This window comes from Epinephelus lanceolatus, chromosome 12 (assembly GCF_041903045.1).
Source record: "Epinephelus lanceolatus isolate andai-2023 chromosome 12, ASM4190304v1, whole genome shotgun sequence".
Lineage (NCBI taxonomy): Eukaryota > Metazoa > Chordata > Actinopteri > Perciformes > Serranidae > Epinephelus > Epinephelus lanceolatus.
The window spans coordinates 29,937,720-30,062,500 of NC_135745.1; the positions used below are offsets into that span (position 1 = coordinate 29,937,720).

General features: G+C 40.9%; 10 protein-coding genes across 16 annotated transcripts in view; 8 read left to right on the forward strand and 2 right to left on the reverse strand.

Annotated features, from left to right (window-relative positions):
• The first annotated feature begins 1,193 nt into the window (after positions 1–1,193).
• rbp2b (retinol binding protein 2b, cellular) lies at positions 1,194–4,776 on the forward strand. Its single transcript, XM_078173229.1, has 4 exons — positions 1,194–1,352; positions 1,848–2,026; positions 4,327–4,428; positions 4,611–4,776. Exons 1-4 carry the CDS (start codon positions 1,280–1,282, stop codon positions 4,662–4,664), a joined length of 408 nt encoding a protein of 135 aa, XP_078029355.1. The 5' UTR covers positions 1,194–1,279; the 3' UTR covers positions 4,665–4,776.
• A 2,161-nt stretch (positions 4,777–6,937) lies between these two features.
• Positions 6,938–13,961, forward strand: copb2 (COPI coat complex subunit beta 2). 2 transcript variants are annotated; one of them, XM_033651489.2, is made up of 21 exons: positions 6,938–7,076; positions 7,541–7,678; positions 7,847–7,933; positions 8,269–8,395; positions 8,524–8,672; positions 8,848–8,994; positions 9,261–9,360; positions 9,473–9,615; positions 9,828–10,027; positions 10,173–10,283; positions 10,403–10,491; positions 10,585–10,691; positions 10,936–11,079; positions 11,216–11,346; positions 11,523–11,730; positions 11,952–12,062; positions 12,229–12,443; positions 12,545–12,821; positions 12,931–13,008; positions 13,131–13,289; positions 13,473–13,961. In XM_033651489.2, the coding sequence occupies exons 1-21, from the start codon at positions 7,074–7,076 to the stop codon at positions 13,566–13,568; spliced, it is 2,820 nt and encodes a 939-aa protein (XP_033507380.2). In that variant the 5' UTR covers positions 6,938–7,073; the 3' UTR covers positions 13,569–13,961. The 2 variants fall into 2 exon arrangements, with proteins under 2 accessions (XP_033507380.2, XP_033507381.2); XM_033651490.2 differs by having other exon boundaries at positions 13,134–13,289.
• A 1,943-nt stretch (positions 13,962–15,904) lies between these two features.
• LOC117272325 (segment polarity protein dishevelled homolog DVL-3-like) lies at positions 15,905–34,573 on the forward strand. The gene is made up of 15 exons (XM_033651184.2): positions 15,905–16,462; positions 18,178–18,247; positions 21,558–21,673; positions 23,069–23,181; positions 23,476–23,611; positions 24,338–24,428; positions 24,569–24,638; positions 24,900–25,039; positions 25,553–25,629; positions 28,401–28,468; positions 28,567–28,716; positions 31,077–31,208; positions 31,587–31,754; positions 31,881–32,084; positions 33,274–34,573. The coding sequence occupies exons 1-15, from the start codon at positions 16,302–16,304 to the stop codon at positions 33,630–33,632; spliced, it is 2,055 nt and encodes a 684-aa protein (XP_033507075.1). The 5' UTR covers positions 15,905–16,301; the 3' UTR covers positions 33,633–34,573.
• Positions 34,574–35,314: 741 nt separating this feature from the next.
• Positions 35,315–49,118, forward strand: LOC117272190 (AP-2 complex subunit mu-A). Its single transcript, XM_033650966.2, has 13 exons — positions 35,315–35,488; positions 36,950–37,071; positions 42,772–43,037; positions 43,299–43,381; positions 43,988–43,993; positions 44,179–44,314; positions 44,620–44,764; positions 45,086–45,103; positions 45,570–45,689; positions 45,949–46,084; positions 46,269–46,366; positions 46,603–46,714; positions 47,998–49,118. The coding sequence occupies exons 2-13, from the start codon at positions 36,998–37,000 to the stop codon at positions 48,130–48,132; spliced, it is 1,329 nt and encodes a 442-aa protein (XP_033506857.1). The 5' UTR covers positions 35,315–35,488; positions 36,950–36,997; the 3' UTR covers positions 48,133–49,118.
• Positions 49,119–51,266: 2,148 nt separating this feature from the next.
• pcyt1aa (phosphate cytidylyltransferase 1A, choline a) lies at positions 51,267–63,198 on the reverse strand. 2 transcript variants are annotated; one of them, XM_078173230.1, is made up of 9 exons: positions 62,856–63,198; positions 59,770–59,883; positions 59,287–59,383; positions 58,933–59,046; positions 58,354–58,505; positions 58,059–58,137; positions 56,651–56,793; positions 56,326–56,514; positions 51,267–54,282 (listed from the first exon to the last, which is right to left on the reverse strand). In XM_078173230.1, the coding sequence occupies exons 2-9, from the start codon at positions 59,881–59,883 to the stop codon at positions 54,040–54,042; spliced, it is 1,131 nt and encodes a 376-aa protein (XP_078029356.1). In that variant the 5' UTR covers positions 62,856–63,198; the 3' UTR covers positions 51,267–54,039. The 2 variants fall into 2 exon arrangements, with proteins under 2 accessions (XP_078029356.1, XP_033507059.1); XM_033651168.2 differs by having other exon boundaries at positions 58,933–59,049; positions 62,856–62,996.
• A 3,493-nt stretch (positions 63,199–66,691) lies between these two features.
• Positions 66,692–69,299, forward strand: and3 (actinodin3). Its single transcript, XM_033651260.2, has 5 exons — positions 66,692–66,825; positions 66,948–67,017; positions 67,908–67,952; positions 68,192–68,331; positions 68,438–69,299. Exons 1-5 carry the CDS (start codon positions 66,814–66,816, stop codon positions 69,089–69,091), a joined length of 921 nt encoding a protein of 306 aa, XP_033507151.2. The 5' UTR covers positions 66,692–66,813; the 3' UTR covers positions 69,092–69,299.
• A 1,866-nt stretch (positions 69,300–71,165) lies between these two features.
• On the forward strand, positions 71,166–81,544 carry LOC117271801 (dynein, cytoplasmic 1, intermediate chain 2a-like). 4 transcript variants are annotated; one of them, XM_033650207.2, is made up of 17 exons: positions 71,166–71,305; positions 73,117–73,225; positions 73,327–73,459; positions 73,887–74,022; positions 74,381–74,443; positions 74,656–74,783; positions 75,457–75,543; positions 75,791–75,953; positions 76,039–76,138; positions 76,310–76,435; positions 76,576–76,722; positions 77,366–77,479; positions 77,569–77,702; positions 77,836–77,980; positions 78,068–78,208; positions 79,794–79,919; positions 80,070–81,544. In XM_033650207.2, exons 2-17 carry the CDS (start codon positions 73,118–73,120, stop codon positions 80,169–80,171), a joined length of 1,953 nt encoding a protein of 650 aa, XP_033506098.1. In that variant the 5' UTR covers positions 71,166–71,305; position 73,117; the 3' UTR covers positions 80,172–81,544. The 4 variants fall into 4 exon arrangements, with proteins under 4 accessions (XP_033506098.1, XP_033506100.1, XP_033506101.1 ...); XM_033650209.2 differs by having other exon boundaries at positions 73,938–74,022; XM_033650210.2 differs by lacking the exon at positions 74,381–74,443.
• Positions 81,479–94,716, reverse strand: LOC117271800 (electrogenic aspartate/glutamate antiporter SLC25A12, mitochondrial-like). 2 transcript variants are annotated; one of them, XM_033650204.2, is made up of 18 exons: positions 94,598–94,716; positions 93,827–93,880; positions 91,707–91,852; positions 90,387–90,502; positions 89,776–89,915; positions 89,501–89,647; positions 87,805–87,943; positions 87,587–87,680; positions 87,340–87,424; positions 87,072–87,153; positions 86,821–86,979; positions 86,188–86,240; positions 85,974–86,054; positions 85,407–85,547; positions 84,443–84,581; positions 84,151–84,309; positions 83,959–84,049; positions 81,479–82,495 (listed from the first exon to the last, which is right to left on the reverse strand). In XM_033650204.2, the coding sequence occupies exons 1-18, from the start codon at positions 94,607–94,609 to the stop codon at positions 82,282–82,284; spliced, it is 2,052 nt and encodes a 683-aa protein (XP_033506095.1). In that variant the 5' UTR covers positions 94,610–94,716; the 3' UTR covers positions 81,479–82,281. The 2 variants fall into 2 exon arrangements, with proteins under 2 accessions (XP_033506095.1, XP_033506096.1); XM_033650205.2 differs by lacking the exon at positions 94,598–94,716 and adding an exon at positions 94,218–94,583.
• Positions 94,717–98,826: 4,110 nt separating this feature from the next.
• On the forward strand, positions 98,827–105,626 carry metap1d (methionyl aminopeptidase type 1D (mitochondrial)). The gene is made up of 10 exons (XM_033649652.2): positions 98,827–98,902; positions 100,327–100,487; positions 100,663–100,812; positions 100,893–101,041; positions 101,257–101,299; positions 101,409–101,572; positions 101,990–102,087; positions 102,548–102,595; positions 102,680–102,758; positions 103,676–105,626. The coding sequence occupies exons 1-10, from the start codon at positions 98,863–98,865 to the stop codon at positions 103,758–103,760; spliced, it is 1,017 nt and encodes a 338-aa protein (XP_033505543.1). The 5' UTR covers positions 98,827–98,862; the 3' UTR covers positions 103,761–105,626.
• Positions 105,627–122,936: 17,310 nt separating this feature from the next.
• LOC117272232 (integrin alpha-6-like) overlaps positions 122,937–124,781 on the forward strand; it is a 20,587-nt gene continuing 18,742 nt past the window's right edge. The window contains exon 1 of the mRNA XM_033651042.2: positions 122,937–123,188. Coding sequence (XP_033506933.1) covers positions 123,013–123,188 — 176 coding nt within the window. The 5' untranslated portion in view covers positions 122,937–123,012. The remainder of the gene's footprint in view (positions 123,189–124,781) is intronic.

The following is a 124,781-nucleotide window of genomic DNA, read 5'->3' on the forward strand; positions in this document are numbered from 1 at the left end:
TAAATTAAATATAATAATTATAACTATATTTTCATTAGTGTATAATCACTGGACACTAAGAATAGTTGTGTTTTCGTTACCTTAGAATGATTCATTCATATCCACAAACAGAGTGGGTCCTCTTCTGTGGAGTTTGCTATGTTGTTTCTATAGTAGCCCAAAATGGACAAACCAAACACTGGCTCTAGATAGGGCCATTTGTGTTTTTGTGTCAGCCATTGTAGCTCTCCTATGTGCTTGGCACACAGGAGAATTTCCAGTTGGTCGCAATCTGCAACCTCTCCGCTAGATGCTTCTGTATTATCTTTGTTTTTTAAGAAAATCCTGCATTATATATCTTTAAAAGTTCTGTATACGACATTCAAAACATTAATTGAACTATTTGCCATGTAAAGATATAGTGAAATAACAGTGTCCTGAGAAGAGAATGAAGTCGCTGCCTCTTTGCACTGCACTTGTATGTCAGTAAAGGGCGGTAACCGCTGATAACTGCAACGGTGGTGTTGCAAAAGTGTAAAACCCTCCCTCCGGTTCCCCTCCAGATTAACACTGTTAGCTCTGTCAGCACTGTTGCTGTTGTAAACACTGTTAGCACCGTTAGCTGCTAGCCGCTGGTTCAGTTACTGCCATGTTGAGAGCTGTATGCAGACAATGTCCGCTCAGACTGTGAATCGAACATGTGCTATAAATGTTGCTCACAGATCCTTTAAACTTTTGAAGAAAATCATAACAGGTAGGTAGGTAGCTAGATAGCTAGCTAGATAGATAGAATTATTTCCAAATATCAGCATAAATGCTGATTTTTTAAAACTTCAAAACCGAGTTGAACTTTATTAACCTCCATGCTCAAAGTTCGGGTATTGTGGATTAGCATGTGAACTTCAGAAAAAGAACAAACAGAGAGCGCACACTGTTGGCAGATGTTACAAAACAGCTTCTCCTGTCTGTACATTGTACAGTGACCATCACTGCAGCGTCTGCATGTGTATGTGTGTAAAAGTGCATGTGTGTACATGAAAAGTGGTGTGTGTGTGTGTGTGTGTGTGTGTGTCACATATGCCCTTCACAACCTCCCCCACTGATCACACAAAGACTGAAAGAAGAGGGTGAGTTTCCCCCCTCCCCCTCCAAAACAACTGCCCCTGCCAATCCCCTTCAAGCTATAAACTTACTTATCAATAGTTCTCTGCCCTCATGCCCCCGACTCGTATAAAGCAGGAGGACACCCTGCACCTTCCCCCTCCATACACCGTCTAAAGTCTACACACCAGCTGCCAACATGCCTGCAGACTTCAGTGGGAAGTGGATACTGGAAACCAATGATAAATTTGAGGAGTATTTGAAAGTGTTGGGTAAGAAACTTTTAATCTGGGTGGGCTTCATTTTGCTCAAGATGTTAAAGTAGTGTTTCAGGGTGATGTTGCAGGTTGCACAAGCTGCACGGAGAACAAAATCATCCAATTTTGTGGTCTTATAATTTTTTGGTCTTATAATAAGTGTTTGTCCCTTGTGTTCAATCTAATCTGAAGGTAATGCAAAAATGTTTTTCTGCAGCATTTATCTCACCTCTGATTATTGAGTATACAACAATTATGATGTAAAATACTAAAAACATTCAGATTTGAATATCATACCTTGTCAGCTGTATCATTTGTCATGGACATTAGGTTTTGATTTCTGCATCATTAACACAATTCAAGGCCTAATTTTCATCAAAAATATTACGTATAAACATAGAAGTGAGTCAAACTCTCAGCACTACATCTATTCCTATAAAGAATTTAATTAAGTACAATAATCTGTCTGTTCTGCCCTTGTATAATGAAGTCTCTGTATTCTGACTCTAGATATTGACTTTGCCACAAGGAAAATTGCCATCTCGCTGTCTCAGACCAAAGTGGTATCCCAAGATGGAGACAAGTTTGAATTCAAAACGCTGAGCACCTTCAGGAATTATGAGCTCTCCTTCACTGTAGGGGTTGAGTTTGATGAGTACACCAAAGGACTCGACAGCAGAAACATCAAGGTGGGTCGACCTCTCATATATGGAGTCCTTGAAGGGATAAGAGTCAAGGATAGCTTATGTGATGAGTCAGTATTTCCCATTATACCTCTTGATTGTATGATAATGAGAGCGTGTTATCTGTGCATGTGCAGGGTAGAGATTGGCCTGTGGTTGCTGTGTGTAACATCAGTGCTGAAAACAGATGCAACAAACAGTGTACAGATGATAAAAAATGCCCAGTGACTTGCAGAGATGCACCGTTACACTGAGTGCCAACAGGGGAACGACATATGAAAAATAAGTCCAGGGAAAAGGAAGGTTTAAATATCTTATTAATATCTTCAGTCTCTCCTTAAATCACTGACATCCAACTGCTTCTTTGCACAAAATGCATCAGATACTTGCAGGTATTTTAGCCATACCATTTTCATGCCACAAAGGGCATAGAAAATGCTGTTGTGAGGGTAAATTGTATTAATGAAATAAGTGGAGACCTGTTTTTACAGGTCAGTATGTTAAAGTGTATTAAACTGGTTATTAGTTGATAGTGTATGGTGCAACTTTCTGCTTCTACTCCATTAGGCCTACATCTCAGCAGCACATATTGTACTTGTTACCCACTCACTACACGTGTCTAAAAGCTTTAGCTACACATTACTTTTCAAATTACAAATTTTCATACCTTTATTACCCAAATCTAGTGATTCTGAAATTAAAATTTTAATAAACTAAGGATTTAAGGTTTCTTATGCAGGGCTGCTCATAAGAGGGCAAAGTTTCTGGGGCCAAGCCACAGAGGGGGCCCATGCAGGCCAGTAATTATCATGTCAGGGGCGTAAATATAGACAGTGAAGGCAGTGCAGTTGCACTGGGGCCCGTGAGGTGGGGGGCCGATAGAGAGAATGGGCCCTCTAACAATGTGTTGGGTGGAGAATGGGCTGTTATAAGTCACTGCATGACTTCAACCTTGAAAATATGCCTGTGTTCAAAGAACTCCCATTAAATTAAAAACAGTGCCATTTTGCTATATATTCCCTCAAAAAAGGCAAACCCATCTTAGTCCTGTTTCTTTTGTAAAATAGTCTATAGCATCTGTAACAAATTATATGCTTATTCAAAATAAACTATAATAAACTATTAAAACTGTTAAATCAAACTAATAATTTCTTATTTTCTTTGATATTTCTTGTCATACACAGATATGCACTGATGATTCTTGGGTACTATGTTTGTTGATGTTATCCAATGTAAAGTCTCTGATCATGTGATGAGAGGATATGTGCTCAATAGCGTGCATTGGGGCACGTCACAGCTACCTTATGCCACTGAATCATGTTCATCCTAAAGTGTTATATGATATATGATATATATACCTTCTTATAGAAGGTAATGGTGAATATTTTGGTTTGAAATAATATTCACCATTACCTTCTATAAGAAGGAAAATAGACATTGTATTTATCCTTGCTTTCATAAAATGTAGCCTGAATATTAAAAACTCCCTCTTCTGAAAATGGTATGGGCTTTTTTTTTTTTTTTTTTTTTTTAAACGCAACCAGTGTGAAAAAAAATGCTGGCGTGGACATGACCCGAAAAATTTACTGTTCTAAACTAGGATAGAAGAGACGGATCATGTGCGTGCTTTGATATGTGTTAAGCAGCTTTTTGGAGGGCCCTTCACTAGACCTTTTCAGGGGCCCTGCTATTTCTATGGGCCAGCCTGCCTTTACATTCCCCTACTACTTAAGCTTAATAAACTCTTTAAAAACCCTCTTGGATCAGCTGGAAATGCATCACCACAAAGCTCAACACAGAACTGTTTTTCTGACACCTTCAAAAGTTGACTTTTCGGAGATATGTGGTTTTTACAGGACGGCCACGCTACAAACATATGATGATCTTGCTGAATATGATGCAGCGCTGTCGATTAAACTACTTAACAGTGTATAAAGGAGTTAAATTAGCACAACACCTACAGCAGTAAAATGAAACATACACACTAATGCAGCAGTAAGATTAACACAAAAAAACATCATATATCATAGTAAAATGGACACAATCAATACTTTTACTTTAAGTACTTTAAGTACATTTGGCAGATGTTTAGATAACTCAACTTAAATAAGGTTTTTAATGCAGGAACTTTAATTGTAGTGGAGTATTTTCACTGTGCTGTAATAATATTTAAGTAAAGGATCTGAATACTTTTTCTACCACTGGTGACAGGCTTATCTGCAGAGGAGTGAATAAATACTTAAAATATGTGTTCAATAATTAATTAAGTTCACTGTTTAATGAGCGCACTATATGTTGTCTGGTAGTGTCTGGTGACCTGGGAGGGGGACAAGCTGGTGTGCACTCAGAAAGGAGAGAAGGCAAACCGTGGCTGGAAACACTGGATCGAAGGAGGCAAACTCTACCTGGTGGGTTCACTATCTGTCATATTAATTAGATTTTTGTTGAAATATTTGAGCCTAGCTGATGGATAAAGGAGATATGTGTTGGATTAGTGGGACGTATTGTGCAGCAGAATGTGATTGTTGAGTCTGATGAGGACAGTTTTATCACAGTTATTGCTCTAATCTTTCCCTCTTGTCCTCCACAGGAGCTGACGTGTGAAGATGTAGTTTGTGTTCAAGTGTTCAAGAGGAAAGAATAAAAGGCAAATATCTGTTTTAGGTTTTCATTCCCTCAGTAAAGTATTTGTTTGCTCCTTAATAACATGTTTTCCTACATATGAACAAAACAAATAAAGGTGCTTTTCAGACATACATATCATGTTGTCAATGAGCAGAGACAAACCTGTTACTGCAATAAATAAACTTTAAATCTGAGTGTTCACAGTGGGCGTAACATCAGAGGAAGTGACAGTACTGTTTGACAGAGGAGAGTGAAAGAATAACCTCACACAAGGTGCTAACTAACCAGTATTTTTCATTCTGAAACACTTGTAATCAACATAACCTGACATATCTCCTGTTGAGGGGTTTTAACAGCTGCCTGTGAAGTCACATACAAGAAGACTAATTTAGAAGGGTTTTAACTTTCACATTGTTTATCAATTACACACTGCATTGAACACAGCTTACAGTCACCACAGTGGGGCATTTTATAAACCAATGCTTGAATCGCCATCTGCTGGAACAATATGGTAGTAAGTGAGAGGAGATGACCTCTAATAATAAAAGAGTGTAGGTACTTAATTTCCTGCATTCTTGTGATTTTTTATGCACCAGTTTGTGCCTTTTCTGCATCGATTCACAATGTAAATGTCTTTAATTCTGTCAAAATAAAAGTCCTCTGCTACTTTCATGTTTTTATTGGGGGAGACAAATGCACATGTCTTTAATTCTGTCAAAATAAAAGTCCTCTGCTACTTTCATGTTTTTATTGGGGGAGACAAATGCACAAGGGTCCATAAATTGAGGGGAACTTGTTTCCTACACCCCCACATCCCCAAAATATATACATAATATTATAATAACCAAAGGATGTAAGCCTCAGAAATTACAGCTTTGAACTCTGTTCATATAGAGCAGTGTGTAACTTTCTGTGTCAGGAAAGGTTGATGTGACTGATAATACCTCTACTACTACTATTATTAATAAGCAAATTGATTTAAAGTGGCATATTTAATTCATATTTAATTTATTTATTTACTTATTTCATTTAATATCTAACTATTTTATTATTTATTGTGAAATAAATCCATACCATATGCATTATACCTTGTGCAAAATGATGGTTTGTTGGGAAACTAGTGGCTAGATGGTCAAGTATATTTGAATCATTAACACTCCTCCTCACTTACTAGCATCAGTTTGTACTCTTCAGGGTGCACATAATGTTTTGTAAAGAAATGAATGACAGCTCTTTGTAATCGGGCCATGCTTTGATGACAGTTGGGTTATAGCAACATTTTCTTGTGACAAGATAACCATCTTGTTGGAATCCGTTTACTCATGATCAACAAAACAACTTAACAAGTTATGCTTATGTATATTTTTGCTATGATGAGGGAAAAAGTAATAAAAAAAAGAACATGTTTTCATTGCAAACATCAAATTCAGTGCAATATCAGTGTCCTCAGTCTCCTCTGTAGTGTAATGAATTTAATTTAATCAACTCAGTGATGAGGAATTTGAAAAATTATGTCCCACCAGAGGCGTAAAGTAGTTACAAGGGGCCCCAGTGCATGCTACATGACAGGCCCTAAGGCATTACGCTATGGTTACTTAGGGTTATGCGCCTAAACTAGCTACCGTTTAATCTTATCGTCACATTATCATCAAATAGAGACTTGATATTGACTCGATAACACCAACATACATATGACCTGCGTATCATCATGGCATATATATGACAAAAATACCAATGGAAATAAGAGATTATTTGTTTAATTGTACAGTTTTTTATAGTTTATGTTGAGTAAGCATATATTTTGTAACATATTTTGTTATAGATTCTTACTGACTATTTAAAAAGAGAAAAATAAAACAATATGATGGAGATGGGTTTACCTTTTCAAAGGTATATCTAGCAAATGGCAAATGGAGTTTGTCTTTAAACATAAGCATATTTCAAAGGTAGCAATCTGAATTACTCACAAAGGCCTGTCCTCTGCCTAACGTATGCTTGGAGAGCTCCCTCTCTTTATGGGTCCCTTCACCCCATGGGCCCCAGTGCAACCACCCCACCACTGTCCATATTTACACCTCTGCCTCCCATTAAGGTCCTCTCCATTGCTCAGTTAATCTCAGAAAATAGAGCAAATTAGTAATCTGAAAACATCTTGATGTAATGTCATCTCAGTGTGACATAAAACTACTGACAGCAACAAACTGGGCAGATTTTTACTCCCTGTCATCGTGTCATCCATCGCCTGTTGCAGACCGCAGCATTTCATGTCACGTCACCACTTCCAGCGCAACTCTCGCGAGATCGGGTTTGAGGAAGTTCCACGTCAGTATCCAGTGCTCTGTTCACTGAAGTCGCAACATTTGGACCCCGATAGCAACTGTTCGCAACTCATTTATTTGATCTTATTGCGACAACACGGGGATAAAACATGGTAAGACACATTTACAGGAGTTCCCGGCATGTTTTGTTTTCTTACATGTCATCTAAAGGTCCCGGTTTATTTTTAAAATGACAGTGAAACTGGCAAATAATAATGCATTATTGTAAATAGCTTAGCGGCTAACTAGCTTCAGTTAGCATGAGAGCTTGTAGCTAACGGCTGTTAACGTTTATAACAATGGTTGTTTGTGAGCTTTATGTGTGCTTACAGTAGTTTTGAGTCCATTGTCGATTTAATTATTATAGGATGTATGCGTGTAGGATTGTTGGGATCATTTAAATATATTAGGGCCAGTGTTAGCATGCTAACGGTTTTTGGCTTTACTGTCCTGTTATTCCGGAGCTATACGTTGACGCTACTGTGTTTAATAAATCCTTAAATGCCCGTGTAAGGTCACTCAAGTTGAGAGTTTGAACGGTGTAGGAAATGACTTTTGACGTCCTCTGTCTTTTCAGCCTCTGAGGCTGGACATTAAGCGGAGGCTGACAGCCAGGTCAGACCGAGTGAAGAGTGTGGACCTTCACCCAACCGAGCCATGGATGCTGGCCAGTCTGTACAACGGCAGTGTCTGTGTGTGGAACCACGAAACACAGGTGGGATCACAAATCAATGGGCCATCCATACAGAGTTTCACCACACAGTATGGAAACACATCCTCTCTTGAATATGTCATTTTGTAGCCAAAGACTGACATCACAAACACAGAGAAGCAGTTATGATACTGTGAACCTGAACTGAATCTGTAATGTCCTTTTTTCTAGACTCTTGTCAAGACCTTTGAAGTATGTGACCTCCCTGTCAGAGCATCCAAATTTGTGGCAAGGAAGAACTGGGTCATTACAGGAGCGGTGAGTTACGTCCATTGTTTGTGTAGTGATCACAACTCTGACAGTTGTCATCTATAACACCAGTCTTTATACAAGTTAATAGTATAAACAGAGTGTGAGCTTTTGTTTAATTTGGCGTTGTGTTATGTGGGCAGTGGTGTCACATCACAGTGTTTGCATTTAGCCTTTACGTCTGATTATCTTGCTATACGTTTTTCTCGTTGTGTTAGACTCAAATATCATATACTAATGGCAGATTCTGTAATGTATTTTGCTCATTTGTCTTTTTCATGTGTCAATTAACCTAATAACCTGTCTATTCATAAGTTAATATTCAAACTGTTTTCCCTGCACAGGATGACATGCAGATCCGAGTGTTTAACTACAACACCTTGGAGCGTGTCCACATGTTTGAGGCCCACTCGGACTACATCCGATGCATTGCTGTCCATCCCACCCAGCCCTATATCCTCACCAGCAGTGGTACACTTGTACACTTATGATATTAATTGGTACCATATCATTGAGAGACTCAATAGTCTCTTTATACCAGTGTCTTCAAATGTATGTGTTGCGTTCACATGCATGAATGTATTTCTCTTTCTGTGCAGATGACATGTTGATCAAGCTGTGGGACTGGGAGAAGAAGTGGTCGTGCAGCCAGGTGTTTGAGGGTCATACTCACTATGTCATGCAGATTGTCATCAACCCCAAGGACAACAACCAGTTTGCCAGTGCCTCCCTGGACAGGACAATTAAGGTAGGTACTGCTTGCTGTTGTCACCTTTACTGCTGCTAATTTATCTTGTCAGTGGGTGAACGCTGTGGACACTCTTCTTTAATGTCTATAGATTTAGCTTGCCTTAAGTACATATAATTAAAGGCCTCTGAAGTGCATTCATTGACTCTCTGTCATGTCCTCTGGGTTGTTCCAGGTTTGGCAGCTAGGCTCTTCGTCTCCCAATTTCACTTTGGAGGGTCACGAGAAAGGAGTCAATTGTATTGACTACTACAGTGGAGGAGACAAACCCTACCTCATCTCAGGGGCTGATGACCGCCAAGTAAAGATCTGGGACTACCAGGTTAGAAAACTTTTAATTCTCTTCCTTCTCAGGAAGGTGAGAGTAAGCCACAGAAGACTGATCATAGAACAATTAAGCACTTACAGTCTCATTTCCTGCTTTTGTTTCATTATGTTTAATCAAAAGTCAATGATTACAGCTCACTAAAAGAGCTGGTAGTTCTAAAAAAATATGTTTTCCTAATTGATCTGCTACATCCTTTCTGTGAGCATCTTTTTGCATTGTGTCTGTATATAAATGTTTAACTGTTCCTTTGTGTGTTGCAGAACAAGACCTGTGTTCAGACTCTGGAGGGCCACGCCCAGAACGTCTCTTGTGTCAGCTTCCACCCCGAGCTGCCAATCATCATCACTGGATCAGAGGACGGTGAGCTGGAATCCCACTCGTTCACCCCTGTACACAAACACCCCCAGAATGCAGCTCACCTCATGGCTTTATTGATCCTTGCTTCATGCAATGTTACCTCCTCCTTCTGTAGGTACGGTGCGTATCTGGCACTCAAGCACTTACCGCCTGGAGAGCACTCTGAACTATGGCATGGAGAGAGTGTGGTGTGTGTGCGGCCTCAGGGGCTCCAACAATGTGGCTCTGGGCTACGACGAAGGCAGCATCATTATCAAGGTGAGCGGAAGAGAGAGTAATTCTTAAAATATGTATTTGAAACTTTTACACAAGGCACATCCAACCTGCTAAATACAGAAGAAAAATGAGTTGTGCAGAAAAAAACAATCAGCTTACAAAGGAATTTTATCTATAAAAGACATCAGGATGAAATATTTTATGGATATAATCAAAACTTAAATCTTGCTGCTCTGTCTCCCTCTGCTGTGCAGGTGGGTCGGGAGGAGCCAGCAATGTCTATGGATACAAATGGAAAAATCATCTGGGCTAAACACAGTGAAATACAGCAAGCCAACCTGAAGGCCATGGGTGACGCTGAGAACAAGGATGGAGAGAGGCTGCCATTGGCTGTTAAAGACATGGGCAGCTGTGAGATTTACCCCCAAACCATCCAGCATAACCCTAATGGAAGGTATACACACAGGCCCTTTGACTGATTATGATTGTAACAAACAGGCAGACATGAGCATTACATATGTTTAACTCTTTTCAGGCAGATTAGAGGTGAATTTAAATAAGATCTCTGTCATTGATTTACGCATTTTTGTGTGCACCAGGTTTGTCGTGGTGTGCGGAGATGGAGAGTATATCATCTACACTGCCATGGCTTTGAGGAACAAGAGCTTTGGCTCAGCACAGGAGTTTGTCTGGGCGCATGACTCATCTGAGTAAGTATGCAGTTTGAATTAGGTGTGATAGGTGTGACTTCGCTGCTTTATACCTCTGTGTCAGTGAGTTAACTGCTATACTCTTTTTTTTTTTTTTTTTTTTTTTTTTTCAACAACAGATATGCCATCAGAGAAAGCAACAGTATTGTCAAAATCTTCAAAAATTTCAAAGAAAAGAAATCCTTCAAGCCTGACTTTGGAGCTGAAGGTAACGTGAACATTGTTGTTTAGATGTGTAGTTTTGGAAGTTGATAGTTCCCACTGATTTCCTCAATGGATGTGTTCCCATTCTTCCCTGCAGGGATCTATGGAGGTTTCTTGCTTGGGGTGAGGTCAGTGAATGGCCTGGCATTTTATGACTGGGAGAACACAGAGCTGATCCGCCGCATTGAGATCCAGCCCAAACACGTAAGACTGACTTTTCACTTTCACTTTTTTTTTTTAAATGTTAGGGTGTAAAAGTCGTTATATAGTCTTAAATTTTAATTTCTTAGGTCTAAATTACCACAAACATTTTATATAATTTATGTATCTTTAAATTTCTGTTTGTCAAAATGAGTCATGGCCAAGAAAGGCTGTTATTTTATTTGCTCCCTGTTTCTGTCTCATTCTCTACATTGTCATTTTTTTCCCTTATTAATAATTTGTCCAGATCTTCTGGTCAGACTCTGGTGAACTGGTCTGCATCGCCACAGAGGAGTCCTTCTTCATTCTGCGTTACATGTCAGATAAAGTAGCTGCTTCTCAAGAGAACAATGAAGGAGTGACCGAGGATGGTATTGAAGATGCCTTTGAGGTGGGTGCATTTAAGTTAAATCTCAAAGAAGTACTCACTGGGTTTAATATCTGTCCCAGTGAATTTTGTTTGTACCCACAAGGTGCTATTCCAGCTTCAACTAAAAACTTTGTGTGCTTGTTTTTTAAATGTGTAGGTCCAGGGAGAGATCCAGGAGATTGTTAAGACTGGACTCTGGGTCGGAGACTGCTTCATCTACACCAGCTCTGTGAACAGACTCAACTACTATGTAGGAGGAGAGATAGTCACTATTGCTCACCTGGACAGGTACAAATACAGCATATAGTTCAGCTTCAATTTAAGTGGGTATATGATTTGCTGAATAAAATGTAATTGTGAAAAAATGTAATAGTCTGGAGAAATAGAAGCTTATCTCTAAAAGTTTAATTGGTTGCTGTGAAGGATGCTGCATCTGTTTCACCTGCTGCCTTCTCTCCCTGCAGAACCATGTACCTGCTGGGTTACATTCCAAAAGATGACCGTCTGTACCTGGGAGACAAGGAGCTCAACATTGTCAGCTACTCCCTGCTGGTCTCTGTCCTGGAGTACCAAACTGCTGTCATGAGGAGGGACTTTGGCATGGCTGACAAGGTGCTTCCCACAATTCCTAAAGAGCAGCGCACCAGGGTGGCCCATTTCCTGGAGAAACAGGTAAGGAAATACAGCAGGAGTTGATTTTCTCTGTTATTTAATTGCAGTCTTTTAGTTTAATAGAAAAGATGCCAATTTTTTTGTACACAACTTGATAAGAGGTCATGCACGGGCACCATCAGTGATACCAGATACCAGATAATGTATTTAGCTTTTACTCCAACAATGATGAACAGTTTGTGCTTGTAGGATGCTGATAGGTTTTGTTTTTGTTTCTTCAGGGCTTCAAGCAGCAGGCGCTGGCTGTGTCAACAGACCCCGAGCACAGGTTTGAGCTGGCGCTGCAGCTGGGAGAGTTGAAGATCGCCTACCAGCTGGCTGTGGAGGCAGAGGTAAGAGCACACTAGCTGGCTTACCACATCTTCTGACCTTCTAAAAACCTTGCCAGACAATTCACAATGACTCACAAGATTTTGTCCATCGCCTCCCTGTAATGTCACTACTGATCAGGTCCTCTGTCCAGTACATTTCTAATATTTGTCATTTTAACTCCTGCAGTCGGAGCAGAAGTGGAAGCAGTTGGCGGAGCTGGCTATCAGCAAGTGCCAATTCGGCCTGGCCCAGGAGTGCCTGCACCACGCCCAGGATTACGGTGGTCTGCTCCTCCTTGCCACAGCGTCCGGTAACGCCACAATGGTGGGCAAGCTGGCTGAGGGAGCAGAGAGAGACGGCAAGAACAATGTGGCCTTCATGACCTATTTCCTGCAGGGAAAGTGAGTACCAGCTGAATGTGACATTGGTGGACAAATTAGGGAATAGATGTGTATTGATCACATAAAATTTATTGTAACTACATATAATCTTTTTTGCACAGTCTGGATCAGTGTTTGGAGCTTCTGATCAGGACAAACCGACTGCCTGAAGCTGCCTTCCTGGCTCGCACCTACCTGCCCAGCCAGGTGTCCCGTGTGGTTAAATTGTGGAGGGAGAACCTCGCTAAGGTCAACCAGAAGGCAGCCGAGTCTTTAGCAGACCCCACAGAGTATGAGAATCTTTTCCCCGGGCTGAAGGAAGCCTTTGCAGCTGAGCATTACCTCCGAGAGTCCTGCTTGGGCACCACTAGGCCTGCCAAAGATTATCCTCTTGTCACGGTGAGTTTTATGTTGACAAATGAGGTAGTGGTGTTGCATGCAGGCAACATTTCTATAGTTGTATCTCAGTCCTCTCTCCTGTATTTTAACAAACTCCAACATTTTTCAGCTCAACGAAGACAGGAATATTCTTGAGGAGGCTCAGGGATACGAGCCCAAAGGAACCTTTATTCCTACTGTCCCCAAGGTTTGTCTGCTCTATCCAACATTTTCTATTCAGCCAACTTTTATCTAATAGTAACCTGAGTACATACATTTTGCAACAGTCAAAACTTTTTCTTAAACTTTATTTGACTCGCTCTTTCCCAGCAGACACATGACAGTGATGAGGAAGTGGCAGCAGCTCCTGTCATCGCTGCAGCGGTAGCAGCTGTGGCGTCTTCACAGCCTGAACCTGTTGTGCCTGCAGCAGTGGACAAAGAAGAGGAGGAGGAGGAAGTCCCTGAATTCTCCAAATCACAAAAAGAGGTTGGACATGTTCTTCTTCTGTTTTTGTCTGTTGATTATACTGTCTGTTTATAACCAAAAAAAATTGTGGCATTATGTACTTTTAGGAATATAATACAAGGAAATGTTCTCAATTGGTAGTTATATTCTTGATGAGTAATGCTTATAAAATCTATTTCTTCCTTTGTGCGTGTCTTTATGTAGGCTCTGGACGAGCTGGAAGTGGACCTGGACAACATGGAGCTTGATGACATCGACACCACAGACGTTAACCTCGATGATGACTTTCTAGATGACTGAGACCTGACGCCATTCTGCTCTCCAGCACTCTTCAGAGCTTATTTAAAAAAAGAAGAAGAAGAAAGAGACCAAATCCCTTTTTCCCTTTTTTGTATCTGTACGTAAAAATATTATATTGTCAAGCCCGCCCACTGCAGCGGCAGGATTTAAGTAGATAATTATGATGATGATGATGATAATGATGATGATATCAGTAATGTTTTATTCTCAGAAGAACAGTAGACTCTCCATGTCTATTTCAGACTCTCCATTTTGTACACCTTCTATTGATTGAGTAACTTTCATTAACTGTCCATTGAGCGATATGGTATATTTACTCTTTGCTTTGTAATGTCTGTTATGGCTAATCAAAGTTCATTCAGTCCAATAAACTCCGGTTGCTGTACATATTCACATTTGACTTGAGAGCATATATTACTAGATGCTAAAACACAGGAGTTCATGATATTAACCTGTCACTTGTTGTGTCATGCCATCTGTCTACATTTATGTAATTGGAGGTGAAGAACTAATTGGTCAGCTTATGTAACTGGCATAGTGCAAATGTAAAAATGCTGGTATAACTCAAGTAAGCTTGATGCCAAATACACTTGAAAAAAGTATTTCAGACTTAAAATCAATCACACTACCACAGGTGTTTTCATTTACTCAGGCTAATTAGACCTCTGCTCAGGTTGGGCAGAGCAACAATATGAATTTGAGAAATCCCAAATCCATAAAGTGATTAAAATTGTGAAGGTTTTTTATGGCATTGGTGCAAGAAAATAGAGAAAAGACTGAGATACAAGTCACTGTACCTGCCTATAGAGCACTGAGAAGAGGTCATAATAAGCCATGATAATTTAAGGGGTCATGTAAGCAACATTCAGAGCATTAATATGGCAGCAAACCACTATTTGCTATCTAAAGATATGGTGGAGCAACGGTTTCCTTTGTCCCCTGGTTCCCCCCCAGTTTACACTGTTAGAACTGTTGTCATGCATTAGCACTGTTTATAGAATTAGCATTGTTAGCTGCTAGCCACTGGCTCAACCACCTCCATGTTGGCAGCCATGTCCAGACAACTTACATGCTCTAAATTTCACATAGAGCCCCTTTAAAAGACCTGTGGGTGTACCAGCTGTGGGTAAGTGTCTTGGGTTTATTATAGTGCTTCTTAAGATGCACAAGGATGTTTCCATTATGCTTTTTTATTTTACTTATTTTTGTTTATTCAAGAAAAGGGACAGTGTGAATTAATCAACAGTTTAACAACCGTAAAGGCACCCAAATTATCTGAAAGGCTAAACTGAGTAGCAGGTGGCACCTTGTATGGTAGCCTCAGCCACTAGTGCAGGGGTGTCAAACATAAGACCAGGCCTGGCCCACCAGAGCATCCAATCCAACCCTCTAGATGACTTTGCACACCAAATGTCAATGCACTTGTGAAGGCTAACAGGTTTCAGGAGCACTTTAAAGAGTGAGCAGATACTTCATATAAAATTCAGCCTCAGATGCTTTTCACCCTGACCAGAATACAGCTCTCTGAAATAACAGTGAGTACTTACTGTGATCATATTCACAGATATTGAAGACTGTGCAAAATATTGTCAACCAGCAGCTTCAGTACAAAAGAATCTGTATCAGACTTCTATATTAGAACAATATTGGTTTAACCCTGTTGCTAAGGCACTGACAAAATTTCAGTAAATTTGTAAATGGTTTGTAAGGCAGGGGGTGACTTCACCTGCTTCTTCAATAGCTTCTAGTTTAGTGGAAAATTATGAAAAAATACACATGTAATGAAAGTGAGTAGTAGACTGAGTGAATGTGGAAAAAACAGAGACATACTGTTGAATGTGCACATCTTTTTTTAGGATATTGCAGGCTGTTCATCATTTGTTTTGTAAATGGATGAATGTTTTCAGAATGTATTTGAAGAGGTTTTTTATTTGTTGGTTATTATGCAGTGGTTTTGCAGGTCCAGCCCACTTGAGATCAAATTGGGCTGTATGTGGCCCCTGAACTAAAATGAGTTTGACACCCCTGGCTGCAGTGGTGTATGAATGTGTGAATGTAACATAGTAGTGTAAAAGCACATTGAGTGGTTGGAAGAGTAGAAAGGCACTATATATAGCACAATCTCTGAGCCATTAATCCCACATCATATATTCCCTGCCACATCTGGCCCCTCTGGCTGCAGGGGCCTGCTGCCTCTATCTGTATGACCGCCACTGTTGACTCATGCACTGCAGCAGGAGTAACGTAAAGCTGTCAGTCTCCTCCTCTCCTGTGGATGGCGCCCCTCCGAGACAGGCTTGGACGATTTTGTGCAGTTTCGTGTGCAACAAAGTCCCGACTGAGCCTGGCAGCTAGCGAGAGGAGAAAACCGACCCTTCACAGATTGTTTATCTTCACCTCATTTTCAAACAGTTTTCCAGTCATTTCTAAGCTTTCAGCGGCGCATTGAAAGTTTAATACAAACGGGAACTAACGCGGTTCAGTCCTCGGGCGGTGTTGGGACGCTTCGTGGAGGAGCAAGGGTTTTTTTAATAGAAAGGCAGGCGTAACGCTAGCGAACTGGCGTAGAGAAAGAGAGAACCAGGGCTACGTAGCGAGCTGGTCAGCCAGGGAGAGCCGGGAGGACCACGGCACAGCCGCCGCCAGCGCCACGGGGAGTCGGGGCCCGAGAGGGAGCCTGCCAGGCCCTCGGCTTGATGCACCCTGCCTGCCTCGCCTCAGCCGCAGTCCGAGATGGGGGAAACCAAGATTATCTACCACCTCGACGACCAGGAGACACCGTATCTGGTGAAGCTGTCGGTGCCGGCGGACAAAGTCACTCTGGCAGACTTCAAAAATGTCCTCAAGAAGCCAAATTACAAATTCTTCTTCAAATCTATGGACGATGACTTCGGGTAACTGTTGAAGGGTTTATTGTGTTTAACATGGATACAGCACACCACACCAGTGGTTTCTGTACATTAGAGCAGCTACATTAACGTTAACTTAGTTGCTACCTCTCCCAGCTGGCTTGTCATCGGTTTAAACGTTACCTGGCTGTCGATCATTAGCTAGCTAGTTCCTTTGTTAGCTGTTAGCTCGCGGCGTTAGCAGGTCTGTTTAGCGTCCCGACCCCGTTTGTTTACATTGCCTGTGTGGCTAGCTCATGCGTCTTGTGCCTTGACTTTGTCTGACCAAGTTTGGTGTTTGTCAGTTTCACCAACACTAGTGAAAGCCCCCAATGGCATTTAGCTCATCTTAGGTGAACTGGGGTAGTTGACAACACTGATAATAACCAGTTACTGGTCACACCGCTGTCAGTTGGTGGCTAATGTATGGCAGGTTTATGCTAACAGGCTAATGTCAGAATGTAAACGACTAGTTTCAGTTAGTCAGTGAGTTCAGCAGGCCCCTGCTGTTGTTGTCTATTAGCCCGAGGAATGCAGAGTTGGACACAGGAATGCCCTGTTCATCACTCTGGCAGCTTTATGAGCATGTCCTTTTGTGTTAAAACACGGCTGGAAAAGTAGATGTTTAATGCTCCTCCAGACTGTGCCTTCTGCAGAGTTTAAAAACAGGGGAAATGTACTGTTTTAAAACATTTCAGCCAGGTTTCCAAAGTTGGTTTTGGCCTGGGTCAAACTAGGGTGGGGCAGCAACTTCTTAACATTTACAAGTGGGGAAAGACATGTTTTGAAAGGACCCACAGCTATTCATATTCTGAAGAGTGGAGGGATATTCTGTAAATAGACCATTGAAACCTTTACTGCAAACGGTGGTGTACTCTGAGCAACCTGTCAGACTGGAACAGAGACTGACTGGTGTCCATATACACCAAGACTCTTTCAGAAATACTCACTGACTATCACTATTCCCTTTCTCTAAGAGGGACAGCTAATTGCCAGTAGTCTGAGGCATGCCTGATTTGTTCTTGATCCTCACAAGCAGGCAGTTAAAGATTCATTGACTGGGAAAGTTTGCTGCAAATTCATCCACTTGAATTGGTTAAAAACACAGGCAGAGCCGTGTTTACGCAGAAAATCTTTACATGCCTTGTTAATTTCAGAGCCAAGAGCTTTCCTTTTTAGCAGCCTTTGATGTACAGACAGACACTTCTTTATATATGATGCCTGGACACATTTACGTCAAGCTTGCCCTCCATGCCTGTGCTGGAAGCGTCTGACATGTAGTGATGTTTGCTGCCCCCTGAGATTCTGGGATTTTGTTTAATGTGGCTAAACTGTGCAAGAGCATGCAGAAATGTTGCTCCTGTGCTGTTTTGGATTCCTTAAATATGTTGTTTCTTCAGCTTGGTTATATATTACTTTCTAACTAACAAAGCATGGAGGAGCAGGTTTATTTTTGCAGAAAGATTTAGAGAATATGTTTGATTTGTTGGCCTGCCTTTATTACACAATAATCAGCACTGACTATTTTCCTATTGGTAATATTGTATATCTGTGGCTGGCAGTATGAATCAGCAGTGTAGTAAGTGCACCATTAAATCAGCATTTGTTGTCAGTGTCTCCTGATTGGAAGCATTGCCCATCTCCAGGCTCGAGTTTATTGCCCTGAGAGTGCTTTTGTGTTGGTCACGGTTTACTGAAACAGATCTTTGTTCTCTTTACAGGGTGGTAAAGGAGGAAATATCTGATGACAACGCTAAACTGCCCTGTTTTAACGGACGCGTGGTGTCATGGGTAGGTTCAAAATACATCCTGAAATAATTTTCTGGTTTGTTTATTTATTTTTTGTTGTTGTGCCCTTGTCTTTGCTCACTGTATTTGTGTGGTATAAGTGGCTGTGTGGCAACTGCATGCGTGCGTGCATGTATAACAATGATTCCCATCTGTTTGCCTGTGACCACAATCATACTGCGTCTCCAGGGAGATGCCCTATGCATCTGCGTGATAATATCATTATCACATAATGATCCCTAGGAGCAACAGACACATGCAAACACCCTGCTCCTCTTCTGTCCTCCTGTGTTTTTAAGCATGTTTAAGAAAATGAGCTGCAGTAGTTTTTAAGTTATTTCAAGTCCCCACACATGCTAGTCACCACACGCAGCACATACATACATGTACTTGCATGCAGTGTCTCATTTAGAGGCTCTGAGCAGTAATTCTCCCGTCTCCACAACGCAAGAGACATCTGGTGCTCCCTTCCTCTCCCCTCGACATTGAAATTGGGTTAAGAGCAAGTGAAATCACAGGATAGGAAGAAAATACCCCGTAACAAAGCCTCACTGCATGTCCTCTAACAAGAAGATTGAATCTCACAGGGTGGGGAGAGTGAAGTTGAGAGAAAGAGTGCTCTGTTTCTTGATGTGAAAGGCTGATGCAGTCGGTTAATTTATTACAATGTGGTTATAATTACAGGTTTTATTTTGGAGTCATCAACAGAGTGTTATCGCTGGATGTTTGAGTGCATAATTCAGCGTGCTCGTCTTGATGTTTTCCTCTGTTGTGGTCATTTTCATTAGACTGTGTGGTGGTTTGGTTGGCTGTGGTTCAAAGCCTATTCCTCTCTTTGTGTGTGTGTGGTTGAATATGTTAGTTATCTCTCAGGGGTTCTTGAAATGTTCCATGTACAATGAAACGTTATCTCTGTTACAGTGTGTCCCATGTGTTTGTCTCCACCGTTCATCTGTTATTTCAATGATGTGATTGAGTGTTCTCTGGGGTCCAAGGGGCCTGGCTCAGTATCAGCACATCATCACAACAGGCCAGGACGCTCAGTCTGGCCTGTTGTACATATTGTCAGCTGACAACCAGATCTTGTCTATCACATTAAATTTTGCACCTTATCTGAGTGCACCTTAACTGTGCTGTTGTAAATGCACTTCTCCCCTCTCTGCACACCAAAGTGTATCCTCTTAGAACTGGAAATAAAACAGTGCAAACACAGTATGTAGGTCAAAACTTGATTAAAAGCTAAACAAGATGAGGATAAGGGTTCATGGTCAATATTCTTTTATATGTCTACCTCTGTTATGTCTGTACAGGTGTCTGTCCAAGCTAAAAAAGTGAAGTCTTTCTATGGTGTATGGTAGAGCTGAAGTGTTTTATTGATTAAAATGCAAACATTTCATGGCTCCATCTTCTCAAATATGATTTGATTTACTGTTTCCCTTTGATGTACCATCTAGTAAGCTGCTTCAAATCAGGGCTCAATGTAATTTTTTTTTTTAACTTGCCTGGTTGGGCAAGTGGGTCAGGAATCTACTTGGCTTAAGTCAATTTTTACTTGCCCCTTATACAAATTGATGATTTGCTGTGCTAGTAAGTTTTGGTACCTGACTTGCCTTAGCGTTCATGTACCATACAAGCACTGGTAAGGCCTTGGAGGAGGAGTTGTCAGCAATGAAATTTTACATGCCTTTAAAAAAAGCCCCATTTCATCCACCGTCCTCTCAAACTTGCGGATAAATGTGCAGTACACTGTTGGAAGTTTGCCCGTATCCTCTAATGCTACCCAATTACACTTCTGTTTCCAGGATAATTGAAATTTATGCATCTGCTTTGTCTTTACTCACCATAATTTTCTTGTGAGTGCCAGATTGGAACTGGACATGTGCAAATTTCAATAGAGATGAGAAGAAAGCAATATGGCTCACTCCTTTGCTACTTTCATCATCAGCTCCAGAAAAAAAATTGTGTTTGATAAGTTATTACCACTTGCACGATCAGGCAAATGAGTTGCTATATTTACTAGCCCAATATGGCATTTTAGGGTTGGATTAAGAAATGTGACATTAAAAAAAGTTGAGCAGACCATTTTCTGGCAATAGACGAAATGTTTTTGGCCATCTGGTCTTCATTGCGATGGCCAAAAACACATTTCTGAGTTTAAATGGATACATACATCTAGTACAACACACCAGTTGGTCAGAGCGCAGTGGCAACCCTCCAAACAGTCTAGTCTTTGTGTTTTGGACTCGTGGTCAGATGAAAAAATACATTATCTGGGCACTTTTTGTAATTATCTGACTTTTTATAGTCCAAATGGTCAATTGATAATAGCATTAAATGGAAGTTAATTGGCCCAAGTGTATAGTATGGCAAAACGCTTAAGATAAAATATGCAATGTGTGATTAATTTGATAGGCGTGGTGATACTAACCTGACACAACCTGGGTCTGTTATGTATAAAATTAAATTGAACCACATTCGTTGGTCTGGACTCTAGTGCAAACAGCTGTATTTCTTATTATACAACAGCCAGAGTGTGCTTGTTAAAATAGTGAAGAATTATTGTCCTAAATATCCCAACTATGACATAAACAGCAAGCAAATTTTTGCCTCTCAACCACCTGTAGGGTGCTAATATAGGGGACAGTTTCACACTGATCTAATGTCAGCCTTTAAGCTTGTTTTTGCCTGCAAATCATGCAAGTACATGTTTCTTTTCTGATATGGACAACATCCAAGATGCCACAGATCTCCAGATCTATGGCAGAACGTCAAAAAAAGATTGAGTGAGCAGGACTAAGTTCACTGGAATGTGCTGAAAGTAAAAGCAAAAAGGGGGGGAAATGATGGAAGTGTTGACAGATGAATATATTGATGTAAAAATTCACCAGTCGTGTTCTTCTCCTAAAACACAGTCATGGTCTATTGGATTGTGCTTTTTTCCCCACACTGTGGTAAGTTGGGCAACACTGTCAGGTAGACAGTCACAACTTGGCACAGGCTCCGTCTTTCACAACGCTTTGAAAACCACAGCTGCCTTTGGACAGCTTTGCATTTTCAGCAGGAAATTAGCAGAAGACAAATTGATTTTTATATTTAACAGACATTGTACTCCCGAACAGTCCCTGGATGCTGCCAAGCCTTTAGACAGTGACTGTTAAACAGGATATACCACCCAGCTCCTGAATATGGCGTAGTGTAAACACAGGGGTGCTCTGACGTGGGTGTGCTGCCCACTTGTTCCGTGTCTTTCAGTGTATTCTTCCCTCTGAGTGTTTGTCTCATCCCTCTGACCTGACTCTCTGTCTGTTGACAGTTGGTCTCTGGAGACGGGGCCCACACAGATGCAGGCTCAGTGGCAGACAGCATAGAGCCGACACCCCCTTTGGAGCGGACCGGGGGCATCGGAGACTCAAGACCACCCTCTTATCAGTCAGTATATTCAAGATTTTGTGGTGTATTTCTTTTAGTGTGTGTGTGTGTGTGAACGAGAAGGATGCCATGCATACTTTATGTTTGCCTCTGTATGTGTGTCATGAATGAGTCCTTCTGTGTTTCCTTATAACCACTGTAACAGGGGAAACGGCAAATTGAATGGAAAAAGTAGGACACCTTGTGACTGCATAGGAAGAAATAAAATCTACCTTTTTTCTTCTGCTCTTCTTATCATGAGGTTATCTTCAGTCTGGAAATAAATCAGACACGGAGCACACTGATTTCTCTCACTCATGCTTCATGTTAGCAGTCTTCTAGTTACGAAAAGTACAGTAGAGTCTCATTGTAGCCATAGGGATCTTGTAGGGATTCTTTCGGTAATAATGTCAGACACTGTGAAGAACAATGTGAGCCTGTCAGTGCCAAAAACAAGCACTTTTGATGGACGTAAATTGACACTACACAAATGCCTAAAGGGATTACATTGCAGCCTGTTTTGCTGCTGCAGCTTCAGTGGCCTTGCTCAACACTGGACTGGTTTCAAAAACTGTTGTCTCCATTAGTCACATAGACACAGAAACCTGGGAAAATAGAGTCCAGGTTCAAAAATATAGAAAAAAGTTTCCCTTTAACTTATATATTTTGTCCCAACTCAGTCTTAATGAAGCTAGCTTGCTAGTTAGCTTCTAGCAAGTAATTCAACATGTATACATGCTGATAACGTAATGCTGGTAACAAAACATTTAGTGTTAGCTTGCTAGCTAACTTGCAGGCTGTATCCCTTCAAAAGGGTGATTAATTAGACATGGAATCCTGCTTGAACAGCGCTAATATTTTGTTGAAAATATCCGCCTAGCTTTCTGAATGCAGGAAACAGGCTTCATGCATCTTAAAATTAGAAATATGTGTGCTTTGACTGCCACCATGAACGTCTAAACAAGCGGATGCCTATAAATAACTGTTCATGTGCCTGAACACTTGTAAGATTTCTTAATGAAATGCACAATCCAAAAACACCAGTTATCCAAGTTCGGTGACAACCTTGACGGCTGAGTTGGAGAACAGTTAAATGCAAATCCAGATGACAGTTCAGCTGAGGAGCTCTAATGATCTTCTCGGGGAAGAAAGCAAGAATGACAGGCGAGATGCTGCAGGCATTTATAAAGGGGGACAGGCTGGCCCGTGCAACTCAAGATGATTGGTCTGTCTCCTGACAGACATGTTGTTATTGATGGGTCACGCCTGACCATTCCTGTTCTACGTCTTCAACCAATGATCTACGTGGGCTTTTGTTTCAGTGGCTGTTGAATGAGCTGCATTTACAATGATGCAGTGGTATTCTGTTTCTTTTTAACACTAACTCTGACGTCTATGCACCATCTTTGTCTGAAGTGGGAAAGCAGCAAGTGGTCGAGACAGTCTGGACAATGACACTGAGACCGGCTCCATGGTGTCGCAACGGAGAGAGAGGGAGAGGCCACGACGGAAACACGGCAACGACCACAGTAAGAGATGCATTTGCTATGTTGTGTTTTTGTTTTTCTCATCGTATTGTATGTATCTCACAAGTCACCAGTGTCTCCTATGTGGTGGGTGAAAATTGTAACTGTAGGAGGATGTAGCAGAAAAGCAGCGTTAGAGCTTAGTCAGAGTAACATAGGTTTTTTAAAAATGGTGACAAGGTTGGATTGGCATCAAGAAAATAATCTCAGATTTTATTTTTGGCAACATAACACCTATATTTTCGTGTGTCTGGTTTAAACTTGAGTCATTCTGATCCTAATGCTGTCCCACTGCAGGCGGAAGACAGAACGGATACTCGTCGCGTTCAATGGGACGCGGGGGCCCCGAGTACGACAGCTGCTCGTCCTTCATGAGCAGCGAGCTGGAGTCTACTTCCTGTTTCGATTCAGAGGATGATGATGCAACCAGCAGGTCAGATGTTGTTCTGTTTATCTGTTCAGCTTTTCCCAATAAGAAAAGGGCATTTTGTCTCGAGGAATGCATCTGGAATTACAGATGATGGGTTTTGGCGGAGATTAGCACAGTCTAATTGTCTGGTGGTTTTTGTGGTTACCCCCCGGGGTCTCCTCCAGGAGTCATAAAAATATGTGCAACCCACTTTAGAGACTGTGTTGTTCTCAGTCTTTAGGCATCTCCCAGGATGTCTTTTTCCCGTTGATGCAGATCTGGATAATAGCTTCATCAGTGCATGAATTTCCCTCCACCGCAGAAAGAAATGGATTTTTGCCCAAACACAATTCCTGGATATTGGTGCCAAGTGATGATTTGTCAGTCAGGTCATAACTTCTAAATAAAGTGGGTTGGATGCCGTTTTACAAAGCGTTAAAGCTAGTGTGACTCCTGGCAAGCAGCACTTTCATTATGGAAACAGAATTTTAAAGGGCTTTTTATTATGTAGGCAACACTTAGACTTTAATGTGATGTTTAAACAAGTTAAATGGGGAAGATTGCTTCTATTTAAGTCCAGGTATTTATATTCATATTATGATGTGCAATCTTTTTACTTTTAAATCTGAACTTATATGGTATAATTCCTTTAATCAATTAGTAATGTAGCAATAAAAATTTGGTAATATCACATGTTTTTCATATGTGTGTGTATAGTCTCTAAAAAGATTCTTCTTTTCTTGATTTCAGATTTAGCAGCTCCACTGAGCAGAGCTCCTCTCGTCTAATGAGACGACACCGTCGTCGCCGAAGGAAACCCAAGGCATCTAATATGGACAGGGTGAGACGACACATTTGAACGTACAGGGCTGCAAATCAGCCCCAGACTTATTTACTAGAATTCCATTCCAATTTGTGACTTTTATTCTTCTTCTCACATTTATTTTCTCCTCTCACAATTTCCTTCACTCTTCTCTCCAGTCCTCGTCATTCAGCAGCATCACAGACTCCACCATGTCTCTGAACATCATCACTGTCACTCTCAACATGGGTAAGTGACTTTGACATAAGCTGCACAGAGAATTCAATTTCTTTGAAAAAATAGTCCCTTTTTTTCCTTGAATAAAGACTCCTTATACAATCACACAATGAGCCTAAGCTAAAAAAAATCCTTTCACAAGACAAATGTAACCAATTAATTCCATTTTGATGCAGGTCATCATCATCTGTTTTGCCTTTATTTAACGGTGCCGCTGCTTCACGTCACTCTGTATGCATGCATGCATGATGTCTGTTCCTCTCCTGTTCACAGAGAAGTACAACTTCTTGGGCATCAGTATTGTGGGTCAGAGCAACGAGAGAGGAGACGGAGGAATCTATATTGGCTCTATCATGAAGGGAGGCGCTGTAGCTGCAGACGGACGCATCGAGCCTGGGGACATGCTGCTGCAGGTGTGTGTTGTAAGACAACATGGGGGTGACACACACATAGAGAATGAAACGTATGTGTGTTGGAGTGGTGGATGCATGTTGTGTTCAGTGCCAGCGTGTGCAGTGAAATGAATGTGAGACCAATTTCAAAGTTTTTTAGTCCAGATGCACATGTGCAAAGGATAAAAAAACATATTTTTGAATTTAAGTCAGCGCTATTAATCCACATGGCAGTATATCATTATACAACATGTAATTTAAGATTTTAAGGACATTTATTTTTTGCAATATTTGCCTTTTCCCATTTTTCTCCCACCCACTTTTATCTGTTACCTCAATCACAGCTGTGTTTCTGATAATTTTTCATTTTTATTATTGCAAAGCCACTTCCAAATTTGAACGTGGCATACCATGTTGAACATTGCCAGTCCTGTTAATGGCTTTGTGTAGTGGGATTTATTGGACTAAGTGTAACTCTTTGAAAGTGTTGTACCTAGTTAGTTACGTTATGTTGTTTCATTTTTATCCCTGCAGGTGAATGACATAAACTTTGAGAACATGAGCAATGACGATGCAGTTCGAGTACTGAGGGACATCGTGCACAAGCCGGGGTAAGCAGCAGCAAACAGACACACATTATTACATACAGTTATATTCACAAAGATTTCTCTCTTACTGCCTCATCACAGCAAAAAAAAAAAAAGTACATTCCTACGTTGAAAATGTGTCTACATGATCTAACCAGTGCATTACATTTGGAAAGGATAAGATATGTAAACGGAAAACTCCCAAAATTTGGCATCAACTCATACCACAGCTTGCATATAGAAGTTCTGAGTAGTAGCTTGTACTTACACACCGTTTCGTTTTATTTAAAGGAGCTGTATGTGACATTCAGAGCATATCTATGATTCACACTGTCTGCACATGGTTGTCAACATGGAGGTGGATAACCCGGCGGCAAGCAGCTAATGGTGCTAACAGTGTAAACAGCGCTATCAATAGCAACAGTGCAGATAGAGCTAACATCATTAACCAAGGGGGAACCAGAGGATGCTTGCTGTGACCATATACCACAGCAACAAATAGAGAAGCTCTTATTACAACACACACGGAGCGTGACTTCATTTTCTGCTCAGGATGCTATTACTCCACTATACAGTGCCCTCCAAAAGTATTGGAACAGTGAGGCCAATTCCTTTATTTTTGTTGTAGACTGAAAATATTTGGGTTTGACATTAAAAGATGAATATGGGACAAGAGATCAACATTTCAGCTTTCATTTCCAGGTATTTACATCTGGATCTGATACACAACTTAGAAGATAGCACCTTTTGTTTGAACCCACCCATTTTTCATGAGAGCAAAAGTATTGGAACATGTGACTGACAGGTGTGTTTTGTTGCCCAGGTGTTTCCCAATTACATTGATTATTCAAACAATAAATAGCACTGAATGTCTGAGCTAAGTTTCAGATTGGGTACGATAGGTTTTGCCTGTGCAGACTGCATTTAGAGGTGGAACCAACATGAAAACTGAGAGCTGTCTATGGGTGAAAAAGAAGCAATTGTGAATCTGAGAGAAGATGGACAATCAATCAGAGCCATTGCACAAACATTACCCATAGCCAGTACAACCATTTGGAATGTCCTGAAGAAGAAAGAAACCACTGGTGTACTAAGCAACAGACGTCGAACAGGTAGACCAAGGAAAACATCAGCAGTTGATGACAGAAACATTGTGAGAGCTGTCAAGAAAGACCCTAAAACAACTGTTAGTGACATCAGCAACAACCTCCAGAGGGCAGGAGTGAAGGTATCACAATCTACTGTTCGCAGAAGACTTCATGAACAAAAGTACAGAGGCTACACCAGATGATGCAAACCACTCATTAGCAAGAAGAATAGGAAGGCCAGGCTGGAATTTGCCAAAAGGTACAGAGATGAGCCTCAAAAATTCTGGGAAAAAGTTTTATGGACTGATGAGACAAAGATTAACTTTTTTCCAAAGTGATGGAAAGGTGAAAGTTTGGAGAAAGAAAGGATCTGCTCATGATCCCAAACATACAAGCTCATCTGTGAAACACGGTGGAGGTAATGTCATGGCTTGGGCTTGCATGGCTTCTTCTGGGACGGGCTCTTTCATCTTCATTGATGATGTAACACATGATGGCGGCAGCAAAATGAACTCACAAGTCTACAGAAACATTTTGTCTGCTAATTTAAAGAAAGATGCAACCAAACTGATTGGGAGATCCTTCATCATGCAGCAAGATAACGACCCAAAACACACTGCCAAAACAACAAAGGAGTTCATCAGGGGCAAGAAGTGGAAGGTTTTAGACTGGCCAAGTCAGTCTCCAGACTTAAACCCAATAGAGCATGCATTTTACCTGCTGAAGAGGAGACTGAAGGGAGTAACCCCCCAAAACAAACAACAGCTGAAAGAGGCTGCGGTGAAAGCCTGGAAAAGCATCACAAAAGAAGAATGTAAAAGTTTGGTGATGTCAGTGGGTCACAGGCTTGATGCAGTTATTGAAAGCAAAGGATTTGCAACTAAATATTAAGTCTCATTCACTTTAATCTATTTTAAGTTTATATGTTCCAATACTTTTGCTCACCTAAAAAATTTGTGTTCCATTACAAATAATGTTATCTTCTAAGTTGTGTATCAGATCCAGATGTAAATACCTGGAAATAAAAGCCGAAATGTTGATCTCTTGTCTCATATTCATCTTTTGATGTCAAACCCAAATGTTTTCAGTCTACAACAAAAGTAAACGAATTGGACTCACTGTTCCAATACTTTTGGAGGGCACTGTATCTTTACATAGCAAATAGTTGTTTGCTGCCGTATTAATGTCCTGAATGTTGCATACAGAGCCTTAAATGAGTTAATAAGTGAGAGAAGGGTAGAGGAAAGAGACACGGGACTGGTTTTGGAAGGTAAAGAAGACTAAGGGAAGATAAAGGAGGGGTATCACTGGTCTGAGACTGTCTTATCTGAGTTATGTTCCTGCTCTTAGATTTACATTTATTTTCATGTCTCATTTGTTGAGTATATACACATTATTTTTTCTTTGTCAATTTTTGTTTAACTTATATTTGATACTGTTCTAATATTAAAAAGCAATCCTATATCTTTTATGTCCTCAATTTTATATCTTTGAATGTACATCAATATAAAATGTTAAAAAATTGTTATTTCATTTCATTTATAATCTTCTTTGGTTAAAAAAATATTTAAAATACAATAATATTCTTTAACAGCAATAAATAGAAATATTCTTCTGTAAAACACAGGTATAAAACAAGGACATAAATGAATTCTATTCAAGATGAAGCTAACATCATTCTCTGTTTTTCATTGTGTTAATGAACAGCCCCATTACTCTGACTGTGGCCAAGTGTTGGGACCCAAACCCTCGGAGCTGCTTTGCTCTGCCCAGGAGTGAGTGTTTGTCTCATTTGTTCCCTTTTTACTTTTCATTTCAATAAATTAATACCTGCAAACACATGCAACTTCTAACCCTACATTTAATTCAACAGGTGAGCCGATCAGGCCCATTGACCCAGCTGCGTGGGTGTCCCACACGGCGGCTATGACCGGGGTTTACCCTGCATATGGCATGAGCCCTTCCATGAGCACTGTTACCTCCACCAGCTCCTCCATCAGCAGCTCTATCCCAGAGACTGAACGTGAGTCACATCACCCCCTGCAGCGCTACTCAAGCAGCTTACAACCTGATGTAACTCTTAGTCACAGTTTTCCATTCAGTTACCTTTTGTCTTTTGTTGCTTATTTGCCTCCCCCTTTATGAATTTGAAATGTACTTCTTAGTTTTTCTGCCCCTCTTTTATAAACTGTACTTTCTGTTGACTTTTTGATAACCTACTTGTTTTTGATCATTCACATTATTATGATAAGAGGAACAAAATCCTTCGGGATTGTTGATATTTCAGGATTTTACTTTTTAAACATTCGGCTTCCACCTCCAAAAGTGCAGTATTATCTCCCTCAGCCGTGTTTGTAAATCTCGGTGTAAAGTGTGGCCCTGCCCTCTCACTGCATTCCTGTGACAACTCTCTGTTCCAGCTTTTAGTGTGTTCAGCCTCACAGCTTCCATCTGCTCAATAACTCTTGTCAAAACTGAGCCATAACTCACAGCTTTCATCTCCCCTGTAATCTTTGGAAGAGCAGAGATGTTTTCTTTTGCTTTCTTTCTGGAAAAAAAAACCTTTTCTTTCTCAACACAATTTTCTTGGCCAAATTGATATGATTGACGTGACAGACAGAACATAAATTTCACTTGATTGCATGCTTAAATGTTGCATTTATGGCTACTACTTACGGTTTATTTATGGTTATTGCATTTTTCGTATACTTTGGATAATTGTCCAACTGTATTGTTGGCAGGATTTATTTCAAGTGCAGCTACAGTAGCCGTGTCTCCACAGAAGATCGCATTAGAAAAGCTTTATGGAAACAGCACAATTTAATAAAACTTCCTCAGTTCAAAAAAGTTTTTATCCTGTTTTGAGGTGGTTTTTGTCTTTCTCAAGAAAGAGACATAAGATTCAACTTACATGACTCATCAGCTGTTTCTGTTGTCAACAAATTCATGTGAAGTAGAATCATTGCAATAATTTGTTTTAGTTTCTGGACAGTGTGAAATATGGCCAATACTAGCTGACATGAAAGTACTTGCCCAGTTAAAACAAATTCCTGGTGGTCTCTCGCTAGTTTTCTCTCATAGATGGGTCAGATGGCCAAGGCAACTTGTTTTGTTTCCGGTTCACAACTCTACTTCTTCTACTCTGTTTACTGGTGGATTAAAGCCATGTGTAAAGCAAAGCCTATACCGCCAACTTCTGACAAAACTATGCTTTGCAAAGCCCAGTTTAATTGCTCAAACCAGTTGATGGAAACACATCTAGTACTCTTCCTTTTTGCAATATTACAAAAGTTTGTGCTTGACAATTTCATAGAAACACAACCAGTGACACTAAAGTCACGGCGAGTCAAGGAGAAAAAATGTCTGCAGCCTAAAATATCAGTGTTGGAGTTCAGTTGGTGCCTCGAAATCAGAGCAGCTGCTTCTTTCTACACTGTTTTGCACCAGTGTAAGACAGTCAAACAGGAAGAAATTCAACAGGGACAGGAAAGCTCTAACAGTACGTAATGCAATGCAGCCACCTAAAAGGTTGAGTTTTGCATAAAGGGTGCGGCTGTCATCAGTATGCACTAAAAACAGCTGGCACTGCTATTGAAACAACAAGAACAAAAATACTGTTGTATTTTTGAATGCTGGAGGCTTTTACACTAGAGGTATGAAAAAATGGCTTCTCAAATAATAAATGAGTTTCAAGTAGTCTCTTCTCTAAGAGGATTTAGACAGATATTCAGTCATTTACTTCTGCTTGTTAACAAGTTATCAAACTGTCACTTGTACAATACTCCCAAGAGGATGGTCACAAAGCATTCTGGGAATTAGAGGAAATCACTGATTGAAGTTGAAGTAGATTAGACAAGTTGAGGGGAAGTGGGAACACCAAAATGTAAATTACAACAGTTCTTATCTTATCTTGAAATTCAGCTAAACCTCAGTGAGATGATATGTTACGATGTAAATGTGTTCAGGGGAGGACATTGTATTCATTACGATCGGGCTTTTGTTGGTGTTCAGTGAAGACAAGCTCAGTCGTAGTCCAATTCAAACAAAGATCGAGTCTAATCGGTCTGATTCATGATGAGACAGAACTGGGGTCACATTACAGTCCAGACCACAGGAAACCAAATATTATTTGAGGCAAATTCCAAAACAGACCAACATTTTTGGAGTTGACAGAAATGCAGTAACAACATGCAGCTGTGCTTTCAATAGGAAACAAAATAATACACCAACGGGTCTGTGTGAGATGAATTTCATTGTCTTTAAAACAGGTTCAGTGGTGTTAAACATAAAAATCACTGAGACCGATCAGACCCAAACTATTTCAGCTCCAACAGGAGGATGTGGTTCAGCTCCTGTGATAACGCATCTTTTGTTCTTTCCCAGGCTTCGATGACTTCCACCTCTCCATCCACAGCGACATGGCAACAGTCGCTAAGGCCATGGCGTGCCCAGAGTCGGGTCTGGAGGTGCGGGACAGGATGTGGCTCAAGATAACCATCGCCAACGCCTTTATCGGTATGTGTATCTAAGTAGGGGGCATGGTCCAGCATTTATTATTTCCCTCATCAGAATGCACACACATACCTATTCTGTTTGCTCAGTTCAGTCTGTAGAATTCTGTCACAGTGTCTCAGTGAAAGAATGAATAATAATCATACCAATAATACACTCCTTTATAGCTCCAAGTTTCATATCTTAGCTGTTTTTTTTTTCTTTGTTTCATCCAGTAAAAAATACTTGGCTTGGTTGCTGGCCAAAACAGTGGAAATATCAGCTATGGACAGATAAATGCCACATGAATCATCATCTTGGATATTATTTTGTATCATGAAATAGTCATCGAATGAGATGAGCAACACTGTGCCTAAAATATGTGCATTTTTGTGTCCTCAGGTTCTGATGTGGTGGACTGGCTCTTCCATCACGTGGAAGGGTTTTCAGATCGTAGAGAAGCCCGTAAATACGCCAGCAACCTGCTGAAGGCCGGGTACATCCGACACACCGTCAACAAGATCACCTTCTCTGAACAGTGCTACTACGTCTTCGGAGACCTCTGTGGCAGTAAGTGGACGCTCGGCTCTTGGGTCAGCTAACGCAAATCTCCGCAGTGTGGTTCAGTTGTATCTGTATCTATAAGTGGTGTGTTAGTGTGGAAGTCTAAATCCTTCTTCCTTCTGTTTATCTCAGATATGACCCACCTGTCTCTCCATGATCATGATGGTTCCAGTGGGGGAGCCTCAGATCAGGACACTCTCCCCCCTCTGCCCCATCCCGGTGCGGCCCCCTGGCCAATGACTATGCCCTATCAGTTCCCCATTCCACATCCATACGACCTGCAGCAGCCCTTCCATGGTGGACCAGGCGCTGGCAGTGCAGGAAGCCAGCACAGTGGTGAGTGCAGTTTGAACATACAGAACTAGAATCATCTTCTCCTTGCCTGGATCCAGACCTCTGAGTCTGCCCACTCCACTGAGTTCATGTTGACTGGAAATGGAGTGTAACTAGTTGACAATTCTGTCTGATATCAGGCAAATCTCCCTCATCCATTTGTATGCTGCAGACAATATGTTCCACAGTGTGCTGTCAAAACACATCTAAAATATTACACTTCCAGCAGAGCTCCACAGCTTACAGGTGGTAAACACAGAAACTGTAAAGAGTTGTTAGAGTAATTCTAACTGACATGAATTCATCCTAGCTACAGCTGCATTTCTCGTGAAGGAGCAAACTGCAAACCTTCAGCGATCTCTTTTCAAGCCTACAGAGACAGATATTTTGGCAGGAGTGTCACTTTGCACAGGGAGATTTAAAGGAACACTCCCATCATTTTGCTGTGGTTAGTATCGTGTTTGCTGTCTTACCCAGAGCCAGATGAAAAAAGAAAAAGAAAATCAGCGTTCATTTTATTTTTTTACTTTCCGTGCAGTTGTAGGTCCAGTGCATGTTTGAATTAGCGTACTTCAAAGACTTGAAGAAACGAGACTTGCTCTTTCAAGAGTGAAAAATGTTCCTTCCAGCAGCTCCACAGCTGGATTATTTACATGTTTTATTTTGTGTATTTAACATGTGTAGAAATAGAAAGCCAGACATTGTGGTTTTAGGAATAGTTTGCATACGCAATGGAGATATTTGCTGACCAACAACAGCTGGGCCCACTGACTGCACACAACATCTCAGATGTCCTGTGCTCAGTTTGTGGTTGCACACTACCATTCAGTGCACTGTATTCAAAATGTCAGAATGTTCCTCAAAGCATAGAAACCGTTATGGTTTTAAATTCATAAGTCTGAAGAACTTCCCTCTGAAGCAAGCAGGCGTTCTGTGGTAATAAAATGAAAACATGTAATTGCCTTCAGAGCTGTTTGGCCTGTGAGAGCCAGCGATTGCTCCATGAGCATGTCTGCATTAGTCATGCAGCTCTCCTGAGAGTCTCCCACAAACTGGGTCAGTACTGCCTGCGTCACTTCACTGGCACTCAGACGGGAGTGAGTTGTTCATGTAGGTCACTTTGATTTAATTAACAAAACATGATGTATCACACTGAGGGTAATAATCATTGTCTCTTCTTCTCTGTCCACAGGAAGCAGTGGCTCTAACTGCAGTAAGAATGAGGGGCGGAAGTCCGGTGGCAGTGGCAGCGAAACTGAGATCAGGAGCCACCGAGCTCCAAGCGAGCGCTCAGTGGCTCCCCCTAGTGAGCGAAGCGTCCGTAGCTCTGTCAGCCACCGCAGTGCCAACTCCCATTCAATAGCCTACGGCCCTGGCCTCGTCTACGGCCCCCCTGGCCTGCCCCCCCAGCCCCCACACCTGTCTACAGCTGCACCTGGTGCCCCACCAGGCAGAGAGCTCGCCTCCGTGCCCCCTGAGCTCACTGCCTCACGCCAGTCTCTGCGCATGGCGGTGGGAAATGCCGGAGAATTCTTTGTCGATGTGATGTAACGAAGGTTGTAGGCCGATAACAAAGTAGCAGATTGGGCTTTCTCGTGTCATTATCAGACTGAGAAGGACAGCGTGACAGGACAGGAGGGAGGGAAGATTGCAAAAGCTGTAACCCAAGGCCTTGATTCCACTCTCCTAAAAGCAGAAATGGAACCAACCGTGTTGTGTGTGTGTTGAGAGATATTGTTCCTCCTCCCCTGTGCTTTTCTTCCTAGTAGTAGCAGCCATACTTTCTTCAGTGAAGAAACCCTCTGGCTCAAGATGGAACCAAAGCGCCTTTCTCAGTTTCCGCTCCTCAGTGGGGAAGAGTTAGCGTCAGGAAAAAGAGCAGGAGAGGGAGGGAGGCGGTGGAAACGGACAGCTGGGGAAGATGACTCAGCGCTTTTCTACATGGATGTTTTTCATTTGTTCTTCTCTTCATTCTTCTCCCTCCTCTCTGCCTCCGTTATCTAACGCTCTCTGTCCTCCCCCACCCCTGTTCACCTCCAGACTGAGAGACATAACCCTCTTCCCTCCTTCTGTTCTTTCAACTCCCACTTGCTGACCTCCTAACAAGAAAAGAAAAAGCTGAAATGAACACTAACTGTTAACCCTATTCAGACTTTTTAAATGTTTGCTTGACTTTAAGAGAGAAAGAAATGGAAAAATGTGTATGTAGTGCAAGAGAACTGCAGTCCTCCTTACTGTAAGAATGCATTTGTTTTATTATATACGTAGTTGGTCACAACTAGTTTCATTTTTCAACACTAAACATGCGCATCAAGCTTCAAGAGTCATTTTTACACTACACAACTGCATTTTCATCTGTTAACCAGAGCATTTTCCGACTCTGTCTTGTGATATTGTATAGTGGAAAAAAAATTTCTTACCATGTCTTTCACACTACTCTTTTATCAAGGAAAAAATTTCTTTTTATTTATAAATATAGTTTTATGACTTAACTTTGGTGCTTTGTGTTATGTGTTTCATTTGAGTGTGTGTGTGTGCATGTGTTCGCGAAGCCAATTTGCAATCCAGTGTTGCTATTTTTTTAATAGTACCTGAGGTAATGTTTGCATTTAAAGCCAGTGGATTCCAGACTGTCCAGGACCTGGAATGTGAAGGTTAGGCAATCTGGTGCACAGATGTGTGTGTGTGGGCTGGGTGTGTGCAAGAGATCAGTCTGAGTACATTTAGACTTGCTTCAGAGCTGAATGACCCTATGCAAAATGTTCCCTGTGGTAAAAGGAGGGGGAAGCTCCTGTTGAGAGGTGATTTGATTCAACTTGGACAAAAAAGAGGAGTTGAATCAGATGGACTCTGCAGGACAGAAAAAAACAAGACCACCCACACAACCATGAGTTTAAAAAGACAAACATATTCCCACAGGGAAATACGTGTTTTTTTTTGCTCCCATTCACTGGAGGTGGGAGTTTAGAGCAGTTATCCACGTCTGGAGCAAGAGAGGAATACCACTCTTGCGCAAGAAAATTTAATTAAGCAAGTTGGAAACATGCCAACATGGTCCCAAGTTTATTTAAAAAAAAAAGGGGGGGGGGGGGTAATCCAACCTCACAGCCCTTTATATTTATTATAAACATAATTAATGAACTAATATGACACAAAAATGACCAGTAGCCCCTGTAGCTTATCACAACGAGGCCTGGGTGCGGTTTACACATCGCTCCAGCCGCGCCTTTTCCTGTCACAACGGAACGGTTGTGCGTAAGGACGGCGGGTCAGCTGACAGCTATCAGAGGACCAGGAGGAAGGAGCGGAATTAGCGGGTGTGTGAACTGGGAACCTACTGGATCCTGACAGAATATCCGAGGCCAAACGGGGAGCGAAAGACTGGTGGCATTCGCGAGAGAACTAGGGTAAGTTCACCAAAGTCGAGACGGTAACACGTCTATCGCCTGAATTATCCAACTGTAGCCCGATAACCGTTTGGGAAAACCGGCGAAACGGTTTCATTCCGGGGGTGATGCTAGCATTAGCAATGTTAGCTGCCGCTCCGTTAGCTAACGTCAAGCTAGCAGCGGCAAAGGAGCATGATAACGGAAAAGAGGCGGGTTTTCTCCCAAAAATAAAAGCATTTAGCAGGGTATTTATGCAATTTATCAACAATTTGGTGTCAATTAGAAACAATGGGCGCTGTAATTTCGAATTGTTAATTCGTAAGTTAGCGATAATTAATTATATTCCATGTTAAACGGTCGTCAGATTTTTCACCGGAAGTCCATTTAAAATTCCGCTCGGCTCGACGCTGGTTCGCTGAACACCACCGCCAGCTAGCCTGCTATCGTAAGCTAAATTAGCTAGCTACCTCTCACTCGGTCTATTCTCCATCACTTTGATCTTAGCTGAAGGTCAAGCCTCCATCGATGTTGTAGCTACTTAAGAACGCTTAAAATTAAGTGTTTCAAGCAAACATGTCCCTCACCGGTCGAGGAATAAATGAGAAAATATGAAAAATTTATGAACGTTAGGAAATGGCCCGAGTGAGCAGACATCTTGACTTCGGCCAATAAAAGGGCGATTAAACCCGATCATGTCTTGTGCACGGTTTATTCGGTCACGACCCGGGAATGTCCATATGGGGCAATTATTTAGCAGATATTGTGCATGTGATTGTGTTGTAGACTTCCTATGGGCACCGTGTGTTTAAGTTGTCTGGCCTCTGTCTTCGAGGAATTTCAAGCATGTCCTTCATCCCCTGGTTTCCAGAAGCTTCATTCTTGAATGAGAGCAAACTGCTACTATGATTTGTTGGTCACAGCTAAAAGCAGGCAACGCTAACACCTGCACTGCCTCTAGATGAATACTGCTGTCCTTGGGTTTTCATCTCACTGTGGATTCCATGTTTAGTCTATCCAGATCCAGACTGCACCTGGCAGTAAAAAATGCAACCCAGTAAGAGCAACAGATTTGTAGCTGGCTATTTGGTGGCATCCTGCTTCAAACTGGTGGCTGCTAATCTGCTGTTAATCTTACTTTAGAAGGAAACAAGGATTTGACTGTGGTGAAGGTGGCGGTAGCGGAGTCTCCTAAGCCTATATTATAGTGATTTTTGGTGTGTGTATGCACATGCACGCAACAAAAATGAGTCACCACAGTGAGGCAGCTGCAGGGTATATTCAATTGGCAATTGTGTGTGTGTGTGGTGTGTGAGAGCAATAGAGAGAAAGAGAGACACAGAAAGCGGATGTGAGGGACAAGCGCTTCCCTGTACTGTTGGTCACTCCCTCACTTTGCACTGCTTTCACTTCTCTAGCACCCCTTTTTCCTTTCCCCGTTTCCTTCCTTCAATCTCTTGCTCCATTTCTATCTCCTCTCAGGCGGGGTTTGGTTTCACCATGGCCAGTTGGGACTGAGAAGCAGCCACAATGATTGGAGGATTGTTCATCTACAACCACAAGGGGGAGGTCCTCATCTCCCGGGTCTACCGAGATGACATCGGGTACGTTTCACAGGAGCAACGTCGATGTAACATCCCTAAATTTTGGGGGACTTCATGTCAGTGACAAGGGCCTGTTCCTGCAGGGGTGGACAGGATAGGATTGTTTCCAAAGGGATGAGAGAGGATTATGTCTCTCTTCTTGGCCGAATAGTTTACATTTGTCTATTTTGTTATCTTCTATAAAATGTGCTTAAAAAATAGCTAAGCCGGGATTATCTTTAGGACAATGTTACCAAGCCTTAAACAAAAAATGCAGTTTGGTATGATTAGAGTAAAATAACCTTAAAATGTATTTATTTTCATTATAAAAGCATGAAGCAGTGATTCCTTCAAGAATTGAATAACACAAAAGGGACTATAATAATATTTTTAAAAACACACACAAGAATTAGTATGCACAATCAGGAAAAAATGTCCTCATTTAATATTTTGCATGTTGTATGAGCTAATGATACAGTTCATTTATTTCTATCAAACCACACCTATGTAAAAGATTAGGTGCAGCTGTGTGAAAAGCTCTTCCAAAATGACCTCAGTGTTGATACAAGTTATTTATTTGTACCATATGGAAATGAGATACTCATAGCTGATGCACCTTTTGCCTCTCCGTGAAGAAAATCTTTTTCTTACGTTAAGCATGGAGGGATGGGGGAATTAATAATTGTCTGGCTGGAAAAAAATGTGTTAAAGTGGCTTAAAAGGAGTCTTAAGGGGCGCCCAGTAACTGTCCTATCAAATAAAGGCAAAAGCCAAAGAAATAATTAACAAAAAAGAATCATTAGTGGGTCACTTTAAAAGGTGGAAGTAAGAAGAAACTTTAAACTAACAACTAAACAGAGCTGAAACAGGAGCCTATACAAAGATGCCGAAGATGAGGTGTTGGTGAAAAGGAAATTGTTCCTGTTCCCTAAGATGGACGACTAAAAACATGGCTGAGTCATATCATGTGAACACCGGGAGCAGTAGGTTAAAAACCCAGCCAAATGTGGCCTAACCATGTTGTAAACAATGTGGGTCAAGGTTGCTACTCAATATGTGTCAGGTGAAAGACTACATCCACATAGATCCACATAGACCCACATACCAATAGCTATGTTATGAATAGGAACTCAGCTGTATGGCCAGAACGATTCACTTTTGTGAAGATCTGACTTGTGTACTGTCTGTCTTTCTTTCTTCCTTTCCTCTTCCTTATTTGTGTGTTTGTAACACCTTGTCATTGTGATTCACTTGTAGTGGATATATCATGTCTTCATGCTTACACCCAGTAATTAGTGTGTTTTGTGTAAACCCAGTCACATTCGGTGATTGAGTGGGGGGCAGGCATCTCTCCAGAACAGACTCCAGTCCAGTGCCTTGTAGATTTACACAGTGAGTGTTGGCAAGGTACAGAGAGGGCACAAGGGTAGAAATTGATTTTTCTAGTGTCAATGATGTAGGCAAACAGCAGCAGTGCTGGGTCAGTAGGTTATTTTTTTGTGTAGACCCTTGAGGCACTTTCAACATTTTATCTCTGAACAGTTTTACTGAAGTCGTAGGGTTACAGGCACGGTGGAGACTAGTAGATAAAGGCAGAAATAGAGTAGTATATGTTGCATTTCAGAGCTGTTCAGTGTATCAGCAGACTGAGACTGCGCCATTATATAGTCTGTTTGAAATGGATGAGTGTAAGGTCTGCAGGTTTGTGACATACGGACTTATGTGTGCAAGATCCCTTCCATCTTTTGTCTCGTTTCCAGGCAGCAGTCAGTAATGTAATTGTGTTTGATTTGTTTTTAATCATTGTCTAGCAGTAGCATGAATACTGTTCAGCTGCTTGCCTCAGACACAACGTGCACTACTGAATAGCAATGAAAGGAAACAGTAATTGAAATTCACACCCTCAACACCACCTCGTTTTAGTTTTAGAGTTTACATATTGTGCTCAGTAAAAAAAAAGAAAAAAAAAGAATCCATTCATTTTGTCCGCACATCTCCACTGTGGTCCTGGCATCAGTTGCTTCTGGTGATCCTCCCTGCTGCTGCAACAGCGCAGAGTAATCCAGACTTATTATATTGCTCTAATGGCTGTAGGGTATGTTCATTAATATTGTGTTGACATTCATGGTTGCATTTGTTTGATATTGCAACAGAGCTTTTAATTATAGCTGAAATACAAAGAGATTCACTTAAAATAATTAAGCTGTTACAGAGTGATACAAATAATCAATACGCGCTTGCCGTGCTTTCTTACAGATAACACACAATAGAGATTGAAGAGCAATACAGTGGTGCTGACTTGTTGCAGAACTATTCAGTTACAATGTCCGCATCATAATCAGAGCTGGGTGTCAGTACTTGATACCTTTTTAAAGCTATAGACCGAAATAGCTCTCACCCAAGTAGTAACAAAACTTCTCCAGTTGGACGATACCTGCGTTCGATCCTTTTTGTATTCACATCTAGGAAAAAAATGATGATTTTTATGGTATAACTTGCAGCCAAACACCGCAAGTGTTATTCGATTTATTTCAACATGTGATTGGCCCACTACAGCAGCAGCTACAACCCATACAGTCTGTGGTGTGGTGCTTATGCCAGTTAAGCGTGCCGAGATGCCACCAAAATTTTTTATAGTATGGCTGTACTACACTCCTGTGGCATTTTATGCAACTGAATGCTTCCATTCACATGATGGGTATCGAATGAAGTAGGAAAAAAAGTTAAAAAAATGAAGTATCCTATTGGTATCAGTATCACTTTAAGGGTACTGGTACTGGTAGGTATCGTAACTTTTTAAGCGAAACCCAGTACTAGTCATAATAAACACCATGTTACTCACTCTGTCTGTGTACATGATGCACGAAAATGTCTCTTGTGCATTTTTGTCTCCTCTCCTTTTACTTCATCCTTTTTTCCTCTCTATCCTCTGTATCACCATTTTCCTCCATCTGTTCATCTTGGCCCCTGTAGGAATAGGTAAGAGATGCTCCAGCCTATCAAGCATGACCCCTCCCCTCTCATGGCCACCGATCAATGACCCCCCTGAAACCCTTAACTGCATGCCCATTGATTCCACGGTCAACCTCCTGATACTTCCTCTAAGCATGAGTCACCTGTCATGACATTGCAGCGGTAAATAAACCACCAGATACTGAGAAACAACAGCTAATCCAATCAAAGGCACCAAATTCAGCCACTACCGGAGCCCTTCAGTGAGTATTGATGCTCACAACAGCTCTGTCAGTGCCTAAGCATGTAGTCTGAGCATGGGATATGATAGTTAATTAAGTCCTCATCCTTTGATCCTGCTCTTTCACAAGGAAATTGAATATTGTTTAAATAATTTTAGCTTGATTGCAGGGGCTCTCATTTGTAGAAGTGGGCCCTGAGTTAGGTAAAATCCACAACTATGATTTTGTTTGCAGTTTAAAAAAAAAAAAAGACATTCATTTTAAATCAAAGCTTTAAGGGTGACTTTGTTATTATTTAATCTGCACCTTATTTTACATTTTTTTGTGTCTAAGTGACTAATGGGAACAACAAGTTGGAAGAGGGATCCCTCCTCAGTTGCTCTTCCTGAGGTTTCTACTATTTTTTCCCCCCGTTAAAGGTTTTTGGGGGGGGGAGTTTTTCTTTATCCGCTGCGAAGGTCCAAAGGACAGAGGGATGTCGTATGCTGTAAAGCCCTGTGAGGCAAATTGTGATTTGTGATATTGGGCTTTATAAATAAAATTGATTGAAAATTGAACAAGTTTTGCAGGTGGTCCAGTTTTGAGCAAGAGTGCTGCAGCCAGCAACGGCTGCAGTGTAACCACGCGGGCATGTTTGCCTGTCAATTTCCATCCATTTAAAGTGCTTGTTTTTGCCACTGACAGGCTCAGATTGTTATTCTAAGTGTCTGCCATCATAATGGAAAGGATCCCCACAGTGGTAGAGTTTTTTGTTGGAGAGTAAGATCATTTTGTCAAACCAGAAACAGCCCCATAATTGGTATGTCAAAATGCACCAGACTCCATTTAAATAATCAGTAATTTTATCATCGTAAAACACAGTTCATTCAAAGTCCACAGAAACTAAATAAATTCACAAAAACTTCTTGGTTCGTCTGTCCACTGTTCCTATAATCACCAAGTCTGGTGTGGGTAAAATAAACCTTTAATTCATGCAGTTAAATATGAAAACATGATGGCTCCATGCATGCTTGAATTACTGTTTATTTAAATAAACAGGTTGGTTGGTTTGGCGATAGTGATTTCAGGGTCGTTCATGGTTGAACAAAAAGGATCTTGCGAAGGTCTATCTCTGTAGGGATCCTTTACATAATTTTGTTGGACACTAATAAGAATAATAATCTGAGCCTGTCAGTGGCAAAAATGACCATGTTTAGTGGATGTGCATTGAAGGTGCATAACTGCCCCGAGTGCCTGTATTTGCTGCCTCTGGCTGCAGCACTCTGACTCAATACTGGACCAATGTCAAAAAATGTTTTTCCCATTAGTCACTTAGACACAAATACATGACCAAATATGGTCCAGTTTGAAATATACCAAAGTTACCCTTTAAATGCTGTTTCATACATTTCAAAGAAGATTCAATATTTTTCGGCCTATAAGGTGTTGATCTGCGTTTGTTGTGATATAGATGCAGTTTGATGCAAAAGGCAGACATCATGGCATCCTCTTAGACTGTTATATTGTACAGTTGTCTTCATTTGATAATTGTTTCATTAAATTTGTAATCTTGGGAACATAGATGTTGACATTTTGATGCTTTACAGACGTAGTAGAAATTATATCTATCTTTGCAGCCATATGTCTCTCAGGGATCAATGTTGATAAAAACAAAATTGTATCTGTTGTATTTTATGTGTTTTAAGTCCATTTGTTCTTCATGGTACCATTAACAAAATAGTAGCGAACAGTGTAAAAAAAAACGCTGACATTGTTTACCTGTAGACTTGGCTCCTCTAACAGTAATACAGTAAGGTAACATTTTTATATCAAGTCTTGAATATCAGTAAGGTTGACATTTTGTGCAGGTTTAGGCCTTTAGACTTTGTCAGGGGTTTCTCAGAGGGATTTGGTATTCCTGTCAGAACATGCTGCATCTTCTGCATTAAGCCCTGTTATTTATAAATTCACATTAATCGGGGCTGTGTCTCCATGGAGCATCATACTGCTAAGGTATACTTCAAGGTAAACATAATCTCACTGACTTCTCAGTATCAGTAAAACAATGTTAAAATCGTCCCTGTTCAATTTTTTATATAAAGGAATAGACCAAAACTTCGGATTCCGTTTTGACCATACATTTTGTTTTGTTCCCATGGAGATCAAGTAATTATGAAGCTGTTGCGTAGTGTCAGCCCTAATTCTCAGAGCCTTCTCTCTCCCTCCTGGTAATTATCTCCATTTACACAAAACAACACTCCCTCGCTCTGTCGAAATGCGAAACTCAAGTTGTCTTTTTCCAGCTGGTTGGAAAATGTTTTGATTATTGCTCATTCTTGAAATGGGTGGATATGCTGTTGAGGTCTGAAAGGGTTATTCGTTTGAATCCAGTGCAGAGCTGGATATCAAACACCGCAACATTCTCACAGGATGTCACAGAGTGGGAGAGTGTCAACAACAGCCTCACTGTTATTTAAATGTCTGAAACAATTCTCTCAACTCCTGACTCAAATGTCCCTCTGTCTCTATTTCTTTTATTCAATCTCAGGCGTAATGCGGTGGATGCGTTCCGTGTAAACGTGATTCACGCCCGGCAGCAGGTTCGATCCCCGGTGACCAACATCGCCCGCACCAGCTTCTTCCATGTCAAGCGCTCCAACATCTGGTTGGCGGCCGTCACCAAGCAGAATGTCAACGCCGCCATGGTGTTTGAGTTCCTTTACAAGATGTGCGACGTCATGACAGCCTATTTTGGCAAGATCAGCGAGGAGAACATCAAGAACAACTTTGTGCTCATCTACGAGCTGCTGGATGGTAGGAGACAATCATTTTGATTTTTGTGTGGAATCAATGGCGTTATACAAAATATAATGAGATAAATCTGAGAACCATGCAGCTCTGGAGCATACAGTATCAAATTATTATCGTATGTAGTCGATATTAATATTGATTTTTTTTTTTTTTTCTTTTTGTGTTTGTCCTCCCAGTGAAATGTTGATGTAATGTCTCACTAAGTTAACATGTCCCAGGTTTTTCTTATCTCTCACAATCTGTTATCTGTTTGTGTTCATACAGAGATCCTGGACTTTGGATACCCCCAGAACTCAGAGACCGGAGCTCTGAAGACCTTCATCACCCAGCAGGGCATTAAGGGACAGGTTAGTAAGACAAGTCTAGTGTCAAAGTGGATTTTATTGTGTTGAGAAAACAAGGATACACACTCAGTTGTCACTTGATGAACCGCAACATTCAATATGTGTCGAAACAGTTTAGAGTGGTGTTGATTCAACTTCATGGTCATTTTAGAGGCTGTATTTTGCATCATACTAAGATTTATGTTCCTTTTTGACATCAGTGAGGGCAGACTAAATATTAGAAACACCTCTCAGTATATTTCAGGACCTGGAGAATCACAAGTGACAGACAGGTGATAAATACATTGTTTTATGGGGATGATCTGAGACAGTTTGCTTAATCCTAATCAGATGAATGAAGACATTTTTATTAGAGTGGTGCGTCAAGCAATAACTGACAGTGTATGTAATGATATTCATACTGACTGCGTTAGAGTGACGCTGGTGTCTTTATGGAAATCACTTGATACAAAACATTACAGGAAGCTACTGGAGAAATGCTGTAATGCTGGTATTTAACTGCCAATCATCTGAACTGAAGTAATAAAAAATGCCTTGAACTAACATCTTATATTTCTGTTTTTCTCTTTGTTTGCCCTCAACTGCGATCTTGGATATGTCATAATTCAGCACCAGGTAATAAACAGCCCACTGAGCTCAGGAAATTCATTTCATCCATGTATGGATCCATGTCACATTTGCCTCCCCACCCCCCCTTCCTGTAGTGCTAATAATCCCTTTTCATCGCCTCCTTTCATTTGTCAGTCTTTCAGCCTTCTCCTTTTGTTGGTAGTGATACGGTTTCTCTCCCTGTCTCCCAGACAAAAGAGGAGCAGTCTCAGATCACCAGCCAGGTGACGGGGCAGATCGGCTGGCGTCGTGAAGGCATCAAGTATCGCCGCAATGAGCTTTTCCTGGACGTACTGGAGAGCGTCAACCTGCTCATGTCACCACAAGGTCTGTTTAATAATGCCGTGCTGAACTGGGTGGGGATAGCTGACATGAATGGTTTATTAAAATTAAGGAAAAATGAAAGAACAACCAGTGACTGAAGTTATTATTGAGTTTTATTGCTGAAAATGATCAATTCTAATCTTGTGTTTGATTTTAGATCACATAGTTTACATTTAGGTCTTAGATTTTAACTTTAAATAGAGTAAAGTCTTCAGAAGAATTAGAGTACAGACATAAATGGAAAAAAATGATTTGTAGTTTGGCCAGTTTTAGACTCTGAAAGTCACATTCTTTCCTGTCCTTTACAGGCCAGGTCCTGAGTGCTCACGTGTCGGGCCGAGTAGTGATGAAGAGCTACCTGAGCGGGATGCCCGAGTGCAAATTTGGCATGAACGACAAGATTGTCATCGACAAGCAGGGCAAGGGAGGAGCGTCTGATGATGCAGGGAAGAGGTGAATGACACAAAAAGCAGACGGCAAACTGATATCAACCATATTTTGCTACGCGAGGCTGAAAGTCATTTAGATAATTTGAAATTCCTTTGAGACTGGTGCTTTTATATTATTTCCACCTTGAAAACCCTGACAAGGAAATTTCATTGTTGAGTCCAAATTTAAGAGACCACCTTGTCTGTTAGCCCCGTGTCTTTGTTATGAGTGTTGTCTTGCTGTTTACAACAAGACAGGCTGTACAATTTATTTTTATTTTTTCTTTCCTTTGGATGCATCTCTCCTTTCTTTCCCTCTCTTTCTTTTCTATGTGCTGTACCTCAGTGATTTAGGGGGAGGAAGGTACTGTACTGACAAGTGTCCTCACCTTCTGCCACCTCAACACGCAGACACACACACCTGTCTTGTCTAAGCCCTTTAGCACATTAAGAATCATCTCATGCACTTTTGCTCCCCACACACTCAACACAACTCAATATAACTCTTCAGTGTACATCCCGGTGGTTGTTTCCCTATTTTGTGGAATGGCTGGTTTGTTTTATTACCCCACCTAACATCTAACAGGAACTGTGATGTGTTTTATTGCACAGTAGTGTCATTAACCTCCACCAGATCTTAATGTCTTGATACTAGCAGTTTTGTCCCTCTCTGTGTACTTCTTTTTTTAATAATGGACATGAATTGAGGGCGAGTAGTAGTTTTGTCTTTTGGAGAATTGGTATCATAATTATTAGATATAATTAATACTGCAAAACAAGTGAACTAATGTTCTTTTGTGTGTCTCTCTGATGTGTTTTTCTCCCGGCAGTGGGAAGCAGTCCATAGCCATCGACGACTGCACTTTCCACCAGTGTGTGCGCCTCAGTAAGTTTGACTCGGAGCGTAGCATCAGCTTCATCCCCCCTGATGGAGAATACGAGCTCATGAGGTAAGTAGGTGGATTTTCAAAATCTTTGAACGCTTCTGTTTATTTCGAAGCTGTCTAGACTAAAGCTGAATGTGACAGTAAAGTGTGGGAGGTCACAGGGCATATGTGAGACGCAAGCTGTCTTTAAGTAGTTTGTTTTAAGAAAAATGAATGAGAAAGGCATGGATGAACACTGAAATAGCCTTGTTTCCTTGTTTGTGCTTTATAAAAGGACATAATTTTGTCACATGAACCACTTTTCTGCTCCCCTTTCCTGCAGGTATCGCACCACTAAAGACATCATCCTGCCGTTCCGAGTTATTCCTCTGGTCAGGGAGGTTGGCCGCACTAAACTGGAGGTTAAAGTGGTCATCAAGTCCAACTTCAAACCCTCGCTGCTGGCTCAAAAGATCGAGGTGAGCAAAGTCCAGATGCTGATAAATGCAAACAGCCATTAGCAGCACACACAGATCCTAATTTAAACATTAGTAATTTTTCCTCACAGCGCAAACATGCCCGAATATAATCAGAGACACTTTGGCTACGTTCGTTTGATTGCTTTAATATTAACTTTGTTCCTCTTTGTTATCACCTCCTCAGGTGCGCATCCCAACGCCCCTCAACACCAGCGGCGTGCAGGTGATTTGTATGAAGGGAAAAGCCAAGTACAAGGCCAGTGAGAACGCCATTGTCTGGAAGTGAGTAGTCACTTTGTCTGTATATTCATGAGATACAACCAGACTCACTGTTTTTATGCTCTGTGTCAAGTTAATGATTAACAGCTTCTCTTTAGTGTCTGTATGTTTAACCTCTCACACACACTACTCTTTTGTAAACCTTCTATTTACTTATTTATTTTTGTGAATGTTTAAATATTAGGTTTATTGTTGCTGAAACCTGTACGACACTTAGAAAGCTCCCTGTATGTGTGTAGGATCAAACGCATGGCTGGGATGAAGGAGTCTCAGATCAGTGCTGAGATCGAGCTGCTGCCGACCAACGATAAGAAGAAATGGGCCAGGCCTCCCATCTCTATGAACTTTGAGGTCAGAACACGTGATTGGTTAAAAGTCTCTGCCTTCCTCTCAGTCGCACATAAAGTTTGTTGAATCAGAAACAATATTTCCTGATTAGGCTTTACCTCCTGATTAAATATGCTACATCCTGTTTGTACAAAGTTCTGTTGAGAGACGCATTTAGCAGAGTTGGCAACCAAACAAATGGACTATGGATTAAATGTGATCCCAGTATCAGTCATGCAAATCACAACCTGCTGACTGTTAACTCACACACACAAACAGTTCCTGCTCAAAGCTCACCTAATTTTCACACCCACAGTAAGAGCCACCAACCTGTGTGGCTGACTGCTCCCAGCATGCCCCAACACGTCTTAACCTCTGCTGGGTTTTGAAACTGGTTGTAAATGCTAAGAAAACAAAGTTTATGTTCTTCTTAACAGCTAGCTCACAGTTGATTGATGATTTGAGCATTGTTACATCCGATTTTCAGCTTAATCAGCTGTGACAGGTGACTGACCAGTCAGTCTCAGGTACAGGCGATCCTGTGCTAATCAGATGTACATGCATGCGCCACACAGTGGTCCACATTGCAGTCAAAGAAGCACACAAACAGAAGCTGACTATTGTCCTAGCCTCAGCAACTGGTTTTTATTCCCAGATGCTTTGCCACGCCTCCTCCTCTTAGTGACTTAATTTCGAAAAAGAGACTAGCAACAAATTTTGCAATTTATTTAGACTGTTAGTGACTGACTCTTCTGCCTGCAGTCTCTCCCCTCCTCATGCACCTTTCTAACAGTGTGGGATCTTTACATTCTTTTAAATAGATACTCATTCATAAAAAGGTTTGTACAAATAAATTGATAAATTAATTGTTTAGACAGATAATAAATAGTTTTATTATTTTCTCTGATTTTTCTCTGATATGTAAACAGTTCATTTGAGCATATCATGACCTGTTTCACCTATTCTTTTTTGGAAGTAAAACATGTTAGATTAAGTGGGATATACTGCGATAGCTTGATTTTATTTGGACAAAAAAGTTTTGGTTAGTAACCTGGAGGACTTTTTAATTTGAGTTTGAGTGAGAGTGAGAGAAGGTCCTGAGATCTGGTGCAGTTTTAGAGAAAATGTAAATGATATTTAATAGTCAGTGTTTTACTATGTACATGCAATTGAATTTTCCATCCAGGGCATCATAAAGAATGTATTAATGGAGGAATGTGTTTGTTTTTTTTTCCAGTGTTCAATAACTATTTTTATCTCAGTGGGACTTCCTGGTAAAATGAAACCTCCCTCTTCTTCCCCTGCAGGTTCCTTTTGCTCCGTCTGGTCTGAAGGTGCGCTACTTGAAGGTGTTTGAGTCCAAGCTCAACTACAGTGACCACGATGTCATCAAATGGGTGCGGTACATCGGCCGCTCCGGCATCTACGAAACGCGCTGCTAAAGTTCAACCCGCGCCAGGCAGCGAACTGACCACTCTCCTCCCATCTATCCTGTTAAGATTTTTTTCTTCTGCCCCTTCCTACTTTGTCTCTCTCTTTCCCTCAGTCCTTATAGCTTCTCTCATACAACCCCCGCCCACCCCTCCATCACCGCCCTCAACCCTTCATAACTAGGTGTTGGAGATTGAATTTACATCGTTAAAAAAAATAAAATAAATATGATATAATGCACAGATATATGCAAAATGTGAACCATTGTATCGTATATATCTCGTAGTGATGAGTAAACCTGTAAACCAACTGGTGTCTGAAAGATAAAGACAAGTGATGCAGATGGGGACCAGGGGGAGAGGACTGGAGGCACCTGTGGGTGTCTTAAGGGGTACTCTCGTGTTTATTCAGTGTTGTTATTCCACTATACTCTCCAGTTCCTTTAGACGTCCCACAAGTCCTAGAGTTGTAGCTGTTGTGGTTGAAATCCCGATATTGTTCCCTGTATATGAACTTCTGTCGACCCTTTAAATAAAGATGCATTGTCTGATTCTGTATTGTGGACTGATCTATATTTGATCTGTTTTGTGGGAGCGGTCATTCGGATCAAAAGTCTTATTGGGGTAGCTAAAAAAAGAGGAATCTATAGTGACCGACTGTTTTTGTACTTTCTGGAGAGTGTATTCTTTCCCTTGCTATTTTTCCATTATCAGTTTTGCCGGCGTTCAGTTAGCGCAGAGGGTAACATTCCAGACAGTTCTGAGGTCCGACCGTCATCTTGATGAGCTAGTTTGTGACCCACATTTCCTGTTTCTTAGGCGCCAAGATCAACTTTGTCACACTCTTTGATTCAAAGATGCTTTTGGAGAAATCTGGCACTGGGAGTGTGTTTGCAGTGAGGTGAGGTCTCCCCCTGGTGTTTGCCTTGTCACTGTCTGCTTCTTCATGTTTGTAGCCCTGGTGACCGTTCTGTCCAATAAAATCTGACTATGTAACCAAACACGCCTAGCGTCTGAGTGATTGTCTTTTTGTTTGATATAAACTCTGTTGTATCAGTGTTTCCTCTTCCTGTAGTCTGAAATGAGGGAGGGGTCGGTGTAGGAACAATGGGTCTGGGCCTCCAGAGTTGTTCTAGTTTTGTGTTTTTAATTCTGTTTAGTTTGTTATTTTCCAGAGGGGGAATGCTCATTTCAGTATTGTTCTTACTGTTTAAAAATGTTGAGTTTTATTATCTTGTTTATTTGCTTTTAATAATAGGGGGGTATTAGTCAGGGACAAGATTTGATAAGGTCAGAATAGGTACTACAATACAAACATGCAGCATTTTGTGAAGGCCATCAACTCACAGTCATGTAGAAGCCTCAGTCTCAAATATATGAAACAATGCCTCCTTGTGCTTGTGTCTACAAATTTGACCAAACTGACAGAGAATCCAAGTCACTTAAAGTCCAGTGATGATTTGGGGTGCCATGTCATCTGCTGGAGTTGGTCCATTGTGTTATATCAAGTCCAAATTCAACATGGCTATCTACCACGAGATTCTAGAGCACTTGATGCTTGTGTCTGCTGACAAGCTTTATGGAGAAGACTACCACTAGTAACTGGTTTGCTGACCATGGTGTTACTGTGCTTGATTGGCCAGCCAGCTCACCTTACCTGAACCCCACAGAGAATCTGTGATGTATTGTCAAGAGGAAGATGAGAGACACCAGACCCAACAACACAAATGAGCTGAAGGCTGCTATCAAAGCAACCTGGGCTTCCATAACTCAGCAGTGCTGCAGGCTGATGGCCTCCGTGTCGTAATTTGTGCAATAGGAGCATCGACCAAGTATTGAGTGCATAAATGAACATACTTTTCACAAGGGCTTATGTAATGTTCAAATATTTTTGAGATACTGGATTTTTGATTTTCGTGAACTGTAAGCTGTAATAATCAAAATTAAAACCAAAAAAGGCTTGAAATATTTCACTCTATGTGTCATGAAACAAGAATATATGAAAGGTTCACGTTTTGAATTAAATTAAGGGAAAACAATGAACTTTCCTTGATATTCTTTTATTTGAGATGCACCTGTAGACTATCCAGTAAAGGAAAAAACATGTGTTTATGGGTAGTCTGTAGGTCCGTCCCATTCTCATGAACACATCTCAAGAACGCTTCAAGTTTCTTCAAATTTGGCACAAATGTCCACTTGACCTCGAGGATGAAATGATTAGAATTTGGTGGTCAAAGGTCAAAGTCACAGTGACCTCACAAAACACACTCTGGGCCTACCTCAAGAATTCTTATTCTAATTATGATAAGAGTTCACACAAATAAAACTAGAATAATGTGACATCATAATGTTATGCAAAAAGTTTTTTTATCACCATCATTCAACGCCATAACTCAGAACATTTGGTTGGATACTGAATTGGTGACACTAATCTTACGTGTCCATCTTGAAACTGTGCTGATTGTGTAGCTCTTCTGTGCTGCCAGGTCAAAGATGTGTGAAGCATCCATGTTTTATTTATGGCTTCTCTGCAGCCACATCCATCCATCCATCCATCCATATTTAAAGCATTGTTTCCTGTCATGGCTACACGAGTCTCGAGACAGACATGGATGTAAACTGTAACTGTAACTAGAGGACATCTAACACTTGCATCTTAATCTATACGGCCTTGCTATTCAAACTACCAGGACACCTGTCATCCCTGGTTGTGTACCAAAATCATGGACATGGAACCAGATCACAAGAGAGACTGGTTTCAAACGTCCCTCAGAACACGAGTGTGGGAATGGTGATTTCTGGTACAAAGCACCTCATTACTGGAACAGTTTGAACTTAGAAACACTCAATTGACTTGACTGGTTGAGGTAGGCATACAACTGTGAGGCATTAATTCTAGTTTCAGTTAACTTAAATGTTTTAGTTTTAGCTAACTATAATAACCTTGCATTGTCTCAGGTTAGTTCAGTTTTCATTCTTATCCATTTGACAAATATACTCGCTCAAAACCTTCTTTTGAAAGAAAACAAAACTGACTTGAGAGTGCCCAAACCCAACCGACTGTGTCAGAATAAGTACTCAATCCAGAAAAACTCTCAACAGTTATTAAACCACAGGAGACAAAATGACTGGTCGAGGTCAAGAAATGCTTTGGCCAACATGTTTTAATACATTTTTCCTGTCTTGCCCTTCCTCTACATCCAGGACATTAAACAAAAAATAACCCCAAACAGTAAAATAATACGATTAAAACGCAGTTAAAAACATTTAAATGTGTATCTAGCAGTAGTGGCTGTTACTGGCTTGCCACTCGAGACTTTGCCTTCATGAACTCGTGGACATGCTCTTACTGAGAGGTTCACACTGATTTACAGGAACAGATTCCACAAGAATCGAGGCGAGGGTTCCCAAAAGTAGCTTAGCACCAAAACTGTGGCTGGATTTCCTCAGCAAATTATACTGGTTTCGTACTTTTAATACTAAAAGTATGCACTCATGACCGTTGGAATCCTCTAGAGTTATTCCCCAACAGAGGCAGACTGTGGCGCTGCAGCAAAGACTGATTTAAACCACACAAGATCATTTTGGGAAACCAAGCCTTGAACAGACGTCTGCCAACATTTATATTAGAGTCATCTAACAGTATTGTATTCAGATCACCTGTGATGTTTCAGTTTTCGGTTATACGGGAGACACGACACATGCTTTAGAGATGCAGGACACGGACTCTGAGGCAGGAAAATCTCAAATATTTGACCCAGTCACTTCACTTCAGTGCTGCAACAATGGCTCTGTTCAGAAAGGAAGAATGATGCTCATACTTTGTGCTCATCTCAGGAAACAGAATCAGTTCAGGGAAGAAGGAGGTAGCTACATAAACATTGATCTGGAGTTTCATGGATGCATAAGTCTGAATGCCTCACACCATTATTACCCCTTTAACACCAAATCAGCTCTGGTTCTTAAACATACAGGATTCTTGGAACTGTGGTGCTATCGACAGAACCGGCCTGCGTTTCCACCAGTTTTGAGCGGAATCATTGTAATCAAGAATGTGATATATGATACCCTTTTTCAGCTTTTGTTCTGTTGCTACACATTCATTCATTCACTTTTCCATAACCTCTTATCCTTTAGAGGGTCTCAGGGGGGCTGGAGCCTATCCCAGCTGATATTGGGCGAGAGATGGGGTACACCCTGGACAGGTCACCAGACTATCACAGGGCTAACACATGGAGACAGACAAACATTTACACTCACATTCACACCTACGGCCAATTTAGAGTCAACAATTAACCTGCATGTCTTTGGACTGTGGGAGGAAGCTGGAGTACCACGTTTTCAGGTTCTGAACAAGTTCATTTTTGGTCTAAACGGTTCAATATTAGGTCCAGAAACCAGAACAAAACCCATGTTGGTGGAAAAGGGATATCAGTGACATAGTGCAGTCCTTTCTGCCGGTCTTTAAACCCATGCAGACTGTGTGCACAGACTCAGTTTAGCAGAAGACAGGCAGACTGGTACAAGAACTGGAAAAGCCCCAAACGTTTGGGATGGCCTTGTATGTTTTGCAGTGATTGTATGCTACCAATCAGGAGGCCTTTTTCATAAAAGTGTGCTTATGACTCCAACTAACCATTCAGGAAATGTATTCAGACAGTTCTGAGGTCTTCTTCAATATTAAAACTACTGTCATCAAGTGCACATCTCTTGATACACATGATTACTTCCCTACAGGCCCAGGATCTGCATTATAAAAAAGGAAATAAAAATATAACTCCAGCCTTGCTCATGTTGATTCACTGCTCAAACTGTCAAAGCACTGCTAAACAGAGATGATTAAGATCATTATCTGTACAGGGGGTAAGGAAAGGAAAACAGAAATCTACAAAACTAAGTATTTCTACATCAACATTTCAACAGGTCGCTCTTGCAAGACTTTCTTCCTCTGCCACAAGAAAGGTGCCCCGCTTGAAGCTAGTCTTACAAAGACTGAATCTTGTCGACAGACAAAAACATTTAAAAGCAAATTTATTACTATATGTAGTCAAGTCAACACTGAACCCAGATCTGTCAACAGATGGCTGACACATGCCGACGTAAGAGCTTGCACGCACAAACATCACATGCACATATACGCGTAGCCCCAAAGCAGGCAGACAAACTTGGGGAAAAGCTGCTGTTTAGTAGACGTTTAACACTTGACTCTCAGGTTCAGCTCCGATTTGATGTAATCTGGAGTTTCCCTGTTGTTCAAAAAAAAAAAAAGAAGTCAGGTTGTTTTTTCGTGTTAGTATGAGCAGAATATAAACTGCCCCACATGAGCAGATCATTTAAATGTCCAGTTTTCTGACCTGCTCCAAAAACCTCCCGCGGAGAGATTCAACAGTGTCTCCATGAGGTCTCAGCTCAGCTCTCACACACCAAAACTAGATGTGCTGTTCCAGCAAGTGCCCAAAAAACCTGCGCGCCCTCCCGCTAAGCCGCGACAAAAACACAAACCCCTACCTCACTACCATGCCAGCCTTAAGAACATGGTCATAGCTGGAAGAGTGCACACTGCGTGTAACCCCTGCAAATATTCCTAAGTGACAGTGAGTGACTAATAAACTTAACATCGAAAGTGACTGAGATAAATGAGACTAACTTTCAAAGTAAATCAGGTGACTAGTGGTGACTTTAACTGACCGTTACACGAAAAACAAAGGGGACAAAATTGGCTGTTAAAAATAAGAGCTGTGGACAAAGTGGCTGTTAACAGTTAATGTGACACTGGAGTGCTAAAAAAGTAAAATCATAACAAATGAAAAAAAAAAAAAAAATGGAAGCAGGAGCTCGATGGAAACCACATTACTCAACAGCTCAGTTAACTGGTAGCGCTGACTGCAGCTCGACGACAATGACAGATTCAAATGTGCTCTAGTTTTTGTCGTCTTCATCGTCCTCGTCGTCCTCGTCGTCCTCGTCGTCCTCGCTGATGAGGTATCCGCGGGCTCCGCTGTGGTGGGGCGGAGGCGAGGGAGGCGGGGAGGTCTTGGTGAAGAAGGGGAGACGGAAGGTGGGAGAGGGAGAGCGCTCCTCGCGGGTGGGGCTGCTGTCGGGGCTGTGCCTCGGGCTGATGGCCTGCAGCATGCGGCCCTTCCCTTCTTTCAGCATGTGCTTCTGTGGAGGTGAGACGGAAACATCTGTTATATCAGCTGATGATACAACTGATTTACTGTAAGACACACAGGATGAGTTAGGGATAAAAAATCTGACTCAAACTGTCAGATGTTTGTGAGGGGGTTTGTGATGACCTTTTAATCATTTTGGCTTTGACCCTTTAAATTTAAAAATACTGTGCAAGCCAGGCAGGCTGTTTTATTACCTACATGTGAAGCTACGCTGAGTATCTGATGGCTGTAGCTTCATATTTAACAGACAGATACAAACATGGTATCAAACTTCTCATCTAACTCTTTGTGATAAACAAATTAACATATTTCCAAAAAAGTTAAAACTAGGTTACTGAGAATAACTGAATGATATGACGATGTGCACTAGAGAGACATAGTCAAAAGTATGATAACATTCACATCTGACACCAAGTAATAATGTCATGTCATTCCCTGCTCTCATATTGCAACTCATGAAATGGTACATAGACATCAACCAGAGGTTAAAACACATGAGCCCACAGTGGACAGCTGAACTACACAAATAGGTAGGTTGTGTTTCATCTCGTAAATACCTGACGATTGTCTTTCTTTTAAGCCACATTTTGAACTACTTGCGAAAAGGCTGAAGCTGAAACTGTTTTTTTTAACTTTGGAAATAGGAAGTGCTTCCCTTTCTTGGCCAAAAAAAAAGACTTGTCTCTACTATATAATTGACTGTGCTTGATTATGGGGATGTATTATATATGAATGTACCTTCTCAGCATGCTCTGGACTCTGTGTACCATGGTGCATTGAGATTTACAACCAAGTGTGAGCCCCTAACTCATCACTATATCCTGTATGCTCAGGTTGGATGGCTGCCTTTAAAATTTCGTAGGCTTTTTCATCACCATTCTCTTGTTTACAAAGCTATTCTTGGCCTACTACCAGCATATTTATGTGTGTATATTAAGCAAAAAATTGAAAATGGCTACACTCACTGTTCACAAAACAAGCTCTTATTGTCTGTATCTAGGGTGCGTACGGAGTTTGGCAAAGAGCCTTTATGTATGCAGCTCCTTATATGTGGAATCTTCTACAGAGGGACTTAAAATTGTACTCATTGGTTCCTCTTGGCCATTGCAAAACACTGTTGCAGGAATTTTGTATGCAATCATCTATACACCAATGTTATAGCTGGTGTTTTTAATTGCTTGTAGCTGCCCTTGTTTTTCTGGGCAACTTATAGCTTATAATAAAATAAAATAAAACAAATAAAGTAAATTAAATTAAATTAAAATGGCTACATTTACATTTTGTGTCAGCCAAAATATTTTATACATCAATTATTTTATTTTATTATATTTTATCAATATATTTCATATATTATTTTCAAAGTCAGAGCTGTGTTGTGCTTCGGCCCCAGTCTTGAAGGGCTGCAGTAGGTTTTACTAGCCACCAGATGTCCCTGTGTTTGCTGCGTGTGAAGCCCTGAGGCTTCACAAACAGAAAGAAAGCCCTAAAGCTTTATAAGGCTTCAACTGTCCGTCCCCAGTGCACAGTGCTCTGCATGTTCTGTGAGCATACCAAAGGTTTTTAGAATGATTAATGTTTTTCATACTTCACATAGAGTCAACAGATAAAAGGTCACACCAGTGCAGAGGTGGAATAACTTCTCTGTTATGCAAGTCACAAGTTTGTCTCAAATCCTGGCTATAAAGCCAAGTCCAAATCCTTAGCCATAAACAAGTCATCATAGGCACTGCCTTTTTAAAATGTACAGTAAAGCAGTAGATTAAGTTTACTGAAATAATGACTGCATTCTAATGTGTGTATTTATTACTATTAAATAAACATAATCACAAAATGATCAGTTGTGCCCTTGTGTGGTATTATATGTGTGTCACGGAGTCAAATGTTTTCCAAGTGGCATGTGTCATAGATGATAAATTCTTCCTTCCCTCTGCAACATGTCTCTCAGGTCATAGCAGTGGAAAGAAGGATGTGTTCTTACCCACGCTGCCTGATTAAACAGTGATTAAAGACCAAACTAAACCAACATCCTCACCAGAGCTCCCTCAGGGCCAAACATCTGCAGGAAGTTGCCTATGAACTCCCTGGACTTCTCCTCCCATTTCTGGATGAGGTCGATGCTCTTTTCCTCCACCTTCTGGACGAACTCTTTGCTCTTCTCCTCCACGTCACGTACCTTCCTCTTCACCTTGTCCACGCGCTCCTGCAGGTGGTACTTCTTCTCCTGATAAAGAAAAGCGGGGACAGCAAAGCTTACAGAGCGAAGTAATGAATGACCTCACACACAAACTACCTTCACCTTACAAGCTACGTCACTCTCACACCTACACTCACAGTTAAACCAAAGTTAAGTTTCGTACATTAATGAAGCTGACGTTGAGTTCCTTCGCTGTGTATCCTCGCTGCAGGTTGCGTCTGACGTACACGTCATAGTCACGGACTATGCGTGTGATGATGTCAGAGGTAGAGATGCCCTCTGTCCGCTGGGTAGGAGCAAACATACCTGTGGAAAGCAGAGGGTAAAGAAGAGGTAAGTGGTCACCAGATAGAGACGTATGAATAGTTAGCCCCTTTACTTTATATGGTTTTACTTTATGTGTAAATGTTTGTGTGTTGATCTCACAGGGACTTACCTGGTTAAAAATGGGTTAAATAAAATAAATAAATTGGTTTACACAGGGATTTTTTGTACTTTTAATATAAATAGCTTACCAGAGTGCATTTAGAAAAGTATCAAAATAGAGCTTGTTAATTAAAAATAAGTGCCGACCCCACAACAGAAGTCTGGGCCAATTATTTATGAATCATTAATGTTTATTTATTACTGCCCCCTGGCCTCCTGCCATTTTGCAAAAGTGGCCCATGGGTAAAGCAAGCTCGATACCTCTGCAATACATATTTGGAGGATACATCATTGGTATTAATATATACTGTGCTATATTTCACTGACCCATGTTTCATTTTATTTTAAGCAACACAACTTTAACATGTAAAAATGTATCAAAGTAGTTTATATTTATATATAGGGCTGTACCGAATAGTTTGAAGCTTCAAAGCCTTATTCATAATGTTGTCATTTGAATTCTGCTCAGCCTTTTTTTGTTTTCAACGACTATTCACTGTTAAAACACAGTATTCCTGCACAGTTGCAGATAAAGATCAGGATCAGGCTGCACAGAATTGTTTTAGACGGGTGTGTGATCCAAACATTTCCAATAACTCCAGAGCGCTGTAATAAGTCCAAAAGTCTAAATATATTGAAAAAAGATAGACGTTATCATTTCTAAAATTCACGACATGTTTTTTATCTGATGAATTATAAATGATTCAATCCATATTTGTTGGTGTTTAGCTTTTCAAAAACATTTTTACTACATTTAAAAAGCTAGACAGAAAGGGAGAGATGCACTTAACAGGGCAGTCAAGCAGTAATCTAATAGTACCATAAAGTACATCTACTCATTAAAGAAATTTGATTTAATTAAAAAAAGACTGACTCATTTAATCAAATTGTGTATTTTGTTGGAGAATTTCAAGTTTCTTTAAGGTGATGAATTCATAAAATATGATGACAGACATTCATTCGAAAAACCTAAGAAGAAGCTTTAAATAAAAAAAAAATGACATTCAGCACAGCCCTATTTCTATAAATTATATTTTAAATGACAGTATTATGCAGCACCATATGTGCAGTGGAGGCAGTAGTAAACACTGAACTGTATATCCTGTAATTACTTGCATGCCACACCACTGATGTTGTTTACTCACCGGCTTCTTTGATGTGCTTGTAAATGTCATCACTGCCTGCTGAGGAGTATGGGATGTCATCGTGGGCCACAAAGTCAATCTGGAGAGGTCATTACAACACACATCAACACAGTAGATTCACATCTACACATTGTACAAAAACAAAAAATACAAAAAACAAAACAGCAGGAAAAAGGTTAAAGAAGATCAGGGATGTTAGTCTGCCAACTCATTCTGCAAGATTATTCTACTTTCTCAACAGATCAAATGTCTCTGATTGTGTTGTCTTTTAACTTCCTCTCTATCATCTACTCACGCGATGTTTTGCAAGGAACTCTGGCGTTAACGTCCAGGGAGCGTTTCGCACCACTTCATCCACATAGCGGCAATGTCTGATGGCATCATATCGTTCGTCCTCATTCATCACCGTGAAGCCCTTGTATTTGTGGGTCAGGTCATCACTGCACACTTTGAATAGAGGAAAAAATAAATACAGAAATTGTTTGAAATGCGTTAACAATCATTTTAATTAAAAAAAAACATGTATCTAAATGATAGTTCAGCTTGTGATTTTTACTGATTGTTTATCCTAAGAAAGACTTTTCTCAGTCAGAAGAAGCACAATGTGGTGGTAGATGACCCTCTCAAGATTTATAAAACAGACCTAAGTACATCCAATAATATCTTGCTATATCCCACAATTAAGTTTCCACATCTTCCATTATTAAATGTCGGTTATCTAACTCTTCCCAGACATTTGACTTCATCAGACTTCTAATGGAACTGTCTTGACTGTCTTCCTGTTTGTCTAGTTTCACACTGATGAACGAAGCAGCTGCTAAGAGGTCTGCTGCTGTTAAACGCCCATATTGGACACACACATTCACAGACTTACCTCCTACGATGAGGTGTGTATTTGGGAAGAGGCATTTAGCCTGCATGAGCGCTCTGGCGTGACCTGAGTGGAAAACATCAAAGATGCCATCTGCATACACCCGCACCGGTCTGTCTGCTGGATGGAGAGAGACGAGACATGCAGAGATGAATGATTTATTTATTCCTGTGGAGTGAATCTAAAATTGCACTTGTTTGTTCACATGTACAGCTTGGTTGTACACTGACATTGGGGAAAAATAAGAACGGAGAATGTGTATAAGAAACACGGCATGAAAGGTTTCATAAGACCAAGAGGCATAAATCCGACTGTGTGAAAGAAAGACAACAGACAGACTGAAAGAATCAGACTCACGTGGGGTTCCCCTCTTCGCCTCCTCCATGTTGACTCTCTCATAGGGCTTATTATCAGGCACCAGCTCATCTGCGAAAGGTGCAGGGTGCTTCAACCCCTAAAAGACCCACGATGACAGCAGAGGAAGACTTCAGGGATCCAAAGTGAATAACCTTCTCTTCGCTAGTTGTAAAATTATCACGCTCGTATTTTGTAATATTCTTTCCTTAAACGATCTGATGTGGAAATTGAAGTTGTTGTTGTTTAGGTTAAACTGTTTGATGCCTACATGAAATCTGACATGGGATGCACTGCACACAGCAGCAGATATAAACTGATTTCAGATCTCTGTAGTGAAATGTTAAAGAAATGTTTCATCTTAAATAATGTGGGACATAAGCTCTAACACTGCACCCTTCTAACGACTTGCACATGCACGGAGCCTATAGATGCTGCCGGACAAACATGCTGCTCAATGACAACCAAAGAACACAGCTGACTTACCACAGTACATCTGGGGATTTTCCCAAGCCTCTCTCCTTCCTCGATCTCCCGATTGGAACTCTCTCTTTTTCTCTTTCTGGACAGCAGCAGCTCGCTGGAGCTTTGGGCCTCCATCTGTGTCAAACACCAGGACAAATATAATTTAAACATGGCACACTTCACACACACCGTGCGCTGTTTTGCCGCCTTGAAGTATGATTAAAAAAGGAACACACAGATGCAGACACTTAATATGCCCACGTTCTGGACATAAAGTCTATGTTACATAATTACAGTGAGCATAACACAGCATACAGCACGGACAGACTGTAAATCTAGACTGCAGCGACATTCTGCAGGTGCCGTACCCTGAGTCAACCATGACCCAGTCACAGAGGGAGAACACAGTATGTGCCTCGGCTCAATAAACCAACAGGCAGTATTGGATACAAAAATAGCAACTTTCACCTACACACACAAAGGTCAACTGAAAATGAAGATAACGCCACCTGTTTCAACATAAAACATTCTGTCCTAAAACATACAGAAAATTAAACAAGTCCAGCCTGCTGTTATTCTGCTGTTGTTCCCAAAACTCAGGGTTGACTGAGATCGAGTTAACGTCCCATTTGGCGTCAGTGGGCGAACTGTCATATTAGATGCTGACCGATTTCAGCCAGCTGGATGACTTTCCAGTGGTCACACACGGGTATGTTTAGTGCTACTTGACTCAATCGTCAAGTATATCAAACACAAAAAAGTTATTTAAAGTCTTGCAAAAGTGTTATATATATATATTTAAGATTACAACAAGCTCAACATCCTGAGTATTTGTACTAAACATCATTAAGTAGGCCTGAAAATAGCTAATCACTTCGATCATTGCTTAATAATCTGCTGATTATTTTCTAATCTGTGAATTGTTTGGAACAGAAACGTCAGGAAACAGTAGGTATTGGTAAACAGCTTGAAATATTGTGCACTCAAAAACACAACCATAATCTATTTATGATGATATAAAACAGATAAAAGCAGAGACAAAGACAGAGGCAAATAACTCTGAAAGAGTTTACGTTCAGTTTCTTAATGGAGTCTATAACTGTCCTGTGTATCCTGGTAGAACAGGACTGGGACCTAAAATAGTCTTTTAATTTTAACATCACATTAAGTTCTGTAAGTAGAGTTTGAAACACCTTCAACATCCAATCCACGATGATGATGTGACAGCCAACCTATCTGTCCATACTTAGTGGAACAATAGAAGCTACTGCAGATATCCTACAGCAAGGGTTCCTGTGTTATGGGTTTAAGCTCTGCCCCATTCCACAAATTCCATTATGCCATCAAAAATAAAGCCACAGGTCATTAAAGGGAGGGGCTCATTATTTTGAAACGTCTAGCATTGTCACGTCTTTAACTTGCTGATTATATCCTAACAGCCTTGGGCTGGACTTTTGTTGCTGTGTCAGTTACGAAAGTGTGACTCAGTACAACGAGCGACAGACGTGGCAGGACACGATCCTGGTGGTGACAGCGACCTGATCCACCACTGGACACTTGCACAAGCAACCCCCTGCCTCCTGCTCGTGGCAACAGCTGAGAGTGAGAAGCCCTGCAGAGATCTCACACCCTGACAGAGGAGATTTACGTGAACAGCACATGTCATCATAACTGAGGCAGCGTGCTATAATAAGAAGGCAACAAAAGGACAGAGCCAGATCTTGCTGAACCAGATGCTTTGCAAAAGAGGTCAATGACAGCCCCTGCAGTCTAATGTAGTAAGACAATGACTCTCAAAAAAGAAAACTGAGAGAATTTTTTAACTAAATGTGATACTTGCTGCCTGTCGCTGCAGGAGCATGCACCCAAGACTAGCATATAAGACTTAGATTTGCAATAGCTACCAGTATTCAGGGCTAGGGTTAAAGCAGTATACTGGTTTTAAAGTCTACGGTGATGTTAAAATTGATGGTTATCATACCGTGTACATTTGCTTATCTACAGGACGGAGAATTCCAACGTTATTTTACTTTTTACAAAAAAACAACAACAAAAAAACATAAATAAAATGGTTTCAAGTTTCAATTATAGTCATAACACATCTGTTCAACCAAAAATAACCCCTCTGTTTTTATTCTTTTAAGGGTCATTTTGACTTAAGATAATAATTCTGTAATACCGGGATCCCATGAAACTGCAATATTTTCATGGACGGTTATAATGCTGTGGCTGTAACTAACAAATATTTTCATTACTGATTGATCAATTAATGATTTGCTCATTAACTGTTAATCATTAATTGTATGAAAATACAGTAAATAGAGAAAAATACCCATCTCAATTTCCCAGAGTGCCAGGTGAAGTTTCAAAATTGCTTCTTTAATTTAACCAACAATCTTAAAAACTAAGATTATCATATTAACAATCATATAAATGCAGCAAATCGTCACATTTTTGGGAGCTGAAACCAGAGAATGTTTGACATTTTGCTTGGTAAAAGACTCAAATGTTTAATTGATGATCAAAATAGTTGCTAATTAGTTTTTTAATTGACTACTAGACTAAATTTTCCAGCTTTAGGAGTGCAGTGCTAACTGTAAAGTGTATTTTGGGTATAACAGTGTGGACATATAGATCCATGAAAAAGTCACAGCTGTATTCTGTTATTATACTTTCAGGTAAAGTTAAAATGTAGGCATCAAAATTATTTGTTGAAGGTCTACTGGGATACTTCCCCGGCCTCCTGATGGCTCCCGGACCAGACCTTGAGAACCACAGGCTTGAAGTGCATTTCACACAATGTTCCCAATGTCTGCTTTCTCACTCATTTGAATATGTCACTTAGAAAACGTCACACAGACATGCCAAAAGTTAACCTGAGTGAGCACAATACACATTCTTGGCCCTATTACAGAAGTTAAACCAGTGACTGAAACAGCTGACAGAGGAGTTGTACTGGTGACACTGGTTGTGCAGCTCTACTGTCAAACATTGGCTGACTGGACGCTTTACCCTCCGGCAAAAATCCTTACAGTCAATATGTTACCCACCCCGGATAATAACGTTAGCAAACGTTTGACAGCTACTTTGAGTTTCTGCGTACTTACTGTGCGCTCTTTTGTCCGGAATGCTGCTTTGCAGGAGTGGGCGGCTTCCTAGCCCTCGTACTTCCAGCAGGCTAGCTAGCTAACTGCTACAAAGCTAGCTAACGCTGCTAGCTGCCGTCGAATGCTAGCTAGCAAGCTAGCTGTAAAGCGGGTTGGGTTGTTAGCTAACTTTAGCAGTTAGCTCGCGGTTTAGCTGACACCAGCAAGAACGGTAAGTTCAAACAATCCTATGAGTCCGCCGCTCTTGAGCTCGCTGTGTTGCTGGCCGAAAACTGTTACTACCAGAAGGACAGACAAATTATCAGCAGTGACAGCTTGTACTACAACGCTGACAGGTCAACAACCGAGGAACTACAAAACTTCGACATCCTTAAAGGAACTGACATAACGAGTCCGACACTTCCGGTGTTGTTTCGTGCTGCCACCTAGAGGAGACTGTGTGACAGAAGGACACTTACAGGACATGCCCTTCATTTGATAACCAAGTTATCATGCTTCCCACAGATCTAAATGTTATTATATAGTAAAATATGACATGCACATTTCTAATGGAGAATCCACTTCTCTCATGAAACGGGGTAACAACCTTTTTTTCTAGATGAATGCATTGCTCAGGCGTTCAAACACCCTACTATGTAATAATATCCACTAAAACTATACAGAAATATGAATATATTAGTTCTTCATCTGTTTTCTTGAGCTGTCCCACCACCATGGGTATTTCATTGTTTATTTTTTCCACATTATTCAACATTAATTTTATTATTTACACCTGTGCTTTTCCTACTTTGACATGACATGTCCTGTAGTATACTTTAAACCTTAATTTTAAAGCATTTTATCCCGATTCTTACCAGTTTTTATAATGTCTAACTGTTATGTACTTAAGTGAAGTTATCATTTTAGAATAACATAACACTATACAGCCTTAATTGTAAGAATAAGACAAGGCAAGTAAATACAAGTAAAAAGCCATTATAGGGCTTCATTCATTCATTCATCTTCTAACCGCTTCATCCTCTTGGGGGTCGCGGGGGGGCTGGAGCCTATCCCAGGTGACATCAGGCGAGAGGCAGGATACACCCTGGACAGGTCGCCAGACTATCGCAGGGCTGACACATAGAGACAGACAACCATTCATGCTCACATTCACACCTACGGACAATTTAGAGATATCAATTAACCTAGTCCCCAATCTGCATGTTTTTGGACTGTGGGAGGAAGCCAGAGTGCCCGGAGAGAACCCACGCTGACATGGGGAGAACATGCAAACATGCAAACATACAAGAATAAAAGTTACAGTGCAGTGTAAGAAATGAATAGATATTTGAATGACTCAGAAAAGTCTTTGGCCTTGATCTAAAAGAACTTAGACTTGTAGGAAACCTGCAATTTTCTGAGAGTTTGTTCCACATTTGTGGTGTATAAAAACTAAACGCTGCTTCCCTGTGTTTAGTCTTGACTCTGGGGACACACGGAAATGTTTTTGGGCCCTAAACCATTCAGTGCTTTATAAACCAACAATAGTATTTTGAAATCAATTATCTGAGAGACAGGAAACCAGTTCAAAGTCTTCAGAACAGGAGTGATGTGGTGCCCCTCTAGCTCAGTGAGAAGACTGTCCACTCCATGTAGGCTGAGTCCTTTACAGCAGCTCAGGCTCAATTCCAACCTGCAGCCCTTTGCTGCGTGTAAAGGCTTATACCAGTGCTAAACCTTGTCTGGGCCTGTAAAGGACCAGCTTATGGCCAGCTGTGTTGATACAATCAGCTGAGAGAAGGTTACATCATGGCCCATGCACAGTCCTGTTCTGGCAACCAGATCTTAATCACCCACAGGCTGACATTCTTATGTGGGCTGAGTGAAAGTGGACTAAATTGGACCAGTGTGGACCAAATTTGCTATGTGGGTTCTTTTCAGCCCATTTGACTCAAGAACTGCAGCAAATTCTTATATCTGCAATATCTGCAAACTGAGCCTCACCTTCTTAACGTGCACAGTGGTGATGTGGCCTAGGCAGAGAGATAACATAGCAATGGAACGAGGGGCACAGAGCTGAAAACATTAGTCTTGAGCTTTTCGTCTTGTGTCCTGCAGAGAGCTCCAGGACAAGGTGTAATTTCACTTGAAGATCAGAGGGGCACAAGTTATGATAATTGATACCCTGAAGGTGGTGGTAAAGTTGTGCAACAAACTCTGCTGTACATTTCAGTACTGTAGCTACCCTGTGGTCCCTTTCATTATTGGTTTGACTTGAAATGAAGAACAGAGAGCGTTACAGTCATTTTCTGCTTTTTAGAAGCATTTAAAGCCACCAAGGACAAGGATTTCGGGTCACTGGTCAACATCTCTTGAAAAAAATATGTTTTAGGATAGTGTAACTAACAGCTTGGATGTAGGATCCTTGCAGCTTACTTTTATTTTTCAATCACAAAAGAATGGAGATATGATTTAGAGGCTCATCCATTCATTTAATTCATAACAAGTACTACTACTACTATACTACTAATGGCACAATCTGTTTATCAAATATTGCCAATATGATATACGAGTGTTTCTTTGACGAGTCTGCATAAATAATGACAGATAATGTCAGATCCCTGAGGGCATTTTTGCCCTACTTACACCCTCTATAAAACAACTTGATTTATTTTTTGAGGCGACTCTTTGTCTCAGCATACAGGTGAAATAAATGTATATCATTCAAGCATAACAGGTACCCTTCCATCTTTGTCATGTGCACAGAGCAATTACAGTATGATGTTCACCATTAGCCACCTGGCAGAGCCCCCATAGACTCCCTGTCTCCTCGTTGCACTCTTTGATCACAGGCTTACCTGCTGGTTAGAGGGACAGAACGCCTCACTGTTGAAATGACAAACACTGAGCAGGCAGGCGGGCCTGAAAGTCAAAAGATGACCTGAGAATGTAATGAAGCAAAATCGGTCAGCTAGGAAAAGTACCTGGCTGAGCTGGAGAAGGTTGTAGAATATGTTCAGTACAAAAATGCACGCACACAAAAAGCATTTGACTCTAATGGGTTTCATCCTACATCATCCTTTACTACTATCAGTAATCTTTAACACTGCCCATTCACACTTGTAGAACTGTATGATTATGTGATCAAAACCGTGGTTTTGCACAGGCCCTGCCACAATATATTCTGGATTACCTGTGATATAGTTTGACACTGTGACCCACACTGGTATCCTGATCTGAGTATAAGACAAAGGAAAAATGTTCTGGTGGGAAATAATCTCAAAATTGTGTATGTTTTAAACATGTATTCAATGTGGAAACTAATAAAAATGGTGTTTTGAAGTCTCTAAACACCAATTTCCCAGGCTGTGTTACAGTGACCTGGTGTTTGGACAAGCTAGCCCATAATTCCTGCATATTTCTTTGGGACTTAAACAGTGGTTGACGCTGCTCGCCCCCTATTTTTTGACTGGCCAAGACCAAAGTTAAAAGAACATATCCAGCTGTTTTGGGACAGAGGGTCAATTTTACCTTCCAGGCATGTTTTGTCAAGAATTAGGCTACAGTAGCTCCGTGCGTGGCACCATGTTTTGCATATTTGGTCCTTAAAACAAGCCGCCATGCTATGGATTCAGGAGGATGCATTTTTGGATGCATGAATTCTACCTCCACTGATTCATCCAGGACTATGACCCCATAGAAAGAGCTGAATACTGGACTGCCTGTGCACCCAGTAGGTACCCTGTTGTTACAGTACTGCTACTTGTGGCTTTACGAGGAGTCCCATCTTGTTTGAAGTTGGTCTTTACTGCTGGTCATGCTCCGTGTGTTAATGAGCTCGTCCACGTCTCAACAAAAAATGCATGAGGGGTGGAGTTAGGCCTACTTGCAGCTCAGTGGCCAATAGAAAGGTGCCAGTATTAACAGCAGTATTTATGAACAGTTATGCTGCACAGCAGATTAGAACAGGACTGAGGAGATGCAACAACAGGTGAGCAGTTTTCCGTTACTGTCTACTAGCCAAGTCAAGTTTAAAAGCAGAGCTGTTTTGTGAATAACAGCAGTGATGTAAAACAGAATGCAAAATAATTGAGCTTTTGCATGCCATTGCAGTTGCAGACGTCGAGGATGATTTCACAGGTGTCCCTGTTGAGGGCGCTTTGCTACGTGCTGTTGATGCCAGGTTTGTCTGAGTAAAATTATTCTCCTGTCATCTGACCTTTATGTAGGAGTTAAAATTATGCCAGTTAAAGTTGAATGATGGCTGTATTATAACAAAATGACAGATAATTGAGTGTCTCCTTTAGTTGTTTGTAGATTGTTTTCATGCCACGTCATGCCAGAGAAATCTTTTTCAAAAAGGCGAAAAAGATATCACACTAATAAACGCTGAACATCCTAATTTCTCGGCAGATGGAAATTGCATAGTTTGATTATAATTTTAGCAAAATGTTATATGCACGAAATGATTTGGCTTAAAGACTACCCTCTTATACTTTTAAAGATACCAATTTTAAAATGTACTTGAATATTATTGAAATTTTTAAACTTTAAAATTATAAATTGGCAACAACTATTAGATTATTTAGACAATTCAAATGTACTCAGTTTGTTTAGCAGACCCCAGAGGTTTTTGTTTTTGATATTTTTGTTTTCTTTCCTGCATCTTGTTTATTTGTTTTACAATTAAATTTATTTTTGCATTATTTTCTTACATTAGGAAACATAGTTCCTTTAACTTTTATAATCAAATCAAATCAAACTTTATTAATATAGTACCTTTCATACAATTGTGCAGCTCAAAGTGCTTTACAGATCAGAAGCAACAGCACAGAAAATGTAACAAGTGAATATCTAGACATTACAACAATAAATGATAAAATATTTTAAATAAATAATATGTAAAAGGACAAAAAATACGAAAGGGAAATAATGGAAATCTGGAACTAACATTTCCCTGTAATGAATGTATTTAATAAAGTTGAATTTAAAGACAAAGTTGCTGTTTATTGCTTTGCAGAGTGAAGTGCTGTGTTGTTTGAGGTGTCTAACATGTTCTCTGCCTCCCTCCAGGTTTGCTCGAAGCAACATCTTTAATGAAAGTAAAGAATCCTGCAGGTATTTGACCCACCTTCTTGCAGATCGCAATACAAGTTGATATTTCAACTTTCCTGAACTTAATATAACTGTTACATAATCCATGATTCTTGTACCTATATTTCTATGGAACTTTAAAGGCCCCTGCTAATGCTAACAATTGAAAAACTAAAAGAAGCAGTTTTACAGTAAGTTTAAGTGATGAGAACAAGCTATCAATTGGAATTTAAATAGCAATCCTTGATTCTGTGTTCTTCCAGTTAGCATTGACTCTACTAAGGCTCATGATTTCCTGACTAACTCTCGACCTAAGAGAAACATTGACCCAAAGTGGTACCGAGGCGCTCCTGATTTCCAGTCCTACTACCGCTTCTATAACAGTATTGGACACATTGAAGGAGTAAGTTAACACTGACTAGAGATTTTTTACATATATTTTCTTGGATTACACTAATCAGCAAAAAAATGTTTTTCATTTCCTCTCTGTTTCTGTGTTTCTAAATCAGCTCTATGAGATCGACAGGATCAGGATGTTGTATCAGCAGATGCGTCATTTGGAGCTGACCTATGGCCCAGATGCCTCCAGTTACCAAAGTGTCATGGGTGTGCTCACAAGCACTGCAGCACCAACTACAACCACGCAGCCCCCCACCACCCCTGCTCCTACACCAGACCCTCTGGAGAACGCGCCAAGGTTCTATCTGTGTAACCCCAGAGACCCACTGTGCAAACCTAAGATCGTCTACCTGCCAACAGGGGCTGTTCCAGTACTGTGTGATCCACGAGTCAACCCCACCTGCATGCCCAAAACAGAGGCGGAGATAAAAGCCGCTGCTCCTCCCCAACCACCTCCAGCTCCTCCTGCTCCCAAAAAATCTGCCCCACCTCCCCCTCCTGCTCCTAAAGCAATGGAGTACGACTGTGACCCATACTGGGACCCTGACTGCCTCATCGATCACCCTCCCCGCCCCATCCAGGAAACATCAGCACCAGAGGCACCTGCTGAGGAGAAAGTGGAGAAAGAAGAAGTAGCAATTGTTGAGGAAATTGTCCCTGCAACACCAGCCTCCAAGAAACCCCTCCACCCTTACTATGACCCTTATGATTTTAAACGGGACCTTTATGACCCCTTTCGTTATGCCAACCCAGCTCCACAGTAAAAACAAAGCGCTTAAGAAATAACAGGATAAAGTTCAAATCATGCAAATCATCAGATGTTGTACAGACAGACATGTTGACAATGATGTTACAGTATGATCACTGTTTTTCCACATGACAAACTCACACTCTCACCGATTTGTATGCTGTTCATAAGAATGCACAAAAACTTTTGTATGGAATAAAAACAATTAAAGAAGAGTAAAAATTTGTTGACTAATGGTAATAAATATGTGTGGTTTTATATTTCACTTTAGTGTGTTATTCTGTGTTATTCTATATCCTACAGAATGTCTACCCGCTATGCTTGAATTTCAGGACAGAGCTGGGCACAATGAGTGTGAGTTCCTATTGAGATTTCACATTTTAGACACAGAAGTGAAACTTGGGGAGTTATTTTATGTCTTTTACTGGGAGCGATTTGCAAGCAGTGCAGAATTTTATTTTGTAACAATCTAGTATGATATCTTCCTTTTATAGTTCCACACAGTGGCATAGGAAGCTACGACGGGCCCCAGTGCACGCTATCGCCTATGTATTGTCTTGACACAAACAGAAACTTGACATTGGACATCATCAACACTTTACCCAACAATGTGAATTGCGTATCTGACAAAAATACCAAATAAGATAATAAAATCAGTCATTTAACTGCATAGTTTTTAGAATATATTTATAAATTTTACAACATATGTAGAAAAAGCATATAATTTTGTTTTAGATAGCTACTGACTATTTGAAAAAATAAAGATTAAAATGAAAGCCATGATGCAGATGGGCTTGCCTTTTTGAGGACATATATATAGCAAATGGCACAGTTTTTGAATTAAAAATATAAATTTTTTAAAACATACTTTGAACACAGGTATACACTGATCAGCCAAAACATTAAAACCACTGACAGGTGAAATGAATAACATTGATTATCTTGCTAAAATGCAGTGTTCTGCAGGGAAGCCTTGGATGCTGGCATATATGTGGATGCTTATTGACGTGCTCCACTCGCCCGAACACTCCCAGATGGCAGTGGCCCCCCCACGTCACACCACAAAAACTGCTCAGGAATGACCCAAGAAACATGACAAAGAGCTCAAGACATTGACCTGGCTGCCAAACTCCCCAATTCCCAATCTGACTGAGCATCTGTGGGACGTGCCAATACCCCAGATGTACCACCCATCCACAGTGGGGCCTCTACAGATTGGACATAGCTCTGACATGTCAAGGTATGGACACAGAAAGTCTAGGGATGCCCCAGTGTGTCTGGTTCCAGTGTCGTAATGGCAGATCCTTTGAGTCCTGTGGGTTGCGAGATGACGTACCAGCATGTCCCAAGGATGCTTGATCAGATTTGGATCTGGGGAATTTGTAGGCCAGGTCAAGGCCTTAAGCTCTTTGGCTACTGCCATTGGGGAGTGATGTTGCCATAAGGGTGTTTGCTTGATCCGCAGTGGTGTTTGGGTGGGTAGTGCATGTCAAATGGCATCCACATGAACGCTAGGACCCCAAGTTTCCCAGCAGAATATTGCATTGTAACAAGATGATCAATGTTATTTACTTTAGTGGTTTTAATCTTTTGGCTGATTGGTGTATTTCCAAAGTGGCAATCTGAATCATTTGCAAGGGCCTGCTCTCTCTACGGGGACTCCACCCAAGTGCGATCACTGGTGATATTATGGCATTAATATGAAGAGATTTCTGGTCACAAATGTATCTAAAGAAGCGGCATCTGGGGAGATTATAGACTAGAGCATCTTTAAAGCAATCTGTCCATATTGAAACCCTTCAACCTCCTCAAGAAAACAATCTCTACGACTGGTGCTTGTTGCAACAGTCGGTGCATCACCATCCACAGCACCATTTATAGAGAAGAGTTTTTTAGACTACAAATACATATAATAAAATAATCTAGAGCATTTTACTGTATTGTTTTGTAATGCTGTACTGTAGTATTCCTGTATTTACTGAAGATATAAATACTTTTCTCATTTATATTGACTATTTCTCCAGGGCAATATAATGTTCTGCCAATAGGGGGCGATGATACTCTACTTCAACCACTGTGCCCAACCGCCGAAGAAGAAGACCGCGGCGGAGTAAACTACTGTGTCTCTTCCAGCATCATCAGTCTCCACCATCCCTCCTCTTCAACCTAAACCCACACAAAACTGGACTCTATTTCCCTCCTTCGACTCATATATATCACCGGATATCAGGTATTTTATTCTGCCTTCATGACTGTGTTGTTTTTATTCGTGTCAGTAAACGGGAAAGTGAAGAAGAGAGGCTCGGGCGTTGGTTTGCGATGCTCCAGTTACCGTTACCGTTAGTCGCTTATTGTGACAGCAGCTAGGCCCGCCGGCCGGGTGCCATGGAGATTAGCATGCTAACAGCCAGGATAGCTGTCCGTGCTGACTTTGTAGCCGTTAATTAGATTATAGAAATGTTTAAACAAATCTTTGACCCGGTAGAAAACCTCCATAGGATGAGGGGTTCACTATATAAGAACAAAGGTGAAGGTGAAACGGAAACAATAGCTAGTTTTTGTATTTATCTGCAGGTAGTCTGACAGCGGTTGGAGAGGTGTTGGAGCATCCAGCTGATCTGGACATTCACGACACAAATCTAATAGGATTAGGACATTAATATGACTAGTTTGTAGCTACCGTGTGTATATAATGACATGACTACAGCTCGCTCAGACTTTTAATATAACGTATAACAGCCACATTAATTAACTGAGAGTATTTATTTGTAATTATAACTGAGCCTAATAGTTTATATTTGGAATAGTACACACTCTCAGTCATTCAAAGTTAGCTGTGTCGTTATGGAAAAAAGGCAGATAAAGAGGACATTGTTATCAACAGCTGGCTGGTGTTCACATGCCACCAGTATGACAGGCCCTGGGCTACAGTGGTATTAATGCTGCATAGCTACTGGGTCAGACATCACAGTCAGGATCCAGTAGGAATGATATGTGGAGTTTGCATGCTGGAAAAGGTGAATTTCCTGGTGTTAATCTTAAAACGTATTACCTTTCAGTTGTTAAATACACTGTATCTTTGTTACTCAGCACAGCACACCCTTTTTAAACTGTTTTTGAGCAGCTTATTTTGTTTTATACAACAGTCCAAAAGTCAAATATATTTAGTTTGCTACCATGTTTGAAAAGCAGAAAATCAGTTTGGTGTTTTTTGCTAGAAAAATGTAAATTGATAATCAAAATTGTTGATTTATTTTCTGTCAATTAACTCATCAACTTATGAACTAATTATTCTGTTGTATTGTTTTTGAGCATCTGCAATTAGACCACCATGGCCCAGGGTTGGTGGGTTTGTATGTATGATGATGATGATAATATTAATTTTTATTATATAGTACTCCAGGGATAAGCCCATTGAGGGAAATTTACGATATTATCTTCCTCCCCTTGGTCTGTCTTAATTGCAAGGTTGCAAGGGCTGAAATGATTAGTTGATTAATAGATTGGTTGTTTGACTGAAAAATTAAATGGCTGCTATTTTGATAATTGATAATTCAGTTGTTTTATTGTATTTGTTTTCAAACAAAAATGCCAAACAGTTGATGGTACGAGCTGAGAACTTGTTGTGACTTCTTGTCCATGAATATATTTCAGTTTTGTTGGGTAAAACAACAAAAAAAAATTAATGTTTTGATGAGCATTTGATGGTTCAAGCTTCTAGATTCTGTTGTTTTTGTCCTTTTTGTATCATTGGAAATAAAATATCTTTGGGTTTTTTAGTGTTGGTTGGACAAAACTGACCTTTTAGACCAAATGATTCATCAATTAGAAAATAATAGGCAGATTAACCGATAATAAAAGTAATATGTAATAGCTACAGCTCTACTGAGGATGCTGTAAGCCTAGTATTTACATTCAGATGTATAGTTGAGGGTCCTGATCAGGGCAGCTTATATGAGTCAAAGAGAAAAAATAAGAGCAAGGAGTGAAGTATTAGATAATGTCTTCATTGTGCTGTAAGATCTTCTCTTCCTCCTACAGTATGTCTGACAAGAGTGAGCTGAAGGCTGAATTGGAGAGGAAGAAGCAACGGATCGCCCAGATTCGAGAGGAGAAGAAGAGAAAAGAAGAGGAGAAGAAAAAGAAGGATGTAAGTGACTGAAACAAGAACTTAAACATATTGAATTTCACGTATCATGGAAGAACCTGCCGGGCTGCTGCTTTGTTTTTAGCTTGTTCTCTGCTCTACAGGGAGACTCAAAGCGTGGAGCCGAGGCGGGCGGTGGGTCCTCAGGTGGCCATGAAGACTCTGACCTGGAGAGGAAGAGGAGGGAGGCGGAGGCGCTGCTGCAGAGTGTCGGCATCACCCCTGACATACCCCATGGTAAACATGCATCGATTGCATGCTCCTATTATTATCTCTCACCTTCACTTATCTCTCATCGTTTTCTGGTTGTTTGCTTGAATTGTTTCATATAAGTCACCTCTAACTTTGTGGCCTGGCTTGGTTACCGTCCCCCTCCCCCCTCCCCACCTCATATGATATCTGAACATTTTACATGTTGTTAACTGTGTTGTGCATGACACCTAAAACCTGCCTGCCATTTATTTTCATTCTCTCTTCTCTCCCCTCTGTCTGTCCTCTTGTGTTTTGTCTTCCCCACTGCATGCAAACTCATTCACTCACTCATTCACACACTTCTGCCATATCTCACTCCCTCCCTCACTCACTCACTCTCCCCCTCACTCACTCACTCACTCACTCACTCACCCATTCATTGACTTGCGCACTTACAAACACGCACTCACAGCTCAGCCCCTGAGGGTAGTAACAGAGGATACGTGTCTGTTTCACTACCTAGTCCCCGCCCCCATGTCTCCCTCCAACAAATCAGTGGGCAGCGATGCAGGAAGCCAAGATTCTGGGGATGGAAACGCAGGACCAAGGTCTGTGTGTGTGTGAGACAGAGGGAGAGATGGGGATTGGTTGTTGAGATCATGTTTATATAATGTTGGGTTGTACCTGCATGCCCAGTGTTTGTGTGTGTATTAACATGGTAAATATACTTGATGAACTCTGACCTGTCTCCTCTTTGCCTTTTCACCGGCACGCTGACGTTTCTCAATTAACACGCACTACGTTCTTCTTCTCTCTCTGTCTTTCTTCCTCTCTGTTTGCTGTCTTTTCCCATCTCTTAACTGGCTTACCTTTTGCCTGTCTCTTGCGTTGGGTTTCATCCTCTTGTTTTTCCTTTCTGTCCTGTCTTTCTCTAACTAACACCATCCGGTGGTTTGGCTGTATTAGGACATTGCATTGGGATCCTGACCCCTCTACTCTGCAACTCCACTCCGACTCTGAGATGATGGGGTACTGCTCCTCCTCTCTCCTTTAGCTTGTCTTCCAGCTTTTTTCAGTTTTTGTGGTTTCATCTTAGATTTGTCTAAATGTGTTATATTATGTCTGTACATCAATATTTATGTCTCTACATGTAAAAATTGCATTTACGTCTGCTTCGTATTGCAAACCTGTTTATGTGTGTGCTTAATTCAATGATGGCGTGCACGTGTGTGTGTGTGTAGACGTGGAGCGGTGAGGCTGGGCATGTCCAAAATGACCCAGGTGGACTTTGTCCCAAAGGAAATGGTGTCCTACTCCAAAGAAACACAGACACCCACTGAGGCAGTGACACACACCGATCAGAAACCAGGTAAATAAACATCAGGGTTCCTTAAAAACTTGACATTTAATTCATTTATCCAAAAATAAGGCCTTAAAAAGACTCAAATCAGTCTTTCGAAAGTCTTAAAACAGCTAAGATAGGATTTTGAGTTGGGATTTTTTCTGATGTTGCATGATAAAATCTCAAAATAAAAGGTAACATCTGTTTCTTTTAAATAATTTACTGAAGGCCCCCTAACATCACACAGATCAAAAAAGCAAAAGTAACAACACTCATATTTTGTTTTCTGCCTGGATGCTTTGAGCAGAGGACCCACTGTCTGCTAGCTAACTGTCGCTGTACCCTGGACGACATGGCGGAGTGCAAAGTCGACAAAAATTGGCCATTTAACCAAGATTTCTCAGCATGACTCATACCAGTACAAGGCAATTCATACCAACTTTGGTGAATTTATGCAAAAGATTTTCAAACTCGGCATAATGGTAATCAAGACCGTGGAATCCTACATGCAGGTTGAGAAATACAAGTTGAAAACTTGAATTCCAACTGGCATTAAAAAGTCTTAAATCCAATTTTCCATAAGCTGTAGAAACCCTCAAACTTAGACCTGTTTCCCCAACTTTTTACTTTTGCTTAAAATCGAACAAAAATTAACTTTGTACTGTGTGTGTGTGTGTGTGTGTGTGTGTGTGTGTTCCAGATGAGGAAGAGGATGAGGAGATAACTGATCCACCAGCCGAGGATGCCCAGGAGGAGAAAGATGAACATGGCGAACAGCAGGAGGAGGGTAAGGACAGACGTTTGTGTGAGCTGGCTGTTAATGGCCTTGGATTTTTGGATACCAATAACTCTGGCAGGCAATTCACTGTGCTTTAATAATGCTGATCAATAGTGGGAAAAGTCTCGACTGTTAGGCTTTTACTACATTTTTACTCTTACCACACTAATTTCTATCTATCCTGCAATATGTTACCAGTAAGAAAGATCTTTTCTAGTATTTTTCCTTATCTCTGTATTAAATTCTCTGCGTATAGATATTCCCAAAGAGCTGACAGAAGAAGAGAAACTGCAGGTCTTGCACTCCGAGGAGTTCCTGTCGTTTTTCGAGCGAGGCAGCAGAATTGTGGAGAGAGCTCTTGCTGAACATGTGGACGTCTGCTTCGATTACAGCGGCAGAGATCTAGAGGATAAGGAGGGGTGAGGCACATGAAAAAAAAACTTGCATAATGACAAACAGATGTATAGGCTGGGGTGATAATCTGTTTTGTTTGGTTCCTCCCAGTGACTTGCAGGCAGGTGCAAAGCTGGTTCTGAACAGACAGTTTGCAGATGAGCGCTGGACTAAAAACAGAGTGGTCACCTGTCTCGACTGGTCCCCTCAGGTGAGGAGAAAAATCTTCATATTACGCTAACAAAAAAGCACCCTTGGTCGGGTTTCAGTCAGAACAGACTGGAAATCCTCTGTGATTACTGTGTTGATTTATTTGTGACTCTTAAATGATTCCTTCCTTGCTTTTCTCTGCATTAAATAACGGCTGCTCTGTTCCTTTCAGTATCCAGAGCTGCTGGTGGCCTCGTATAACAACAACGAGGATGCTCCCCATGAGCCTGATGGCGTGGCACTGGTCTGGAACATGAAGTACAAGAAGGCCACACCAGAGTACATCTTCCACTGCCAGGTAAAGAAACAGTTCACATGCAATTACGCTACAAACCTCAGACATAAAGGCATGATCTTTAAGAGAATTAACATTGTTTATTTCAAGCAAATGCTCAGGCAGAAGCAGATATATTTTATTGTAACATTTTCTTCCTCCAGTCTATGGTGATGTCAGCCGGATTTGCAAAGTTCCACCCCAACCTGGTGGTGGGTGGGACGTACTCCGGACAGATTGTCTTATGGGACAACAGGAGCAACAAGCGCACCCCTGTTCAGAGAACTCCCCTGTCTGCAGCTGCACACACAGTAATGCACTGGAGCTCATACACCTTTATGACTACACACACTCACTTAGGGTGCTTTCACACCTGCCCTGTTTGGTTCGGTTTAGTCGAGCTCAAGTGCCCCCTAAGTGAGGTCTGTTTGGGCAGGTGTGAACACAGCAATCGCACTCGGGTGTGCACCAAAACAACCGGACTGAGACCTTCTTGAAGAGGTGGTCTCGGTTCGTTTACAAATGAACTCTCATGCAGTTCACTTGTGGTGAGAACCTGTTCCGACCTTGATCTGAACCAACTGCAGACGCATTACACGTTGTTGTGTAGTGTACTCTTCTTCAACGTTTTGTTTACTTCCTGGATTTTTCCTGCATGGAAATTCTGACCAGTCAAGACCAGCTTTCTTGCGCAAAGCATTTTACCTGGTCCGCTTGTAAATGCTGCCGTGAGAACACAAACCAACTCTAGGCTATATTTTGAAATTTTGTAACAAACTTAGTCCCTGAGCAAGTCCCTTAGTCCAAAGCAAGACAACTCTACGTCTGAAAGCACCCTTAATTTAAGTTCTTATAACATGATTGACTCAATTTTTCTGCACGGTTACATCTGGCTGACTTCTCCTGGTAAGTGCATGTTGTCTAACTCCTCTGTTTGTGCTCTTCTGTGTTCAGCACCCAGTCTACTGTGTGAATGTGGTGGGAACCCAAAATGCTCACAACCTCATCAGCATTTCCACTGATGGCAAAATGTGCTCTTGGAGCCTCGACATGCTCTCCCAGCCGCAGGTACATTGAACTTGAATGGATGATGCACAGACATGCTGTCATAAATATCAGATGGTGGAGTCTGAGGCCGCATGTTGTTTTCCCTGCAGGACAGTCTGGAGCTGGTGTTCAAACAGAGCAAAGCGGTGGCAGTCACCTCCATGGCCTTTCCTCTGGGGGATGTCAACAACTTTGTGGTGGGGAGTGAGGACGGCTCGGTCTACACAGCCTGTCGCCATGGGAGGTGTGTGATCTGTGACCTCTGTCCTCAGTAGCAACAAGTGTCTTCCTATGGGCAGATTGTTTGTTTTATAACCAGGGAGGAAAGGTGGTAATTAGTTGAAGTCCTCACAGTTGTTTTTATGCGTGTGTTACAGTAAGGCGGGTATCACTGAGGTGTTTGAGGGCCATCATGGTCCTGTGACTGGGCTGAGCTGTCACAGTGCTGGAGGACCTGTTGACTTCTCTCACCTCTTCATCTCCTCGTCTTTTGACTGGACCGTCAAACTCTGGAGCACAAAGGTGAGACATTTACAGTCACACACAAGCTATTGAACAATTAGTTGTTTCTTAAAATGAGTCAATTTTTCCCTTTGTTCTTCTGTACAGAGTACCCGTCCATTGTACTCGTTTGAGGACAGTTGTGATTATGTCTATGATGCCATGTGGTCTCCGACACACCCTGCTCTGTTTGCTTGTGTGGATCTAGCTGGACGCCTGGACCTGTGGAACCTTAATAATGATACGGAAGTATGCAAACACACAATGCACTGAAACCTAAAACCTTAATTCCACTTTCACATTCAGGGAAATTTGCTTTTCTGACCTCTTGCCAAGATTTGGATGTGATGGTCGACACCACCCAGCAAGCATTTTCTGGTTTAAAAAACGTCTAATAGCTTTCTACATGAAGACCTGACGTCTAGGCTAAATCACGTGTAGACGTCATCAATTATACGGCTATGTAGAGACCATGTCCAAAAAATGGAGATAAACATATTTTAATTACTGTTGACTCTTCATACGTGATTGAATATCATACCGCACGCCATCTGCAATGGCGAAAATTACATTTAATCAAATTTCAAAATGAAATCGGCTAGATTTGGGTTACATGTAGCTAGACTAAATCAGAGCTAAACATAGCCAATATATTTAAATCACGACTATTGCTTGCTGGGCACAATGAGGCCTGTAAAGTAAATATGTAGGTAGAGCCAGGAGGTGGTTAGCTTAAAAGGTGACTTTGGTATTTTTTAACCTGGACCTTATTTCCCCATGTTGTTGTGCTCAAGTGACTCATAGGGGCAAAAGTTCTTGAAAATGGTCCAGTATTTTTTTTTTTTTAAAGAAAAAAAAAAAGAAAATGGTCCAGTATTTAGTGAGATGGCTGCTGCTGGCAGCGGCAAAACAGCCTGCAGTGTGACCACTCAAAACATGTTCGCACCATCAGTGTAAGACCACTAAAAGTTCTTGTTTTTGTCACTGACAGGCTCAGATTGTTTTAAGTGTCTCACAACATTATGGAAAGGATCCCTACTGTCATAGACCGTTTTGTTAAGAGTAAGATCCTTTTTGTTTAGCTCGTTAAAGCCTCAAAAGAACTATCACCAAACCCACCAGATCCCATTTAAATAAGCAGTAATTTTACTATCATAAAACACACTTGAAGTCGACAGAAAGAAAATAAAACTCATATAAACCATCCTGGTTCTTCTTTCCACTGTTCCAATTATCACTAACTCTAGTTTGGTTGAAAAAAATAAAACCTTTAATTCACCCAGTTGGAGGTGAAAATGTGCTGGCTCTATACATGCTGAAATGAGTGTTTATTCAAATGGAGTCTGGTGGGTTTGCTGATAGCAATTTCAGGCTGTTTCTGGTTAAACAAAAAGGATCTTACTCTTTAACAAAAGGCTCAGTCTCTGTAAGGATCCTTTCCATAATGTTATTGCACACTTAGAACAATAATTTGAGCCTGTCAGTGGCAAAAACAAACACTTTTAGTGGGCTTATATTGATGTGTGAACTGCCCCAAGTAGTTACATTGCAGCCTGTTGTGCTGCTGCCCTCTCATTCAGTACTGGACCATTTAAAAAAAACTGCTATTCCCATTAGTCACTGTGACACACAAACATTGGAAAAATAGGGTCCAGGTTGAACAACACTGAGGTTAGCCTTTAATTTAGCACCAAGACAGTCTTCAAGTACAGCTAAATCATACCATTGTGAGCTTAATCCCTGATGTTATTCCATGCGCCACATGAACATGTTGTAGTCTTATAATGGGAATGCTGCTGACTGAGAATGTGCTTCTCCTGGTGTGTGTTTTTAGGTTCCCACTGCCAGTGTGTTTGTGGAGGGGGCTCCTGCACTGAACCGTGTGAGATGGGCTCACTCTGGCAAAGAGATTGCCACCGGGGACTCGGAGGGACAGGTGCAGGTCTACGACGTAGGGGAGGTGAGAGGTCATCCCTTGATTATGCTTTGGTTATTTCCATGTGGGATTGAATTACTTACTACTTCAGTACATACATCTTCTGATACTTTTTTGGTGTCACTCTCTTCAACTCTTTCTGTACATACTGATTATATGCATTGTCCTCTGCAGCAAATCTGCGTGCCTAAGGCTGATGAGTGGACGCGCTTCGTCAGGACACTGGCTGAGATCAATGAGAACCGAGATGAAGCGGAGGAACTGGCCAACGTCTGATGTCACAATCCCCCACACTGCTAATACATTTCTGTCCAGTACACTACACCACCTATAGCACACTACACGACACTGCCGGAGGAGCAGCGCTCTCCTCTCTCTGGCTTCCAGCTTTTCCACCTACTACAACATGAATTGGCCTGAGGAGATTTGCAGAGCTAGAATGGATAGGAAAGAGTTTTAGACAAGTTTTAGATGTGTTTTTAAATGTGTCTTTAAGGGTTTTAGAGTACACTAGTAGGGAGATGAATGTCATGTGTAGCAGTAGTAGAAGAGAAACCACAGTGACGTGGTTTAAAGTTGAACTGACGGGAGTACAGGGAAGTGACATGAAGCATAGATGCGACTTCTAGCTTGGATAACATCCTCAGGGCTCCAGAAACTGCTCTTCTCCTGAGGCCTCAACCAACTCAGCCCTTTTTTAAATATGCAAACCTTTGTACTTGCACCTTTTTATTACCATTTGAGTGTTTTTACATGTTTTAATATTTTCCAGACGCACTTGTGCACACGGCAGAGAGAAGTAGGAAAAGCTGACACATCACAATCAGATCCTCTTAATTCTCAGCAGCACTTGAATTTGATGACTAAAACAGCTGATGTGCTCTCACATGCACACTCTGGCCTGTGCAGGAGTGTGTCATTCTTACATTTCAACCACTACGATATTTAATATTTATTCTGGTGGTTGCACTTATTTAAATATTTTGTGTATCGTTTTAAAAAAAAATGCTGCTTTGTACTAAAAGCTTGAGTAATACATTCCTAAGATAAGCACTACAAGCTTTTTAACCAGGCAAAATCTGTTAGTGTACTTGCCTTGGATTTCTTGACATTAGTACAGTTTAAAAGTGATTTCTGTACCAAAGGTTATTGTTTTATACTCTGTACCTGTGTAATGAGTAGTCGAAACAGTTACCTGACACGTCCTCTTTATGAGGATCTAAGTAAACTACATGAAGTTTTAAATGGGGGTGTAAAGCTGAGGTTGGAAATTAGTTTTTAACGCAGAACATTAATTCATTTTCATTATTTTCCTTTTCCATCCAATGTTTGATTCCTTCCAGGATGCAGCAGTCCAACCTCAGCATGATAAATTTCAGCTTCAGACGCTTTCTCTTAAATGTTTAAAATGAGCTAAAAAAACACAAAAAAAACCAAAACACTGTAGCAACCATATTTGATATAACATGAACAAGATCAGTATTCTGCATAGACTAATTGTACTGTATACTTTCCTGTTACTGTTCCTCATACAGTTAATGGTTGCACTTTTCCATTGGAATAAAACTCAAAAGACCTATTGGTAAAATTAAAACCATATGGATGATTTATTTCAATAAAATACAATGACTGAATTGAGATACATTTAATTTATTAATATCTAATTCTCTTCTCATGATTCTTGTTTTATCAAGAAAACACTTAATTGAAAAGTTCTGTACATCAGTAAGAGTGATTCTCAGAGACCAGGACCAAAGGCCCCACATTGCCATAACATTACAGTTACTGTATAATGGTGCCGAATGAACGTTACGGAGCTTCGCCTTGTAACATTTTCCTTCCTGTCAATGTGCTGTCTCGGTACAGTTTTACAATATGTACAGTATGCTGCCCCCTGTGTGAGGACCAACCATAGTGAAGCCCCACACACCATGCTGACCAATCTAATATTTCCTATGCCCGCTGTCCAATAAGAGAAATCCTACTCGCACTGAGTATCAGACAGAAAACAGAATAAAAATCAAATCAGCTACTCATGAGAGAGAGAGGAGTGCCGGAGGCTCCGTTTTATACCAATGCTGGAGAGAAGAACACAAAAGATGGAGGTTCCAGGAGCGTACAGCCACTGAAGATACGACACAGTCAGCACTCTGGTCCCGCTGTCTGCTCCGTTACGTCCTCAGCTGCAGCCAGGTCTCCTTCTCTGGCTGGGGACCAGTGGAGCTCACCTTCACCCTGGTGTTTGTTCCTAAATTCGCGCCCCCCCTATTCATGGAGTGTATTTTAGCTCTGTGTGTGTGCGTGTTTTATTTGTGTATCTATCTAAGTGTCTGGCTCCTGGTAGAGGAGAGGGATGATGGCAAAGTGATATGGAGATTCAGACCCTTTATGGGGCCTGAGCCGGCGTGGCAACGACTGGCTCTGGGAGATGTATGGAAGCCACGCCGGAGGACTTGAATTTGGGGAGGTGGAGGCCAAATTTGTTCTCCACACCGGCAAAGGTAGCCGCAGCCAGGCGGTAGCCTCCAACATGGTCGGCGTTGATGGGAGGAAGCTCTGAGATGCGTGACTTGGGAGTGGGCTCAGATCCTGACGGACGACTGCAGAGAGAAAAGGGGGACGGGAGTGATCATTACACAAACATAAGGGCATTTCTAATATAGAAAGGAAGGGAAAACATGTTTTTAGCATTTATAGTTATATAAGCCACCATAGTTCTCCTACTTGCTTGGCACATGGGAGAAGTTTCAGCAGACACCACTACAAATACTAAATCCTTAACAATAATGAATTTACTCATTGTCCCCAAAGTGTGTTCTGTGGTAAAGTTTGAAGAACAGCTTTACTAAATCAGCACATTGCCTGTTATCTCCAGCTTGGTGTAGGTATTATTGTGCACTTATCACTGAAACAGGAACCTGTTCTTGTTTAAATCTGCTCAGCTTCCAGTATCTTTTACCAATGACTGGTCATTTCTTCTATAGAGAACATGAAGCTGAGCCAAGCTGGGTTAATTTATTCAAGAGGGACACCATCTTGTGAGGATCCCTCTGTGTTTCCCGTTTGCCTGCTACAGAGGATCAAGCAACAGTATTTGGAATGAGAAATTATAAATGCACTGCACTTGTATAGCACCTTTCTAGTCTTCCAACCACTAAAGGTGCTTTTACACTACATCACAGGCTGTCATACATGTTGCCACCTGCTACTCAGTAACCATTCACATGCGCTTACACTGATGGAACAGCCATCGGGAGCTATTTGAGATGCAGCATCTTGCCCAAGGATACTCTGACATGCAGACTGGACTGCCACAGCAACAATGCACTACCTCCACTCATACCCAGACACTGTAAATTATCTTGTTTTTGGGCTAAGTGCATACACTTTGATAACAGATAACAGAGTGCTAATCTCACAAGATGGCACACCCATCCCACACAGTGTGAAGCATATAAGAACATTCTGCTCTTATATCACTGTTGCACAGAGTTATCTTTGTCTCTTTGTGCCTCGTCAGTCTGGTTGAACCACTTTACAGTGTTTTGTTCTTCATGTACAAACATGACAACCTAAAAAGGGTAAGCGTATAGTCAGCCATGTGACTGCACCAAATCAAGCTTCTGTGGCAGGTGAGTCCAAACGTTTGACCGGCAGTGCATATTTGCATATCTTTAGTGCAACAGGTATCATCTTATCATGTCATCAAGTGGAATGTGATTCATCTACTAACAAAACAAATCACATGCTAACAAAATGTCATTTGGTAAACCGTTAAGTAGGGGGAGACAAATATGAGGACAGGTACTTCAAATTATTTTTTAACAGAAATTTAAAAGAAATGGAAAGAAAAATATGGCATCAAGAGGCAGTTGCGGAGTTTTATTTCCTGCCTCTGAAGCTGAATGTTCTGTATTTCCATACTGGCCATGAATCCCAAAAGTGCATCCTCACATGCTTCCCCAGCCTCCCTCCCTGTCTGCTTTACAGCTGCCCAAGTTGGACCAAAAAGGGCTACAAAAGGGACTAAACAGCACCTTTAAACAAAAAAAGATTGACTTACTGTCCTCCAAAGTCAATGTAGAACCACCGCTGTAGGAGCTCATAAGTCACCAGAGTCACACCAAACTGAGGAGAGGACCGGCACATACGAGCTGGAGAAAAGAGACACACAATACAAATACAACATGGTTTTGAAATAAATAAAACATCTGAGACACACACTGGATCTCTGCATTCAGGAGTACACACACACCTCCAGCTCCCTTCCACAAAGCCCTGAACCCTTCCTCTCTCATGATCTTCCTGAAGCAATCGATGACTCCTGAGTAAGTGGTCTGTCCTGCCCTCGCAGCAACTTGCAGACGCGTCTTGATGACATCAGCAGGCGTTACAAGGGAGGCTGCAGGGATACCTGAGGGACAGAGTTACAAAGAAGTCAGACGGCGCATGTTTGTCAGTTGAATGGTATTCATTTCCCTTATGCACAGTGCAGCTACAGCGATGGCATACTGCTTCTGCTGTTCTAGGTCATAATCTGAGGTTACCTGCTATTGCTCCAGCGGTGAGAAGCTGCAAAGGTCCCAGCCTGCCCTGCTCATCAGCAAACGAGGTCTTGAGGTGGGCATATGCTGGGAAATAGATGGCAGAGAAGGGGATGTCTCTCAGGAAACAAGCTTTAGCACCCTGGAGAGAGACACAAAGAGCAGACAGACGTATGAGACTGCGCTCGAGAACAGACAATGAAAGAGTGTGAGGCAAAGAAAGAGTGCATACATACCAGACAGACTGAACTTTAGTGGTAATTTTAGTATTTTTCAACCATGACCATATTTTCCCAAGTTTTGCATCTAAATGACTAAAAGAATTAAGTTTTTGAAGTAGTCCAGTATCGAGCAAGAGTGCTCTAGCTGGCAGCCGCTGAGCAGCCTGCTATGTTACCACTAATAATAACTAATAATGCATGTTCAATTTACATCCACTGAAGGTGCTTATTTTCTCACTGACAGAATCAGATTGTTATTCTAAGTGTCTGACACCTTTATGGAATGGATCCCTACAGAGATAGACCTTTTTGTTTAAGAGTAAGATCTCTTTTGTTTAACCAGAAACAGCCGCAATATCACTATTGCCAAAGCCACCAGACTACATTTAAATAGAGTGATTTTAGCGATGTAAAACACACTTCATTCACAGTCTACAGAAACAAAATAAAACTCACAAAAAAAGTCTAGGTTCGTCTTTCTACTATACAAACAATCACCAACTCTGGTTTGGTTAAAATAAACCTTTAATTGACCCAGTTAGATGTGAATAATATGCTGGCTCTATACACGCCAATATTACTCATTATTTCAATGGAGTCTGGTGGGTTTGGTGACAGCGATTTTGGGGCTGATTCTGGGTTAAAAAAAGGATCTTACTCTTTGACAAACGTAAGTAACCCTTTAAATAGGAATCTTTCTCCAACCATTCATACAACCATCTGTGGTGTATTCAAAGACACGTTACCTTGTAGAGGCCGAAGAAGCCCAGGTCACGAACCACGCTCACTGCGCTGACTCGAGGTCCGGTGGTGATCTCGCCTGCCACCTGCAGGCGGATCTTCACAATCTCCAGAGGGTTGGTGAAGATCACCTGAGAGCCTCCAGCCTGGAGAGATGGGGAGAGGACGAGCTTGTTGATACATTTACATAAAAAAAAAAGGATCACTGCTCATGCATCTTACATGTACGTAGCTGAGGAATGGGATCCAAGTCTTGAACATGAAAGTATGAAAAGTAACAATTAACCTGGATTAATTATTTGCTTTGCCATTTCCTGAGACATTAAATTGTGCTAGGCCAATGAGAGTAAGGATGAACAATGCTGGCAAAAACAGAAAATAGTGGCATTGTGTGGTAACAGTTTAACTCTGGATGTAATTAATTATTACTGCATGCTTGAGTTACTTTTTAATGGCCTTCACAACTAAGGAGACACACGCCCTCGAGTGACTGGATGCATTTCTTTTCATCTAGTGTTCATTTAAACAAACAGATAGGCAGGATAAAAGGGTGTTTGGGACAGTGTACTTACACAACCACCGGCTAAAACCTCAGCAATAAAAGGAATCGTGTCATCCTTGCTCATGAACTTGTCCCTTACAAAGTCATTCACCTGCGGGACACAAACACAGGCAAAGACAATTCAGGTTAATGCTCATTACCACTGCAACATAACATGTGTGTGTGCTAAGTAAACATAGAGTCAAGGAGGATTATGTGTTGTGTATGTGAACAGGGGTACTCACTGTGAGTTTGATAGCCTTCTCAGGCGCCACACCTATAAGCTGAGGGACCAGACCTGCAGGGCATCATGGGAGACTGATTAACAGGAGAATCTAATTTCATAAGTATTGCCGGACGAACAGTTATAAAAGGAGATATCAAACAGAAATAAGAAGATGGAAAATAAGACATGAGATCAAGACTGAAAGAAACACACGGAGCTTTTACTGATGATCTGAGAGATTAGGAAGCTAAAGATAGGAAAGGAAAATTTGATCACAATAGGGGTGGAAAGCTGATGATGGCTGCACTCGTTGTGTTGCTGTGTATGAAACACTTGTGTGACAGCTTACGTAAAACAAAGGATTGGATTGAGCTCTATATAGCTAAAAATAGCCAATCCTGATGTGTAAAAAATGCCTTGATTGGCCCGACACCGATCAAATCAGGACAAGCCTATGCTGAAGGCTTCTTCAACAAGCTAACTGCAATTTCAAGACAACATATGTGTTCAAGACATAACTGGCATGGTGAGAAAAAATATCATAAAGTGGAGAAAGATGAAACACGACAAAATGAAAGCCAGGACACTAAACCCCAAATCACTGGCGTTGTGACTGCAGACAGGGAATAACAAAGGTGCCTTTCTGGCCTACCTCTATAGAAGCCGAAGAAGCCCTCGTAGCGAAGCACCTTCTTAGCACAGTCAAAGCTGTTCTTGTACATCAGCTCTCCAACAAAGGATCCTGTGGACCTCTGGTTCTGCATACGAGTCTTCACCAGGTCAATAGGGTACACTGCTGTCGCTCCCGTAGCTGTGTAAAACGCACACAAATTAGATATATTAGATGCTGCAGTGCGACTAAGCATCAGACAGCCATGTGTCTCTGGCCACAGGATAACTCACCTCCAGCGATGGAGCCCAGGGTAAACCTGTAGGCCGACTCTGCAATCTGGAGCCACACAGGCCTGGAACTATCCCCATGGGCCTGATGGGAAAATCACATACAAGACCACAAATGTCAATGATGCCAAAACTGCAAATAGTTTGTGGTGTAAATGTACAATGTGTGTTATGTATCATAAGTAGCTCTGGTGTTTAAAGATATTTTACAGGCAGATGGTGAAACACTGGTCAGTGAGTAGTTGTACACAAAGATCCCTCAGCATCCTACCTGTTTTTGGGTTTCAGCCAGGTGGTAGGGCAGACATCCTTCCTCTAACGGAGCTATCCTCTCAATGTCAGAAAGATTCAGGCGCCTGATACACAGATATTTACATCCTGTTGCTTACTGTCATTATACAGATCATAATATTCACCAGGAAATATCAGTAAAGAAGAGAAGTCTGAGTTAAATTTTAGGATTTGGGTCTGACCGACTCTCTCACAGACTTTAACTGAGTATCAGAGTAAGTGCTTACCCAGAGGGGGAGTGCAGGCCTGACAGCTGATACAGGATGTCAATTTCCATGGGAGTAATCTGACCGAACTTGTTGGCAGCATGAACAAACTCCTCTGCAAAGACACAGAGATAAGAGAATTTTTTAAATAGTGACATGGACATTCCTGACACACTCATGCAACGTCTTGAGCTGCAAGTCAAAGACACAGCATCACAGTAATGTAACAGTTTGTGCACCTTTGGTCACGAGTGTGTCCTTCCGCGTGCCAGCCAGTGTGCTATAGATCTTGCGAATCAGCTCCATGTTGTTCAGGAGGGAGTTGAAGGCGTTGAAGTACGAGAAGCTGACCAGGTGAGAGGTGCTTCCACCTGCAGCCTGGCAGAGGAAGGACATGTTAGGTACTGCTTTTTTCTTTTTTTTTTTAATATTTAACTCTTAATGAGATGGAAAACATATTGCTCAATGCTGTGTTATGTAAATTAAAACTGTAACTGAGTAACTCTACTCCTAAAGTCATCATATTGTATTCTTAGAATTTGTAATTTGTGTCCATGTTTTTCTGACCAAGTGACTAATGGGAACAACAGTTTTTGAAACTGGGCCAGTATTGAGCAAGAGGGCTGCTGCTGGCAGCGACGAAACAGGCTGTAGTGTAACCACTTGGGTGATTTGGCACAGTCAATGTACGTCCACTAAAAGTGCTTGTTTTTGCCACTGACAGGCATGTATTGTTATTTCACGCATCTGACAATTTATGGACAGTATTCTTATGGAGACAGACCTGAAGACCCTTTTTGTTTAATCAGAAACAGCTCTGAAATCACCACCACCATACCCACCAGACTCCATTTATATAAACAGTAATTTTATCATCGTAAAACACACCTCATTCAAAGTCGACAGAAACAAAATAAAACTTGCGAAACCGGCTTGGTTCATCTTTCCACTGGTTCAGCAATCACAAACTCTGGTTTGGTTAAAACAAACATTTAATTCACCCAGTTAGATGTAAAAATATGCCAGCTCTACACACGCTATAATCACTGTGAGTTTAAATGGAGTCTGGTGGGTTTGGTGATGGTGGTTTCAGGGCTGTTTCTGGTCAAACAAAAAAGGATCTTACTCTTAAACAAAAAGGTCTGTGACTATGGGGAAGCTTTCCATAATGTTGTCAGACACTTCTTTCTGTCAGCGGCAAAAAAAGGATTTTTAATGGACGTAAACTGACGGGCAAACACACCCTGTGTCATTACACTGCAGCCTGTTTTGCTGCTGCTAGCTGCAGTGCTCTCGCTCAATTCTGGACCAATTTCAAATACCTTTGTTCCCATTAATCACTTAGACACAAAAGGTTGAAAAATACATAACTGAGTCTTTAATAATTCATCTCTTGGCAGTGAGGAAAACAAATTTATAACACAAAAATACATTCCTAACTCAGGGTAGCACCTCAGTGTTAACCACCACAACTGACCCCGTCAACAAGTGTTGGAGATCATAGTGGGAATTTATCTAAACACCTATCGCAAGAAAACACTGAGGAGCCTGAGCAAATGACCAGTATGCTTTAAGGCTAATAACCACAGCTGCAAAGCGGATGAGGATTTACATCTGCTGAGCGTGTATACTTACATAACCTCAAAGGTCAGAGTGGATTATATTGCCACTAGCCAGTGATCAAAACATCAGTATTGTTCTCATGGTTTGCAGCAAATTAAAAAAATTATGTCCCTGTTCTCCTTGATATATTCACAGTTTGCTGCTCCACAAATTGGGAGATGCTGTACCCTAGTAAAAACTGAAATGACTAGGCTTCCAGCTATGAAAATTAATTTAGAGCTGTGGTTCTCTGAAAATAACACTCATCCTCCAGTCAATCAGAACGGGATATTCCCAGTGTTCTCAGCTCTTCATGCACACACAAACACTCACAGAGACGAGGTTCTCCTCCACAAAAGGTGTGAGCATGTGGTGTCTGATGGTGGCCATAATGTCACTGAAGTCCATGGCGGTGATGACGCCATTCTTCCCTTTGTCTTTCTGGGCGAATGCCTGACGTGCATGCTCCAACTGCAGCTCCTAAGAACATGACACCACAAGGCTGAGTGTAAATACAGAGTACTGTTAAACTTAAGGAAGGAGAGATAGAGTGAAAAAATAGAGAAATTAGAAAAACTGATCAGTGTGAGTGTGTGTAATCGGCACACCTGCAGGAACTGGGTGAACTCGAGGTAGCTGAGGTGTTTCTTGCGGTCGTGCCCAAAGTGCAGACGGATGAACTCGCAGTCCCAGTTGAAGGGAATGTGGTGGTGCACTGTGGTCTGGCTGAAGATGTCCCGCACATTCTCTGCAGCACAAGTACACATTCAAACAAGGAATCAATCTTTGGGACAATTTCAATAAACAACAGTTAAGTCATTCAAATGCCGTAACACAAAGCTTTGTATGTGTGATTTAAGAAAGTAGGTAGAGGCAGGAAGGAAAGCGGAACGAGTGCGTGAGAGCTATTATGTAAGTCTATCCATGTGTAATATCTTAGACTGAGGAGTAATCTGGTTAACAATGCCATGTTAGGAAATTCTTTCTCCACGTTGCACTGCAGGAAAACTTTATGAATGCTCTGATGACACAGCACACAAACACGTCAGGGATGGATTCAGTGCTACTGCAATTTAACTGGAAAATTTCCTCCAAAAACTGACGATGAAAATATTCCACACAGTGTAAAGTGAGAGATTTAAATTGTAATTCTTTGTATTCATTGAAATCATGTGAACAGAAGTCAAAGTGGAAACACAGGAAACACATTGACTCGTACCAAAGGAAATGTTTCCAGTTCCATTCTTGTCAAACAGCTGGAAGGCGACTATGAAGAGAGTGTCAGGCGCACACAACACCGATTCGAATGCAAGAAACTCCTGGAAAGAGATCAGCCTGCATATGTGGTGTAAAAGAAAACACACATACATATTGTTAAAACAAATACATCACAGACTTTGAAATAAAGCAAAGATCAGATCATATTGTATTTCTTAAAGGAGCAGTTCAGGTGTAGTAGTTGGTATTTTTCAACCTGGACCCTATTTCCCATGTTTTTGTGTCAAATAGACAATTTTCTTTTGGTCTAGTGTTAAGCGATGTGCTGCAGATGACAGCTATCTCTCAGCTGCTTTCAATTTACATGCATTTAAAGTGCCTGTTTTTGCCACTGACAGGCTCAGATCATTATTTTAAGTGTCTGGAAAGAATCCCTACAGAGAGAAAACGTTTTGTTTAACAGGAAACAGCCCCAACATCTTTATCGCCAATTCCACCAGACTCCATCTGAATTAACCGTAATTTTATCACCGTAAAACAACTTCATTCAAAGTGGACAGAAACAAAATAAAACTTGTGTAAACCGTCTTGGTTCACCTTCAATAACAAACTCTGGTTTGGTTAAAATAAACCCTTAATTCACCCAGTTAGATGTGAAAATACGCTGGCTCTATACACACTAAATTTACTGTTTATTTCAATGGAGTGTGGTGCAATTGGTGATAGCAATTTCGGGGCTGCTTTTCATTTAACAAAAAAGGATTTCACTCTTAAAAAAGGTCTACCTTTGTAAGGATTCCTTCCACAATGTTGTCAGACATTTAAAACAATAATCTGAGCCAGTCAGTGGCAAAAACAAACACTTTTGTTGGACGTAAATTGAGGGTGTGGACATGCCCCAGGTGATTTCACTGCAGCCTGTTTCACGGCTGCTAGCTGCAGTGCTCTCTCTCAATACTGGAGCAATTTCAAACATTGTCGTTCCCATTAGCCATTAAGACACAAACACATGGGAAAATAGGATCCCAGGTGAAAAATACTGGACTCTCCCTTTAACTGAAAGGCCAGACAACAAATGAATTACGACTGACTTTCAGTTCTGGATAAATTGTCACTAAGGTTTCCTGAACACATCCGAGCACTTGGTCACTTGATCAGTGGAGTGTGTGTGTAATTTGTGCGCACATAACAGCATGCACAGAGTTTTATCTTATCTGTAAGTGGTAATAATAGCAAGTGCTGATCAGCTTGGCTCAATAAAATGTCAATTAGTATTGATAAGCTGCGTGTAAGCATGTGTGTGTGCATGCATAGTACGTACCCGTCCTTTGTGGTGTCAGCAACAGCAGCAATGAGCTGGACAGTTTTGGGGTTGTGGTGGATCTGCGTGTGAAGTCCTAGATACCTCTGGACAAAGTCTCCTGGGGTCATGAACTTCTCGCCATCCTTGTCCACAACACTGGCATACTGGGAAGAGAAAGATAAAACGACATCAGTGTGGATACCTAAACGTTCGCAGGCGCCAACTTCTTTTCCCTCAACCCTAAGTGAACTACTTGACAGTGACTGAATTATTCATCGTCATGCAATTTATCCAGTCTACAGAGTAAACTGCTTGTACACCTCCAGTTATCTCTGTAAATGGTGTGCAACCTTTATATAACCTAGAGTATATCCTTCTCACTTCTCATTAATGGCTTTGGTGACCCTCACAGTGCCCTAGCTAATGACCTGTTGGGTCAGTGTTCAGAGGCATGAGTGTGGAGCATGACAAGAATATGGCTCTGAGTGAACCACAGGTCACAAGCTTTGACTATTGAACACTATAAAAGGTTGCATGTGCTACTACTACACTACACTATACTGACTTCGCCTTTCTTTCTTTAACATTCTTACAGATGCAAACTATTGACAACAGCGTTCAAACAGAATTATTTTGAGGTTACTGGCTCACGAAAACATCAGCTCTGTCACTGGTCTTTTAAGCTCTGCTGGCGATTCATGCAGCACATGAAGGTCATCAATCTTGCTGTGGTGGCACGACATGTCCGAAGTACACTGGCCCACACTGCGCACGCATGAGCAGGGAAATGTGCACTGATGTTTTTAGCTTGAGCTGGTAAGCTATTTGGCCTTTGTAAATCAGGGTACTGACAACTGCTGGCCCACACAGAGGGCAACACAGTCACCTCACGGCACACAGTAGAGCAAAGTAAAGGTTATCCAAATCCACTCAAGGTACTGATTACATCTTGTGTTTCTACACAGATCGGCCTGCCTTCATATTAGTGTTGTCACGATACCAAAATCTTTGTTTCGGTACCAATACCAATATGAATTTTGATACTTTTCGATACTCTTCAGTACTTTTCCTAAGAAAAAGTCCTTCTGGATACAAACCTTTAGAACAATAAATAGTAGGGGTGTAACGGTACCAAAAAAATCATGGTTCGGTAAGTACCTCGGTACGGACGTCACGGTTTGGTAACTGAAATGTTCCACCAAGTTTGTGTTGTCTCGTGTTGTCTCCCTTTGCGAGGCAGACTTTCTCTCGTCTTTTTTCACGTGCGCCAGCTGCAAATGTTGATACAAGTGTTGTCATACACACCACTTGTGCAATCTGTGCTCCAATGGGAACAAGAAAGGCATTTGTGTGCATAAATGAGTAAAATAAATTAACTAAATTAATGAACTGAATCAGTTTCAAAGTACCAGTATTTTCCAAATGCAGTATAGTACCGTTTGGAATACTGTAGTACCGCGGTACTATTTTAGTACCGGTATACCGTGCAACACTACTTCATATGCGTTGACATGCAACAGCCTTTACTCTGACTCAAAATGTTTCTATATACATATCATGACCACTGGTATGACACTGTGGTTCATGAGCCATGAAGTACAAGGACATTGTGGTCCTTGCTTGCTTGCGTGAAACACAAACAGACAATTATGCCTGAACTGGAACTTGAAATATGGACCTTAAGATTTAAAGCACTAAGCTCCACAGGCTATCAATGACACTGCCACACATTCCTTTAACATGTTTCAACAGTCAAAGCAGACTTCTCAGGCAACCAAAATAACCACTCCACACACAATGGCTGCTGCTAGGTCAACAACTATAATCCACTATTGTTGTGGATTGTGTTTAAGCTTCAACCTCTGTCAGAAAACACAATAATCCCAATTTGAGCACTGACAAGCTGGTTAGTTACAGTTATGTATGCTTTAGTGTAACAACAGAAGACTGTGCTGGACTTTTAACTGTGGCTAATGCTGTAATTCAAACCCCATGACAAACCTACAAGCTCACTCCCCCAGTGAAAACACTGCTGGGTGAGCTGTTATCTACCAACACAAATACAGCTGATGCATATGCTATATTTATGAGTAATCTGACATTGACTAAAGACACATTTGAGGCTGATTTTGTCTTACCTTCTGGAAGATTGATTTCAGCTCACTTGGGTCCCCGCGTTTGGTAGATTGCACCTAAAATAATGCACATTAAAACAACATTATGACACTGTTTTGCAGGTGTATTGGACTTAACATGAAGCAAAACATGCAAGCTGCTCTGAGTGAATGTCTCCTTGAAACGTCCACTACTGTGGAGGAGACACACAACCCACTGCAGCAGACATGGCACACACACACACACACACACAAAGCGAAACGACTACACTTTGGCTTCACCTCATGTTGAGCAAGTTAGGCAGCTAGCTGAATAATGGAGCAGCCAAACCACTAAAGCACAAGCCCCAAACTAACGATACAGCTGTGTAGCCGGCTAGCAAGCACAAACTACTCATGTGAGGAGGACACGAACCGTTGCAATGACACGTTAAGCTTTACATCGGCAAAACGCGACAGGACGAGAGCAAAGCGACAAACTGTGCTCTTGCTATGACAAGATGGCACTTCAGCTAGCGTTTGTGGATTTGTCACGACAGCCTCTGATAGCTGTTTTAGCATTCTCTCGCTAACTCCGAGGTTGTGGATGTCTCATCAAGGCCAGCAGCCACCGCCGGGCGGCAGCTAGCCCAGTGATGCTACAGCCTCCCGGAACACCCCGTCACAGACACCCCACCCGGACAGCACCGGGGAGTCTAGCTTTAACGACCCCCTACGAGAGAAAACGAGCAGAAGGCATGCAGACATGTTAAAGGAGAGGTTTGAAAATCGCTAAAGGAGCGATGCCGAAGTCACCTTGACCGCCATGCTGGTTTGACGTCACGTACAGTGAGAGAGGAAGGCGCAGACGCCCTCGTACGTGAAGTGTAGTGTAGTGTAGTGACATGAAAACGGCGTTGCCTCTCAGGGATAGAAACAGCCTGTCAGTAAATGCCACCATCAATCATACAACCAGTTCCCATCAAATCACTTGAGGGTTAAATGAAGGTTTTATTGTGATGGCTGTATCTTGTTAGTAAGTGAACGCGCGCGTGCATGCACTCTTTCTTTCATGATGATGCAAGAGGTGTTTATCTTGCACTGACATGTAATTATAGTGCACATACTTTTGAGTGAGACCTTGCAGCTGGAGATTCTCACTACCACTTTTACTACCAGTACTGACGGAAGTGCGCAGATCTTTAAGGTTGCAGGACCACAACATGGGCGGATTCTAACCCAATGACCCCCCTGTGCACAGACATGCAAAAGTCCCCACCCCCTCTCCTGCATAGGGAAGAGACTGGTTTTGCCTCATTTTTGGGTGTATTATGTCTCTTTGAGGTTGTTTTGAGTCTTTTTTGGTAATTTTGTGTCTCTCTAAGGGCGCATTCACACCAGGATAGTCCAGGGGACTCCGTTCAATTGGTCAAGGAATGGTTCACTCTCACACTGCACGTTTTAAAGCAGACCAAACCGCCTGGACAACAGCTGCTCGTTTGAGGGCTGTATTGCCTGAAACGACCACTGACCAGGAAGTAAAAAAGCATGACAGCACCCCGACTATGGAACTCCCTCCCCCAACCTGTTCGCCACTCTCCCTCACTTCCCATATTCAAATCCCGCCTGAAAACCTACCTCTTCTCCCAAGCCTTCGACCTCCCCTACCCCTAACCACCTCCACCCCACTGACCGCCTGTGTTACATCCCATCATTTCTTTTGTTTGCTATGTTGTCTTCTGCTTGTTCCCCCGTCTGTCACTACCCCTTTTGTGTTACTATGTAAGCGTCTTTGGGTCTTTGAAAAGCGCTATACAAATTTAATGTATTATTATTATTATTATTACGAGGAAGAAGAAAACATGGCTCGTCGATTGGCCAGGACCGAAAATGGAAATCCATCGCCTTAATATATTGCTGTCGCAGTTTGTTTGTTTTTTTACCTTAATGCAACACTTATCCGCCGACTGATTAAATCTGCCTGCCGTGATCCTCTCGCTAAACAATTTCAAAACTGCTTCTCCTGGTTTACACGGTTGGCTTTGTTTTTTCTACCCAAAATGCCATGCGCTGTACATCACTTCCTCTCTTTGGTTCACTTCCTCTCTTTGGTCCGCTGGATAGTCCGTTTGCATTTCCCACTGTAAAAGAACCGCACCAGGGTTCACTTGCAAGTGAACCGAGACCCCCAGTTTTCAAGTGGACCAGGGTGCACTCGTTTGGTCCGCACTAGAGTTCGGAAGAGCGTTCACACCACTCCAAACAAACCGATCTATCTGCTGAAGCAGACCAGGGTTTGTTTTAAGCGGACCAAATAGCGCCAATGTGAATGCATCCTAAGAAGCCTTTTCCACCAACATTAGCACATGTATGCAGGTTTTCTTAACACGGGTAAAGGCCTTTGCGCACTGAGTCTGTTTTTTTTTTGTGGATGTTTTTTTTTTAAATCCCCATCTGAAAAAAGTTTGGTGTGAAAATTTGGTGCAATACGTGACAAAATGAGAAGACACATTCCCTCTATTGCCTCTCTCCACCGAAGTTACCCTTCCTGTCTCAAATTTGGCACTGCAGCTGCATGAAGAAGCAAAGCTTTGCTCCCTGTCTCCACATTCTGTGTGCAGTCCACATCCTCCTCCTCCTCCTCATCATCCACCTGAATATGACTATCTGACCTGTTGAAAGTGAGCTGTCTCAGTTATAAAAGGATTCTGTGCACCCCGTTCCTCTGTCTTGTCACAGATGTGTTTTGCCACCACATTTCCTTCACTGATTCCTGGTCAGACATCTCTAAAGGCATCTGATAGATGTGAAAAACGCAGAAAATATGATGGACAAAAGTTTCAGACTCAGTGTGCAAACGTAATTAACACGACGTAAATTTCAGACGTAAAAAATGGACTCACTGTGCAAAGGCCTTAAACCTGCTAGTAGACCACAACTGTTTACATGGCTCTGCAGCAGACAAATATGCCTGGGGTGTGGTGTTTGTGTGTCACATTCAGTATCACAGACAGGCTGGAAAACAGTGCAACTCAGTGCAGACTAATGTGGAATGTTTGAGCGCTGCTTGGGCGGACATGGATGGTATTTTGAGGTGGTGCATCGTTGCATCTCACCTGTAAAGCAGCTAAAATACAACAAGTATTGTATTCCCATAAATGCTGATCGGAGCCGGAGCCAATAAATATCCTTTACTACTGCAGAATCATTTGACCTGGGAATGTACGCCAATTAAAACCTTTCCCACTGCATTAAAAAGCCAGATATTAGCGGGTGTTAGCAGTAGCAGTTTCCACTGGACAAAAACCTGCTGACACCCACTAATGTCTGGCTTTCATATGTAATGGGAAAGGTTGCAATCGGCATTCCCACCCGGGTCAAATGACTCTGCAGCAGTCATGGTTATTTCTCCAGCTACAGATACGGCTCTGATTGGCTGTGATGGAAATACCACAGCTGGTTGAACGCGCCAAGTTTAGACAAGCAGACAAACTTCATTCTTACAAGGCTACTTAAGCTATAGCCTACTTCAGCTAATACTATCACTACTGCTACTGCTATTTCTATTACTGCTGCCATTATAGTGTCACTACTACTATCCTAGTGGTGCTGCTACTGCAGTTTAGTCACTACTTGGCTGCTTCTGCTGTGAAAATACCTCATGTGCCAATGGCCTCTTCTTTTTATCTGACCACTATGCACCCAATCTCTGTAACTGGTATTAAAATATTCTCAGCACAAAAATAAACAATTGTTATCTCGCCGACCTTGGTGAGGTGTCCATATGAGGTATCAACAGTGTTTGTTGTCACTGATAAGGCTGTGACCTGTTGCATTATCTCCACTACCTGCACTACAGCATGAGTTATGTAACTTTGTTTAACAATGGAGGGAATGGCGTCTACTGTGGGGAGTAAAGTCCCATAAAAGGTGTTTGAGGGGAGGTTTGGTTTCAGAGGGTGGATGGGAAGGGTGGTGTTGAAGCCCTCCACCCAGTTTATAAGACTGAAACCTGTCCTATGGATGCACAGACACATACATAGCAATATTTAGTAATACTTTAGGCTCTACTGACCTCCTGCTTATGGTTACTTGATTAAACAAAAAGTTAACTAAGAACATGCATTGACTTAACATTTACCCAGCTAGACAAGACAATAATGCAAACCTTTGGTTCTGGTATTCATGTGGATACCACCTGACATGTTCCACCCACTCAAACATAGTTACAAACCATGTACACGCCCCCTCATGGCAACAGTACTCCCCAATGGCAGTGCCCCCCCAGCAGGATAATGCACCATGCCACACTGCAAACATGGCTCAGTAATGGCCCAAGGAATGTCACAAAGACCTCAAAGTGTCATCCTGGCCTCCAAATTCCCCTGATCCCAATCTGAATGAGCATCTGCACATGCCATTAACCCACCTGACAGCCCACTAGACTTAATGGATCTGTCGCCAACGCACTGGTACCAGACACCACAGGACACTCCCAGAGATCCTGTGTCCATACCTCGACAGGTCAGAGCCAAGTCTGATCCAAGGAGGCTCCACCTTGGATTAGGGGTACATCTGGGGTACCGGCACATCACAAGAATCCTTGAGAAGATTGGGACCTGGGAAATTTAGAAGTCAGGTCGCCACCTTGAGCTTTTTGTCACGCTCCACAGGCCATTTCTAAACAGTTTGTGTAGTGTGGCATGCTGCTTTTTTCTGCTGGGGGAAATCATCACAGAAACAAACAGTTGAACAATAAAAACAAGAACTGAAGAGGACAACAACATAGTGGACAACAACAATTATTTAATTATATATAATTATATATTGTTTAAAAAAACAATAAAAAGAAGGCAGGACTGAGGGAAAATAAAAAGGAAAATAAATAAAACATGAAGAAAAAATGAGATGAAATAAAATGTACAGTTTCATAGTTTTTAATTTGGCTTGGAGAGTACAATAAACTTTATATTTCAGTCAGTCACACTGTGAATGTAAACTTCTGTAGTAGTAGTAGTAGTAGTAATAATCTGAGTCACACGTCACGTGACTTCGCACCACGTGACCAGCAATAAAAATCCATGGCGGCGCACTGCTCAGTAGGACTCGCCGCAAGATCAGGTACTGAGTCAAAACAGTGTCCTTACTCTGATAGACAGCTGGTTGTAGCGGCAGCTCGGACCACAGGTGTCCCCGCGTTACGTAAAATAAACTACTCATGTAACAATAACTTTAAAACACGACAGCAGCTCGGATATTTTGTGTGTAAAGCACCGGTGTTTTGGCAGCTGCTGCTAGCTTGCTAGCTATAGCTAACGTATTGTAACGCTAAGCTAACCGGCTGTGTGTCCTGTGGGTCCGTTAATAGACTGATTTCACATCTGTCAGTGGCAGAATATTAAAGACAACACATCTGAATGTAACGCAGTCCAGTAAACACCATCTGTGACCTCAGTGTTTGAATATAGGCATCATAAAAGAGACTATGGCAGAACAGCAGCTTTGGATTTAATTACATTGTATAGGTGTACTAAGGTAGCCACCACATGTGCCGCTGCACATTATTTGCACAGATAACAGTCAGCAGTACTTAAATTAACAGTGGCCCCAGGTTTTTAAATTAATAAAGATCATAAAACTAGATTTTAGTTTGTACAAGTTCCCATTCAATTACATGTAGCAAAACACACTTTGAATAAAAATGCTTGTGCACTGGATGTTGTCGCAAAGCTTTGATACAGCTTCTTCTTCATTATTTTAGATTTTTTATTTTGGCCACTGTTCTGGATGATACATTACAGTACAGAAGAGTAATATATTCACTTGAGGAAAAAGAAACAAATTGTCCTATTTTACTGAATTACCAAAACTTTTATCTAGGAACTATGAGGAAAAGTTTCAGGAGAAAAAAAATCTGCTCTTGTTTTTTGGAATTATCAACATCATAATCCTGTAAATTCTCATTTTTTTTCTGAATTAAGAAGTTTATTATCTTGTTTTTTAAGGGAAAAAAAAACAAGATCAGAAATATTTTCCCAATAAAAAATCTGACAAAATAATCTTAATAAATAAAACTAATAAAATAAAACTCAAAAACAGCAATAAAACAGTATAAAATACACAAACTTATACATTAAAAGCTATTTGAGCATGGTCTTGAATGTTGGGAGGTGTGTGCGAATGTACACAAGTTTGTTTGTGTGGCAGCATTAGATAGATACAGTATGTCCTGAAGTATGTTGTATTTCTGGGCATTTTGTGCCTTTATCGGATAGTGAAAAAGGGGAATTGCATTACGTGCAACAGAGTTCACTGGCTGGACTCAAACTGGGAATGCTGCGATTACATGGTCAGTTTATTAATCCTTCAGGTCACCAGGACATCCTGTTTAGTCACATGATTTGCTTATCAGTGATGCCTACACAAACACTGTCAGTTGCTCAGTTGACTAAAGAGAGAGCACTGGTCTCTCATTTATTCTTTGCAGAAAAGCTTTGTGAAAGTGAACACTCTCTTCTTCATTGTGCTGCTCTCCTTTTCTCCAGGTCTGGGTGGTTTCCTGCGGAGAGCTTGTTGTTTACGAAGCTGTGGTCCCCCCACAGCCCTGCTGTGTCAGCAACATCGGCACTTCTTCTGGAGGAAGTGGAGTCATTCTCACAATGTAGTTCGCCCAGCTTCTGTTAGGCCTGCCTATGCAGTTCCCAAGGTACATGCCTCATGTTTTTCTCACCCTGCTCAGGCAAGTCAGCTCCTACTAAACATGATTTTATACTGCAGTTTGGTCTCTGTCTCTAAATGATTAATCTGTTTTTATGATGAATGCCATGTGACAACAATGTGACCCATCTTTTGTGTCCTATCTTTCCCCTCCCTGACCGTAGCACATTGTGCGGCCTGACTATGTTGGCACTGGCCAGGTCCCAGAATGGCCCAACTACATCGAGATCAAAGACCAAGAGCAGATTGAAGGCCTTACCAGAGCATGTCAGCTAGCCAGACATGTACTGCTACTAGCTGGACGCAGCCTGAGGGTAGGTGCCTCATCACTATAAGTCATGCTTGTGTTTCTTTGTCATGAAAAATATCACAAATTCTGACCTGTGACTTCCAGGTTGGTATGACAACAGATGAAATAGACTTCATCGTTCACCAGGAGACAATCAAGCACAACGCCTACCCATCCCCTCTCAGATACGGGGGTTTCCCAAAGTCTGTGTGTACATCTGTGAACAATGTGGTCTGCCATGGTATACCTGACAGGTAAATGGGCAGGACAGCCGCTGAGTGACTGTATCATTTTGGAGCAATTTATTATAAAAAGTTGTCCACTTAGATAAATAAATAAATAGAAAATATAGATACTATATAGTTAAAAGGTGAGGCACTATTGGGACACACATTGTTAACTGTATTAATGTATGTAAGGGATTCTTTGTGTATGCGGCATTCATTTTTTATTTGCTTGTTTCCTGCAGTCGGCAACTTCAAGACGGAGACATCATCAACGTTGATGTCACTGTGAGTTGATGTCTGAACAGACACACAAACAAACTCAAAGACATTAGTTCAGTTGTAACCTGTCAGAGCAACACGGCTCCCATCACCGACTTCTACCTGTTCATATTAGGTGTATTTGGATGGTTACCATGGTGACACCTCAGAAACCTTCTTGATTGGTGAGGTGGATGAGGTTGGGCGGCGACTGGTGGAAACTGCCAGGCGCTGCCGAGATGAGGCCATCGCTGCCTGCAAGCCGGGTGCACAGCTCTGTGTCATAGGAAACACTATTAGGTAAACACACACACACACACACACACACACAATATATATATCCATGTAAAATACCTATACAGCATACAATCACATTCAATGTTTCTATTTATCTATTTTTCTATTATTTTATTATTTATTTTATTTTATTGTCTACTTTAATATTTTATTTTATTTTATTTTAATGTCTACTTTAAGATTTTATTTTAATGTCTACTTTAATATTTTATTTTATTTATTTCATTGTCTATTTTAGTATCTTATTTATATCTTCATCTTTATCTCTTGTTTCCATTCATGCTGTATTTCTATTTCTACTTTGCACGGAGCATTGGAACAAAAACAATTCCCCCCCGGGGATTAATAAAGTATTCTGAATCTGAATCTCAATCTGAATCTGAGTAATATGCCAGCTGATATTGTTTGTCCTGCTGGCAGTGAAATCGCCCACGCCAATGGCTTCCATGTGTGTCCGTATTTCATTGGACATGGAATAGGCTCCCACTTTCACTGCCACCCTGAGATCTGGCACCACGGTGAGTTTGCGTCTGTTGTCAGCAGAGACTTCAACAGGAGCGTCTGCCCTTGTGTTCATCACGTGTGTTTGTGTGCATGTATACTATGTGTTAAAAAAACTTTCTGTGGGATTGTATGGGTTTATTCTAACAGGTATTTTTTGCCTGTTCAGCACTTTGGTTAACTGTGGTTGTTTTTAAATGTGCTCTACAAATTAAGTTTGAGTTGACTAACATTAGTCACTTAGTGTAGCACCAACATTCGTCTGATTTTTTTAGAGCATAGCTAATGTTAGATTGCTATGTCTCTTTTTTACGCTTGATGCTTGGAAGAGCTGCCAAAAATATTACAGTCACTGGAGTCCATCGTCTTGTGAAAGCAACCAGTAGAGCTTTGTAGAGCTCATAGGAAACCCCTGCCTGTGTTACCGGATTGTCATTTTCATTAATGAAGAGACTCCTCTTTTTCTGTTCTTTTCAGCTAATGACAATGACATGACCATGGATGAAGGGATGTCTTTCACAATAGGTGAGTTACCTTTTTCATTTTTGCGTGCAAATGAGGACACCACTGTGTATGAGCGTGGGGTTGATATTTTCTGTTAATCTTTAGAGCCCATAGTGATGGAGGGGACTACAGAGTTTAGAATCCTGAAGGACAAGTGGACCGCAGTGTCTGCAGACGATAAAAGGTATGTGGACAACCAGAACTGTCTTTGCTGTTTGTCTGTAGCAGCAAAACACTTTTTTTAAAGATATTTTTTGGGGCATTTTTGCCTTTATAGATAGGACGGTTAAGTGTAAAGGGGGAGAGAGAGAGGGGAAATGACATGCAGCAAAGGGCCACAGGCTTGAGTTGAACCCGGGCCGCTGCGGCAGCAGCAAAACACTTATTTCTGACCATATGGTTTCCCAGCTGGCATCATTAGAGCACATAGAAACCTTTGAAACCACAAGTTGTTGTTTTAACATCATAACATAATCTGTTTGTGAGTTTATTTTAACCAAATTATATTTAACTTGTTAATTAGCAAGCTTAGATGTGCTGTTAGGCCTATTTTTAAGATCTGGAGAGAGTCAGGCTAGTTGTTTCCCCCTGCTTCCAGTCTTCATGCTAAGCTAAGCTAATCACGTCGTAGCTCCAGTTCCATACTTAAACACAGACTTTTTCTAAAATAATTGCGTTTAAAGATTATTTTTGGGGCGTTTTGCCTTTAACGACAGGATAGTTTGAAGTATGAAAGGGGAAGAGAGAGAGAACGACATGCAGCAAAGGGCCACGGGCTGGAATCAAACCCATTGCCACTGTGGCAAGGACACTTCCCTCGTATATGGGGCGCCTGCTCTACCCACCAAGCTACTGGGCGCCCCAAATTGTTGTGTTTTATTATGAAAAATACAGAGATATATGCCAAAATTCTGATTTACAACATATTCAAAACACACAAAATTAAAACAACCCAAAACAGTGCAACTACCATGAAAAGTAATTTCAGAACAAAAGACAAAGTGTCTCACAATTAATCATAAAAAGGTAATATGCATATTTCCTTGAATGTTGAACTACTCCTTACATCTTACATGTGTTTTTTAATTGTCATTTTTGCAGGTCGGCTCAGTTCGAACACACCGTGGTCATCACATCTGACGGAGTGGATATTCTCACCAAACTGCCAGAGGAGAGCAATCAGTGACCTGAAGGAATCTTAACTGCTGATCCTGACATCGACTGTTAGAGATCTATTTACCTCAGACAGGATCTAAACTACCTTTTGTGTTCACAAAACACTGTTACAGAAACTTGAATGGTGATTCACCGAGACATATTTTAAATGGGCATGTTGTCTTCCTGTAAAGTGTATAAAAAGAATTAAGTTAATTGTAAGTAGGGATTACACACATACAGTATCTGTATATTCAGTTTGACTATGGTGTTTTTTCACCCTTGATTGGAGCATATACAGAGAAAAATGGCGGTTGGTGCATCTCATGGCTGAAGTGGAGCTCTGTGCATATCATGAGTGGTTATAATGACAGGATAAGAGATCCTTGTCTTCTCCAAATTATAGTGTATTCTTTTTGAGCCAACATGTCATGTAACAGTTAAATCGGAGCAACATTAGTAAGGCCTCGGCCAGGATTTGAGAAATACTGAGGTCATGAGTCCAAATTCCCTGGCACAACCCAATCTACATAAGACACTAAAGACTTGCCATCAACCACACTGTAAAAAGTTCTCATTGTTTCACCTGTTACGTATTCATTTAACTGTTTAATCATATTCTCTGTATTAGTTATCTCACATCATCCAAGTCAGTGGTTCCCAGCCTCTTTACACAAGGGACCCCTTTTTTTTTTATCATTGAGTAAACTGTTGACCCCTGACTAAGTGACATGTTTTATGGGTATTATCACTGCATAACAATAACAGTACAGAACAACTGATTAACAGTGCAGTAGAGCTTTTTCACAGCAAACATTTTGACATGTCATACTAGAAAGAGTACAGGTGTATTTAATAACATTAACGATAGCTGCATTCCAATTAAGGGAGGCCCTGGTATTGCCCATGCTGGCTCACTGGAATAGTTTGTTGGCACACTTCATGGGACTATGCCATTGTTAATATTATTTTCACCTGTGCTTTTCCTGCTATGACAAGTCTAAATGTCTGTTGTGAGAAAGGTCCATTAAACCAAATAATGAACTCAGTAACTCCAGGTGGTTTGTGTAAAATGATCATTTTGGAGTATTCCTATTATAATATTGCATCAGCGATGAGTTTTCCTGGTACTTTTAGGAAGTTGTACAATTCTCTATCAGAGCATAGAAGCAAATAAACCATAATGAAAAAAAGCAATAAACTGAGGTAAATAAAAATAACAGTATTAACATGACATGTAAGTAAACTTGTCAGAGTCCAACCATACAACTGATAAATGTCCACTCACAATCCATAAAACATGAGTGTCAGAATAGTATCCATATAAATATTTCTTCCGGCTGCACCATCGCCACATCCACCCTCCTGCACTCATAACAATCCCAACAAGAGCTGTACGCACTACTGACAACATGACTGTATGTTTAAAACTACACATAACATTTTGTAACAAATATACCAATATACGCACAACATGTATATCATGAGTCTGGTATCTCCTGTTTATTATTATATTTTTATACCTCATTTATTAAGCTATAGGATTTGTTTTGGGGTTTTTTTTGTTTGTTTTTTCAAAAACCCTACTTCCTTTATAGGCTTCTTTATCCCCAAATTCAGAGGTCGTTAAACAGCAATTGAAGACTGTGAATATATCTTGTCTTCAGGTCTTTGCTGTGCCCTTATTCTGTGAGTTTATGTCTTAAATAATAATCTCAACTGTGAAAAGTTTTAGTTTTCTTCACAGACATGAATGAAACACGCACAAAAAGTGGCGACTCCCTCATAATTCATATATAATTCAAAACCAAAATTTTAGTAATACAAGTTGATTGTATTGCCTGTCTTTGCAGTGCAGCAGTTTTGTGTGACATGAATTAAAAGCCTGTCTCATATAGATGCTTGTCACAGATATAAGATGGTTTATTTCAGTGATTTGAGCAAATAATAGCCTGGTCTATTAATTGTAAGTTTACAGTATTAAAGAACAAAAATTCTTACACCCCTTAAAATCAAGAAGGCCTCATGACCCACAGTGAAGCTTTGGTGACCCCTAGTGGGGGTCAGGAGGACCTCCAGGTTGGGAGCCAGTGTCGGTCAAAGCCTGCTTGACACAGGAAGATATGAAATTGTGTTACCAAATCCCTTTTTTATTTAAACATTCACATCTTAAAATGTTGGTCTAAAAGACTTATGAATCAATAGCCAATATGTATGTAAGTTTAAAAAAAAATACAACATAATATTATACAATCAAAACACCTCAACTCAGCTCACAGATCAAACATCTATAAAGGGAAGAGACTCAGGAATTACACACTATAACTAACAGAAAGAAAAACAAATGACAAGACATGTTGGTCCCCTACATAAACCCTCTTATAAGAATAGTTTAAATATCCAATCCAATATAGGTCATAAAAACCTCCCATGTTCGGTGGGACACATCATCTTTCGAGTGCAGGAAACATGTCAGATAATCCAAGGAAATGTAATCAAGTATATAACCTTGTCATTTGTCATATAATTTTGTCATTTGTGTCATTAAGCCCTCCAACATGTGATCAATACTTTGTGCACCCTTCTGAATCATGAAATGCAAACTACATATTAGATTTTGTCAGTTAGGTCAATGGAAATCTGTCTCCTGGTAAGCAACAGACTGTGTTCTCGAGTATAGCCAGTAGATGGCAGCACACACTGTAATAAACTGTACTTTAAACATGTTGTAACCAGACTTGGCTTCACATCCTCCCTCATGTCACTCCTGATGGGCAGCAGCACAAAACACCACATCTGACCATCTCAGATTAGTTTGTGGCTCAAAACCATAAAGAGAAATTACAGTTATAGTAATCTGAAAAGTGACAATCATTAATCCCTGTTGAAAATCTACTCCCAGACCCTGAGGACAAATACTTGTTCATCAACTGCCCACCTTGACATGTTTTCTTTGTATCACCAGACTCAATTTCCTGAGTATGACAGGTCATATCTGCACAGGCTAGAGGGCAAAAATGCTGCTTGGGGGTTTTAAATTCCACTCATAGCAACATCCTTTTGTTCTACGTCACGATCTGTATCTTTTGTCTACAGGTGGATTCAATAAAGAAAAAACACACGATCAAATATCTCACTTGCTTCGTTCTCTCTTTACCTCACCACCTTTGTGCTTAAGGTTTTTACAGTAACACATTTGCACATTTCTCACCATGATTAGAGCTCAGATTAGTTTTGTTAATTTGTGTAGAAACTGGATTACTGTGAGCAGTGTGTGTGAGCGATTAAAAGCCTTACCAACCTTATAAAGCATCTATCTACTGTACATCTGATGTTTTTTAAATGCATCTGTAACTGTGGTGAAGAGTGTGGCGAAGAGAAGATGCTTCAGAGAAAAAAAAAACATAGGTGGAGAAATTGGATTGCAGCCCACTGGGTGTGTTTTCACTTCCTGCCAATGTACTGTGTGTGCGTGAGTGAGTGTGTGTGTTTCTGTGCTGATGCCAGTTCCAGAGATTGTGGGTGAGGCAGGTAGGATTAGACGAATAAAGGTGGGTCAGCTAATCTAAAGTGTGGTCATGTCCAGTCAGGGAATGATTCACAAATTATAATTTGTGAATCATTTCCTGACTGGACATGATTCACAAATTATAATTTTATTTGATGATAAGGATGTACATTTATTTAGATTTTATTAAACTTGAGGGACAAAATCACAAATTAAAACCATAAAGAAAGATCTCCTAAGATACTGAACTGAAGTGCACTGTCGCTGTTGTGTATTAGGTTATGTGTTGAAGCAGTACACTTCATTTGATTTACAGGCAGGGTGTGGCGTGTGTGTGTGTGTGAGCTTCCTGTAAATCAGGACAGGAGTCATGTAAACAGTGCTAGATTACCTCCCACCAGCATGATTCATTATTTGAAGCATAAAAATCTGAACAGATAAGAGGTTTGTCGGCAAGAATGCAAGAAAGTGAAGGCAAAGAGCAGGAGGTAGACTTCAGGGGGAGGAGAGGTGGGTAAGAGGGTAAGATGCAGGGAGGAGCAGGGAGTGGCGGGGTGAGGTGTTGGATTGTGGTCATGAATTCTCTCTCCTGCCTCTCCTTCTTTTCCTGCATGTTGGGACTCATTCCTGCTCCCTGCTCTCGCTCTGCAGATCTTTTGTGAATCCTCGTCTGCTCTTTGGTATTCGATCTTGGAGAAAAAAAACACATCCACTATTTCAAAAATGTTACATGTTTCTGTTTCTTATGATTGAAACCTTATGGATTATCATCGCCTCTGCTAAAGGAGGGTTTTGTTCCTGTTTGTCTTTTAGTGAGCAGGTCTAAAAGCTATTCCAGTGAGAGGTGGTGATGTTGGGCCATGAGCCATGAGAAAACCTATCTACCTAAAAACTTACCTACCAGATTTGGTGCATGCTATGTTTAGATGTGCCAGAAAGTTTATTTTCTCTGTGTATAACACAAAATAAATCCTCTATCTATCTATCTATCTATCTATCTATCTAGTAGCTACTAAGCTATATTAGCTAGTAAGCAACACTTTTTCCTATCTATCTATCTATCTATCTATCTGGTAGCTACTAAGCTATATTAGCTAGTAAGCAACACTTTTTCCTATCTATCTATCTATCTATCTATCTGGTAGCTACTAAGCTATATTAGCTAACGTTAGTAGTAAAACGCTTCCAGTCTCTATCTATCTATCTATCTATCTATCTAGTAGCTACTAAGCTATATTAGCTAACGTTAGTAGTAAAGCGTGCACTATCTATCTATCTATCTATCTATCTAGTAGCTACCATTAGCTAGTAGTAAAACGTGTAAGTTACTATCTATCTATCTATCTATCTATCTAGTAGCTACTAAGCTATATTAGCTAACGTTAGTAGTAAAGCGTGCACTATCTATCTATCTATCTATCTATCTAGTAGCTACTAAGCTATATTAGCTAACGTTAGTAGTAAAATGTGCACTATCTATCTATCTATCTATCTATCTATCTAGTTAGCTACTAAGCTACCTTATTAGCTAGTAAGCAACACTTTTTCCTATCTATCTATCTATCTATCTATCTATCTATCTAGTTAGCTACTAAGCTACCTTATTGGCTAGTAAGCAACACTTTTTCCTATCTATCTATCTATCTATCTAGTAGCTACTAAGCTATCTTATTAGCTAGTAAGTAAAACACTTCCTATCTATCTATCTATCTATCTATCTATCTAGTAGCTACTAAGCTATCTTATTAGCTAGTAAGTAAAATGCTTCCTATCTATCTATCTATCTATCTATCTATAATAACAGGGTATTAAAGCACAGTACAATAAGTTATGGTATATATCAGTGTATATCGCACATATACAGGGTTTTCTCCTTAGATGCACATGCACATGTCTTTTAGCTTGGTTATTTAAAGTTTAATTCTTTAATGGCACTTGGGTAAAAGCATGTTACACAGTTATCAGACACATTAAATCCATTATATAAACACATCCAAAGGGAAGCCATTAGTCCATAAAACACTGCACATTTCTGAGGTTTTGTATGCACAATATCACATACCCAACACACAAATGTCTACCCCCTGATCCTGAGGACACAGTCACATGTGACTTTCATATCTGCCATCTGCATTCCTCATTCATTCCACCATGTGTGAGGATACCCCTTTGTGTTAACACACTGTATTTACTATCTAATGTGCTGAGTTGTTCTGCAGCTACTGGATGAGTAGATTAATGTGTTATGTTTCTCTCGCGTTCCCACGTCCCAGGTGTGCATACCTCCATTACTGTATGTGTGTGAGACTGAGGCTGTGATATATCACACTTACCTGGCAGCTCACTGAGGAGCTCCACAGGAATTTCTTTGGTTTCCTTGGTGAACTGTAAAACAGTGGCACTGACAAAGTGAGGTATCATTTTTCAGACTTGTGGAGGCAGATCTGTCTGACACACACACACACACACACAAGCACAGACAGCATGTACTGAATTCGACTGAGTAACCCCCTTTGTGGGGACTTAGTCAAAGCACCTGAAGGCCAAGCAAAAACAGCTGAGTTTTGTGAGGTGGAATCAAATATGCACTGTGCCGGGACATGTATAGCTACAGGGTGATGTGGGTGAGTAAACACTGTTGGTCACGGACATCCCCACAGTGATGAGGTTTCTTCATCCTGATACTGTAGGAAGGAGGAAATCACTGAAACAAGAGAAAATAGGTTTTTAAAATTACTACACACAATTTCTCATTTGGTTTGGACACGATTTATGAGCTTTATAGAGCCCCACCCTCTCAGTGTGAGCACAAAAGCAGGTGTTGCACTGTGTGTAGTGGTGTATTCAGGCTGTTATTCACATCTTTGTTTTTACTTTCATTGCATTTATTTGTGGAAGCCCTGAGAGGCAAGGCAGAGAAAAAATGTGGGCAAGGCTGGCCAAGTTTATTTCCTACATACGAGATAATGGGCCTCATGCAGCAACATTCTCTTACATTTCTCTCACATTTTCTTTTAATTTTCTGACAAGAGAAGTCAACTCCAGATGCACCAATTGTTCTTAACCATGTATTTCTGCTCTTACCCAGGTCTGCTGGATGGTGAATCCCACTTGATCACCAGTAAACTGTTAGCATAGGTAACACCCCCTAAACACTCTTTAATTGCAGGTGTTGTGCCATATACAAAGACTCTGGCACAGGACCAAGACTGCAGAGATGCCACCAACAAAAGGGCTGTAAGGAGAAGAACTAAAAATGCAGCAATGACAAAACATTTGCAGTATCACCAGCAGTGGAAGAGCAAGTATTCACATCCTTTACCTAAGCAAAAGTACCACTATCACACTGTAAACATAACAAATAATAACAACACATTTATTTAAATAGCACTTTTCAAACAGATGTTACAAACTGGATCACAATGAGGTATCTGTAAATAGTTAAGTGGTTAAAAAAATGTGATAAAAACAAATACATATGCATAAATGTGTATTGATATGTACATGCATCCACACAAATAGGCACGTACGTAAATATACCCATACACACACGCTCTGTGCATAAGCTTCAGCATGCATACGCACAAAAACACATATATATATATATATACACCGATTACCGATGTTTGAGTGGGTGGAACATGTCAGGTGGTATCCACATGAATGCCAGAACCAAAGGTTTCCCAGCAGAACAATGCATTGGGACAAAATAATCAAAGTTATTCTCTTCACCTGTCAGTGGTTTTAATGTTTTGGCTCATCGGTGTATACAGACACATATCAAAAATACTCTATTACTAGTAAAAGCCCTGCATTGAAAATGTTACTTTAGAAAAAGTATGTATGTACAATCAGGGAAATGCATTTAAGTAAAAGTACTCAAAATAATTACAATAATCAAAGAGAAAAGCAGCAGGTCTGCGGGAAGCTGGAACCATACTTTTTTTTTTTTGCATAAAAAATGACTTAAATTAATATGAATATAGTTGCCAATTGGCTTTCTAATAAATTGACTAATTGTCAATATAATCATTTTGTCATTTTCATATGGTTTGTGTGCAAAAATCTTAATTTTTAAAGTAACTTGTATGTTATCAAATAATTGTACTGGAGTAAAAAGTACAGTATTTCCTACTGAACTTTAGTGGGGTAAAAGTTGGAAGTGGCGTGAGATTAAAATACCTAAGTAAAGTAAAAGTACCTCAGATTGGTACTAAAGTATTTCATGGAAATGTAATAATGCAATCATTGTAATTATTCTAACACATAATCTAAATATAGAAATATGATATTTATGGATTGTTTAAATGTTCCTCAAATAAAAAAATGTATTTTTACTTTCTAACAATTTGTGGTCTGTGAAAATGCACTGTTTTTCTCTTATCTTGGTGAGTGTGCTCTTGACCCCTTGTAAAATTTTCACTCACCTAAGAAAAGAAATATAAAATAAAACAAAAATTTAAAATAAAAATATAAACAGAAAAAATAGAAATAGAGAAATACGAATATTATTAAAAAAATTAAGATAAGATAAGATACACCTTTATTGATCCCACAACTGAGAAATTCCAGTGTTACAGCAGTCAAGGGTAACGAGTCAAATTAAAGATTTTAAAAAACTTTAAAAAACTAGGCATGCAGAAAAAAAAGTACAAAAAATACAAGAAACAGCAATAAATAATAATAATAATAATATAATAATAATAATAATAATAATTACATTATATATATAAAATTAAAAAAACATTGGTGAATCCCAAAGTAAGTGAGGACCAACAAAATGTGAACAAATCATGGACATGAACAAAACTAAGTTTGTTTGTATATTGCATATTCTTGCATGAGGCCCACTATCTCCTACGTAAAGGATGTTATTTCTTACATCTGAGATAAACTTTTAAGCTTAATTAGGCTGTTTTGAAAGTGAGACATAACATCACAAACGTAGAGGACAATATCCTGTTGTAGGAGATAAGAACTGATTCTTAGGAGATAAACCACTGCTGGGCCAACATTACATGCAACGCTTACTCACTTTGCCTCTTCCCATATTTATTTGTTGTAATTCATATCCCACAATATTCTGTTTTATTCTTCAGTCTCTTTTTTGACATGCCACCTACTGTGTGAGGCAGCACGTTGGAGCAGCGGTACTATGAGCTAAAAGCCTGCATGCTCACAATGACAGCACTAACATGCATAAGTTAATCAGGCACAATGTGTACCATGTTCAACATCTTAGTTCAGCATGTCAGCGTATTTCAGTTCCTCTAGACTAAAGTGGTGGACATATATGAGGGATGTTGGGTGCCAAATTAGACCACACAGAGTATATGTGTGCCACAAGTTACAGTAAATTGTGTTTGTGTGTGTGGCAGAAGAAGACGGTTATAAACTGGAGTCACCAGACTGCTGCAGGGAGGGTTCCCTCTTGATTGACACTTATAGGCGGAAAACGTTCTCTTTTGACCTCTTGAGTCTTTCATCGCGAGGAAAGCCTTTTTTTTTTGTCTGTTTAACACAGTGGAAATATTTTTGGAGGAGTGATCTGGTGCTTCCAGACCACAGATAAGGAGCCCAGTGTGTAGCCTTGATTCCTGGGTGTATCTCTTTGGCTTCTTTGGGTCTCTTTGTTCTTTTGACACCCTTTCTGAGTCTAAACAACAAAAGCAGACTGCCAAAATAAGAGCACGGCTGCAGTGTTGTGTGTGTGTGTGTGTGTGTGTGTGTGTGTGTGTATGTATGGTATGCATTGCTTGAGACAGCTTTCAAAAGGTCTCTGATAAATAGTAACTGTGTGCCTTTGTTGTCTTCTGAGATTCACACGCACACACACACACACACACACACACACACACACACACAGTCACATAAACACACACTGGAGCTCACTGCCCTGCACAATGCCCTCTCTTACAGTGTTTGGGCCAGGGGAAAACCAGTTATGCAGCTCAGAGCAGTACCCTTTTAGCTGTGTGTTGGCGTATGTGTGTTTATGGGCCTCACTGGGTGGTGTAAAGTTATGTAGGTAGGATCAGATAAGCTTGACAGGAGAACAAGTGTTTAATTTATTTATTCTTCGGAAAAAAATCCCCCTCGTTTTCTTTGATCTATGTCAAACAGGTTTTAGGAAGACAAAGATTTATACTGGCTTAGACCCTGACCCTGACTCACTGAGCCCACACGGCGCCAATAATATGTTGATATCAATGTCATTCATAGACAATGCTATAATATGATATGTGTAATATTTGTATTTGCATGTCCTGTCTTGTTGTGTGGACTGAGAAGTAGATGAGTGACAGGCATCGCATTTAGCATTCCTGCTTTGACTACGCTCCTTCCTATGGACCAAAGATGTTTTCGACAATACCAACTGAGCTCTGTGTGTGTTTGAATGTGCAGTGTAGTGCAGTGGACAAAAACAGAGGGAAGGAAGTCCTGTCCGTGGAGCCAAAGGGAATGGTGGAGTTGTAGAGGAACAATCCTCACAAGTTCAAAGGTCTCCACCAGAATCCTCAAAGTGCCATTAAAACAGTGCTAAATGTACAGTATGTATAGTGTGTGTGTGTGTGTGTGTGTGTGTGTGTGTGTGTGTGTGTGTGTGAATACCAATTAGTTCCACCCAGTAATGTATAGCTCTCTCCCTGGCTGCCAAAGCAAGCCATTATGGGGGAAACTGTTTTGTTGTGCTGTCAGCTTTGAATTGTGGACAGCTGGGATGCACTGGTGTGTGTACAGTGTCGGTGTGTGTGCACATTCTCCACACAGTTGTTGAAGTGGTATTTCTTGCACTGACCTTTTTCCATATCATACAAGTTTATCTGTTATATTTTGAATATGAAATTCAGCATATTTTTCTCTTTTATTGTAATTAAGTAGTAAAAAAGTTTTCTTTGACTGTATGTATACATGAAGATTTTAATAATTAGCATCACATTGAATGGCGGCACGGTGATGTAGTGGTTAGCATTGTTGTCTCACAGCAAGAGGGTCCCTGGTTCAAACCCAGGGTGGGGGGTTCGAATCCTCTGGGCTTCCCGCTCAGTCCAAAGACATGCAGGATAGGTTAATGTGACTCTAGATTAGCTGTAGTTATGAGCGTGAATGGTTGTCTGTCTCTGTGTGTCAGCCCTGTGATAGTCTGACGAGTCTCACCTTATATCAGCTGGGATATACTCCAACCTTTATCTGGGGATTGGGTAGAATTGTGAGATATGACTTTAGTCCTCTTATATTTGCTGACGGTTTGCAATCAGGTCGATTAGGCAGCTCCTTGTTTCATTTTCCAGCTGTTACACCCTGACATGTGGGAGCTACACAGTAGTGCAGTCACAGTTCTTTTATTGTTTGCCACTGAGCTGCTTTACTGGAGCAATTTAGACTTTACTGTCTTTCTCACAAGAGTGGGGAGAGTAATATTTACAACCCTCCACATATTTTCTCAGCCAGTCCAGGGACTGTGCTCTTAACTTTTGTTATTATTGCCTGGCCAGCATTGTGTTTTATTGAAATATCTAGCCTATCATCAAATATACTTTACAGTTTCACTGTTGTTGAAAAAACAGACACAAAATTCAAATTTCACTTTTATCATAGGAGTTGGGAGGAGAGGAATAAAACAATACAGTACATCTGACCTCACTGGAATTAGGCACATTGTCTTATCAGTGAAAGACGGTGATTAGAATGATGTTTTATGAGTTGACAAAAGCTAGCAACGCCAACATCAATCTGTCAGGGGAAAACCAAACAGAAAGAAAGTCAACTTTTCTCACTCTGCACCTCTCTCACCTTTTTGAAGCACACCTGGAACACTTGGACCCCTCCTATAACTATAACTACTGTCATCTCACATTTCATCCTCTGGCCAGGGCTGGGACACGGACACACACACACACACACACACACGCCCCTCACTCAGGAGGTAAATGTACAAAGGAGGGTTGCAATCGTCCCGAGGGTATTACAGCGCTGTTGGACAAGAGAAGACATCAATTATTCCTTATTGAGTGTAATCAATACTCTCATCAAGAAGAATAAAGGATCTATTTCAGCCTGCACTGTGTGTGTGTGTGTGTGTGTGTGTGTGTGTGTGTGTGTTCGTGTCTCTTTATGTTTTAACCATGAGTATAAGTTCTACTGAATAACAGGATCAATATTGTGAATAACAGATACCACATGGGGAATGTAAATTAGATGTTTGTCCCCACAGTGTCACTTGCTTGTTAACTGATAGCTTTGCTTTCATTCTGTCTTGCAGGACGTCATACACACAGCGTCCTCACTACACCTACATGTTCTCAGTGTTCATGTCAGCAACGTCCCACAAGCTGAGAGTGTGTTCTCATAAAGGACAGCTCCTTCTGAAATTAAAGCATTAGAATTATGATTTTTATGGGTATTAGACTTTCATGTGATGTTCATGCATTAGTCCAGGAAATGTCTTTGTTTGGGTTTCTCATTTGCATAACCTGGCTTGTTTTCTCATGTTCACTTTGGCTACAGAAATTAGAAAAATATTTTTTTTTCTGTCAGCTGAGTTCAGGAATGTAATGACATATATCCTCCCAAAGGAACTGCATGACATTTTGGGTCAAGCCCAGGCATTGTCAGGAGCTTCTCTTTCACACATGCAGCACACAACAGGAGGTTGTCTGTGTCAAGTGGTGCCAAGGTAGAGCATGCAGGAGGCAGGACATGATGCAGATTACACTGCAGTAACATAGCTGGTTTGTAATTTGGTCATAAACAACAGAGTCTTTTGCCATTTTTTGTATTTGTCTAATGATTTCTGCTTCGGTAAGGGCACTGGAAGTTTCCAAACCTTGCCATCTCTCCAGTTAGATATTTTTGTTGACATCTTTGTGTAAATGACCCGTCTTTTTCACCCTTGGACGTTTGTTTTCTTCCAGTTTTGTGTGAACTGCATAATAGAAAGATTGTCAACACACCCACGTGCTTGTTGTGAATTCTCAAATTACCTACTCTGTTCACACATGGGGTCAGTTAGACATCACAAAGAGTTTTTACTTAGGAGCTGGCAGGATAAATGTCCAATCTAACTAATCTGAACATTTGTGTTTGCATAAATAGTTAGTCTGGGTAATGTCTAGAAAATTTAAGATTTGCGGTGCATGTGTGAAATGAGCCCGGTCTCATTTTGAAGTCGTCAGAGTCTGGCGCTTGGGCAGTGACTTGCAGTGTCAGAAACCAACAAAAAAAAACGTCCTTTAATGTCGTCAAGATACGCAGCCATTATTGTCGACGGCATCAGGGGAAAATGCGGTGGGGCAAGGATTAAAGTTAAGGAAGTCCAAGTGGAAGAAAGTCCAAGTGGGGTGGGCAGGAGGGGTTGTGGATGGGTCCAAACAAACATCGACTTTGTTGAACTGCGATGTTCGCATCAAGTAAGATTCTAAAGCCAAACCCTGTTCTTTTTTCCTAAACCCAACCATGTGTGTCTGTTGTTGAAGGAAAAAAACATCAATTTGCGATGTTGTACCAACATAGTGCTCTTATTTTGAAGGAGACTGTCTGTAAACGTTAAATTTCCTGTGAAAATAGAAGTGTATTTTGAAAGAAGACAATGCATGTAACAGGCAGAACTTGACACAGTGTCCCAGAACGTCAACAACCAATGCACCCAGGGTACTTTGCACGTTGTATGTGGTCATGGAAAGTCTGTGACCAAACGTCAATGTGTGATGAGGTCAGAGTGAGAATGTGTAGGTTAAATGGGCTCTAGATGACAAGATTGATACCACTCTCATGTCTGTGTGGTAAATACGCAGCTATAGCCAGCTGCCAGTTAGCTTAGCTTAGCATTAAAACTGAATAAATAAGGAAATAGCTTGCCTGGCTCTGTCCAAAGGTTCAAAATTAGTGTAAAAACTTTAAATAATTAGGGAGTTTTACAGATTCTGGGCAAACTGTTTTCCCCTGTATTTATGCTTAGCTAAGTTAACTGCCTGCTGGCTGAGGCTTCATATTATTGTACTGGTATCAATCTTTTGATCTAACTCTCAGTATGAAAGCAAATAACTGTGTTCCCAAAACCCTGAAGTATTCCTTTAAGGTATGCTACTGTACAGCGTGTATACTCAAACCCAACTGGCCTGTTGTTACTTGAGAAGAGCTGCGTCAACACTCATTAATCTTCTGTCTGTCTTGTGTTTCAGTGAAGGCATTTGAGGTTTTCAGCTAAGAAATGTTTCAGCAATTCTCTGATCTGAATCAGAATCAGCCATGAAATGAATTCTGAGCGGATGTGCTGTCAACATATTTACAGGCTTGCAGAGTTAATAGTGCTCAGGGAAAGTGCGATTTGAAGTTGTGAAAGATCCTGGGTTTGGAGTTCATTATGATTGTGAAACTGTGTGTATTTATCAGTATCCTGAGGCTACGTGTTTCCACAGTGTCATAAAGACACATACACACACCCTACCACTCAGCTCATTGCACCACACCCTCAGGTGAGTGTGCGTTTGTTTTCTCTGAGTGTACCTGGAGCTGCAGTTTTAAGAACAAATACTGGGCTGTGGCTCGGGCGAGTCCAGGCGCTGAATTTTTGACGTGTGCGTCATTGCTTTCACTGTCATTCCTCTACTTCAGCACCCAAGGCGTGGTTTTTGCTCCTCTACTGTCATAATACTGAACATGCTGTACGTGAAGCAGATTCTGTTTTTTTTTTTTTAAAGTTTTATCAGGAAATTTCCTGCTTTCTTTATTAACGCTTGAGTACAATCCTTAAAACCATTAACCCTTTAAAATAAGCAGTTATTACTAGTAGCTAATATGTGCCATTTAACTCTTGACCCAGAGATAAGCAGCAGTGAATCATGCATAAAGTCATCAGGAAGTCAATTCAGACATATGTGTATCTAACTAATCATTTGATACTAGTTCATTTGTCAGTCTGTTCTCTATTATCTTATCAGTATCTACTTTATCTTTGTTTATTCCGAGCTGGGGACTACTTTTTTACTTTTAGTTCATTCACAGTTAATTCCTGATTTGTTCCTTGGTATCTACACAGGGTTGTGTGTGCCTTCACACTAAAATCATTACTGAGTGTCAATAGATATATGCTCTTTGGTAGCAAGTGGCCTTTCAGCCGGTTTAAGATGTTATTTCCCTGGAGGATAGTGGAGATAATGCTGTTGACAGGCTGTGGTGTGTGTGATGTTGAGGTTAGTTACTGGAAAAATGACATGAACAAACCAAGACATTTTGTGGCTGTCGTTAAACCGAGCAGTAGCCAATGTCAGACAGAGGAAGTGTCATGTGTCTGTTAAAGGGGACCATTTGTATTTTTTAATGTGGACTCAATTTCTCTATGTTTTTGTGCCTGAATTACAAATGGAGGCAACAATTTTTGACATTATTCCAGTACTGAGAGCTGCAGCTGGCAGCAGCAAAACAAACTGCAATGTCATGTTATTGGCCAATTGTGCAACATCAATTTCCATCCAATAAAAGTTTGTTTTTGCCACTGACCAACTCAGATTATTATTATAAGTGTCTGACAACATAATGGAATTATCCCTAATGAAGCTCAGGGTAAATTCAATCTATAGTAATTCACAGTTCTCTCTCTGTCCCACTCCCACTGCTTCCTCCATTCAACTGACCATGGGCTTTCTCTCTCTTAGTTAGCCAGTCAAACTTTGCCACGATCTCCTTCAGCCATTCATGTTGCTGCTGCCAAACTTTAAATCTGTTCTCCTCTCTGCTCCTGTCAGCTGTCATTTTAGGTGGGAGCTGGACAGGCTCATCAAAAGCCTGCTCCTCTTCACATCCAGATCATCAGCTCCCTCTTCATCTCATCTCATCACCACCAATGTCTAGACCCTCCACCCTCCTGGAATATATGACATCACGATGGGGTCTAATCGCCAAAGACTTTTCACATTTCTCATACTCATGTGCATATGTACCTAAATATTCCTCTCTCTCGGAGTGAGTCTCTTCCAATTTAACTGTGTCAGACCTTTATATTAAAGAATAAGATCCTTTTTGTTCAACCAGAAACAGCCCTGAAATCACTATTGCCGAACCCAATAGTCATTTCATAATCTTAAAACTTCCTTCAAAGTTGACAGGAACAAAAAAAAAACCTCACAGAAAATATCTTGGTTTGTCTTTCCATGGTTCCAGCAAGCACCAACTCTGGTTTGGTTGGATGCTGCTGCTAAAGTCCTGGCAAAAACTAGGAAACATGACCACACTGAGAGGATTCATCTCAAAATCTTGCTGTATGTGGAAAAATCTCTCTGTGGCTCAGCGCCCAAATATATCCCTGACATGCTTGTGTCATACAAACCTTCTAGGACCCCTGAAGACATCTGGAGTTAGAGCAAGAGTTAGAACAAAACATGGTGAAGCAGTGTCTTGTTGTCATGCAGCACAAACCTAGGATAACCTCCCAGAAGATGTTAGACAAGCCCTGACTTAGACCACTTTTAAGTCAAAGCTAAAAACATTCCTTCGTTACACTGCCTACTCAACCCTGTATTTACGGCAAAATTAATTCTAAACTCAATTTTAAATCTATCTATCTATCTATCTATCTATCTATCTATCTATCTATCTCTGTCTGTCTAGCATCCTCTCCATAATGTTGTCAGGCACTTAAAAAAACAATCTGAGCCTGTCAGTGTTAAAAACAAGCACTTTTAGTGGAAGTAAATTGACAGTGCACAAATGCCCATTAACATTACATTACAGCCTTTTTCGCTTGCTGCTGGCCGCTCTCTCTCAGTACTGGACCAAAAAAATTGTTGTTCCCATCAGTCACTTAGACACAAAAATGTAGGAAAACAGGGTCTAAAAATAGGGTCCTTCTGTTGTCACTGTGTCACTGTATTACCATACACACACACTTTAGGCATAGAAGTTTATTGTGAAAGAACTCCACAAACCAAGGGCAAGCTCACACACCTCACCTCGCTTTCCACACTGCTACTCTTATCAGCGATAAGGCTGATTCCTGTTTCTGACCTTCTGCAGGCAGAACCATAAGTCACTGGTGATCATCCAGCTGGCTGCTGCTCTTACCTGGAACTGGAGCAGCTCAAAGTGGACGGGAAAAAACAACAGCACAGAAACAAAAATAGAGTCAAGAGGCGGTTGGAGACGGTCGCATGATGTAGAGATTCCCTGACTTTCAAGAGGGAGATTTTTACAAGATAGAGTAATTTTATCAAGGCATTTGCCAAACATGTGACTGACCAGAAAAGCTTTTGAAACCCTGATTCAATTATCCTGTTCATGTGGTACGGTATATTTCAAATGTACCTCATTTTCCTTATCTGTTAATTAAGAATCTAATGTAAAAGATCAAGCGTAAACTTCTGTTTTTTTTTTGTTCAGTCGCTGTTGAGTTTTTCAAATGTATTTTTTGGCGCTTTGAGTACCACGAGCCGAGTCCCATCCAGCACTATTATATTAGAGAGAAGGCAGACTTCTCTATGGCCGATATCTCCAACACTCTGCAACTCACACCAAAACAATCCAGTCTGTTGAATAGCACCACAGGTGAGAAAAAAAAATACTTTTGATTTTAATGTGAGATGTCCCTTTAAGCAGATAACAGACCTGCAGAGCAGCCACATTCCTCCCCTGCCCTTTCTCCAGTTCTGCATTCCCCTCTTCCACCATTATTTGTGCCTTTTATACTGTATGTGGGCAGTTTCTTTCTCCCTCTCCCTTTCTGTCTGCCCTCTTTCTCAATGTGCAGACAAAGCCGGCGTTGTCTGCTGAAATGCTGTGTTGCGGGGACAGGCTTTGGGTCAGCGTCTCATGGAATGCCTTGAAAACCATCTAGTGAGGGAGTGTGTTAATGTGCTGGTCTGTGCCCAGTCCGGTCTCTGCGTCCTTCTGGTCTCTGTGACTCATCTAATGAGTCATTACAGAAGACACAGGCCCTGTGGTGATGGCATGTAATGATTTGAGGTAGAACGCAGGGGACTGTAGTTCTAAATTCTGACTAATTTCTAGTTTTGGGCTGTGGTCTGTAAGAGCCAGCTACTGTACTGCAAAAAACACTGCTGCATATCTCTATTTATTCTGTGGTCCAAAATCATGTCTTTATCTCAGTCTTTGTTTCTATTTGTCCCTCCCACTCTAGGTCATAGCATTGCTATTGTTGTCTGAAAGGATCAACCAAAACCAGTAAGGAATATTGGGATTTCTGTCAAAACTACTGTACTGACTAACTGTGCCAGCATGACTCTCCCTCCTCTCTCTCCCAGCCTATTGTCGCTGCTTCTGCTTGTAAACTGCAAGGATGTCAGTAAACACAATTTACTGTGAGAGCGTGGTGGAAGTGTGCAGATTGCACTCTCATGTCACAGGGTATGTTGCCAATATTTTTTCCCCTCTTGTGGGACTTAGCATATGTTTTGTTTATGCCTGTTTCCAAGGGAGTTTAAAGGTTCAGTATGTAGGATTTATTGGCATATGGCTCAGGATTGCAGAACTGAATCTTTTCCCATGTGCCAAGCGTGAACCCCAGTTTAGGAATCCTTCATTGTTCAAGAGATTGGATTCATGATTATCTGCATAAGTCTCTTCCTCTCCAAACCAAATCAACCAGGGGGATTTGAACTGGTAAAAACACTGAATAAAGCAGTTTCAAGTTACAAATTAGTGTTTTTCTGAGGAGCCCGCTCATGTGTATTTACCTTTCTTCACTGGTAGCTTTTGATCCAGACACTCAGGAGGTTTTTACCAGGAGCAGAATGATCTGCAGAGGTCTCTTTCATTAAAAGCAAACAGACCTGGTGATTTTAACTGGTAAAAACACTGAATAATGCAGTGTCAAGTTAAAAATCAATGTTTTTCCAATGGTGTTAGGTTTGCTGCAAAGGGGCTGCATACCCAGCACCTGCTCATGTGTACTCACCTTTCTTCACTGGCAACTTTTGATCCAGATGTCCAGGAGGTTTTTACCAGTAGCCGAATTATCAGCAGAGGTCTCTCATATTCAAAACCAGCAGATCTGGTGATTTAAACCAGTAAAACCACAGAATAAAGCAGTGTCATGTTCAAAATCAGTGTTTTTCCAGTGCTGTTCAGCTCTTTGTGGAGGGGCTTCTAACCATGGTGGCCGATGTTAAAATGCGAAAACGCGAAAATGCAAATGGCTGTCTAGAGACAGTGTTTTGTTTGTCCGTTCTGGGCTACTGTAGAAACATTGCGTGCAACAAGGCAGCTTACATAGGCAAGGACCCGCTCTCCATGTAGATATAAATGGCTCATTCTCAGGTAAGAAAACATTTTCAGGTGATTATACACTAAAATAAACGTATTAACTATATCATCTTCCATTTCTGCCAATATATCCCCCTAAATCCTCCACAGTGGACCTTTAATTTAAGTCTTGATTATACTATTATATGTACAGAACTACTATCAGTATTTGCCAGCTGTAGCCTGAAGCCCCATTTTATTGCTTCAAATGTGTTTTGACAAAGCCTCAGGCATCACTGACCCAGATGGGTTACACTATTGATCCGCTGCAAACTAACAACAGACAAACAAGGCACTGATCTTTTCCACCTACAGCATACTTGACAATTTAGGTTTAGATCTCCAAGCCTTTTGAGGTGTGGTACAGTATGTGTGTGTGCCAGCAGAGGCCAGTGGGAGGGGCAGCTGCAAGCAAAGTGCACAACATTCACCCCCTCCAGCAGTCACTCAGTCGCACTCTGCACCTCCTTCAGTGAGGACTCACCTTTCAACAGTTCAAGTGGAGTTTTGATTGTATCTCATGGAGGGCATGGTCACCCGTGGACTGTGGATGGTCGTCTTTCTCTTGGGATGTGGGCGACTGTCTGCGTTCAACCTGGACCCCGACAATGTCGTGCGGAAGAACGGAGATCCAGGCAGTTTATTCGGCTTCTCTCTCGCCATGCACCGGCAGCTTGATCCGATTGATAAGAGAATGTAAGAGCCATACTTGTTTCAATGGGGGACATATTTGGAGGAAGTTAATGTTACTTGTGCGTCGCCCTAGCCTGGGAGACACTCATTAAAATAACTTCTGTAACCATGTAATTAAAATGTCACAGTTTATTTTGGAGTGTTGTAGCTGCTTCAGGAGATTCAAATAATTTCAGACACCATTTCAGTTAGCACAGAAATGTCACGAGGGCTGAATGCTACGTAATGATTTGAGCTCAGGTATGTCGCAGGTAGTTTTCAAATCTGTTTTTCATCAAATCTCAGCCAACCATTTCCTCCAGCTTCCTAAAAGAATAACTGTACTTTATGCACCTGCTGTAAGTCTAACCATTGGCCTTCCTCTTGTTAATCTTTGTTGAGTCTTTACTTCCAGGTTACCTATTGAGTGTGAGTTTTTATTAGACTTTTGCACACGTGCACGCAGCAGCGCGCGCCCACGTTTGCTGACTTTCTCAGAGTTTTTTCTTTGAGGTGAGACCGAGCTTTGGAGTTTGGGTCCAAAACATCTCATTGAATCATTGTTGGCATTTTTATGGGCATTGATTCAGAGGGATTAATGTCACTGTGTATAAAGGCTAACTGCCATCAAGTGGTCACAGGTTTGAATACCCTGAATATTAACTGACCTGAGATCAGAGCACTTTCAGATTCTTTAATCTGGGAGTCTGGTTGACTGTAATAGACCAGACAGACTGAAATATACATGTCTGACTGGGTAGGGGAATTTAGATAGCTTGATGCTCCATTATCAGGGGTGGAGGAAGTATTATTGATGATAATATTAAGACAAATAATTTTATTTAAATAGCACTTTTCAATCTTCAACACAAAATGCTGTCCAGATAAAAAGATTTACATAAAAAAGCCCCCTTCTATACTTTGATATAGAAAAATTGTGAGCATGAGCATATCAAGCAGCATTGAGCCCTTCCATGGACAAACTTGTGTAAAATGTGTATAGGAAGTATAACCTCATATAAATCAGATGAAATTAAATAGTAATAATAATAATAATAATAAACTTTATTTGTAATGCGCTTTTCAAAGTTACAAAGTGCTTTACATGCTTTATCCAGGATTTAAAACTATGTGGGATTCAAGTGAATAAAATGAGGCAATTTTAAGAAATACAAAGAACAATAAAATAAAAAAAAAGATAAGCCAAGTTGGCAACTAATTGCCCTGTAGATTGCACTGATGTATGTCAAATCAAGCAGTTAAAATAATACAAAAATAAAAGAATACAATAACCGATTACAAAACATGATAAAAACAATAAATAATTAAAGGTGAGAGTAAAAGTAATAACCACACATATAAACAAATAAGATGCAGATATGAGAGATGATGTCATATAAAGCAGTTATGCCATTAAAAAACAAACTTTTATTGTTGTTTTCAGATTTAAAGTAGTAATGCCACACTAAAAAAAAAGCACTATGTTGCAAGTCCTACATTGAAAATGTAACATTAGCAAAAGTAAGTAACTATCAAAATGGACTTAAACTATTAAAAGTAAAAGCATTCAGTGCAGATATATCATTGGATTATTATTACTGATGCATAGATGTGTAA

Bases quoted from the DNA above. Each gene is read 5' to 3' on its own strand.
- metap1d (XM_033649652.2), top strand. From the start codon at position 98,863: ATGGCGGCGCACTGCTCAGTAGGACTCGCCGCAAGATCAG. The intron at 100,488-100,662 runs GTACATGCCTCA...CCCTGACCGTAG, and splicing joins CTGCCTATGCAGTTCCCAAG to CACATTGTGCGGCCTGACTA. The intron at 102,088-102,547 runs GTGAGTTTGCGT...TGTTCTTTTCAG, and splicing joins CCCTGAGATCTGGCACCACG to CTAATGACAATGACATGACC.
- LOC117272325 (XM_033651184.2), top strand. From the start codon at position 16,302: ATGGGGGAAACCAAGATTATCTACCACCTCGACGACCAGGAGACACCG. The intron at 18,248-21,557 runs GTAGGTTCAAAA...GTCTGTTGACAG, and splicing joins ACGGACGCGTGGTGTCATGG to TTGGTCTCTGGAGACGGGGC. The intron at 28,717-31,076 runs GTGAGTCACATC...GTTCTTTCCCAG, and splicing joins CTCTATCCCAGAGACTGAAC to GCTTCGATGACTTCCACCTC.
- LOC117271800 (XM_033650204.2), bottom strand. The intron at 84,310-84,442 runs GTAACCTCAGAT...TCTGTCCCTCAG, and splicing joins CACCGCTGGAGCAATAGCAG to GTATCCCTGCAGCCTCCCTT. The intron at 84,050-84,150 runs GTGTGTGTGTAC...TCTTTTCTCCAG, and splicing joins TTTGTGGAAGGGAGCTGGAG to CTCGTATGTGCCGGTCCTCT.
- LOC117272190 (XM_033650966.2), top strand. From the start codon at position 36,998: ATGATTGGAGGATTGTTCATCTACAACCACAAGGGGGAGGTCCTCATC. The intron at 37,072-42,771 runs GTACGTTTCACA...ATTCAATCTCAG, and splicing joins GTCTACCGAGATGACATCGG to GCGTAATGCGGTGGATGCGT. The intron at 46,715-47,997 runs GTCAGAACACGT...CTTCCCCTGCAG, and splicing joins CCATCTCTATGAACTTTGAG to GTTCCTTTTGCTCCGTCTGG.
- and3 (XM_033651260.2), top strand. The intron at 67,018-67,907 runs GTTTGTCTGAGT...GCCTCCCTCCAG, and splicing joins CTACGTGCTGTTGATGCCAG to GTTTGCTCGAAGCAACATCT. The intron at 68,332-68,437 runs GTAAGTTAACAC...TTTCTAAATCAG, and splicing joins GTATTGGACACATTGAAGGA to CTCTATGAGATCGACAGGAT.
- copb2 (XM_033651489.2), top strand. The intron at 9,616-9,827 runs GTGAGCGGAAGA...TCTGCTGTGCAG, and splicing joins AAGGCAGCATCATTATCAAG to GTGGGTCGGGAGGAGCCAGC. The intron at 10,284-10,402 runs GTAAGTATGCAG...TTTCAACAACAG, and splicing joins TGGGCGCATGACTCATCTGA to ATATGCCATCAGAGAAAGCA.
- LOC117271801 (XM_033650207.2), top strand. From the start codon at position 73,118: ATGTCTGACAAGAGTGAGCTGAAGGCTGAATTGGAGAGGAAGAAGCAA. The intron at 73,226-73,326 runs GTAAGTGACTGA...TCTGCTCTACAG, and splicing joins AGGAGAAGAAAAAGAAGGAT to GGAGACTCAAAGCGTGGAGC. The intron at 74,784-75,456 runs GTAAATAAACAT...TGTGTGTTCCAG, and splicing joins ACACACCGATCAGAAACCAG to ATGAGGAAGAGGATGAGGAG.
- pcyt1aa (XM_033651168.2), bottom strand. From the start codon at position 59,883: ATGGAGGCCCAAAGCTCCAGCGAGCTGCTGCTGTCCAGAAAGAGAAAA. The intron at 59,384-59,769 runs GTAAGTCAGCTG...TGGGTCTTTTAG, and splicing joins AAATCCCCAGATGTACTGTG to GGGTTGAAGCACCCTGCACC. The intron at 56,515-56,650 runs GTACGAAACTTA...TTTCTTTATCAG, and splicing joins TCAACGTCAGCTTCATTAAT to GAGAAGAAGTACCACCTGCA.
- rbp2b (XM_078173229.1), top strand. From the start codon at position 1,280: ATGCCTGCAGACTTCAGTGGGAAGTGGATACTGGAAACCAATGATAAA. The intron at 2,027-4,326 runs GTGGGTCGACCT...GTTGTCTGGTAG, and splicing joins TCGACAGCAGAAACATCAAG to TGTCTGGTGACCTGGGAGGG. The intron at 4,429-4,610 runs GTGGGTTCACTA...TGTCCTCCACAG, and splicing joins AAGGAGGCAAACTCTACCTG to GAGCTGACGTGTGAAGATGT.